This window comes from Oncorhynchus nerka, linkage group LG14 (genome assembly GCF_034236695.1).
Source record: "Oncorhynchus nerka isolate Pitt River linkage group LG14, Oner_Uvic_2.0, whole genome shotgun sequence".
NCBI lineage: Eukaryota > Metazoa > Chordata > Actinopteri > Salmoniformes > Salmonidae > Oncorhynchus > Oncorhynchus nerka.
In genome coordinates, this window is record NC_088409.1 from 71,982,041 (window position 1) to 72,125,435 (window position 143,395).

General features: G+C 43.4%; 6 protein-coding genes and 1 long non-coding RNA gene across 11 annotated transcripts; 3 read left to right on the forward strand and 4 right to left on the reverse strand.

Annotated features, from left to right (window-relative positions):
* Positions 1–204: 204 nt before the first annotated feature.
* Positions 205–15,247, reverse strand: LOC115141835 (Na(+)/citrate cotransporter-like). Its single transcript, XM_029681080.2, has 12 exons — positions 14,769–15,247; positions 13,001–13,129; positions 11,879–12,015; positions 11,258–11,475; positions 10,886–11,060; positions 10,643–10,765; positions 10,296–10,508; positions 8,697–8,803; positions 8,430–8,551; positions 4,641–4,802; positions 2,361–2,498; positions 205–2,106 (listed from the first exon to the last, which is right to left on the reverse strand). Exons 1-12 carry the CDS (start codon positions 14,868–14,870, stop codon positions 1,981–1,983), a joined length of 1,752 nt encoding a protein of 583 aa, XP_029536940.2. The 5' UTR covers positions 14,871–15,247; the 3' UTR covers positions 205–1,980.
* A 955-nt stretch (positions 15,248–16,202) lies between these two features.
* Positions 16,203–21,361, reverse strand: LOC115141837 (alpha-2-antiplasmin-like). Its single transcript, XM_029681084.2, has 9 exons — positions 20,840–21,361; positions 19,897–19,970; positions 19,732–19,806; positions 19,333–19,639; positions 18,774–18,917; positions 17,853–18,041; positions 17,587–17,729; positions 17,189–17,393; positions 16,203–16,967 (listed from the first exon to the last, which is right to left on the reverse strand). The coding sequence occupies exons 2-9, from the start codon at positions 19,951–19,953 to the stop codon at positions 16,594–16,596; spliced, it is 1,494 nt and encodes a 497-aa protein (XP_029536944.1). The 5' UTR covers positions 19,954–19,970; positions 20,840–21,361; the 3' UTR covers positions 16,203–16,593.
* Positions 21,362–21,550: 189 nt separating this feature from the next.
* On the reverse strand, positions 21,551–40,075 carry wdr81 (WD repeat domain 81). Of its 2 annotated transcripts, none has more exons than XM_029681082.2 (12): positions 39,969–40,075; positions 35,902–36,427; positions 32,133–35,695; positions 28,999–29,106; positions 28,481–28,683; positions 28,053–28,234; positions 26,799–26,964; positions 26,456–26,621; positions 25,455–26,309; positions 25,119–25,264; positions 24,610–24,792; positions 21,551–23,588 (listed from the first exon to the last, which is right to left on the reverse strand). In XM_029681082.2, the coding sequence occupies exons 2-12, from the start codon at positions 36,252–36,254 to the stop codon at positions 23,262–23,264; spliced, it is 6,252 nt and encodes a 2,083-aa protein (XP_029536942.2). In that variant the 5' UTR covers positions 36,255–36,427; positions 39,969–40,075; the 3' UTR covers positions 21,551–23,261. The 2 variants fall into 2 exon arrangements, with proteins under 2 accessions (XP_029536942.2, XP_029536943.2); XM_029681083.2 differs by lacking the exon at positions 39,969–40,075 and adding an exon at positions 39,878–39,966.
* Positions 40,076–45,297: 5,222 nt separating this feature from the next.
* LOC135559688 (putative nuclease HARBI1) lies at positions 45,298–49,161 on the reverse strand. The gene is made up of 8 exons (XM_065000358.1): positions 48,663–49,161; positions 48,000–48,333; positions 47,848–47,909; positions 47,679–47,765; positions 47,309–47,591; positions 46,544–47,229; positions 46,151–46,262; positions 45,298–46,056 (listed from the first exon to the last, which is right to left on the reverse strand). The coding sequence occupies exons 6-8, from the start codon at positions 46,610–46,612 to the stop codon at positions 45,686–45,688; spliced, it is 552 nt and encodes a 183-aa protein (XP_064856430.1). The 5' UTR covers positions 46,613–47,229; positions 47,309–47,591; positions 47,679–47,765; positions 47,848–47,909; positions 48,000–48,333; positions 48,663–49,161; the 3' UTR covers positions 45,298–45,685.
* Position 49,162: 1 nt separating this feature from the next.
* On the forward strand, positions 49,163–51,107 carry LOC135559689 (uncharacterized). Of its 2 annotated transcripts, XR_010458529.1 has the most exons (7): positions 49,163–49,913; positions 50,001–50,178; positions 50,269–50,330; positions 50,413–50,499; positions 50,587–50,628; positions 50,697–50,870; positions 50,948–51,107. It is a non-coding gene; the product is annotated as an uncharacterized LOC135559689 (long non-coding RNA). The 2 variants fall into 2 exon arrangements; XR_010458528.1 differs by having other exon boundaries at positions 50,587–50,870.
* Positions 51,108–51,135: 28 nt separating this feature from the next.
* LOC135559690 (putative nuclease HARBI1) lies at positions 51,136–52,544 on the forward strand. Its single transcript, XM_065000359.1, has 3 exons — positions 51,136–51,629; positions 51,910–52,021; positions 52,116–52,544. Exons 1-3 carry the CDS (start codon positions 51,561–51,563, stop codon positions 52,484–52,486), a joined length of 552 nt encoding a protein of 183 aa, XP_064856431.1. The 5' UTR covers positions 51,136–51,560; the 3' UTR covers positions 52,487–52,544.
* A 1,871-nt stretch (positions 52,545–54,415) lies between these two features.
* On the forward strand, positions 54,416–114,954 carry LOC115141838 (replication protein A 70 kDa DNA-binding subunit-like). Of its 3 annotated transcripts, XM_065000360.1 has the most exons (18): positions 54,416–54,570; positions 54,765–54,815; positions 55,024–55,102; positions 56,420–56,528; positions 56,708–56,796; positions 56,950–57,021; positions 60,282–60,411; positions 60,762–60,864; positions 60,957–61,025; positions 61,346–61,538; positions 71,264–71,400; positions 72,927–73,075; positions 82,798–82,927; positions 89,322–89,498; positions 90,868–90,975; positions 91,295–91,381; positions 101,561–101,627; positions 114,111–114,954. In XM_065000360.1, the coding sequence occupies exons 1-18, from the start codon at positions 54,538–54,540 to the stop codon at positions 114,263–114,265; spliced, it is 1,938 nt and encodes a 645-aa protein (XP_064856432.1). In that variant the 5' UTR covers positions 54,416–54,537; the 3' UTR covers positions 114,266–114,954. The 3 variants fall into 3 exon arrangements, with proteins under 3 accessions (XP_064856432.1, XP_029536945.1, XP_064856433.1); XM_029681085.2 differs by lacking the exon at positions 101,561–101,627; XM_065000361.1 differs by lacking the exon at positions 56,950–57,021.
* Positions 114,955–143,395: the final 28,441 nt, after the last annotated feature.

The following is a 143,395-nucleotide window of genomic DNA, read 5'->3' on the forward strand; positions in this document are numbered from 1 at the left end:
TGGTCCATTTTTCAAGACAACCAACAATTTCCCATTTCATTATGTAACTAATGGCACATGGATGAATGAAGTTATTAGGAGCAATTTAGGTTCGGTAACATTATGCTTCCCAGGCAACACTAACAAAATGTACTGTTTTTTGTGTGAAAGTGATTGTTTTATATACACATAACAATTATGGGAAAAAAATACATATTTGGTCCGTTAAGATGATTACATATTTTATTTTCCTATATGAAACTGTACAGAGATGTATTTTGTCATTTGTATTACACTGGGCTGAACTACACTCCAATGTATTTTGTAACAAGATACTTTCAAGAGCTATACAGTAATTCGTATTTTCATTTTGTATAGCGGTTCACCATTTTGTGGCTCCCTTTCACCTTGCATTGGTATCAGAAGTCTAACAGCACTATGGTGTGGTCTGCTAAATGAACTAAACATAAATGTGTATGTAAAAATGGACAGTTGAAAAGCAAGCAGAGTATTATTCTAATGAGCTCTGCCCCGAAACAAGGTTTTGTGTAAAAGCGACACAGCTTTGTCAAAATGGACTTTTCATAGCAGGTTTAGGAGGACTTACGCAGTAGGTTAGGATAATTAACTTAGCAGGTTCAAAAATTAGGTTAAGCTGTATCCATTCTAGACATGACCCTGAAACAAGGCCAATAATAATACACAGTGTACTTTGCAGTTCAGTTTGGTATGTTCATTTTCACATATGCAGTCAGTGCATTCACCTAAGGTAGATAAACAACAACATATCACAGTCATAGCAAGTAAAACATTTCTGTAACCGTTACTGAGAATGTTGTTGCAGTTCGGGCCAGCAACTTGCAAATCTATTTCTGTATTTTAAAATACAAAATACATGTCATTTAATTAAATACATTTCAAAATACAAGTATTTTGTAGTTTATTTTGATACATTGATCTTTATGGTATTCTGTAATTGTATTCTGTAATTGTATCTTGTAATCTTTGCCCATCTCTGACTGTACATGCAAGCAGCCCAGACATTACCTTTGACATTTTGTCAATTTCAGAGGGTGCAATAGCAAGCACCATATACAATAAACTATATATATAAACTATATTACATCTTATGAATAAACAACTTTTGATCAAGATAACATACCAATAATTCAATAAAAAGTATTGAATTACATATTATATTACTGTTATAGTAAAGGAGAAACATCAAAGTATCCGCACACAGTAACCATTGTACAGTGTATTCACATATCTGAGTTTTCAATATGTTTGCATTTTCCAGCCCCAATGATTCAAGTTTAGAAAAGTGTGTACAGAGGGATCTCAAGTTATACAGTCATACAGTATTCAAAGTTCAAATGGGGTCGGAAGTACAATGCACCATGTTTCACCATTGACTACGAGCAAAATGAAAACAAGTTAATATAAGACTATAGATTAGCAAAAAGAGAAGATGGCATACATTATTTGGTCATGGAAACATAGTTCAGAAGCTATTTTGTGCAAATTAACAGTTTATCAAAAATCTTAAACCCCAAATGGATTTGAACTATGGGTCTTGAGATATAAACAGACCAACAAATATGAGGCAGAACCTTCTTCTGAGAGTGAGAAGTTGAGAACATGATAATTTGATGGAGATAATACTTGGGCATTTTAAATGGAACTGGACATACTCTGTATAACACATTACAGCATTAAAAGTACAGTAGTTCTTTTAACCTCATCTCTCCAGTTAAACTCATCCTCCAATCCCCCCACCCACCTGACCACCCACCCACCCACTCATCCACCCATCCATCCATCCATCCTCTCTTTCCACAGGGTTATTCAAGTGTCCTTTGTAATGGAAGCCATGTGGCTTTTCTCCCAACAACCTATCACGACCAGTCACGTTGGTGCCTTTCTCGCCAGAGGTCCATGGCACATTAAGGGCCCTCTATGTGCATTCCTCATGGTGTGGACCGTGGCCCCTCGGTGCCCTCAAACCCCAGTAGTGTTGGCCCAAGTAGGGAAGGTGTCTAGGTGGAACATGGCCCTGCCCCAGCTGTTGATGGCCAGAGTGATGCACAGGATGCCGATGATGTTCATCACTATACCTGTCCTAGCCTGGGAGAGAGCAGGGAAGTAAAATGAGGTGCAATGAATTTCAAGTTCTGTTAGCAATCATTCAAACAGGAGAAGGCAATCAAGTGATCTGTGGCCCAGGACAATTGTCCTCAAATGATTTGTAAATGGCACGTTAAGACATTTCCTAAATTGATTTAGGATTTGTTTGCTATTATTTATTTTTGTTAATGAATAATAAGATAGACAATTCACTAGATTATATTATCTTTATAAAATGATGTACTGTAACTCACCATGTCAGAAACCTTGAGGTAGCCGTATGAGAAGACGATAGCATTGGGCGGTGTGGCCACAGGTAGCATGAAGGCAAAGGAAGCACTGAGAGTACAAGGCACCATGACGTACAGAGGATTCATTCCAATGGACTGGGACTGAAATAAACACACAGACAGACACACATCTTTAGCTGTCTGAGCCTGGGCTGAGGAGGACACTCTTACTATGAGTCCCAAATGGCACATGTTTTCCCTACATAGTGAACTACTTTTAACCAGAGGCCATGCACCCTAGTCAAAAGTAGTGCACTATATAGGGAATAGGGCGCCATTTGGGACGCATCCCTAATGACAACACTCAAGTCTGCTTTGGTGCTTTTCTGCACCGTAATCACTGGCTCATAACACTATCTCTGATTTTAGTGTTTGTAATTCTAGGGTTCAAAATCGTCCATTAGGCGTGTGTAATTAAGATGTAATTCTTATACATGCTATGTTGTTTGGGGTCTGAGTCATGGCAGGCAAAATGGAAACGCACCACAGAAACGCATCCAGAACGGTGTAGAACCACATTGTAATAGCAAAACATAGATTAGAATGTAAGCCTCGGTAGAGATGAATATTATCCCCCAAAAATTCACACGACAGTAATTAGTTCCTCCGTCAGGACCTTCCTCAACAGATATAATGGATGTTATATCATTTAGTTGGATTTATTTTTGTAGCAGTCTGGAAAGACAATACAGACATAAAACGAGCAGCTAGACACAAAATCACACATCCTAGCATCCTCTCTTTCCCAGACTTCACTGTAACGAGTAGTTGGTTCACTAACCCCATTTTTCTTCCTCTCCTTCCCCTCTTTCACTCACCCTTTTCTATACTTATGTCATCTTCATGCACTCCTGTTGGCTTTGACCTCAATAAATCCTTCTCTCTATACCCAAGCTTGGCACATTCCGGCATGGCCCAGCATGGGTCCTCTCTGAGTGCTTGGGCACTGGGCACAGTGATACCATTCATCAGTGTAGATGGGGGTGGGCACCAGGACAAGTCACAGAGCTCAATTGATGTGTTTGGCAGGGTGGCTATAGAAGGAGGGGCCCAGGGAAGGGGACCAAAGATATTCATCTCAAATGACTAACAACACAGGCCAGGGCAGCCAAACAAGGACATGTAGGCCGGCTTCCACGGGGAGTAGTTTCAATGCTGCACTCCTATAGGGGAGATTTCTGAATGGGTTTACACTGGTAAGCACTGTACTTCACATCAAGGAGCTACAGTGTTCAGGCTATTGAAAGTATTGCTGCTGCATGTACTATACGTATCCGTGTGTCAGAGCAGTTTACCAGACTGGATAGCTATTGTATTCCTGCTTCCAGTTGTGTAATACTGTAATATTGTGTAGTAGTGTAGTATTGTGCAGTATTGTGGAGTATTGTAATATTGTGTAGTATTGAACAGTATTGTGTAGTAGTGTAGTATTGTGTACTATTGTATAGTAGTATAGTATTTTGTAGTATTGTAATGTAGTATTGTGTAGGATTGTAGTAGGGTGTAGTATTGTGCAGTAGTGTAGTATTGTGAAGTATTGTGTAGTGGTGTGGTATTGTGTAGTAGGGCTGTTACATCTGCTTCTGCCACGCCCTCTAATGCTCATCCTGTGTCTCCTTGACCTGCCGCCACTCCCCCAGTGCTCTCTCCCTCTCTCTCTTGCTCTCTGTGAGATTGTGTGGGCGGAGACAGGTGTGCTGGAGTCAGAGCCGATCGCCACCAGCTGCAACCTGTTCCATAATCAAGACCTCTACAAATACTCAGTCCTGCCACTTCCACACTGCCAGATCGTAATCTCTGCTCAGTCAGTCTACGCTTCTAGCCGTTTGTTACTATTTAGATCCTGTTATCTTGTTGTGCCTGTTTTCCTTGCCTGATGCTGTTTTCCTCTCCGCTACAGTTCAGCCCGCTTGGACTCTGGTCCCTGTCTCCAGTCCCACGTCTCTTCATCCTGCTACTCTGTCCTGTATTCCCCACTCTACTACTCCCTTGGATTCCCCAACGGACCTGCTTACCCTGTCCCAACTCCTCTCGCTCCAGCCTCAGCCTCCGCACCTGGTTTCCTGCAACCTGCCCGAGCTTCCCCTGACCTGCACTCCATCTTCCCCCTGTGTTTCAATTAATACCTTGGTTACTTCATCTCAGTCTCCTCATCTGAGTCTGCTCTTGGGTTCCCCTGTTCCACTCCATGTAACAAGGGCCTAGTATTGTGTTATTAATACAGAGCTGTGTGTTGAGTCTTACCATTGAGGCGAGGACAGGTAGGAAGAGAGTAGCAGTGGCCACATTACTGGTGCACTCTGTGAAGATGGCGATCAGCAGACACAGGATGACAGCGATGGCCCAGGGTGGGATGGTGTGGAGGGGAGTCATCTGGTCCCCCATCCACATAGACAGACCTGACTCCTGCAGGGGCATGTACAAAATCATGCAATCAGTCTCAAACAACCATGGCACTCTTCTTTTAGTGTCGGATACATAACCAGACTCACATACATCTACACATGTTCAGGCACTGTAACTACCAAAATAAAGGAAACACTTGAGTAAATGAAGCAGGTGCTTCAACACAGATTTGGTTCCTGAATTAAATAAGCAATTAACATCCCATCATGCTTAGGGTCATGTTTAAAAATGTCCAGTTGTCCATTATTTTGGCTACCATGGCTAGAAGAAGAGATCTCAGTGACTTTGAAAGAGAGGTTTCAAAGTGGCATAAGGGGTTTAAGTGTTTGTGTGTGTATATTTGTGTTTGTATGTGTCTCAGTCGCCGGAACTCAACCCAATTGAACACTTATGGGAGATTCTTGAGTGGCACCAGAGACAGTGTTTCCCACCACCATCAACAAAACACCAAATTATGACATTTCTTGTGGAAGAATGGTGTCGCATCCCTCCAATAGAGTTCCAGACAATAGTAGAAACTATGCCAAGGCACATTGTGCTCTTGGTGACCTAACGCCCTATTAAGACACTTTATGATGGTGTTTTGTTTCCTTTATTTTGGCAGTTACCTGTACATACTGTGTGCAGTTTTTCAAAAACAGAAAGGTTGATTTTAGTCTACTTTAGTAGCTAAGTAAGCAGCTAATATGTTACCTGTATCATCCCACATTATATGCCCTACGTTTCATCGTACTTGGGAAGTGAACAGGGTGTTGCTGTGTTGACTAATCAAACATGTCCCTTTGTCACAATGATCCTGATGAAAGTGAGTGAGGATCTGACTTTTTTGGTTAAAACGTGTCTGTGGAAAGCGAACAAAGATTATACTGTAGAGATATAGAATTTTAATGTGAGCCAGTTTGCTACAGCAGGAAAATAATCCTGCAGCAACAGGAAATTAATTATTATGTGGATTATGAAGGTGAAAAATGACCTTTTAATGGCATCAGACCGAGGCTCTGCATCTGTCCTCGTGCTCCTAGACCTTAGTGCTGCTTTTGATACCATCGATCACCACATTCTTTTGGAGAGATTGGAAACCCAAAATGGTCTACACGGACAAGTTCTGGCCTGGTTTAGATCTTATCTGTCGGAAAGATATTAGTTTGTATCTGTGAATGGCTTGTCCTCTGACAAATCAACTGTAAATTTCGGTGTTCCTCAAGGTTCCGTTTTAGGACCACTATTGTTTCACCATATATTTTACCTCTTGGGGATGTCATTCGAAAACATAATGTTAACTTTCACTGCTATGCGGATGACACACAGCTGTACATTTAAATGAAACATGGTGAAGCCCCAAAATTGCCCTCGCTAGAAGCCTGTGTTTAAGACATAGGGAAGTGGATGGCTGCAAACTTTCTACTTTTAAACTCGGACCAAACAGAGATGCTTGTTCTAGGTCCCAAGAAACAAAGAGATATTCTGTTGAATCTGACAATTAATCTTAATGGTTGTACAGTCGTCTCAAATAAAACTGTGAAGGACCTCGGCGTTACTCTCTACGCTGATCTCTCTTTTGACGAACATATCAAGACTGTTTCAAGGACAGCTTTTTTCCATCTACGTAACATTGCAAAAATCAGAAAATTTATCCATGCCTTTGTTACTTCTAGGTTAGACTACTGCAATGCTCTACTTTCCAGCTACCCGGATAAAGCACTAAATAAACTTCAGTTAGTGCTAAATACGGCTGCTAGAATCCTTACTAGAACCCAAGAATTTGATCATATTACATATTACTCCAGTGCTAGCCTCCCTACACTGGCTTCCTGTCAAGGCAAGGGCTGTTTTCAAGGTTTTACTGCTAACCTACAAAGCATTACATGGGCTTGCTCCTACCTATCTCTCTGATTTGGTCCTTCCGTACATACCTACACGTAAGCTACGGTCACAAGAAGCAGGCCTCCTAATTGTCCCTAGAATTTCTAAGCAAACAGCTGGAGGCAGGGCTTTCTCCTATAGAGCTCCATTTTTATGGAATTGGTCTGCCTACCCATGTGAGAGACGCAAACTTGGTCTCAACCTTTAAGTCTTTACTGAAGACTCATCTTGTCACGTTCTGACCCTGGTTCTTGTGTTATTTGTTTGTTTTAGTTGGTCAGGACGTGAGTTGGGTGGGCATTCTATGTTTTGTGTTTCTAGGTTGTTTTTCTGTGTTCGGCCTAGTATGGTTCTCAATCAGAGGCAAGTGTCGTTAGTTGTCTCTGATTGAGAATCATACTTAGGTAGCCTGGGTTTCACTGTTGTTTTGTGGGTGATTGTTTCCGTGTCTGTTCGCCACACGGTACTGTTTCGGTTTTGTTCACGTTTATTGTTTTGTATTCATTGAGTGTTCAGTTTATGTTTTTAAATAAATAACCATGGACACTTACCACGCCGCATCTTGGTCCGATCCTTGCTACACTCTTCAGACGAAGAGGAGGAAAACCCTTACACATCTCTTCAGTGGGTCATATGATTGAGTGTAGTCTGGCCCAGGAGTGTGAAGGTGAACGGAAAGGCTCTGGAGCAGCGAACCGCCCCCTTGCTTTCTCTGCCTGGCCGGTTCCCCTCTTTCCACTGGGATTCTCTGCCTCTAACCCTATTACAGGGGCTGAGTCACTGGCTTACTGGTGCTCTTTCATGCCGTCCCTAGGAGGGGTGCGTCACTTGAGTGGGTTGAGTCACTGATGTGATCTTCCTGTCTGGGTTGGCGCCCCCCTTGGGTTGTGCCGTGGCGGAGATCTTTGTGGGATATACTCGGCCTTGTCTCAGGATGGTAAGTTGGTGGTTGAAGATATCCCTCTAGTGGTGTGGGGGCTGTGCTTTGGCAAAGTGGGTGGGGTAATATCCTTCCTGTTTGTCCCTGTCTGGCGGTATCATCGGATGGGGCCACAGTGTCTCCTGACCCCTCCTGTCTCAGCCTCCAGTATTTATGCTGCAGTAGTTTATGTGTCGGGGGGCTAGGGTCAGTTTGTTATATCTGGAGTACTTCTCCTGTCTTATCCGGTGTCCTGTGTGAATTTAAGTATGCTCTCTCTAATTCTCTCTTTCTCTCTCTCGGAGGACCTGAGCCCTAGGACCATGCCTCAGGACTACCTGGCATGATGACTCCTTGCTATCCCCAGTCCACCTGGCCGTGCTGCTGCTCCAGTTTCGACTGTTCTGCCTGCGGCTATGGAATCCTGACCTGTTCACCGGACGTGCTACCTGTCCCAGACCTATTATTTGACTATGCTGGTAATTTTTGAACATCTTGGCCATGTTCTATTATAATCTCCACTTGACACAGCCAGAAGAGGAATGGCCACCCCTCATAGCCTGGTTCCTCTCTAGGTTTCTTCCTAGGTTTTGGCCTTTCTAGGGAGTTTTTCCTAGCCAACGTGCTTCAACACCTGCTGTTTGGGGCTTTAGGCTGGGTTTCTGTACAGCACTTTGAGATATCAGCGGATGTACGAAGGGCTATATAAATACATTTGATTTGATTATAATTAATGAATAAACCTCAAATACACTACAAGTTTTGCATTGCCAGGATGTCAGGAAAGTTCCCCTGCAACAGGGTGATCCTACATCTGTATGTACATACTGGCCCTTGTCTCTCACCTCGCTGCCCTTGGCCAGGGCGAACCCTCCCCCCAAGAGGAGAACGATGCTCCAGGGTAACTTCTTCTGGGCCACCTTCCAGGTCAGCAGAGCTGGTGTGGGGCCAGCTGGGTGTTGGTGCTCTGTAGAGGGGTTAACGAATCACTGTTACAGATATGCTATTGTAATGGTCTTCAAGTCTTCATATCCTTACATACTAAAGTAGCATACTGAATATCAGGTACCGTGCTTGTTACATTTTATGTGTTGTTTTAAAACATGGTTTACCAGTGTCAAAGCTTTGGGACCTCCTGCAACAGAAGCGTGGGGGCTTGGAAGGTAGGACGAAGAGAAGGACAGCGATGAACACTGCCACTGTGGCATCAGTTACATACCTGGAGGGAAGAATGGATAAAGATAGGGTGGTTATCTGTCAGCATTCAGACATACAATTCATGTTTTATTGCTTATTTTTTCTTGTGAATTATTGAAGCATATGGGAAGTGAGATACTTTTGGTAATGTGGTGTATGTGGACACCTGCTTGTCAAACATCTCATTCCACAATCATGGGCATTAATATGAAGTTGGTGCCCACTTTGCTGCTATAACAGCCTCCACTCTTCTGGGAAGGATTTCCACTAGATGTTGGAACATTGCTACAGGGACTTGCTTCCATTCAGCCACAAGAGCATTAGTGAGGTTGGGCAATGATGTTGTGCGATTACACCTGGCTCACAGTCGGCATTCCAATTCATCCCAAAGGTGTTCGATAGGGTTGAGGTCAGGGCTCTGTGCAGGCCAGTCAAGTTCTTCCACACCAATCTCGACAAACCATTTCTGTATGGACCTCGCTTTGTGCACAGGGACTTTGTTATGCTGAAACAGGAAAGGGCCTTCCCCAAACTGTTGCCACCAAGTTGGAAGAATGTGATTATATGCTGTTGCATTAAGATTTCCCTTCACTGGAACTAAGGGGCCTAGCCTGAACCATGAAAAACAGCTCCAGACCATTATTTCTCCTCCACCAAACTTTACAGTAGGCACTATGCATTGGGGCAGGTAGCGTTCTCCTGGCATCTGCTAAACCCAGATTCATCCACCGGACTGCCAGATGGTGAAGCGTGATTCATCACTCCAGATAACGTTTCCACTGCTCCAGAGTCCAAAGGCAGTGAGCTTTACACCACTCCAGTCAACGCTTGGCATTGCACACAGCGATCTTAGGCTTGTGTGCGGCTGCTCGGCCATGGAAACCAATCTCATGAACCTCCAGATCGACAGTTCTTGTGCTGACGTTGCTTCCAGAGGCAGTTTGAAACTCGGTAGTGAAGTGACCCGTTCTGTGAGCTTTTGTGGCCTACCCCTTCGCAGCTGAGCCGTTGTTGCTCCTTGACATTTCCACTTCAAAATAACAGCACCTACAAATAGCAGCACTTACAGTTGACCAAGGCTTGCTGGAAAGGTGGCATATGACAGTATCACGTTGATAGTCACTGAGCTCTTCAGTAAGGCCATTCTACTGCCAATGTTTGTCTATGGAGATTGCAGGGATATGTGCTAAATTGTATATACCTGTCAGCAACGGGTGTGGCTGAAATAGCCGAATCCACTAATTGAACGGGTGTCCACATAATTTTGTATATATAGTGTATAATTGGTCAATGTAATGTTTTTGTAATGGTCACAAGTCTTCTTTGTTTTGAATAAGGCTGCATCTCATATGGCACCATATTCCCTTAATGGCTCATTTGACCAGAGCAATATGGCCCCTGGTCAAAAGTAGTGAACTATAAAGGGAATAGAATGCCATTTGAAAAGCATACTAGGCCTGTGAAATATGCTGTGCATGTACAGTGTAGTATGCATGAACAGTAAAGGGCCGTACTCTGCGTCAGCATTGAAGATGTATGTGGCCCAGCCTGCCACGAAGCCAGGATCTCTGGTGAACCACAGAACCACCAGACAACTGAAGAGACCCAACACACTCAGCTCTCCAAAAGACATGGAGCCCAGCTGACGATGCTGCTCCTTGATCACATTGTACACAGCTATCTCTTTCTCTGTCTTTACTGCCCCACAGCCCCACGTCTTCTTAAAACTGGGAATGGAGGGAGAGAAAGTGGTTGAGGCTTAAAGGGTGACTTCAGTAGTAAATTGAATTCAGTAGAGTGATTCAAATGAGGATGATCTCTGACTGAAAGATAAAACATCACATTTTAATCTGAAACTCACTTGAATCCCATAAAGACAAACTGCAGCCAGAGCCAAGCCAGGGTCAGCATCAGGATCATGTTGGGGAAAGCAAAGCCGAACCAGGACGCAAAATTGATGACATCGCCATTGTTAGGAAACAGCCTGAGGGAAACATAAAAAATTAGTAACATTAACACATAAAGAAAAATATTATTTGAAAGATACATGACTTGAAAGTACTGAAATACACTGAGGACACTATCCATAGCTGAAGGTACCCACTGGTTCATCTGTCCCTTGAGCACCAGGTTGGGGCCAGTCCCTGTGAGGGTGGCAGTGCCCCCGATGCTGGCAGCGTAGCACACACACAGCGTCATGCCCTTACACATCTTCTTCTTGTCTGCAGCCTCCTTACGCCGGATAGCCTCCACAAACGGGTCTAAACAGGTCACCACAACTGGACAAACACAGTCCAAATAGGAACGTTAACAGCATAAATAGTCTCAAAGCAAACATTTGCAATGCACACTTCTCATATATATGCCCCATAATAAGCTTACATGGTCCCCGAGCTCATTCAACGGATAATAAACTCTTTCATTAAAAACACAAATGAACTGTTCATTAATTAGTCCTTCTCTGCTCAGTGCTCACCATGTCCCTCTGCCTGTTTCTCCGTCTGTTTGCTGTCAGTGGGTTCCTGAGGCTGGGTGTCCTCCTCAGTGCTGAGGATCCCTGGCATCTCAGTCTCTGTGTAGTTGTTGAGCTGCTCCAGAACAGCCTGGACGATGGGCACCATCATGGCTGTGGTGGCTGTGTTACTGATCCACATGGACAGGAAGGCTGTCACCCCCATGAAGCCCAGCATCAGACTGGAGAGACAGGAAACCAAAGAATGTGGAATAAGAATATTCTGTAACACTTTACTTCAGGCATAGCATACAGGTTAAATGCTTTATAACTTGTTATAAGCATGTATGAGCTTTTAGAAGGTCATAAGACAAAAAAAAAGATCAGTTAAAAGGCTAAATACACTCTGACACGGAGAGAGTGAAATGTTAGGTAATATGTCCTCATCATGTATAACGGCAAGGTCAATACAATATTATATCTATATCTGTAGATAGTCATACAGATGAACTGATTTCCCTTCTCTAGAGATAGATATAGTCCCAAGAATAGCAAGGGATTTGTATTGATGGGTTAGTTAGTTAGTTAGCTAGTTTTTTCGTTCGGTCGGTCGGTCGGTCAGTTAGTTAGTTGAGGGTCACTCACAGAGCGGGGCGCACCCCTACAAAGAGCAGCACTCGAAGGGCAATGCGTTTGTGCAGGTTCCAGTGCTCCACTGCCACCGCCACCATCAGTCCTCCCACAAACAACATGTTGGTGTCCTTCAGGTACTGCATACACACCTGGAAGACACACACAGACAAGTGACTCATGGGTCCACAGTGTATTTGTGTAAGCATATGCAAACATCTACCAATACTGTAAACAATGTGCAGACACCATTGTGAAGTATACTGAACACAAATATAAACACAACAATTTCAACGATTCCACTGAGCTACAATTCATATAAGGAAATCAGTAAATTGAAATAAATTCATTAGGCCCTAATTTATGGATTTCACATGACTGGGCAGGGGCGCAGCTATGGGAGCCAGGCCCAGCCAATCAGAATGAGTTTTTCCCCACAAAAGGGCTTTATTACAGACAGAAATACTCCTCAGTTTCATCAGTTGTCCAGGTGGCTGGTCTCAGACGATCCCGCAGGTGAAAAAGCCGGATGTGGAGGTCCTGGGCTGGCATGGTTAAACGTGGTCTGAGGTTCTGTGGCAGGTTGGACGTATTGCCAAATTCTCTAAAACAACGTTGGAGGCGGCTTATGGTAGAGAAATTAACATATAATTCTCTGGGTACAGCTCTGGTGGACATTCCTGCAGTCAGCATGCCAATTGCATGCTCCTTCAAAACTTGAGACATCTGTGAGATTGTGTTGTATGACAAAACTGCACATTTTAAAGTGGCCTTTTATTGTCCCCGGCAGAAGGTGCACCTATGTAATTCATGCGGTTTATTCAGTTTCTTGATATGCCACACATGTCAGGTGTATGGATTATCTTGGCAAAGGAGAAATGCTCACTAACAGGGATGTAAACAAATGTGTGCCCAATATTTGAGAGAAATACCCTTTTTGTGCTTATGGAACATTTCTGGGACCTTTTATTTCAGCTCATGAAACATGAGACCAATACTTTACATGTTGCGTTCATATTTTTGTTCAGTATATATTTAATATTAGTAGGCTATTATAGTACAGTTTCATTACACAGTTTTATAGTAGTTTCATTCATCATGTTATTGAAAGATGGCTTGAAATAGAGTCTGGCTTACATCTTTGGACTGCATGATGCCAAACATGGGGAAGAGGACAGCAGGGAGCAGGGCAGTGACAGCCAGAGGTAAGGCCTCTGTACACCAGTACACTGCCATCAGGATGATCACATAGGCACATGCTGCCTCCTGCACAACACATACATAAGATCTAACAGGTCACCAACAGGTCAGAACATCCAACACACCACAACATCTGGGAATGAATACTGCTGGCTCATACAGATGCAATATCTTAATTTGACCCTGCTTCTCACAGAAGGAAAATAATCCTGCAGACAGGAAATGTTAATTATTATCTGAATTATAATTCATATAAAAACATTTAGGGGTGGATACATTTTTTGTTAGGGCAAGTCTGACATTTCAAAATGGAAATTACAAACCTTAGAAGCTTTTTCAAGCCTTGAATATACTACAATTTGCATTTCCTTCTGCGCAGGAATATTGTCTGCGACAACAGTGTGATCAAATTTAGATAGCAGATCTGTACTGCTGTTATTGACAGGAAAATTATATGACACAAAAGTTACATTATATAATCCTAAATTGGAGAGATTATAGTTAATTGGTACCGAGGTATGTTGATTGGGGTTAAAGATCACTTTGTGTTGTAGTCTATGGCAGCACCTGCTAGTCTCTACTGTACACTGATCAGTCCACACGTATTACTCAGCAGTCCTCTATGATGCATGTGTGTGTGTGTGTGTGTGTGTGTGTGTGTGTGTGTGTGTGTGTGTGTGTTTGTGTGTGTGTGTGTGTGTGTGTGTGTGTGTGTGTGTGTGTGTGTGTGTGTGTGTGTGTGTGTGCATGTGTGTGTGTGTGCGTGTGTGTGTGTGTGTATGCGTGTGCGTGTGTGTGTGTGTGCATGACAGATTAGGTATGATGACGTAGTTAGTATTGATTCTGATACACTGAAACTACACACCAAGAATTAGACAAAGATAACATGCTTATAGCCCCATGGGTGAGAACACATGATGCAGTGGTGGCAACACTAGGACCGAGTCTCCACTTCGGTGGCATGTAAAGTCTATGTTCCAAATGGCACCCTATTCCCTATGTAGTGCACTACTTTAGACTAGGGGCTATGGTCAAAGTAGTGCACTATAGTGAATAGGGTGGCATTTGAAGAACCTATGACAGGAGGATTCAGTGTAACCAGTGTTCCCACGCTGGAAATGACCTGCCATATATTGTTAAAACAACTGTCTTTGACACCGTTTCAGGGCACAGGGATGATGGGCGGCAAGTAACCTAGTGTTTAGGAGCGTTGGACCAGTAACCGAAAGGTCACTTGTTCAAATCCCTGCTGACTAGGTGAACAATCTGTCAATGTGCCCTTGAGCAAGGCACTTAACCCTAATTGCTCCTGTAAGTCGCTCTGGATAAGAGTGTCTGCTAAACAAATATAAAAATGGTTCTACATAGCTTCTGCCATGCTGCAACTCACTGTTCAGGCTGCATCAACAGGTGCAAGGCTGAACAAAACTTATGCAATGACTAAATGTCTCTCAACCACAGATTAGACCTGCTTCAATACATTTTCCAAAAAGTGTCTAATTGAAGGTTTAGGATCAATTTAATTATACAAACATCTTTGTAATAAAGTAAAGTATTCATAAATTACCAACCACTTTTGCATTTTACAAATCAAACAATATAATTAAACAACAATATAAAACCGCTTTCAAAATACATAAAATATATTTGAAACATAAAAACGTTTGTATGAATCTGTGCAAAACAAATGTGACAATTGACATACCTTTGTTCCAATGACTAAAGGCAGCGGGAGAAGAAGTAACGGGGTAGAGAATAGAACGATCTCATTCTTCAGATTCCGAAGGGATTTCAGAAATGCTGCCATCCTATGACTTTAGGAGATGCAGAGGCAAAGAAAGTTGGAGCACTAGGGACGGTCGTTTTACTTCGAGCAGGTCGGGGGAGGGGAGGAAGTGAAAGGGGGAGTCCCGCAGCTGATACTATGAGAGGGAAGAGAGCGCACGAACATATAATGATGGGAGAAAGATGGAGAGAGAGAAGGCTAAACGTAGATTTAACGGTGGTGGGATCCTGAATACCTTTACCACAACGTTTTCAATAAACATCCATTAAAAAAATATTCTGAGAGAGAAATGAAACCCTGTACTAGCAGGACACCTAAAATATGTTGTTTTTTAAGTATGAGCACAGAAATTAACAAAAATTATAAACTTAACTTTCTTTTACTTCCCTAAAATTGATAGTGTTTGGAATTATGTCTGATGAGTCATGAAGTGTCATGCTGTTCAGTGACCTTTCCCTGTACAGTCCTCTGGGTCTACACAGACAGCAGTAATGATGTTCCCTTCGGTCTCCTAAGCTCTGTGGGTTATGACCCAGTATATGGGCTTTCCACTATCATGCCCAGTCACATTTCTGCTTCTTTTGAAGCCAATTCTTACATGTCATTACAGCAAATGCCATAACTATTTGGACAAGATTCAATTTTTTTGTGCTTAGTCATTGCCCTTATAACATTAAAACATATGGAGTGTACCATACGTGTCATTCTCAAGATTAAACTTTATCTTAGTAGTAGCTCATTGAGATTGCGAGAGGCACAACAGAACATGCAGAAGATAGCCTACTGTTTTAGAGCGAACTAGCTCTATAGACAAACTATATGAGATATATGAGGTAATTGTATCTGTCCGGTGCAATACTTTATTCCAGTCAGTGTTTTATTAGTTACAAATTATACATATTTTTTCCCATCACATAAGACCCATAGGATCACTGACGAACCCTGAGCTGATCTCAAAGGATCTTATATCGCCACCTTGTGGGTTTTCTGATTAGCTGCAGTTCAGTGATCATTAGGTCATTTGTTTGGGTACCTGGATTTGTGTGGCATGATTTGAATTCTGAAAATACCAGAATTTAACAGTAAATATAAGGGAATAAGCACTTTGTAATGTTTGTGAGGATTATTGTGTATGTCTCTAGTCTACAACCACTGGCTGAGTGCTTGACCTAAGTTTGGACAGAATAAGCTGGACATGAAATGATCATTTGTTCATATTCATTTGTTGGTTTCTTCTAATTTAGACGTACAAAATCACTACAGAGTTGACCTAAATCATTGATAGGACATGTTTATCACTCATAAATTATTAAAAATGTATGAATCAGGGCAAAAATGTCCAAAACTCACATAGGATTTTGACATGTTTAATGTCTTATCATGTAGCCTAATACACAATATTGCATTTTCATGATACATTTAATCCAAAACATCAGATAGAAATACTAGTATTTTTAATCAGCAGTAAACTTCATTAGAGAATGTGGGGCACCTCAGTGTGTTGTGTATTTAAAATAAAAAAAAATAAAAAATAAAAAAAAGTATTTGTATTAAAAAAAAAAAAAAAGTTTCACATTTAGAAAAATGGTTACATTTCAATCCAGCTGACCATTTGGATAACTTGGGCTGTTGTCATACATCTGAGTTGCTCATCTGGATTTGCTTCCTCTCTGACAGACAGCAGTACAGTTCAAGGTCAATAGATAAGACCATTACCTCTCCCCTCATTGAATGAGGTTTCGGTTTACTTGGGTGGCCCACCAAAAGAGTGACTATAATGCTTATCATTCTTGTCATTCTTGTCATCAATGGGGTAGTGTACTTTATCTAGGTTGGCAGACCCTCCACTGCTCTGCATAGCAGGAGCTCCAGGGTTAGGGTTGGTGATGACGCCCAGGAAGACTGGTGCTTGTGTCTTATCGTCCATGAGGGCAAAGAAGAATGGCTGGTTGAGGCTAAAAGAGGGGTTGGACCGTGAGATGACCAGGCTGGTAGCTGCAGCAGCCTCTGCTCCCTCCTCAGTGATCTCCATACTGGACTTGTGCTGCACACTGGACACCAGCAGAGGGCCCTCAGCTATGGCAGCCAGGTTGGGACTAGCAAACAATTCCCCCATACCTGAGAATAGAACAAATCACACACTTAAGTATATGAGAAAGAGTGGCAGTTCTAAAGTTTTCAACAGTTTTGTTGAAGAATAAGATGGACAATTGTTTAAAAAAATCTTTATCTCACCTTTCCTTGTGCTTCAAGCCTTATTATCTACAGTACGAATGTTTTCACTAGTATACCTACCTCACATATTCATCTCGTCTGCTTATGGATCCTCTACTACTTACCAATGTTGGTCAGAGCCTCCTGCAGGTCCTGGCTGTAGTCCAGTTTAAATTTGGGCAGCTTGACCTGCATGGGTCTCTCTCTGGGCAGGCGGTTGTACAGGTCAGAGATGTTGAGCTTTGCTGTGAGGGCTGACACATTCACCTGGCCATTCATGGGCATCACTATCAGCAGGCTCATCTGATTCTTGAAGGGGAAGCGAGCCACCTGCACAGGAAGACGAGGACAATTATGAAGTGAGGTAATATAGTGTGCAACAATTTTGTGACTCGGGAAAATAGGAGGGTGAATAGAGAAATTCCAGGAGAGAAAGGACAAAAGGAAGACAATATGTCATAAAAAAAGTATGAAAAACATAAATGGTCAAGCAGGAGGGGACAAGAGGGAGTGAGAGTCTTACCTGAGCCTCCAGATCATTATCAATGAGCAGACTCAAGGGGTATTTGGGCCCCATCATCATGTCAACATTGACCATGTGCTTGTCGTCAACGTAGAAGACATCTTTGGAGGTAAATCGTGGGTCGAAGCGAGCCTTCCATTCTCCTGTTTAGGACAAATGGGTGATTATGGAGATCATATTAGAAAAAAGCATTTAAGGAAAGACAGACTGATAATTCCAGACATGAAATATAATTGTGAATTGAGTATATAGATACTATGACAAACCTTTGAAGTGAACAGCATTGATGAGCATGAGAAGCAGATTGGGTGGCAGACTGGTCAGAAAGTCGGTCACTTTTCCATTAGTGGCCCTCTCTACCCACTCGTTGACCTCAGCCAGCCCTTCCAAGGTCACTGGCTCTGAGTCATATACATCCTGAGACTGATGAACAAACTCTGGTTTGGGCTCAAACCCTGAAATAGACATCAAAAGACTCTTTCAATAATGTTATTGTGAAGTCATAAAGTCAGTAACACATCAGTACTTTCTTATATCTGGCCATTTGAAGTACTGTTTCATTCAATGTCACTTGTTTGAACTTCTGTACACTCAAGCCTAATATGTGTCTATTGCCTTTATCTTCCTTCCATTTCCAGGTCTGTTTCCTTTATGTTCCATTAACTTCCTAACCCTCTTACTCAAGTAAGCAGTGAAGTGTTGGGATCAATTCCATTTCAACCCCTTATCGGCAGTCAAATGACCAAATCACACTCTGGTGGCCTCATGGGTGGAATGTTACTCAGATTTTTTATAATTTCATAATCAATGCACATTACTTTGTCGAAAACGTTGGCAATCCAGTGTTTCCATGTGATTTTGTTATACTTCACTCTTCTGTGATGTATATGAAGTGTAATATTGGGACGCAAACTCAACATTACATTTCAACTCCATATCTGACATGGTACAGGTGTCGTCTTCTTTATTAAGCTCCTAATCATGTGTGAGGTGTATACTTTTGTTTCAAAGTAGATTTGTTTAAGATCCTGATACAGCCCACTGCAGTTATTAAGAAATAAACAACATTATAATTCCAAATGTTCCTCTATGAAAAGCATTTAAGAGAATTGCAATTTCAGTGTACTTGCTGAATTGACTGAAATTTAAATGGAATTGACCCCAACCCTGAAGCAGTGAGCACTGACCTGGTTGCAGGTAGAGGCGTGTAGCCACTTGCAGGTCGCTCTTGCGGAGGCGTTCCAGGAAGTTGTGTAGAGACATGTGGTAGCAGGGCAGAGTGTCACCATGGAGATGGTGCATCAACAGTTCCTCTGTCTCATTCATGGCACCTGAGAGGCATACATAGATAGACATGATGATGATGCAACATGCTGCAGCTTATTGATTGTGTTATTGATTATTGGACTGCAACGTTGAGTGAGCTAGCACACAAGCATTTAGCTGCACCTTTTACTCCTGCTCTAAACTGTACACGTGACGAATCCAATTTGATTTGAGCTCTCAACATTTACAGTAAACAAGTACCTAACAGGTTATGTTGAGTCTAATTGTCCTCTGGTCTAAAGTAGCATACTATATAGGGAATAGAGTACCATTTGGGACAGAGCAAAAGAGGTTGTGATGCTGGTACTGTAAACCATGCCAAGTACAGTTGATACTGAAAGAGCATAGATGCACAACACCTACATTTCTAAAACGTTTTAATCACTCCTACAAAAACACCAAAAACAGAACATGTTATACCCAGAGCCAGCTGGGAGAGTGCCAGGGATATGCTGAGGGGGGATATGATGACATTGGGCTGCTCAGGTCCTGTCTTCATCTGGCCCAAGAGCTTCATGCCCAGCCTCTGGATGGCACCAGCTAAGGCCTGCCTGGATTTTGGCCTGCGGGCCTGGGCCCTACAACCCCCATCCTGCTGCTGATTATCCTCCTCAGACGAGCTCCCACCTGGGGCACTGGTCGTCACGAGGGGAGGTGGGGTGCACGTATATGAGGTGGGACTTGTGTTTGGAGGCTCCTGTGTACTAGGGTCTGAAGTCCCTGATTCCTGGAAGAGTGGATTGTGTTGGGTTAAGAGAATGTAGAGTGAAAAGGCACATGGAGGGTATGCAAGCTGTGTATTCTGCTTTGGCAACAGACCTCTTTAGGGTGGCTGGGTATCAATGGGATGAGAGGGACCAGAGGGATTGGAGCATCATTTGACACTTCTCCATTCTGCTTGAAGGGAAAAACAGTGATATGAGAATGTTACACATCTTTCAGAAAAAGCACGATTGATGTTGATGATTAGTTTCAGTGCTTTACAGTTAGTCCTTGTCTGCAGACACAGAACAACAGGAGTGACAGTAGACGAAGGTCCATGTCCACGAACAGCCAGCCTGAAACAACAGAGGATAACAAGCTATTACCCAATGAGACTGGCCTATTCAATTCCTGTCAATGGAATGAATCACAGTTGAAGGACGACAGCAACCTGACATTTAGGATAGATAATAGTCTTTCGCAATGACAAACAAAAAACTGTTGTATCAACTTCTTTAGTATGGTACAGCAGTGTATCTCCTTTTAAAATAGAAAACATTACAAAACAGACTATTCCCTTGAAGAAAACATGTATTTACTAAGGTATATCATACAAAACATTCACACCTGTAGTTAAACATAATTTTTTTTTTAATAAAAAAAAAAATTGTGATGCACATTTAATTTAGAAGTACATAATCCCATCTCTCCCTCTCTATATGGCACCTGGATTCTTAATTTAAAGAGACCACCTGAAAGATGGTGACTCAGTACAAACAGTAACATTTTGGGCTCTCTTGTTCTGGTAAAGCTGGTTAGCAAGACCAGCAGCTGGTAAATCTGGTTAGTTGAGAACACCAGCTAGCTGCGTATCTACATAATGGAAAGCCTTGCCACAAATACACATTGAGGGGATTTACTTTAATACTTTATGACCAAGTACATGAACTACTTGCTATTTCTTCATCACAAAGCAAAAACAGGAAAACAAAATGTTAACTGTTGGCAATTGAATAGAAAATTAGGTGATATTTGGTTTAGATGAACACATAATCAAGGGGCAACCTCAAATGTTACTCTATTACTATAACTATCTCTTACTATTAGGCCTACTACTATTACACTGAGGCAAAGGTTTAGCTGAAACATTATGACTTGAATAAATGAAAGTGTAAATCAGTTAAATCATAAGCCATAACATAAATTCCCAAATGTTTGATCTTACCTTGACAAAATGAAGATGGGACACCTGCTATCCTGTCTAAAAAGAGAGAGCGACATACACACTAAACGTGCAATGGCAGAATTCTCATTTGCAAAATACTGCCAGTTGCTCAGCAGGCTGTTAAAGTTCAACTTTCATTGATCTGTGCTTCATATATGTCACTACTTGTTTGTAAATGTAAATATTGAGACCGATTCAGGGGTCAAACAGTGAGCCTGACAGAGCCGGACACTTTGAGAATCAAAGCATACTGGCAAATCTGCAGACTGAAACACTAGGACTAGGTGTGAAGCAACACGTCATATGGCTTGATTACATGAGTGAGTTGTAACAGTGTTTGTGTGGGACAATAAATAAAAGCAGATCAAAAGTCATGTGGATGGAATCGCTGATTCCCAATTTACAATTGTACGTACAAGAAGTAGCCATCTGGGTATGGAGCAACTCCAAACCTGATAGAATCTGAATGTTGCTACACTGCATAAGACAAATCTTTTTACCACTCAACATAAACAGTAGGTGTTATCAGATCACATGACTGCAGCTGAGCTGACAGGCATTTTTCTACAAAAATCAAGAGGGGACTTTGTCCAATAAAAACCAAGAATATTGCTCACTCGGAGTCACTTGAAACAGAGAGAAGAATGAGAGAGTAAGATTTGGTGAAGACTGACATTGAACAGACATTTTTGATTTAACCTGAAACAAGCACATTGTGTAGGTAATATTTTATTAAACCTGTTAAATAAAATAAGAACTTTGTGTACTTCTCATCAAAATGTTGTAATGGACATCAGTTTGACCTTTTTCTGAATGTCAAGGTGGTACTTGATTCCTTTTGAAAACAAAGTACATGTTTTATTATTAGAATAGAAAAGTCACAGGAAACATAAAATAAAATAAATCTGAGTGAGCGAGCCTCGTGGGAACATGGTGACACTTGTGGCCTGTTAAACAAATGGATGAGTCAAGGTTGACCTTTCTCTCCTAAAACCAACCATAGGACTGTGTTGAGGTCAAGGATGGTAATGCACGTCATAAAAGTGAAGAAGAGCATAGACACCCTTGTGAGCAGAGGTTGACCAAGAACAAGAGAGAAAACATTGGCAACAGGATAACAAGGTACATAGAAAATTCGGTCAGATAACAAATGCCTCCACCTAAGTACTGAAAATACATCAGGAGTTAGTTTCGATCACAAATTAATATACAGATTTTTTTTTTTTTAAATGGCTTTTTCTTGCCATTCTTTTCTTCCACTGCCAATTTGTGATTACATACAAGGCATACTTATTACATTATAAAAGTAAATTGTGTCTTGGCTATGCTCATTAGTCTATGCTATGGACAAGAGTCCAAACACATTGCTTGCTTAATGTCTGAGTTGGTTTCATCATGATACACTACATCAAATCAACATTCTTTAATTAGGCCTATATCACACAAACTGATTATTTCTATAAACAGTTTAATCTTTCGGCAAACATGGTTTAGGGTTTTTCAAAAGAAATAATACTAATATTAAACCACTGATTCATTGTGAAATAATAATCTTAAAATGTGATCTATGAGAATAGCTTGATAATGGAGCTCCTTATTGTGCAGTAGGATTTGACCATGTGACCTTGGCACACAGCAATAACAGGTTGAAGAATCACATTGTGACCGCCGTCCCGCTCGTCAAGCATTAAGCTGGAGAAGATGCACACTGTCAAATGAAAAGGTCTTGTGTAGCTTTACATTTTTTTCTAAATTAAATAAAAGGTGAGAAAGCATTACTTCTTTAGAAAGACATGGCAAACAGACATACATTTTTATTTATTTTATCTACGAATACTGCATAGTTATTCAGTGCATCTGGTGCGATCTAATGTCAGGGAGAGAATGATGGTATGTTTGGGTGTTTGAAATGTCAGTCTTTTTGGTTGGTAGGTATGCATCTATTTGGAAAGGGCAAACACTACATCAGAGTCATTTTAGGCTCCACCTTCCTGAGCAGTTCCTCAGATCCATTCTTTTGAACAGAATATTGACCTAGTCACAGATAAGAATCTTCTTCATAATATAAGATCTATAGATGGTCATAATCAAGTGTTTCGTTGCCCCGTATGGTAGATCTATCTTCGACAGTGACATAACACTTCATCTTTATTTTGGTCGTTGCCTACAGCAGAGAAGACAAGCAAAGTGCTCTCAGTTAGAGGCTCATAACTACTGTCTTGGTGCTCCTCTCTTCCTCACCCTTGTAAAAGGACGTTTTGAGGACCCCACCACTTGCCTCAATGGGTCTAGCCTCGATCCCACACAGGGAGGATCTGAGAGGCTCAGGATACAGGCAAAAGGCTTTAGGAATAGGACACCTTCAGCAAAAGTCAACAGCAGAATCTATAACTAGCTGAGCCAGTGCGTTATGCGTTAGCCCCTAAGCTAGCAGCCTGATGGCCCCGTTCTCTGAACCCAGCAGCAGGAGCCTCTTGGTGGGCAGCACAGCCAGGCTGGTGAGAGTCCCACGGAAGTTCTCTGAGCTAAGCTTGGTGCTGCTGGCCGGGCTGGCAGAGATGTTCATCATGGAGTACACCCCTATCTTGTTGGCCAAGGTACCCGCCACGATCTCTGCCCCGTACAGGTCGAAGGCATGGACCGGGTCAGAGGGACACTTGTACTGGTGGAGGGGCTTGTGCTCCAGATCCTTCCACACGGTCAGAGTGTGGTCAGTGGACGAACTGATGATCACATTTCCCCCAGCAGCCTGCAAAATACACAGGTCCATAGTCAGATACCACAGCCAGAGACAACAGCAACAGGGCATTGTGTGTGTTTACACAAACACCAAGCCACGCTCACACCCACACTTACATAACTAGAAGACAAAGAGCACTTGTGTCCTAATATTCTTTGCCAGGACATTTCTATCATCAGTGCTATTGAGGTGTGTTAGATTGAAGAGTTTCCCCGCCAAAGGCACACCTCAAATATGGGAGTACTGAGAGTAATACATAAATATTACAGCAATGAGGAGTAAGGGTCAGCTCTGGATGGACCAGTGAGATTCAGTATAGAATTTTTAATGAGTAACTCCTGTCCATATTTACCTGAACTTGAGCCTCTAAAGCCAGAGAATCCTTGACCCCACCAATCAGGGCTAAATCAAGTTTGCTCAGCTCTAGTGCTTTGTTGACTGCTTCTGAACAAACCCTCTGGGTACAACTGTCACTTGACTGATGTTAAAATTTCACCACCCCCGCCAATATGCAACAGCAGAACAAAAGAGTAAGCTGTAACTCTGCCTCTTGTTTATATCAGCTGACTGACCACTGAACATTTCATAGCCCTACATACTCCCTGAGGAGCATGTGAAGGACTGACTGGCCAGAGATAGTGCCTGCGTCTGAAATGGCATCCTATTCCCTGTGTAGTGCACTACTGTTGACCAGGGCCCAAAGGGAGAGAATAGTGCCATTTGGGACACAACCAGCATGTCTAGCAGCAGAAACATGTTGATGGGAAAAGGCCCATTACGTACCAAAGCCCCACAGGCCAAATAACTGACTGAGAGTGGGAGCAGTCAGTGGTAGGAGACAAGGTCCACTTTATATCTCTCAATATTCTTTGTTTATGCCGCTGGTGAAATCAAATAGCTAACCGCAGTAAAAAATAATCACTATTGAACGGGAACATGAATGTGTATTTATTTGGAACCATTGCTCTAGCCATAGTCACTGTGAAATTACCAATACACAGACTGAACACACACACACACCTACACCCACCTTAATCTGCAGGATGTCTCCCTCGTGAGCGGGCCAGCCTCTCAGCACCAGGCCTGTGCGTGCGTCTAGCAGCACGATGAAGCCAGAGGAGAAGCCTGCAGCCACGGTGCGCCCTCCAGGGCTTACGGCCAGGTAGCGGATCAGACCGGCACTCACGTTGTTGTACGCCAGCCGGAACTCATGCTGTCCAAAGGGAGCACACAGGGAAAGCCATAGACAATATAAGAATAAGTGTATAAATAAGAGTGCCCTATATTTATGGGAAGAGCATCGTCTTTGGCAGGCCAAGAATAGGCAGAGAAGCAGCAATAGGCAGAGGCTATTATATTCCATTACACTGATCAATAACATGGGATAGAAAGAAAATCATGAATCCATCCCAAATGGCACTCTATCCCCTAGATCGTGCACTACTTTGACCAGACCAGGAGATTAACATAAAAAGGATGGAGACTAAACAGGGAAGAAGTGAGCAGGGTAGTTATTCTCCAGCTGGGTTTGGTAGGTACCTGCAGGCCTGGTTTGCGTGGGTCGATGAAGCGGAGGACAGAGTCTGCACTGCCAAACACCACACTACAGTGAGGAGCAGGCATGGTGGTCACTGCTGTGATGGGGTTCTTTCCATCAAGGGCCTCATAGGAGCGGATCTGTTTACCTGGACACACACAGAGAGGGCTTTATTTCCCAATACTGTATGTTCAGAAGCTTTCACATTTTATTTACCTAATTTCTTATTAAATATGTAGTGGTATTAAAATAAAAATCACTCGGTTAACTGGAAAACATTGTGTACTCCAACAGAACAGAATCAGAGATTCAACTCAACAGGTCTCCTCCCCACTGACCTGTGAACTGGTCCCAGAGGTGCACGGTGCCATCACAGCTGACCACCTCCTGGAGCGCTTCCAGTTGGCCAACATAGAACACAGACTTCTTATGATCTGTGTAGGTCAGCCTTGGCTCCACCTCCCGTGTCCCGTCGCCGTGGTTATAGAGGGGCCACAGCTTCACAGTCTTGTCCTTGCTGCCAGACAGAAAGTAGTCCTCTCCAGCCAGTGGTGCCAAACACTTAGCCGCGCCCGAATGGCCCAGGAAGCTCTGCAGGCGGATCTGGTGGAAGTGGAAGTGGGGATCCTGCTGATTGAGACCGATCTCATACTGCCAGTAGGCCAGCCAGTTGCCCTGCAGGGAACGGCCACTGCGAGGGAGCTCTTGCTTCAGAGCGCTGTCCTCGGGGGTAGGACCCACCATCCAGGAGTAAGAGGAGAAGGAGGGGCCCAGGGATGGAGTGGTGAAAGTGGAGGCAGATGTGATGACAGGCTGAGTATGACTAGGCCGGGGGTGGCCCCAGTTGTCTAACGAGCCCAGGTTGGGGCTCCCACACGCTGGCTCAGAGTCACGGGCCACCTGGATGCGGTTGCCCACCAGATGGCTGCCAAAGGTACCTGACTCTGGGAGGGTGTCTGAGCCCAGGGGTGTGGAGGAGCTGTAGGGGGCAGGGAAGGGGCTGCGGCCCACATGGCGTCCCAGACCTGGGGAGGGGCCAATGGAGCAGGTGGTGGGGGGCATTTCTACCCTGTCCTTGGACCCTGCTGGGGGGTTGGCATTAGGACTGCCAGGGCTCACCCTGGAGTGGTAGGACTGGGCCAAACTCCAGACCAGCTCGTGGTTGGAAACAAGCTTACGGATCGCTACATCGCCTTGAAGGGCCAAAGGACACAATGCTTTGAGTACCATTAAGGACATATAAGGAACATGTAGAATTCAGAGCTTAAGATGGATTGTATGTATTTATAAACTGGTTTGTGTGTGTGTCTACCTGTCTGTGTATGTGTGTGTGTGTCACCTATGAGGCAGTAGAAGGGGATGTAGGAGGCGTATGCCATCTCAGGGTTAAACACGGCCTGCAGTTCCTCCAGAACCCCCAGCTCACACGTCACCTCTGACCCGTCCGGCGTACGCACATCCAACAAGATGTATTCTCCCACCTCCCTGCGGGGGGCGCTCTCCATCTACACCACACAGAGGAGAGGACAGAACAATGGAATTAAATAAAAGTCTCACCATTTAACATATGCTAAAAGATCGAGCTCACATATCAAAACTAATACATTTGAATTTTCTGGCTTTTAACCAGCCTAACTTCACTTAAACATTTTTGCCTGTTTTCCAGTAAGGGAAGTGTTTACCTGTCCCTGTAGGCACTGCAGCAGGGAGAAGACTGTGAAGAAGCGTTTCAGGGTTTCTACCATGTGTTGCTGCACCATCTCCCTGCCGATGCGCAGACAGATGAGTGCCATCAGGCTGAGGGTCTTCAGACACACAGCCGAACGTGTCTGCACTCCACTGGGGAACCTGAGGACAGAACAGAGTGGCAGATTCAATAAAACTGTTTCATATTGTCTATTTCAACTCAATGTAACACTATGTGAATTTATGTGGGGAAATAATTTTCCGTCTCCAAGGTCCAATGTAACACTGAACAAAAATATAAACAACATATGAAGTGTTGGTCCCATGTTTCATGAGCTGAAATAAAAGAACACAGAATTTTCCACTTTTTTTATCCACAGCCCTACCTTTCTTTTCTCTGTATTCCCAGTCATGTAAAATCCATAGATTAGGGATTCATGAATTCATTTAAATTGAATGATTTCATTATATGAACTGTAACTCAGTAAAATCTTTGACATTTTTGCATATATATTTTTGTTAAGTGTACATTAAACTTCTGGTATATAAATGGAAAATACAGTAAAAAGTGCCTTTAGAGTGTTGTGAGGTGCATTAAGGTGCATGAGGTTAACCATCCTGGGCTAGGTGAGCCGTTCCATAGGGTTAGTTGTTCAGCCTGGAGACTAGAAAGACCTCGATCCCTAGAATGTTTATATGTGCCTTCTAAAAAACGATTGCCAGGCACCAGCAGCGAACTCATTGTGCTCCAAGCCAGAGCACACTGCTTAGACCAATGCAGTTCACAATGCTCTAGCATTGTGGCGGCAGGGTACCCTAGTGGTTAGAGCGTTGGACAAGTAACTGGAAGGTTGCAAGTTCAAACCCCCCAGCTGACAAGGTACAAATCTGTCGTTCTGCCCCTGAACAGGCAGTTAACCTACTGTTCCTAGGCAGTCATTGAAAATAAGGATTTGTTCTTAACTGATTTGCCTAGTAAAATATAGGTAATAAAAAATATAAAAAATAAAATGTTCTAGCAAGCCGTGAGAATACGTGATACATGATGGTAATAGCGCGTTTTAATTATTTGGTTTTAAGCCTTCCCCAAACCATAGTCATAACCACTCAGAATGAATACCTAAACTTAACCCTGTGACCATGTGGAAATAATGCATCAAAAAATAGAGACGTTCATCCAGAATACATTGAATTCCCAAGGGAAGCTATAAGATCTTGTTGAGTTGTTAGTGTGCGTGCGGTTTACCCACCCCATCCTGGGTGAGGTGAGAAGGTCCAGCAGGGGCAGCAGAACATCCTGGTTGATCTTCATCAGCATGTCCATGAGGGTGGAGTCCGACAGAAACACAATGATCTTCTGGGTCAGAACCACGGCACCCAGCAGACCTGCCTCCTTACGGGTGTTCAGACGACAGGACACAGGGGGAGACACCTGGGGGGGGAACACATGCCATACAGGGTTACAACTGAGCCAAAATAGAGGAATGACCTCCAGAGTAGTGAGACTGTGTAGAGCTCTCAGGAAATACTGAAGTCCATTACCATAAAAAACTAAGTATATATAGATTGCATCTCAAATGGCACCAGCCACTGGTCAAAAATAGTGAGCCAAATAGGAAATAGGGAGCCATTTAGGATGCACCCATAGCGAGGGCAATGAAATAAAAGACAGTATTACCAGGTATCCAATGTAGGGCAGGTACTGGTAGGTGAGTACAGGCTCTCCATAGAGGTGTGCGATGTAGATGAGACAGTCCAGAACTGGTCCTGCTGTCTGGTCTCCAACCACAGGCTTCTTCTCATACACACTGCCCATCCCAACACTCTCCAGGCTGCTCTCCTCCGACACCACCGGAGCCACAAACTGGTGCTTCTCCGGGCCTGATTGGTTAGAGGGAAACGAGAGAGAGTGCATACACTTGAGGGAAAAAACCAGCCATTTCCATCAGTAGGCACTACAGAATGACAACCTCTGATTTAATATGGATATCTTAATTGATAAGGATCTCTGTAGTATACACAATCACATTTATTTTGACGTGTGAACTGGCTGATTGTGTCATAACTCATCCAGGACAATAGAGAGTGCTGTGACTTGGTGTTTTCTGTAATATAGTATGTATGACCCGTTACAGCAAACTCCTCAGGATTTTAAAATCCTGTAGTTTCAGTGCCAACTCTTGATCAGTTACTCACCAATGTAGCAGGTGGTGAGCAGCCGGAGCAGATTCCTGGCCACATATCGAGACGTCACTGTTGGTCCAAGCTTTGCAGACAGCCATCTAACTGTCTTGCAGACCGTATCTGTAGAGAGAAATCAGTTAAATACAGTCAACACAATATTGACAATTGATATTCTCATCACCCAGAACCAAATCTCTTGCTAATCGATTTGAGTTCTGGAGGAAAAAGATTTCAATCTCTCCTAACAAAATCCCCATCGCCTCTGCCAAAGCCCATTCCCAGTGGGGGATGAGATATCAAAACACACTGAGCAACTAACACTTGAACTCTGCTGCCATGCCTGTTCATGTGGGGTAAAGTTCAGTTCAGCACTCATTTTTCATAGCCTGGGTTTAAGTGTTTGTGAAAACATTCCACTCCAAACATTGTTTGGCTTAAAAGAATAGAAGGAGCATATTGTTAGCAAAACAATAAGTCTGGAATTCAGGCTACATTTGTCCAGGGCAAAGTCCAGCACTGTAGCATTCAACTTGGTCTTTTCTGAATGTGTATAAAGCATTTCACCCAGTAAACTACTGTAGAGATGTCATGACAAGGCATTGGTTAAGAATGAAGGGTTCTGCTGTAATTCTGTTGGTGTTGCTGGTCTGTCTGTCTGGGGAATGGGCTCAGGGGGAACGTGGAGGGAGGGTCAAAGGGAGTGAAAGTACCAGCCCTGACATCTGGACGGAGCTGAGAAACATGGTGGTGGAACAGACAGTGGAGCTGAGAAACATGGAGGCCAAATTGAGGGACAGTGAGAAACAGGTGGAAGAGCTGAAGAGAGAACACAGGTAATCTGTCACCATAGGACGTACACTGAAGGGAGCACTACTGCAAACCAAAGGTGCTTATCATCGGCAGTGTATGATACATCTACTGTAGTCAAGGAGTGACGTGAAAGAACATCAACATAAAACAGTTGCAGATGTTAAGATAATTTATAGTAGGATGGCCAGAATTCGTGACTAAAATAAAAAATAATAATTCATTCAGGAAAATTGCGTCGCATTAGCTAGGTTGGATTCTGTGCAAAAATTTCGGCTAGTGGCTACCGGACAGACTCATTTTCCCGTTGAACTCATCACTCTTCTCCAATCAGCAGGGTATAAAAATAAAAAAAATAGGTAAGATTGATATTTATTTTTAGGCATTACATGTAGTATTTTCATATTTTAGTTTATGCTTTATGTTCATTTGAAATTCCTGTTCTTTTTAGAAGATTTCACAAAAACAAGCGTATCTCTGAACTGTCAACGGAGTGCATAACAAGCGTTATATTTTCAAAGCCTTTTATATTTGATTCAGATTGTGTCATGATAACTTATCTTTTTGCGACCCGCAGAAAACAACTTTGAAGATGACCACAAAATGCAAAATCCTCAACAGCTGTCTCAACTGATATGTTAATGATGTGTTAGAGCAACACCGCACTGAACGATCCAGAACATGAAGAATCCTATTTTTCTAGGCAACATGTATTTTATAAACATAAAGAAGTGAAACTTCATGGCCAAAGAGCATTTTCACCCACAGATTGGGTTGATATCATATGACTGTTTACTGTCAGTCCGAAAAACCTTTTTTTCCCCACACAAACGGCAAAGATTATTTTACTGGAACTCTCGTTAGAAGTTGAAAATGTGAACATTAGGTCTATTTAATATAATTGTTTAAAAACTACTTTTGGGGTGACACTCTAGCAAGACTACTTTTGGGGTGACACTCTAGCAAGACTACTTTTGGGGTGACACTCTAGCAAGACTACTTTTGGGGTGACACTCTAGCAAGACTACTTTTGGGGTGACACTCTAGCAAGACTACTTTTGGGGTGACACTCTAGCAAGACTACTTTTGGGGTGACACTCTAGCAAGACTACTTTTGGGGTGATACTCTAGCAAGACTACTTTTGGGGTGATACTCTAGCAAGACTACTTTTGGGGTGATACTCTAGCAAGACTACTTTTGGGGTGATACTCTAGCAAGACTACTTTTGGGGTGATACTCTAGCAAGACTACTTTTGGGGTGATACTCTAGCAAGACTACTTTTGGGGTGATACTCTAGCAAGACTACTTTTGGGGTGATACTCTAGCAAGACTACTTTTGGGGTGACACTCTAGCAAGACTACTTTTGGGGTGATACTCTAGCAAGACTACTTTTGGGGTGATACTCTAACAAGACTACTTTTGGAGTGACACTATAGCAAGACTACTTTTGGGGTGACACTATAGCAAGACTACTTTTGGGGTGACACTATAGCAAGACTACTTTTGGGTGATGGTAGAGTAAAAAGATCTGTAGTAACAGTCTAGGCGTTCATACATCAGATATTTGCTACAAACATTGAAGGGTAGGGTATATTTCAGACTGCGACAGTGGAATGTCTTTCAAGTGCACTTTGGAGCAAATAGGCCTAATTGCTTCTCAATGTTGAATGCCTTTCTTTGTCATTTTAGCCTTGGATGCCAGAATGACAACCAGTGAGAGCCAGGTATGGGATCTGAAGACAGAATGCAGGTAAAACAGATGTGAATTTAACACCAATTTTACACAAACAATGAACTATTGTTCAATAAATCCCATTCAACATGATTTATTGAACAAACAGGATGAATTGGACAATAGTTACAATTGTTCATGTTGTGTTCTCGCCTGTGTCTGCTGAGCAGGCAGACCCATGGTGGCATTCTATACCTCTTTGTCTAACTCGGGAGCAATGCATGTCGGACCCTTCAACAGTGAAACCATATTGGTCTACAAAACAGTCATCAAACATTGGCAAGGGCTACAACCAAACCACAGGTAGTGTCTTCAGTGCTTACACACCAACCTACATGTTCACAGCAGTGGAAGCTGCTGAGGGGAGGGTAGCTCATAATAATGGCTGGAAAGGAGCGAATGGAATCAAATACATGGAAACCATGTGTTTGATACCATTCCACTCAAGCCATTACCACAATTCCATCCTCCCCAATTAAGGTGCCACCAACATCCTGTGGTCCACAGTGGCCAGCAAGACAATGAGTCCAACATCCCTGGCAGGCAGCTCCAGTGTCTAAGAGACACCACACAGTGTGGTTATGGTATGTCAGTAGAATCTCACCTAGAAGGATCTTGTGCTCTTTCTCCTCCGAATCCTCTGAAGAGTCATGCTCATCCTCCACCATGTCTTTCTGTGCGTCCTCCAGCTCCATGCCATTGACAAACTCTCCCTCCAGGGTGGCCACTGTCTCCTCTGTGCAGCCAGATAGAGTCAGTTCTAGGCTGGGACCACTGTCCCCTGTCCCCCTCTCCTTCCCCTCAGTCTCCTCCTCCAGCTCCCCTCCCTCCTCTCCCTCACTGGCCTGCTTCAGGTCCTGGCTGCTGTCAGCTGACTTCAGACTGGCTCGGTCTCGAGTGGAGTCGGCGTCTCCGATAGAGACCTCGCTAGTGCTGCTCTTGTCGCTCAGTCTCCCCACGCTCAAAGACTCCTGGTCCTGCTCATTGCCTCCTGCTGCGGAGTTCTGGCTCTGCAGTTTCCCCCCAGTGGCTCCCCCTGCTCCATTGTTGACATAAAAGCCATTCTGGAAGTCCTCCCCCTCTGAGAGGAACACCTGGTCATTGAGGCTGATACCGGAGGAGTAGTCCACCAGCCCTGGGTCTCCCCCCACTCCTACACCCCCAGCCCCTCCACTGCCCCCTCCCACCTTCCCACTCACAGAGCCTGAGGACGGCCTGCCTTCCTGGTAGTCCTCCTCCTCCTCTCCTAGGTCACATGCCCCTCCCCTCAGGCCTTTGCTGGCCTCCCATTGGGGCTCAGAGCCCGAGCTGCAGCTCTCGAAGCCAGATATGATCTGGAGCACGTGTGGCAGGAGGCTGGACAGGAAGGCCTGCAGACCCAGTCTGACGATCAACTGCAGAACAAAGCAGTCTGTGTAGAGGTAGAAGCGACCTCTGAGACACCGCGGGTTCTCATACACACTGACCAAGGGCTTCAGGAGATACTTGGCTGCGTTTCGAGGCCCGAGTACCCTAGAGATGGGCTCAAACAGGTACCAGGCAGCATACACAGCAGTGGACTCCTCTAGCATGAGCGCCAGTACAAAGGGCAGGAGGATCTCCAACCCCTCAGCTGTGATGACTCCCTGTAACAGTGTCTCCAGCTGCTGCCATAGGTGGAAGACCACATCGCGACCTTGAAGGCTGCAGGTGGTCTCCATCTTGGAATGGTAGGAGTAGATGAAATGGTGCAGGGCAGGGAAATATGTGGGGAAAGGCAACGGGGAGAGGATGGGGCTCAGTAACTGACAGGGGTTTGGGGGCGGGAGACCCTCATAAATGGGGTCGTATTTAAAAAGAAGAGGTCGAGGACCACATGGTTTCTCTACTTTGGCTTTGGAGGAGTGCTGGCGTAGATGTAGCAGTGTCTCCAGAGCATGATGCAGTGGCAGGGGCACGTCACGCAGGCTGGCCGAACATAGCTTTATCACAGCCTGGAAGCGCTCACTCAGGGGAGTGCCTGATTTCACACCCCGCAGTTTAGACGAGTAGAAGATCTCGGCTATGAGGACACCAAGAGCCTGCATGTCCCTCTGGTAGAGTTCTGCTAGCGAGGGGAGACATTGTGGAGCTCCTGTCCTCTCCTTCCTGGAGTCAGACTGGTGCCAGACTTGTGCATGCAGGCTCTTCACCAGGAAGTTGTCGAGTTTCTCCAGCTCTTCCAGAGGTTGAAGGGGGCTGAAGCCCTCAGGCAGGGTGATCTTCAAGTCCTCTGTGTTGGTGGCACCACTCAAACTCCCCTCTCCATGCTTCTTGTTTATGATGCCCCCTCTCTGTAGCATGGCACTGCGTATGCCAGAGCCCAGGGCATTGGTGGCATTACCTGCTGTCCCCTCCCCAGGGAAAGAGCTGGGAGACTGGGACACCACCATGGCTGGGTGCTCTCCTCCAGTCTTCCCCCCAGACCTTGCGGTGCTGATGAGAGGTAGAGGAACAGAGGTGGTACTGGAGGTGCCAGTAGAGATCCCTCCACTGAGTGAGTCCAGAGCCTCCATACCTTGTTCTAGCTCTTCATCTCGGTCCACCATGGTCCAGCCACTGGACTCACACCCCATGGCCTCTGGAACCATTCCGTCCACCATGGCATCTAGCGTTGGGGTCTGTAGAGGTGGCACGTTGAGAGTTGCGGGGCCCAGGAGAGGGGGTTCAGGTGGCGAGTACTGGTAAGGTGCAAGGCGGGGCGGGTGGGGCTGGTCAAACAGCTGGACCACCCCGTAGCTGGTCAGATGGGTGTGGTTGTCCACCAGGTGCAGGCACACATTCTTGGCCTTGACGGCTTCTTTACCGGACAGCTTGTAGCCGAACGTCAGGTCTATCCAGTAGTGCAGCTGCTGAGACACCTCTCGGCTCTCCAGGAGGCATCTGTGAACCTCAATGAACTCCTCACAGGAGTTACACCACGGGGGAACTTCCAGATCTGGCATGTCAGGGTGGATGGAGCGGAATATGGAGGGATCTGTGTAGAACTCTGGGATACACTCATCCGGGGTCCAGCTCTGGATGCGTTCCATACTGGCTGGGTATTCGTTCGGTTCCCACTGAGACCTGACGTGGCTGCACAGCACTGACTTGGGTGTCTGCCGGGCCCTGTAGACATAGTAGGTGATGTCTGACAACACGTCTGAGATGTGATGGGGCACGTGTAGGTGTTCAGACTGCCCTGAACCACCGGCACCTACAGATCCACCCAGACCCAGGTCTCCTATAATACTGACTGCCCCACCTCCATTAGCCACCGCTGCTGCAAGGGCTTCTTTGGTCATCTCATAGGTAAAGTCCAGCTGTTTGTCTCCTTTATTCAGCCTGAACTTGGACCGCCTGAGGTCACGGAACCTCCCATATGGCACAGTGAAGTCCACCACCCAGGGCAGGACCGGGTGGTAGTTAGGGTCTCCCTCCCTCCGTCCAGCTAACCGGTTCAGCTCCATCAGGTAGCGGAAGTTGCTGACTCTACCATGGACCCAGTCCAGGACCAAGGACTTTAGCTCATCAAAACAATCTCTGCACAGCCTCTTATCACGGTCACTGTACACACCTTGGCCCTGGTCCCTCGCATTGATGCTTCTTGGCGCTTGTCCCTCAGTAACATAGCATTCAGCCTCTCTGTCGTCCCCCAGCACTTCATAATGGGCCAGGGTGACCTTGAGGCGGCTGCAGAGCTGTTCGTCCACCGCTATGTCCTGCAGGGAGAGCTCTCCACAGGACAGCCCTGATGCCTGACAGGCCCGCAACGCGATCAGTAATTGGTAGAGGATGAACAGCACTTTGGCATGGCTGTTGGCCAGCTTGGCTGGGCTGTAGGTGACGATGTCGTGGAGTGAGTACTGGGTGTATGGGAGAACCACGTAGAGCATCTCTGCTGACTCTAGTAGGCACTCAGCAGGGAGGACGTTAGGACACAGTTGGTCTGAGGGGTGCTTAGAGGAGGAGCTGCTTGGGGATAATGGGTTGTCTTTGTCCTTATCTCTGGCAGGGGAGAGGGATGGCGACACGGGGATGGAGACAAATGTTGAGCAGAAGAGCTTCTGCAGCGCTTGGCGCACCGCATCTATGGCTGCTACATGCATCTGCTCTGTAGCCCCTGAATAGGGCTGCACGTGGCTGTGATGAGCATCGCACCACAGATTTCTGTGAAAGGACCAAAACAGATATGAGTACGGTAGACTCAATCATGTTTTATTAGACATATCCATAAATGTATTACATTTTGAGGGTCACATTTTACAATTAATTTATTAGGAGTTTAACATTAGAACTTATATTGAAATTCTTAAAATACTGTATAACATTATTTCACAATTAAAGTATTTATGCCATTAAAATTGGAAAAATACCTGAAATTACGTTGTGATACACCCTGCATGGTCTTCATGAAAGAATCCTGGGAGACTAGTTGGCAGCCTGGGTCCCTTGTCAGCCTGTAGCTCAGCTTGATCTTCCTTAGGCCCTGGATGCACACTCGGGTCCAGCCAGGAGGCAGCTTCACAAGGGAGCACTGGAGGTAAGTGCGAATCTCTGCTTCACTAGCGCTCTCTGAACGGGCACAACGGATGACCCTCCTCTCCCTTAGGCCCATCACCCAGCGGGTGGGGACCAGGGCCACCAGCTCTTGAGGCCGGGGCCCTGGACCTAGCTGCCGACGGTCCACCCCTAGGTCCTTCTCTACAGCCGACACTAGCCACTCCATGGTGACCTACTCTTCAGACCTGACAGACAGGAGTGACAGACAGGAGAGTCACACTGTCCTGCTGTCGTCCCACTCCCCCCTCACTATCAGCACAGAGGATGCCTCTCTCTCACCCTTCCATGGAAGGCGTAAGTGCTGACCTGTAGGAGCAGGGTTGTGACTGACAAGGTTTCCTGTGAAGACATTTGAAACAGAATATAAACAGAATTTTGGTAAGATGGACCTGGTTTTAATGGTTTAAATAAAAATACAGCTGCATGTAAAAAAAGACTTCATTATACAGTAAAACTAACGAGTGAGCTTGTCCAGGGGTGGTGCTGCTGACATGAATGATAGCTAAGCTGCTACTGCTTATTATCTATCCTGTTGCCTAGTCACTTGGCCCCTACCCATATGTACATATCTACCTCAATGACCTCGTACCCCTGCACATCGACTCGGTACTGGTACTGTATAAAGTTAGCGTTACTCATTGTGTATTTATTCCTTGTGTTATCTTTCTCTCTGCATTGTTGGAAAGGGACCGTAAGCATTTCAATGTTAGTCTACACCAGTTGTTTACAAAGCATGTGACAAATAAAATTTGAGCTGTGAGGTTGTCAACTTCACTCGTTAGGCTAAGCTCTACTCAAGTGACTCTCCTACTGCCTATCTAATGGCTTTTCAATGAAATAAATTGATACAGCCAGCTAATCAACCCAAGTGCAGCAAGTGAAAGCTCGGTGGAAAATGAAGAAATATGAAGTGACAGCTGCTAGCTTTTATTATACTTCATCTCCCACTGAGCCATTGGATAAGCAGTAGTAGAGTCATGTGAGCAGAGCTTAGCCAAATAAGACGAGAACTGTCTACATGCCACGCATCACTTACTACGGCCATTGAGACTCCCAGCTAGCTAGAACAGGGTCTCCCATTGAGACTAGAGGTCGACAGATTAATCGGAATGGACAATTTATTAGGGCCGATTTCAAGTTTTCATAACTATCGGAAATCTGTATTTTTGGATGCGATTTCTTTTTTAATTAAAAAACGTTATTTAAAGAGGCAAGTCAGTTAAGACCACATTCTTATTTTCAATGACGGCCTAGGAACGGTGGGTTAACTGCCTTGTTCAGGGGCAGAACGACAGATTTTTACCTTGTCAGCTCAGGGATTCAATCTTGCAACCTTACGGTTAACTTGTCCAACGCTCTAACCACCTGCCTCACGAGGAGCCTGCCTGTTACGCGAATGCAGTAAGAAGCCAAGTTAAGTTGCTAGCTAGCATTAAACTTATAAAAAACGATCAATCATAACCACTAGTTATAATTACACATGGTTGATGATATTACTAGTTTATCTAGCGTGTCTTGCGTTGCATATAATCGATGAGGTGCGCATTCGCAACAAAGGACTATCGTTGCTCCAATGTGTACCTAATCATAAACCTCAATGCCTTTCTTAAAATCAATACACAGAAGTATATATTTTTAAACCTGCCTATTTAGCTAAAAGAAAGGTTAGCAGGCAATATTAACCATGTGAAATTGTGTCACTTCTCATGCGTTCATTGCACGCAGAGTCAGGGTATATGCAACAGTTTGGGCCGCCTGGCTCATTTCGAACTAATTTGCCAGAATTTTACGTAATTATGACATAACATTAAAGGTTGTGCAATGTAACAGCAATATTTAGACTGATGGATGTCACCCGTTAGATGAAATACGGAACGGTTCCGTATTTCACTGAAAGAATAAACGTTTCGTTTTGGAAAGGATAGTTTCCGGATTCGACCATATTAATGACGAAAGGCTCGTATTTCTGTGTGTTATAATTAAGTCTATGATTTGATAGAGCAGTCTGAGCGATGGTAGGCACCAGCAGGCTCGTAAGCATTCATTCAAACAGCACTTTCGTGAGTTTTGCCAGCAGCTCTTCGCAATGCTTCAAACATTGAGCTGTTAATGAATTCAAGCCTATCAACTCCCAAGATTAGGCTGGTGTAACCGATGGGAAATGGCTAGCTAGTTGGCGGGGTGCGCGCTAATAGGGTTTCAAACGTCACTCGCTCTGAGATTTGGAGTAGTTGTTCCCCTTGCTCTGCATGGGTAACGCTGCTTTGAGGGTGGCTGTTGTCGATGCGTTCCTGGTTCGAGCCCAGGTAGCGGCAAGGAGAGGGATGGAAGCTATACTGTTACAATGGCAATACTAAAGTGCCTATAACAACTTCCAATAGTCAACAGTATATGAAATACAAATTTTATAGAGAGAAATAGTCCTATAAATACTATAACTACAACCTAAAACTTCTTACCTGGGACTATTGAAGACTCATGTTAAAAGGAACCACCAGCTTTCATATGTTCTCATGTTCTGAGCAAGGAACTTAAACGTTAGCTTTCCTACATGGCACATATTGCACTTCTACTTTCTTCTCCAACACTTTGTTTTTGCATTATTTAAACCAAATTGAACATGTTTCAATATTTATTTGAGGCTATTGGTGTATTATATTAAGTTAAAATAAGTGTTAATTCAGTTTTGTTGTAATTGTCATTATAACAAATAAATAATAAATCGGGCCGATTAATCTGTATATGCTTTTTTGGTCCTCCAATAATTGGTATCGGCGTTGAAAAATCATAATCGGTCGACCTCTAATTGAGAACGCTAGCTAGCTAGGACAGGGTCTCCCATTGAGACTGCTAGCTAGCTAGGACAGGGTCTCCCATCGAGACTGCTAGCTAGCTAGGACAGGGTCTCCCAAACTAGGTCCTGGAGCCCCTCCCTGGGCCCACCTTTCGGTTTTTGCCCAAGCATTACACAAAAACAGATTTCAATAACTAACTCATCATCAAGCTTGGATTGTTTCAATCAGCTGTCTAGTATTAGGGGAAACCCAAAACGTGCACCTAGAGGGGGCCCCCGAAGCGAGTTTAGAGAAACCTTGAGCTAGGACACTGCCAGTGTTGTTTGCCCCGCCTGCCGAGCACTGCTTTCCAGTAGTTATTTTAAAGTTAAAATCCTTCTTTGGTGGAGTTTTTCGGCGGTTGGCATTCAACGTTGGTGCATTACGTTACCGCCAACTAATGCACTGGAGTGTGGGCCAGAGACAGCGCTATAGCAGACTCAACGGCAGTTGGCGCTGCATGTAGTAGTAACCAGTATTGCATAGACATTACTAAACGTGACTGGTACCAGAGACAGAAGAGGAAGCGAGACACCACTCGCTGTTTTTTTCTGGTTCAATGAAAGTCAATAAAATAGCTAAGTAGACAAGACTCAGGTGCCATTGCTTTAGTGTCTATGTGATACATATAGTTTTTTTCCATGGTAAATGGCCTTAATGAACTACATGTATCCACCAGCTTTGGTATAGTACTAACAATGTCAGTGTTGTAACTAGCTAGTGAGCTAACTAACTATAACTATTCCATTTCAGTCTCCGAGTCCTACGAAACTTTATAATAATGCATACACTGAAATGCATTTAGCGAGACACTCGCTAGCTAACTTAAAATACAAGACATAAAAGATTGCGAGCAATTTCATTAGCTAACGTTAGGGAGACAGCTTGCAGCTAGCTAACTTAGCTCCCTATTTATTTTGCTAGCTAACTTAGCTTGTATGAGCTCCTCACGTACCTGTGACAGTAACTTATACAACGTCTGGTTCCATACTGAGTCCGAAATAAATTCGTATGTTCTATTTGAGTGGATGCACAAGTGTACTCACTCTTTCAGAAGCAACTTCGGTTAATTGGGTAACAGGAAAGAAGTAGCCAGCCGAGGATGTTTTGAATCCGATAACTCACATGACCCCCTTCCCTATTCCGTGCGCGCTCATGTGATTCCTTCTTCTTCGATACGGTTTAACGGCAGTTGGCATCCAATAAAACGTTGCATTACCACCACCTACTACACTGGAGTATAACTCCCCTATACTTTACTTGAAAATAAATAAATACCCTACCATCTAACACTACACTCACAAAAAAACATACTCCACTATTTAAATAGCCCGAAAGGATGGGACACCACCACTTAACACACCCTGTAGCTTTTCTGACGTCAAGTCTCACACACCCAAATAACTCTGCAGCTGCCACCACAGCCTACATTTTCTGTGACTTACTGTTCCATCCCTACAGTACAGTTAATAGCCATAGCTATGAATGCAAAAAAATCCAATATTACTGAAACATATACCACTTGTTGGTTTATCCCTCTGTACTGGTACAGATCTACTACTCACATCACTCCTTTCAGGATCCCTCCCCCATCTTCCTCTACTTTCTTCACTGCCTCAGCATATGACAACTTCTACACTACTCTAACCCTGGAAACCTTAACCTGCCTCTTTCGCACTGGACATTTCTGAACGCCAGCACCATCGGCACCCCTAAAATTAACACATACCACTAATTTCCTCAATGCTACACATTTCTTTGTCTCATGCCCTTCCGTACACTTCTCACACCTAGGAACATCCCTCCTACACACTGATGCCACATGCCCATAAGCTTGACACCTGTAACAACATAATGTATTTGGCACAAAAGCTTGGACAGGATAACTTTTATTTGAGGTCGACTGATTTATCGGCATGGCTGATTAATTAAGGCCGATTTCAAGTTTTTATAACAATCGGTATTCAGCATTTTTGGACACCGAATATGGTCTATTACATTGCATTCCACAAGGAAACTGTGTGGCAGGCTGAGCACCTGTTACGCGAGTGCAGCAAGGAGCCAAGGTAGTTGCTAGCTAGCAACTCTTATAAAAAACAATCAATCTTCACATAATCACTAGTTAACTACACATGGTTGATGATATTACTAGTTTAACTAGCTTGTCCTGCGTTGTATATAATCAATGCGGTGCCTGTTAATTTATCATCGAATCACAGCTTACTTGATGATTTAACTAGAGCACAATAGTTGCATGAATGTACCTAACCATAAACATCAATGCCTTTCTTAAAATCAATACACGGAAGTTTATATTTTAAACCTGCATATTTAGTTCAAAGAAATTCATGTTAGCAGGCAATATTAACTTGGGAAATTGTGTCACTTCTCTTGCGTTCATTGCACGCAGAGTCAGGGTATATGCAACAGTTTGGGCCGCCTGGCTCGTTGCGAACTAATTTGCCAGAATTTTACATAATTATGACATAACATTGAAGGATGTGCAATGTAACATAAATATTTAGACTTAGGGATGCCACCTGTTCGATAAAATACGGAATGGTTCTATACTTCACTGAAAGAATAACGTTTTGTTTTTCAAAATGACAGTTTCCAGCTTCTACCATATTAATGACCAAAGGCTTGTATTTCTGCGTGTGTTATTATATTATAATTAAGTCTATGACTTGAAAGCGCAGTCTGACTGAGCGGTGGTAGGCAGCAACAGGCTCTTAAGCATTCATTCAAACTTTACTGCATTTCCCAACAGCTCTTTGCAATGCTTGAAGCACAGCGCTGTTTAGGACTTCAAGCCTATCAACTCCTGAGATTAGGCTGGCAATACTAAAGTGCCTATTAGAACATCCAATAGTCAAAGGTCTATGAAATACAAATGGTATAGAGAGAAATAGTTGACGCGTCATAATTCCTATAATAACTACAACCTAAAACTTCTTAACTTGGAATATTGAACCACCAGCTTTCATATGTTCTGAGCAAGGAACTTAAACGTTAGCTTTTTTACATGGCACATATTGCACTTTTACTTTCTTCTCCAACACTGTTTTTGCATTATTTAAACCAAATTGAGCATGTTTCATTATTTATTTGAGACTAAATAGATTTTATTTATGTATTATATTAAGTTAAAATAAAAGTGTGCATTCAGTGTTGTTGTAATTGTCATTATTACAAATATATATATAAAATCGGACGATTAATCGGTATCTGCTTTTTTTGGTCCTCCAATAATCAGTATCGGTATCGGCGTTGAAAAATCAGAATTGGTCAACCTCTAATTTATATATCCTAACATCTATGTTGGGCAAAGACTCAACATCAAAATTCAAAAGAACAGACAAAGACTCTTCTCTTTCACCACTCACACCACCCTGCCTGCGTCGCACCAAACGACGAGCATCACAAACACCGGGAATCTTCCCCTACAGTTGGTCAGCTTTCACATTTACATCTACCCCAGTAATCACTCCTTTTAATGGCACCCTTTTCTTGAATCAAAATAATTCACATATCTTGCCCCTTATTCGTTTAACGCAGAGCACCTGCTCCTTCTGATCAGAAGAAACACAACCATCGGATACTTCGCCCTCATCCACTTCCATTTCTCCTCCTGTCTTTAACTCATTCTGCTTACACTTTGTACCATTCTTCTTTAACAAACCATCTCCCTTTTTCCCATCATTTTTAACCGACTCAAGCTCACCCTCTTCCTCCCTCTCTCTCTTAGACCTCCTCTGCCTCTCCTTTTCCCTCCATTCCTCCTCCGTATTCCAGGTATACGTCTCCTTATGATAATATAGCACTTCTCCTGACATACATCTTGTTATTGCCTTCTCAAGGGACTCCATTTAACTGCCGTGTTATTGCCTTCTCAAGGGACTCCATTTAACTGCCGTGTTATTGCCTTCTCAAGGGACTCCATTTAACTGCCGTGTTATTGCCTTCTCAAGGGACTCCATTTAACTGCCGTGTTATTGCCTTCTCAAGGGACTCCATTTAACTGCCGTGTTATTGCCTTCTCAAGGGACTCCATTTAACTGCCGTGTTATTGCCTTCTCAAGGGACTCCATTTAACTGCCGTGTTATTGCCTTCTCAAGGGACTCCATTTAACTGCCGTGTTATTGCCTTCTCAAGGGACTCCATTTAACTGCCGTGTTATTGCCTTCTCAAGGGACTCCATTTAACTGCCGTGTTATTGCCTTCTCAAGGGACTCCATTTAACTGCCGTGTTATTGCCTTCTCAAGGGACTCCATTTAACTGCCGTGTTATTGCCTTCTCAAGGGACTCCATTTAACTGCCGTGTTATTGCCTTCTCAAGGGACTCCATTTAACTGCCGTGTTATTGCCTTCTCAAGGGACTCCATTTAACTGCCGTGTTATTGCCTTCTCAAGGGACTCCATTTAACTGCCGTGTTATTGCCTTCTCAAGGGACTCCATTTAACTGCCGTGTTATTGCCTTCTCAAGGGACTCCATTTAACTGCCGTGTTATTGCCTTCTCAAGGGACTCCATTTAACTGCCGGTCACAATCTCCGTACAATCAGCTCGAACCCCTCGGGATGTAGCGCTCAACAGTCCCTTTGGTGTGAGATCTCTATACATTTCTATCATATATAACGCTATTTGTTGGATGGGGAGAAAAGTAGGATACATTTAAAACTCAACAATAAGTTCAGAGCAAATTCCTGCTTTGCATTGCATTGACTCCAATCAACGTAAAGAAAATATGGTCTCCATGTTTTAATAAGGAGTGCAAGCATACTGTAGCAGCAGCTTGTGAACGGTGGCTGAGTTACCATTAGGCAACTAAGGCAATTGCCTGGGGCCTCACACCATCAGGGGGCCTCGTGAACTTGGTATAATTTTGTTTAATAATACATTATTTCTGTTATCTTGTCTTCCTCTTCTGCTTGAGGCCCTCCTCCTCTCGTGAGTAATCTCTGATGTGGAAAATAGATCCGTTTCTGTTTTCTCCCTCCGAATTTGGCGCTAGCTTTTGAACGGTTGGGACTATTATGACCCCATGCCTGAAAGCTAATACTCTTAGGGACACAAACATGTCTTCTATTTTCCTACAACGCTCATAAGCAATGCAGGACACTTTAGAATGGACTGTGACAAAACCACAGTGGTGTAAAGTAACTAACTAAAAATACAAGGGCAGGGGCCTCCAAATCACTAAAAGACAATTGCATGATCTGAAATGTGTGGTCAGAGACTCTGTATGGAGGGTGTGACGTAAATACGGAGCCTCCAGAGGCATGCAGAGGCCAAATTGAGCACTATACCACATGATGCGCACATTCCACATGTTGTAACAATACGGAGGGCTTCATATAGCTCTGCATTGACATGATTGGTTGAAGGTAGGTGGGGGCGGGAGGTCCTGTATAAACACAAACTCACTTCCTTAACAACTTCCTTCACAACAGCTCTGCTCAACAGCTTTGGTGCCGGCACGTCTTTCTTTTTCCCAACGTAGTTAAGCCAAAACCAGCAAACGAACGCTAGCCAATGGAAAGCATAGTAGAACGCCCCGTTATTCAGAGGGGGGTTCTACTACGCCTTCCATTGGCTAGCGTTTTTTTGCTCACGGCAACTTTTGCTTCGCGGCCTGGGGCCTGTTGCACAAAACTAGGATAAAGGATTAAGCCAGGATATCTTGGTGATCCTGGCTCAATTGATCCGTAATCCGGTTGCACTAAAGATGGATAGGGGGCAGGAGGATACGTTATGGTATAAATTACCATGGAGATTTATTCTGTGGAGCTAGCCTGCTCCAGACCAGGCTAAATTCCAGGATCTATTTAATCTCATCCCTAATGTCAGTCAGCAGTCACCACAAATGGAAACCAATAGTTATTTCACTGCTCACTATACATTGTTATCACATATAACTAGACCCACTGTTATTATTTAAACGTTTGTGATTATTAATTTCAATGATTTTGGATAAAAAATGATTTTTAGATGTTGCTATCATTAGATAATTTACAGTTTCCCATAGACTATAAGGCTATATATAAAATGATAGAATATTAGGGCCACAGAGGGGAAAAAAACACAAATCATAATATTGTAACCAGTTGTTTTAAAGGAGGACAGTTGTTAAAATGACAGATGTGGGGCATTTCGTGAAATTGTACTTCAGTATGGTTTCATAAACAAAGACATGCTGATGTGCCAGAATATTAAGTATCACATTGTCATAAGTATCAAAACTGTAAAAACAATATGTAGCTTTTCTGCAGAAAGAACCAGCCTCATAAATGTATGACTTTATCCTTTTTCTTCAGCGTGGCCCTAGTACTCTGTCATATAAACAAATACACATTCCATATGAATATAAAAACACAATGTGTAACATTATGTTCCTTTATTGAATAAGGACAAAACAAAGCAGGTAAACCATCAGCTCCTTTCGAAACTGAAGTCACAGTGACTCTACAAGATGGAAAGCACAGAATCCAAGCATATTATACAAAATGATACATACACATTCAAAGGTCTGTATATAACACACCCTGCATGTCTGCACACTAAAATAAATGCAGGACAAATCCATACACATCAACTGAACAGACAAATGAATGGATGCAGTAGCCTCCCTGCAGCCTTGTATTACACACAGTATACCGCACAAACATCATAAGAGGCCAAATTCGTCAAACGAACCCAAAAAAAAACCAAATTCCTCTGCCACCGCAGGACATATTTAACCAAAATTGAAAGCACACATACTAACTAAAATAATTCAACACATATTGGTCCCTCAGCAGCCGACCACTGTCGTCATCAGGGAAGATTGCCGGATTGTCCCAGTCCATGGCTGGTGGCACTCTGGGGGCCCTCTCCTTCCTCAGGCAGGCCACATTGTGGAGGACAGCACAAGCCACAGTAATATCACATGCCCTAACAGGGCTGACCCTTAATTTGTGAAGGCAGTGAAAGCGTGCCTTCAGGAGGCCAAAGGTCATTTCAACTCTGGCCCTGGTCCTGGCATGGGCATGGTTGTAGGCCTGCTGTGCTTCCTGGGGGTCTGTGAAAGGTGTCAGGAGAAAAGGCTGGCAGCCATACCCCCTGTCTCCCAGCAACACACCAGAGAATTCACCTGTCAACACAAAATCTCATCATTACTACCTCATAAACACAGTGAGATTCTTGACACAGCCATGATGGTTATAAATAGGGGTTGTGTGGCTTACCTTGTGATAGGCACTGATAGATTTCAGAGGCCCGAAAGATTCTGGAGTCATGGACTGAGCCAGGCCATTTTGCCACAACATTGCTGATCACACAGTCAGCATTACAGACCATCTGAAATCATAAGATGAGGAATATTACACCAATCAATGCACATCACTGGCAATGCAGAGTGTTCGTCAATGGACAATATCAAAAAGTTATGTTCACCTGAACATTAATGCTGTGAAAGGATTTCCTATTCACAAAATCGGCCTCATGGGCACCTGAGGGGGCTTTTATCCTTATGTGTGTGCAGTCCACTGCACCAATGACATTGGGGAAACCTGTCACACAAAGTAATGAGTATCCTACTATGTGTTAACAGTTGTCCTGTAATTTGTAGATCCTCTTACCTGCAATCCTATAGAACTCCTCTTTGATGTCACAGAGTCTTCTGTGGCCAGGGAAGGAGATGAAGACATCTGCTAATGCTTTGATAGCCAGACACACACTCCTTATTGTGCGGCAAATTGTGGCCTTGTTCAGCTGTTCTGCATCCCCCACTGAGTACAGGAAGGCTCCACTAGCAAAAAAGCGCAAGGCCACACAAACCATTTGCTCCACACTCAGTGCATGGCTCCGTGCAGTGCGGTGCTTAATCCTGGGACCCAGTAGTCTGCATAGATACCTGATGCCATCTGCAGAAAACCTGTATCTTTCATATAGATGGTCATCAGGGAAGGCCAGTGGGTCCAACCGGTCCCTGAAGACCCTTTCTCGCCTGAAGGCTCTCCTCAGCACAAGTGCTTCTTCATCCACCACATCTCGCACGAATGGGCATGCCATTGTCAGAGCAGAAAGGAACACACAATTTTGGGCCTTCATATAGGCTAGTGGCCACACCTGGTGCTGGGGGGTGGGCAAAGAGGGCGATGCCTTATAACGATGACTTGGTTGTACTGATTGCTGGGAAAATAAAAAAACCTTAGAAAGATGCCACCGTCCTGTGTGCTCACAATAAGAGCTCATATGTCATGGCTCACTTGACTTTACGAGAATATACCTAATTTTTATTTTGAGCTGTGTCATCTTCTTGGAGCTGGGGGAGGAAAGAAAAATAATGATTAATACATTTGTGTTACAGTTAGCATACAGTGTACATTGAAGGCATATCTCACCTCCCTCTCAAGTTTTTTATTTCAAGGTCCAGTTTCCTAATTGTCCTCTTTTTTATTTCGGACTCCAGTGCAAGACTTTCCATCTTTTTCTTCTTGTACTGAATGTCTATGTCTGCCAGTTCTATTTGGCGCCGGAGGTGGTTGCCATACAACTTTCTGATAGCTTGTGAGCTCTGTGAACACAATACAATTAGCGCAGCTGGAATTTGGCAGGATGTGGTGTCCTTTTATTAATACGCACTATGTTGCCAGGCTGGTTTTCCCACTGTATAGCATCTGGGTCCTGTAAAAGAAATTAGATTTTTTGATTTTGATGAGGACTCCTCACCATTGTAGAGTAAATAGTACTTTCACAGTCTTAACATGATACCTCATGCCTTCTGGAATCCAGAGAGATGGTCTCCTCCTCATCATAGTCTCCATCATGTGCTGTTGCTGCTGCACTGGGGCCTTCACCCTATCACATTTAATCGGATTCATATTGAAGCTAGTAGACAAGACATGCCAGGCCTACAGTATGCCTTTGATGGAGTACTCACTGGATCAGCATCGTCTGGTGCTTGTGCTGGTGGCTCTAACAGGAACACAGTGCTGCCAGGCACTGCAAGGCAATAGGTAAACCAAAGTCAGACAGTCCAAATTGATTCAATATGAATGTGGTTGTATCCCATGTAGAGATGGAAGGACATACCTTGAATGAAGCGGGTGGCATCTTGGGAGGAACCTATGCTCGTCTCTTTCCCCCAGGGATCCCCTCTAAGACGGGCCTGCCTTTATTTAGCTCCAAGGCCATGTCCTCTGCTGGGGTAAGGTCAGCCTTTGGTGACCCACCACCCGTGCCTTGTCTGTGGGTATTCTTTTTCACTGCGAAAACAGTACAGACAATGTGTGAGCAGGCACCTTCTGGGTACAATATATGCTTGTGCTTTGTTAAATATTAGTCAGGGACCATACCATTCTGCAGAATGTTCTTGTATTTGATTTTGACCTGCTGCCATGTCCGTTTTGGCCCGTTCATGTTTAATCTACACACACACACACACACACACACACACACACACACACACGCACACACACACGCACACACACACACTTAATGGAGTCACACTGCAAAAAATTACTTGGTATTTTTGTCTTGTTTTCAGTAAAAATATCAAAAAATGTATCATAGCTTTATACAGTGTGATGGAGTTACTTTACACAATTTCACTCATATCTGCAGTGCATTTCAATTAAAAATGTAACCGTTTCATAAATACAGTACAACTGCATTTTTGGAGATGTGAATTAAATATTTGAATTGTAATTGTGATGTTTCAGCGGAGCGGTGAGTGTGTAATTGTGCACTACTTACGCATTCAGGCGGTCTGCAATACTTTGCCACGCTTTTTCTCTTTGCTTTATCACTGTGGCGGTGTTGCCTTTCTTCTTAATTATATCTTTTACCTCCTCGTATGCCTCCATGAGGATTTGTGCTTCCGACGGGGAAAAGTACGCGGCTCTAGTTGCCATGGTAAATCAGTTAATCTGTGATCTGTGGCGGGGTCTATTTGAGTGAGCCGTGAGCGCGCACCTATCCAGGATTGGTTTCACCTGGCTTAATGAATCCGTGTCTACTCATCCTGGCTTGGTCTTTGTGCAACCAATTAAGCCTGGATGCACATGTTTTGGCTTCATTGAGCTCAGCTGAGTCATTTATCCCGGATGTCTTAATTCTACTTTTGTGCAACAGGCCCCTGTTGAGAGACATGGACGAACACACAACACCACATTTGTCCATTTATTTATTATTATTACTTATCAATGAGTTGTAAAAATGTCTCAGAGAACTCTGCTGAATTCCCTCAATTGAAGGTCAGGGGCCTGTTGCACAAAAGTAGAATTAAGACATCCGGGATAAATGACTCAGCTGAGCTCAATGAAGCCAAAACATGTGCATCCAGGCTTAATTGGTTGCACAAAGACCAAGCCAGGATGAGTAGACACGGATTCATTAAGCCAGGTGAAACCAATCCTGGATAGGTGCGCGCTCACGGCTCACTCAAATAGACCCCGCCACAGATCACAGATTAACTGATTTACCATGGCAACTAGAGCCGCGTACTTTTCCCCGTCGGAAGCACAAATCCTCATGGAGGCATACGAGGAGGTAAAAGATATAATTAAGAAGAAAGGCAACACCGCCACAGTGATAAAGCAAAGAGAAAAAGCGTGGCAAAGTATTGCAGACCGCCTGAATGCGTAAGTAGTGCACAATTACACACTCACCGCTCCGCTGAAACATCACAATTACAATTCAAATATTTAATTCACATCTCCAAAAATGCAGTTGTACTGTAATTATGAAACGGTTAAATTTTTAATTGAAATGCACTGCAGATATGAGTGAAATTGTGTAAAGTAACTCCATCACACTGTATAAAGCTATGATACATTTTTTGATATTTTTACTGAAAACAAGACAAAAATACCAAGTAATTTTTTGCAGTGTGACTCCATTAAATGTGTGTGTGTGTGTGTGTGTGTGTGTGTAGATTAAACATGAACGGGCCAAAACGGACATGGCAGCAGGTCAAAATCAAATACAAGAACATTCTGCAGAATGGTATGGTCCCTGACTAATATTTAACAAAGCACAAGCATATATTGTATCCAGAAGGTGCCTGCTCACACATTGTCTGTACTGTTTTAGCAGTGAAAAAGAATACCCACAGACAAGGCACGGGTGGTGGGTCACCAAAGGCTGACCTTACCCCAGCAGAGGACATGGCCTTGGAGCTAAATAAAGGCAGGCCCGTCTTAAGAGGGGATCCCTGGGGGGAAAGAGACGAGCATAGCTTCCTCCCAAGATGCCACCCGCTTCATTCAAGGTATGTCCTTCCATCTCTACATGGGATATAACCACATTCATATTGAATCAATTTGGACTGTCTGACTTTGGTTTACCTATTGCCTTGCAGTGCCTGGCAGCACTGTGTTCCTGTTAGAGCCACCAGCACAAGCACCAGACGATGCTGATCCAGTGAGTACTCCATCAAAGGCATACTGTAGGCCTGGCATGTCTTGTCTACTAGCTTCAATATGAATCCGATTAAATGTGATAGGGTGAAGGCCCCAGTGCAGCAGCAACAGCACATGATGGAGACGATGATGAGGAGGAGACCATCTCTCTGGATTCCAGAAGGCATGAGGTATCATGTTAAGACTGTGAAAGTACTATTTACTCTACAATGGTGAGGAGTCCTCATCAAAATCAAAAAATCTAATTTCTTTTACAGGACCCAGATGCTATACAGTGGGAAAACCAGCCTGGCAACATAGTGCGTATTAATAAAAGGACACCACATCCTGCCAAATTCCAGCTGCGCTAATTGTATTGTGTTCACAGAGCTCACAAGCTATCAGAAAGTTGTATGGCAACCACCTCCGGCGCCAAATAGAACTGGCAGACATAGACATTCAGTACAAGAAGAAAAAGATGGAAAGTCTTGCACTGGAGTCCGAAATAAAAAAGAGGACAATTAGGAAACTGGACCTTGAAATAAAAAAACTTGAGAGGGAGGTGAGATATGCCTTCAATGTACACTGTATGCTAACTGTAACACAAATGTATTAATCATTATTTTCTTTCCTCCCCAGCTCCAAGAAGATGACACAGCTCAAAATAAAAATTAGGTATATTCTCGTAAAGTCAAGTGAGCCATGAGATATGAGCTCTTATTGTGAGCACACAGGACGGTGGCATATTTCTAAGTTTTTTTATTTTCCCAGCAATCAGTACAACCAAGTCATCGTTATAAGGCACGCCCTCTTTGCCCACCCCCAGCACCAGGTGTGGCCACTAGCCTATATGAAGGCCCAAAATTGTGTGTTCCTTTCTGCTCTGACAATGGCATGCCCATTCGTGCGAGATGTGGTGGATGAAGAAGCACTTGTGCTGAGGAGAGCCTTCAGGCGAGAAAGGGTCTTCAGGGACCGGTTGGACCCACTGGCCTTCCCTGATGACCATCTATATGAAAGATACAGGTTTTCTGCAGATGGCATCAGGTATCTATGCAGACTACTGGGTCCCAGGATTAAGCACCGCACTGCACGGAGCCATGCACTGAGTGTGGAGCAAATGGTTTGTGTGGCCTTGCGCTTTTTGCTAGTGGAGCCTTCCTGTACTCAGTGGGGGATGCAGAACAGCTGAACAAGGCCACAATTTGCCGCACAATAAGGAGTGTGTGTCTGGCTATCAAAGCATTAGCAGATGTCTTCATCTCCTTCCCTGGCCACAGAAGACTCTGTGACATCAAAGAGGAGTTCTATAGGATTGCAGGTAAGAGGATCTACAAATTACAGGACAACTGTTAACACATAGTAGGATACTCATTACTTTGTGTGACAGGTTTCCCCAATGTCATTGGTGCAGTGGACTGCACACACATAAGGATAAAAGCCCCTCAGGTGCCCATGAGGCCGATTTTGTGAATAGGAAATCCTTTCACAGCATTAATGTTCAGGTGAACATAACTTTTTGATATTGTCCATTGACGAACACTCTGCATTGCCAGTGATGTGCATTGATTGGTGTAATATTCCTCATCTTATGATTTCAGATGGTCTGCAATGCTGACTGTGTGATCAGCAATGTTGTGGCAAAATGGCCTGGCTCAGTCCATGACTCCAGAATCTTTCGGGCCTCTGAAATCTATCAGTGCCTATCACAAGGTAAGCCACACAACCCCTATTTATAACCATCATGGCTGTGTCAAGAATATCACTGTGTTTATGAGGTAGTAATGATGAGATTTTGTGTTGACAGGTGAATTCTCTGGTGTGTTGCTGGGAGACAGGGGGTATGGCTGCCAGCCTTTTCTCCTGACACCTTTCACAGACCCCCAGGAAGCACAGCAGGCCTACAACCATGCCCATGCCAGGACCAGGGCCAGAGTTGAAATGACCTTTGGCCTCCTGAAGGCACGCTTTCACTGCCTTCACAAATTAAGGGTCAGCCCTGTTAGGGCATGTGATATTACTGTGGCTTGTGCTGTCCTCCACAATGTGGCCTGCCTGAGGAAGGAGAGGGCCCCCAGAGTGCCACCAGCCATGGACTGGGACAATCCGGCAATCTTCCCTGATGACGACAGTGGTCGGCTGCTGAGGGACCAATATGTGTTGAATTATTTTAGTTAGTATGTGTGCTTTCAATTTTGGTTAAATATGTCCTGCGGTGGCAGAGGAATTTGGTTTTTTTGGGTTCGTTTTTGACGAATTTGGCCTCTTATGTTTGTGCGGTATACTGTGTGTAATACAAGGCTGCAGGGAGGCTACTGCATCCATTCATTTGTCTGTTCAGTTGATGTGTATGGATTTGTCCTGCATTTATTTTAGTGTGCAGACATGCAGGGTGTATTATATACAGACCTTTGAATGTGTATGTATCATTTTGTATAATATGCTTGGATTCTGTGCTTTCCATCTTGTAGAGTCACTGTGACTTCAGTTTCGAAAGGAGCTGATGGTTTACCTGCTTTGTTTTGTCCTTATTCAATAAAGGAACATAATGTTACACATTGTGTTTTTATATTCATATGGAATGTGTATTTGTTTATATGACAGAGTACTAGGGCCACACTGAAGAAAAAGGATAAAGTCATAAATTTATGAGGCTGGTTCTTTCTGCAGAAAAGCTACATATTGTTTTTACAGTTTTGATACTTATGACAATGTGATACTTAATATTCTGGCACATCAGCATGTCTTTGTTTATGAAACCATACTGAAGTACAATTTCACGAAATGCCCCACATCTGTCATTTTAACAACTGTCCTCCTTTAAAACAACTGGTTACAATATTATGACTTGTTTTTTTTCCCCTCTGTGGCCCTAATATTCTATCATTTTATACATAGCCTTATAGTCTATGGGAAACTGTAAATTATCTAATGATAGCAACATCTAAAAATCATTTTTTATCCAAAATCATTGAAATTAATGATCACAAACGTTTAAATAATAACAGTGGGTCTAGTTATATGTGATCACAACGTATAGTGAGCAGTGAAATGACTATTGGTTTCCATTTGTGGTGACTGCTGACTGACATTAGGGATGAGATTAAATAGATCCTGGAATTTAGCCTGGTCTGGAGCAGGCTAGCTCCACAGAATAAATCTCCATGGTAATTTATACCATAACATATCCTCCTGCCCCCTATCCATCTTTAGTGCAACCGGATTACGGATCAATTGAGCCAGGATCACCAAGATATCCTGTCTTAATCCCTTATCCTAGTTTTGTGCAACAGGCCCCAGCTAAATTAACCTAGGCTAGTTAATGTTACTAGCTCGGTATGTAAAGTTGTTATATTATCATTAGTTGTCTATTATCAGGTAAAAGCACATGCTTATTATTTATAATTTGTGAAATATGTATTAGCTAATAATTTCTATAAAATTGTTAAAGTTTAAATATAACGGCAAACATTATTAATCAGTGACTGAAATTTCGCGCTACGTGATATTCACTTCCGGACTTGTAGACCGCCCCTCTGAATAACGGGGCGTGGTTTTGGCTTACCTGCGTTGGGAAAAAGAAAAGACGCGCTCTGCGTTGTCCGCAATGCGTAAGAAATAGGAATGCCCTGACTTATGCAGAACCGTATCACCGTAAATACTGCATAGCCAATGCAGAGGTCAGACTGACCATGAGGCGCCTTTAAATCCGCTCGTTTTTCTTCAACAAATATGTTGTTCATAAATGTAAAAAAAGAAAAAAAGGATAATAAATGTTGTTCATAAATGTTGCAGAATTTGCAGGACATCTAATAAAAGGAGCAGCTATTCATACAACAGTTATTTTGTGTCTTCTTATAAAGCAATTTTAGACATTGTAACGCCGACTATATAAACACTTTTTTTATTTACACGTTTAACCAATGGCAAGTTCCATAGAGGCACGTTGGCTCGGCAAACTGGTCTAAGGTCAGTTTCACGTTTTACCCCCTGTTGCTAACTGTGGGTTTTTGCGAGTGTAAAATGATCCTAGATCTATAAGAGAAACCGGAAGGATTAACAGTAAATTACGCGATGACGTTATGAACAGTTCGCGCGTTCAGGGATACATTTGGCGCCACAGACACAACACGGAGGAAGCGCTGTCACTGTAGAAGTGAGATTGTCCTCTCCGAGTTCGCTTTAAAACGTACATTTTCACTCTACATAGCTATAAACTCAGCTTCAACATGAATAACATGCTGACAAAGGGAGCTATAGAGGTAGGTGGGGCATTTTATGACATCACAGAAAGCATGTAAACAAAGTTTACCTAGCATCGAGAAAGATGGTTTCGGACAGGGACTGCACGAAGTGCTGCTGCTGAATGCTTTGTTGCGTTAGTTAGCCAGCCACAATGCTAGCTAACTATATATATTTGCCATCTGTCTCAAGCTGTTTTCTGCTTTTTCAACAGGATTTAACCAAAGGCTCTAATAATTTACCGAACCCCATTCTTCAATTAGTGGTGCGTATGAGTGTATGTTCTTGTGGAAGTTGCGAATTAGTTGGCCAACTGTAGAAGAATGGCTACTGGCCTGGTCAACAGTTAGCTAGCTAACTTGGACAGTATCGACCCATGTTTTAGAGACCAACATTTAAGACAAGGATATTCACCAAGATGGTAATACGGATTTGTCGAAATCTACCGCACTCCTGTATTCATATTCTTTCAGAACATCCGTAAAATTGATGGAGGCAGTGGACCAGCCCGCTTTCGTCTGATGATGAGTGATGGACAGCACTCAATGTCCTGTGAGTAGAACTATTCAAAATCCACTCCACCACCTGTTCAAAGTACACACATAAATGGTTGTATGGCACGAGGCAGGTGACCATGACAGGTAGCAAATGCATAGCATTGCTTTGTAGAAGTGGCATGTAAAGAAAACAAAAGTGTAATATTTGGATAATATATGGCAGTATTTTAAATGAATGCAAGGTTACAACTGTATTATTTTTACACACACACACACAGTAAATATCAAATTGAGGTAATATAGTTAGGGGTAAAGTGACTATGCATAGTTAATAAACAGAGAAGCAGCAGTGTTAAAAATAATTATTTTTTAAATGAAGTGGGGTGGGGTGAATGCAAATAGTCAGCATAGTCATTTGATGAACTGTTTAGCAGTCTTATGGCTTAGGGGTAGAAGCTGTTTAGAAGCCTCTTGGACCTAGACTTGGCGTTCCGGTACCGCTTGCTGAGAGAACAGGGTGTCTGGAGTCTTTGACCATTTTTAGGGCCTTCCTCTGACACTGCCTGGTATAGAGGTCCTGGATGGCTGTACGCTGGGCCCCAGTGATGTACTGGGCCATACGCACTACCATCTGTAGCACCTTGCGGTCAGTTGCTGAGCAGTTGCCATACCAAGCGGTGATGCTCAAGGTATCAGTTTAAATTAAAAGTCAAGGATATTCATAATAGAGATCTACCAAATTAAGCTTTTGAGAAACTGCACCCCATTGTTTTAAATCCATATTGCGTGCAATAGTCGTAATCTGAATTACACCAGGAGGTAGACTAAAAAGACAACAGGGCTAATTAAAAGTTGTTTTAGTCCTTCTCCATAGTCTCACCCAGAAAATATCAAGGTAAATAGCTGACCGTAGCACCGGGGCACTTTGGAGTGTTTTATGCTGTGGATGTGTTTTTATGCTGTGGATGTGTTTTATGCTGTGGATTGCCTGGGGCTGACCAGCAGGAGGTAGTCAGGATTCAGTAAAATGAATAGAGAGCTGGAAATCATCAAAGAAAAATAATCAATTTATTCCTTTCAATTTGAGTTGAAGTAGTGTTGTGATACCATACAAAGTCATAAAAAATAGTATATTTTAAGACACATTTAGAAACATGTTTATTAACAAGGATGGCATGTTGTTTGGAACTGTGTGTGGGGGGGATTAGTTGGGAGATGCATATCATCATCTCATAGACAAGACAGACTAGCACACGCAATGGCCATGTGCAGTGGATGTGCAGCACTTGGCTGTCCTCTACTGCACTGCCCATGTGCTTGTTGGTCTATCTTGTCCCTAACATCTCCTATCCTCTCCCAATCCCTCCTGTAGCGTTCATGCTCTCCACCCAACTCAACTCAATGGCTGAGGACAACCGACTGGCCCCAAACTGTATCTGTCAGCTGAAGAGGAATGTGACCAATGTCCTAAAGGATGGACGGTATGGTGCTTCTATCTTTTGATGTTTTCCTACAGAATGACAAACCCTTTTCTCTCCATTTTTATACTTTAAGAGCTGTCAGTATGGACACACTTTTTGTTTATCAACCATGTGTTTAGTCTTTGGAATATAATTTACAATGCAATTGTTAATCTGTTTATTGCTGTTCTTCTGTTCAGGCATGTGGTGGTCATATTAGACATGGAGGTGGTGAAGTCTGCTGATGAGGTGGCTGGAAAGATCGGAGAGCCCACGCCTTACGTGGAAGGCGAGTCTTCATCCCATACTCCATCACCATATCATAAGGCTTAGGGGGAGTGAAGATGAACAAATATTTGAATCCAGACATGCATATAACCTACAATGTTGAATGTGTAGCTTACTTTAGTTTTTACCTTTCACTCCCTCACCTCCCTTGCAGGTCAGAGTAAAGCCCCACAGTCAGCCCCCAATCCCTCAGTCCACCCCCTGCAGCCCCAGAATGGAAATTATGGTAAACAATTCCAGATCACCCACTGTGCTTTTAAATCTAATGCCTTTTCACATCCTGTAGCAGGATTTGAATTGAGAGATTGGGTCATTAATGGACTGTATTCTCAAGATAAATTCCTAATGTTTTGCAGCTATATTAATTCCTAGTGGGTTTGAAGGTTGCAAAACACTTCAATATAGGTTATTGGATAGGTAATTTAGTTTGTTTCCAGTAGATGGCAACATTTATGCAAAATGGACAAATCTTGGTTAAAATCCTCAGATCTACTGAACATATGACACTGCTACTGTTTTTGTCAGAATGCTTAGTTAAAAAACATTTGCCTCTTGGGTATATTGTCATCTGTAACGTTCTACTGATCTTACTAAGATAAGATGGTGGTTGACCAATGTGATGCTGTTAAACACAAAATACTAGGTATATATTCTGTCTCCTCTTTGTTGCAAATAAGGTGTTAAAATCATTCTTAGAGAGAATGTATAAAACAGACATGCTGCGGGTGATTTCTCTGTACTGGTTATTTCCAGTAGTCCTGATGTGCTCATCAGTCAGACTATAAATCTGGTTTTGAATTGGATATGATCTGAATATACCGTACTATTGACTGATAAGTTTCAGCTCCTTACATGTTTCATTTTGCAGACACTCTTATCCAGAGCAACTTACAGTAGTGAGTGCATGCATTTTCATACTATTTTCATACGGGTCCCCCATGGGAATCGAACCCACAACCCTGGTGCATGCGCCATGCTCTTATCAACTGAGCTACACTAACTTAATCTTAACTTCGACAGTTCCCTTTTCATCAAGTAATTAGCTAAGCACTTAGTTATAATTAGTACCAGATTAAAATGGTAATCATGCCATGAGAGATAATATGCTACTGACATTGATTCCAAAATATACATATAGTATCATTCAAGGGTTTTTCTTTATTTTTTACTATTTTCTACCTTGTAAATAACACACATGGAATAATGAAGTAACCAAAAAAGTGTTAAACAAATCAAAAATATATTTTAGGTTCTTCAAAGTAGCCACCCTTTGCCTTGTTGACAACTTTGCACACTCTTGGCATTCTCTCAACCAGCTTCACTTGGAATACTTTTCCAACAGTCTTGAAGGAGTTCCCACATATATGCTGAGCACTTGTTGGCTGCTTTTCCTTCACTCTGCGATCCAACTCATTCCAAACCATCTCAATTGGGTTGTGGTCGGTGATTGTGGAGGCCAGGTCATCTGATGCAGCACCCCATCACTCTCCTTCTTGGTCAAATAGCCCTTACACAGCCTGGAGGTGTGTTTAGGGTCATTGTCCTGTTGAAAAACAAATGATATTCCCACTAAGCGCAAACCAGATGGGATCACATATCACTGCAGAATGCTGTGGTAGCCGTGCTGGTTACGTTTGCTTTGAATTCTAAATATATCACTGACAGTGTCACCAGCAAAGCACCCCCACACCACCATGCTTCACGGTGGGAACCACACATGCGGAGATCATCTGTAAACCTACTCTGTCTCACAAAGATCAAAAATCTCATCAGACCAAAGGACAGATTTCCACCAGTCCAATGTCTCTTCTTATTGGTGTCCTTTTAGTAGTGGTTTCTTTGCAGCAATTCGGTCACGTAGGCCTGATTTTCACACAGTCGCCTCGGAACAGTTTATTTTGGAGATGTCTGTTACTTGAACTCTGTGAAGCATTTATTTGGGCTGCTATTTCTGAGGCTGGTAACTGTATTTTTTTTTCACTAGGCAGGTCAGTTAAGAACAAATTCTTATTTACAATGACGGCCTAGGAAGAGTAGGTAAACTGCCTTGTTCAGTGGCAGAACGGCAGATTTTTACTTTGTCAGCTCGGGGATTCGATCTTAGCAACCTTTCGCTTAATGCCCCAACACTAACCACTCGGCTACCTGCCGCCCCAAGTAATGAACTTATCCTCTGCAGCAGGGGTAACTCTGGGTCTTCCTTTCCTGTGGTGGTCCTCATTAGAGCCAGTGTCGGAGTGCATGATGGGTTTTGCGACTGCACTTGAAGAAACTTTCAAAGGTCTTGAAATGTTCTGGATTGACTGACCTTCATGTCTTCAAGTAATGATGGACTGTCATTTCTCTTTGCTTATTTGAGCTGTTCTTGCCATAATAAGAAAAACAAAATTATGTTTTATATTTGTGAAACTTTTTTGTGGTTATTACATGATTCCATATGTGTTAATTAATAGTTTTGATGTCTTCACTATTATTCTACAATGTAGAAAATAGTATAAATAAAGAAAAACCCTTGAATGAGTAGGTGTGTCTAAACATCTAAACATCAGACTGGTACTGTGTATTTAGTTATTCTACTTGAATTTTGCTTTTACATTTTTTTAAATGGGATTTTTTAAATACATATTCTCACTAAATAGCTAAAACAAGAAGGGTGCAGGTAACTAAATAAATGTTAATCATCTCTTGTGACAAACATTTCTAATCATTACACAGTACAAGTGTTTAAGCAGGGATTTCATGAAAATATGCATGGCTAAAGGAATGGTTTCTTAGTGCTAACCTACAGTATCATAGGGCATTTTGTGAACCACGTCCGATGAACTCTTAGCCCAATCTATGACTTCAGGAGCTTATTTTATGGTCTGGGTCGTAGGTATTCATCCCACTAATCTGGAGTTAGGGAATTGAAGTAGTGATGGTGAGCTTCATCCTCCTCATCAGCACAGTTGTTATTGTTCAGTTGTGTGGCTGTGCTGTGCTGCTGGATCTGGGGGCTTAATTACTAGATATGCAGTTGTTGGCAAAGTTGACACTTTGAACTGTAATCCACAGTGTGAGACGCACACAAATCAAATGTGCAGTTAGTGCTTGTCCGGACAGAGAACCCTCAGTCAGGCCGTATGCACCAATCTCCTGTGGGAAGAGCAGCTTTGGCTTGTTGTTTCACACTTCTGTCTGCTTTGAGTCTGTGATACACAAATCATCTCTCACTAAAACACCATCTCACAAACTCAGAACTTAGTTGGTCTTGGGGTGTTGTTTCCTCTCTCCTACTATCCCAAATCTACCGCAATAAATCGGCTACTCTTCCTGATATAAGTTTTTCTGTTACGTGAGACTACTCTCATGAAGTGAGAATTACAGTGATCAGGGAGTTTCAGCCCTGATAAGTTATGGATGTCTATTTTGTTGATTTTGCCACTCTCACTGCTCTCTATATGCACTAATAGCTCTCTGTTCTCTCATTTCCCTATCTATCATTAGGCACCATGAACAAAGGTCCCAGCAGGGAGTTTGGGGGGAAGAAGGCCATGCCTCTGCCTGCAATGCCCAGCACTCCTGGGGGATCCTCCAAAGTCGTGCCCATTGCCAGCCTCAACCCCTACCAGTCAAAGTGAGTAGTCTTCTTATACCCGTCTATGGTTGCGTCCCAAATAGCCCCGTGTTCCCAATATAGTGTACTACTTTAAAGTAGTGCACTTTATAGGGAATGGGTGCCTTTTGGGATGCAACCTATCACTTTGGCGAACATCTCAAACAACATGATCTCTTGCCCGAATGTTTATTCTTAAGTCATGATAATCCTGTTATTCCATACTCTTTAGTCATAGAATGGAATAATGACTGTTTGTTTGATTGTATTTGGGGATGTTTTTGTGATTTATTCCATAGATAGTTGGTCAAGGTATTTTCAAGGAATAGAGGTCCATCCAACAGCAACATAAACTGGTTATTTTCTCTCAGGTGGACCATCCGAGCACGTGTCACCAACAAGAGCGGCATCCGCACCTGGAGCAACTCTCGTGGGGATGGCAAGCTGTTCTCTATGGAGATTGTGGATGAAAGTGTGAGTAACCCTTTCTGTTTGCATTTTCTCATGTTGCCGTATTGGATCGTGTGGAGCTAGTCCATTGCTGACTGTGTTGTGTGTTGATGCAGGGAGAGATCAGAGTGACTGCCTTTACCCAGGAGGTGGACAAGTTCTACAGCATCATCGAGACTGGCAAGGTGAGATTAACTGCCTCCTATTAAGGATGCTTATCTACCATATGCTTGTCACTTTCACAGATTTGGGGCAACTGAGTAATTCATCTCAATGTGCTATTGCCAATACTTTTTGATTTGTACAATGTGCTGAATTGGATATGATTTGGTGTAATGAGATGATGAATGATTCTCTCCAAATTGAGTCAAAGGACAGTAGCAAAATGATCCTATGCTACAGATCCTCTGCCAGGCTTGATTTAGTTCCTACATCAATATTCAGCTGAAATGAATCCTGTGCCCAAATCCACTTTAGATTTAAACCTACTTTTATTCATGCCCAGGTGTTCTACATCTCCAAGGGATCACTGAAGATCGCCAACAAGCAGTACTCGTCCCTGAAGAATGACTATGAGATGACCCTAAATGGAGAATCCACCATCATCCCCTGTGAGGACACCCAGGACGTACCCATGGTGCAGTGCAACTTCATCTCCATCGCTGACCTGGAGGCCCGAGAAAAGGACGCCATTTTGGGTAAGGTGCAGGTGTAGCAAGGGAGGAGCAAAGAGGAAGGGTGGTCCAGGCAGGGCTGGCGGGGCGTGATAACCGTCAACACACTTAGCTTATTATTATCCTATCATAGGAATGGATGCTACGGTAGCAGGGGGTTGTGCTGGGGTGGTTTAGGTAATTATAAGAGCAGGGATAAAAGTCATTAATAATGCTGATGACAGTAGTGTCCTGTGGCGCAGATTGACTCTGGGCCCTATGGCGGAGCCCGGTGAGGAGAGGAGGGAGAATAAGAAACCATAGACAGCATCCCAAATGGCAGTGCACTACCTGTGAACTATATGGCTCCGGTCAAAAGTAGTGCACTATGTAGAGAATGGGATGCCATTTGGACTCATCCCTAGTTGTAATGATGGTAATAGCAGGCGTCAGCCCAGCCAACCCTGTGATGTTGAAGATATCTTCTTAATCATGCTTAAATTAGTTGTAACCTAACAAAGACTGAATGAATTAAGATGGCAGAAAGAATAGATAGCTCCCAAATGACACCCTATTCCCTATATAGTGCACTACTATATAGGGTGCAGGGGCACAGGTTAGTCGAGGTAATATGTACATGTAGGTAGAGGTAAAGTCATAATAAACAGAGTAGCAGCAGCGTACAATGGGGGGCCCAGTGATGTACTGGGCCGTACGCACTACCCTCTGGTGTGCCTTGCGGTCGGAGGCTGAGCAGTTGCCATACCAGACAGTGATGCAACCAGTCAGGATGCTGTCGATGGTGTAGCTGTAGAACTTTTTGAGGAACTGAGGACCCATGCCAAATCTTTTCAGTCTCCTGAGGGGGAATAGTTGTTGTCGTGCCTTCTTCACAACTGTTTTGTTGTGTTTGGAGCATGACAGTTCGTTGGTGATGTGGGCACCAAGGAACTTGAAGCTCTCAACCAGCTACACTACAGCCCCGTCGATGAGAATGGGGGCATGTTCGGCCTACCTTTTCCTGTGGTTGACGATCATCCCCCCCATGATCACGTTGAGGGAGAGGTTGTTATCCTGGCACCACACTGCCAGTTCTCTGATCTTCTCCCTGTAGGGTGTCCCATCGTTGTCAGTGATCAGGCACCTTTGTGTTGTCAGCAAACGTAATGATGGTGTTGGAGTCGTGCTTGGCCATGCAGTCATGTGTGAACAGGGAGTACAGGAGGGGACTGAGCACGTACCCCTGAGGGGCCTCCATATTGAGGGTCAGTGTGGCAGATGTGTTGTTACTTACCCTTAGCACCTGGGAGGGGTGACCTGTTTGGAAGTCCAGGATCCAGTTGCAGAAGGAGGTGTTTAATCCCAGGGTCCTAAGCTTAATGCTGAGCTGTAGTCAATGAGCACATAGATGTTCCTTTTGTCCAGGTGGGATAGGGCAGTCTGGAGGGCAGTAGCGGTTGGGGCGGTATGCAAATAGTAGTGGGTCTAGGGTTTCTGCTATAATGGTGTTGATGTGAGCCATGACCAGCCTTTCAAAGCACTTCATGACTACAGACATGAGTGGTATGGGCCAGTAGTCATTTAGGCAGGTTACCTTGGTGTTCTTGGGCACAGGGACTATGGTGGTCTGCTTGAAACATGTTTGTATTACAGACTCGGTCAGGGAGAGGTTGAAAATGTCAGGGAAGACACTTGCTAGTTGGTTAGCGCATTCTATCAGTACACATCCTGGTAATCCTCTGGCCTTGTGAATGTTGACATGTTTTTGAAGGTATTACTCACATTGGCTACGGGGAGTGTGATCACAGTCATATGGAACAGCTTGTAACGTCACGCATGCTTCAGTGTTGCTTGCCTCGAAGTGTGCCAAGAAGTCATTTAGCTCGACTGGTAGGCTCGTGTCACTGTGCAGCTCGCGGCTGTGCTTCCCTTTTGTAGTCCATAATAGTTTGCAAGCCCTGCCACATCCGACGAGTAACGGAGCCAGTGTAGTAGGATTCAATCTTTGTCCTGTATGGAGATGAAACAGTATGAACATTTCATATCACGATTATAGGTGACGTGATCACGGTTATCAGTATTATCGCCCTGTTGTTAAAACGTGCTGGAGATGTTTAAAATGTACTAATACACACACTGAAATCATGTCACCAAGTTTTATATTGAAAACCAACAAATACAATTAGCAGCACTATGCACTTTTTGTGTGCCTAATCATTAAAATAATAGCATTAACATTAAAGATGGCACCATGTGGCCATGAGAGGTAAACGTTTCCCTCTTGCAGGTTTAAGTTAACATAACCTTAAGTAAGCAAATCAAATAAACAAACAACAAATACAATTAGCAGCACTCACTTTGTAGTGAGGCACGGCAACCAAGCCAGGCCTCTCAACAATTTGAAATGACATCATGTCCTTTGTCCAATGATATATGAAAGGGCTGCAGTGAGGTCTTGACATGTTTTGATGTGGGTGCATAAGCAGCCTGCCTTTTTAAATGCTTGCTCAGTGTCTGTCACAACTGTAAACGAGGAGGGACCGGTAGCATCACTGGGTTTGCCTGCTGCTCACCCACTCTGTAAAGAAGGGAACAACTGTAAACGAGGAGGGACCGGTAGCATCACTGGGTTTGCCTGCTGCTCACCCACTCTGTAAAGAAGGGAACAACTGTAAATGAGGAGGGACCGGTAGCATCACTGGGTTTGCCTGCTGCTCACCCACTCTGTAAAGAAGGGAACAACTGTAAACGAGGAGGGACCGGTAGCATCACTGGGTTTGCCTGCTGCTCACCCACTCTGTAAAGAAGGGAACAACTGTAAACGAGGAGGGACCGGTAGCATCACTGGGTTTGCCTGCTGCATGCCCACACTGTAAACAAGGGAATAGCAAATGTTTTATTATTATTCACACAGTCTATCTTCTGTGTTGCATTTGAGTATATGCAATGACCCCATGCACAATTTACATAAATGCAAATTAGTCTCAAGAAGACCGTGATAGTAATTGCAATGAGCACAACAATTTGACTTGTGTAGGAGTCTATAGTGTTTCTCTCGTTGGAGCACTTACAACCAAGTCTGTCGGATTTTAAATGAACAAAATATGTTGGTTGGGTGACTAAACTACATAACGTGTTATCGTGTGCAATGGGCGAATAGTCTGCATACAGCAGCATAACAACTTGTAGTTTTTACAAGAGTAGTTAACACTGAAAGCTTCAGTTTATGTTATTGACAAGCTATTATCAAGTTAGACAGACATACCATGACATTTTCCCCCGTTCCGAAGTCCCCACATCATGCATTGAGCTGAAAGTTAACGTGCCTTGCATTCGCTATAAAATAGTGGGAAGTGTTGCCCTCTTTCGCAGCGATTATTATTTATGTTTTTGTGTGTTCTGCAGACGGGGTGACCATCTTCGATTAAGTTTCCCTCCGCACTCTTGTAAAACCCAAAATACGACCACCCTTCTAATTTGGTCCTCTTAGAAGGCTGAAAAATCTCCCGAGCGCTGTCACTGCCTTCCACCATGTTTTCACACACAACAAAACCTAAGTTCCATGCTGCGCCTGCGTCAGACTGTTGCTCATTTTGGTTGATGCTGGACAGTATTTACTGTGGGTTTTTCAAACCGTGGTAATCAAACACGGTTTTAATGAGAATTCAAATTTGAAACGGTAATACTAATCGTAGGGATTTGATCGTGTAACTGTTTCATCCCTAGTCCTGTATTGACGCTTTCCCTGTTTGATGGTTGGTCGGAGGGTTATAAGGGTCCGGGTTCGATTCCTGCTCCTTGAAAGCGGCAGCTCTACGTTTTAGCTCAGTGCGGATGTTGCCTGTAAACGTGCACTTATTGATGAAGCTAATGACTAATGTGGTGTACTCAATGCCATGGGACGAATCCAGGAACCATAAATGACTTAAATTTGGGATGCAGCCATAAAATAGTAATGTCACCGATAACATCTCATTGGCTTTGGCCCCCTGGCAGGGATCCATGGCTATGCATCAGCTCACCCTGATAGCAGGTTAACATGAATCTATACTCAGGATAAATTAGCAGCAATGTCGATTTTGTTTTATTTTTGTTTCCCATTCCAATACATGCATCATGATAAACATTAGTAATGCATGTGCCAAGTGACCAGGAGATGCTGGATAGGCAGTGACCTCACACTTAATCTGAACAGGATAAATTGCCCCATTTCCCTGAGTGAATGTGTTGTGGAGAGCTGTAGGACATTGAGTGACCCAGGAGACTCACACACGATCAATATTTATATGTGGAAATGTGATTTATTTAGAATGGGAATGGGTGTTTGTCTTTCTGACTTATTCCATAGATAGTTGGTCAGGGTCTTTTCAAGGACTAGTGGTGGGCAATTACATAGTAAGGTCAACCTGAGCATGAAAACACTTAATAGCTTATTTCCTAATTCAACTACTTTTGTATTTACCTTGAATGTGTGTATTTTTGAAGTACAGACTACAGTTGGCCTTTGTTTTCCTAATGTAGTGTTATTGTTACTATAATGTAGGATACAAAGTAAAAATAAAAAGGTTTTTAGTCAATCAGATTTCATATCTCTTGGCAATGGCTGTGTCTCAATATCAAACACATTTTTAGTCCATTGAGTGCTAAGATAGAACGCTGTTTTTGACAGGAAGTGTCACATCGTAATGTTTTTGAAGAAAAGTTATTGTAGATGGTTTCGAGTATGATTGTATGTAATGTAATGTATTGTATGACATCAAAACTATGAAATTACACACATGTAGTAACCAAAAAAGAGTTAAACAAATCAAAATATATTTTATATATGAGTCTTCAAATAGCCACCCTTTTGCCTTGATGACAGCTTTACACTCTCTTAGCATTCTCCCAACCAGCTTCATGAGGTAGTACCCTGGAATGCATTTCAATTAACAGGTGTGCCTTGTGTAAAGTTAATTTGTGGAATTTCTTTCCTTCATGCATTTGAGCCAATCAGTTGTGTTGTGACAAGGTAGGGGTCGTATACAGAAGATGGCCCTATTAGGTAGAAGAGTGAGTCCATATTATGTCAAGAACAGCTCAAATAAGCAAAGAGAAATTACTTTAAGATATGAGGGTCAGTCATTCTGGAAAATTACAAGAACTTTGAAAGTTCGTTCAAGTGCAGTCGATAAATCTACGGTGGTCGAGAATTTCAATAAGCATTTTTCTACGGCCGGCCATGCTTTCCACCTGGCTAACCCTACCCCGGCCAACAGCTCTGCACCCCCTGCTTCTCCTTCACCCAAATCCAGATAGCTGATGTTCTGAAAGTGCTGCAAAATCTGGACCCCTACACATCAGCTGGGCTAGACCCAAACTCTTACAGACCTGTATCCATCCTGCCCTGCCTTTCTAAAGTCTTCGAAAGCCAAGTTAACAGATCACCGACCATTTTGAATCCAACTGTACCTTCTCCACTATGCAATCTGGTTTCCGAGCTGGTCATGGGTGCACCTCAGCCACGCTCAAGGTCCTAAACGATATCATAACCGCCATCGACAAAAGACAGTACTGTGCAGCAGTCTTTATCGACCTGGCCAAGGCTTTCGACTCTGTCAATCACCGTATTCGTATCGGCAGACTCAATAGCCTTGGTTTCTCAAATGACTGCCTCGCCTGGTTCACCAACTACTCAGAGTTCAGTGTGTCAAGTTTGATGGCCTGTTGTCCGGACCTCTGGCAGTCTCTATGGGGGTGCCACAGGGTTCAAATCTCGGGCCGACTCTTTTCTCTGTATACATCAATGATGTCGCTCTTGCTGTTGGTGATTCTCTGATCCACCTCTACGCAGACGACAGCATTCTGTATACAGCTGGCCCTTCTTTTGGACACTCTTAACTTCTTATGGTATAGGGGACGCTTGCGTCCCACTTGGCCAAAAACCAGGGAAAATGCAGCGCGGCAAATTCAAATAAATCTATATAAAAATCTTTCATTAAATTACACATGTAAGATACTCAATTAAAGCTACATTCGTTGTGAATCCAGCCAACATGTCAGATTTAAAAAATGCTTTTCGGCAAAAGCATAAGAAGCTATTATCTGATGATAGCACAACAGTAAACAAAGAGGGTAGCATATTTCAACCCTGCAGCCGCTACACAAAACGCAGAAATAAAATATAAAACATGCCTTACCTTTGACGAACTTCTTTTTTTGGCACTCCAATATATACCATAAACATCACAATTGGTCCTTTTGTTCGATTAATTCCGTCCATATATATCCAAAATGTCAATTTATTTGTTGCGTTTGATCCAGAAAAAAACAGCTTCCAAAATGCGCAACGTCACTTCAAAATATTTCAAAAGTTGCCTATAAACTTTGTAATACAACTTTAGGTATTTTTAAATGTTAATAATCGATCAAATTGAAGACGGGTCTATCTGTTTTCAATAGAGGACGAGAGGAAACTAACGCTACTTTTCAAGTCTTGCGCAACTCTCAACAGCTTAACCCTTTTCCAGGATGGCCCTACTTCTTCATTGCACAAATGAATAACCTCAACCAAATTCCAAAGACTGGTGACATCCAGTGGAAGCGGTAGGAACTGAAAACAAGTGCCTAAGAAATATCGTTTCCCAATTAGAACCCACTGAACAGACAGAGACCTCAAAAAAAGAAATTCTGAACGGTTAGTCCTCAGGGTTTTGCCTGCTACATAAGTTATGTTATACTCACAGACATGATTCAAACAGTTTTAGAAACTTCATAGTGTTCTATCCAAATCCACTAATAATAATATGCATATCTTATATTCTTGGCATGAGTAGCAGGAAGTTGAAATTGGGCACGCTATTTATCCAAAAGTGAAAATGGTGCCCCCTATACCGTAAGAAGTTAACAAACCTCCAAAGAGCTTCAATGCCATACAACACTCCTTCCGTGGCCTCCAACTGCTCTTAAATGCAAGTATAACTAAATGCATGCTCTTCTAACGGCCGCTGCCCACGCCCGCCCGACTAGCATCACTACTCTGGATGGTTCTGACTTAGAATATGTGGACAACTACAAATACCTAGGTGTCTGGTTAGACTGTAAACTCTCCTTCCAGACTCACACTAAGCATCTACAATCCAAAATGAAATCTAGTATTGACTTCATATTTCGCAACAAAGCCTTCTTCACTCGTGCTGCCAAACATACCCTCGTAAAACCGACTATACTACCGATCCTTGATTTCAGCAATGACATTTACAAAATAGCCTCCAACACTCTTCTCAGCAAATTGGATGTAGTCTATCACAGTGCCATCCGTTTTGTCACCAAAGCCCCATAAACTACCCACCCCTGCGACCTGTGTGCTCTCATTGGCTGGCACTCGCTACATATCTGTCGCCAAACCCACAGGCTCCAAGTCATCTAAGTCTTTGCTAGGTAAAGCCCTGCCTTATCTCAGCTCACTGGTCACCATAGCAACACCCACCCATAGTACGCTCCAGCAGGTATATTTCACTGGTCATCCCCAAAGCCAACATCACCTTTAGCCGCCTTTCCTTCCAGTTCTCTGCTGCCAATGACGAACAAATTGCGCAAGTCACTGAAGCTGGAGACTTAGATCACCTCACTGCACCTGTACACAGCCCATCTGTAAATAGCCCAACCAACTACCCCATCCCCATCTTATTGTTATGCTATTTTGTACCCCAGTATCTCTACTTGCACATCTATCACTCCAGTGTTAATGCTAAATTGTCAATATTTCGCCATTATGGCCAATTTTTATTGCCTTACCTCGCTAATCTTACATTTGCATACTGTATATAGATTTGTCTATTGTGTTATTGATTGTACGTTGTTGTTTTTGTCGCACTGCTCTGCTTTATCTTCGCCAGGTCGCAGTTGTAAATAAGAACTTGTTCTCAACTGGCCTACCTGGTTAAATAAAGGTGGTGGGGGGGGGTAAATAAAAAAAGTTGCAAAAACTATAGAGCACTATGATGAAACTGGTTCTCATGAGGACCGACACAGGCAAGGAAGACCCAAAGTCTGCTGCAGAGGATAAGTTCATTTGAATTAGCAGCCTCAGAAATTGCAGCCCAAATAAATGTTTCACGGAGTTCAAGTAACAGAGATATCTCAACATCAACTGTTTAGAGGAGACTGCGTGAAATCAGGCCTTCATGGTTGAAGTGCTACAAAGAAACCACTACTAAAGGACACCAATAAGAAGAGCCTCGCTTGGGCCAAAAAAACACGAGCAATGGACATTAGACCGGTGGAAATCTGTCATTTGGTGTGAAGAGTCCAAATTAGAGATTTTTGGTTCCAACCACCATGTCTTTGTGAGACGTGGAGTAGGTGAACGGATGATCTCCGCGTATGTGGTTCCCACCGTGAAGCATGGAGGAGGAGGTGTGTGGGCGTGCTTTGCTGGTGACACTGTCAGTGATTTATTTAGAATTCAAGGCACACTTAATCAGCAAGGTGTCCACAGTACTCTGCAGCAATACGCCATCCCATCTGGTTTGCACTTAGTGGGACTATCATTTGTTTTTCAACAGGACAATGACCCATACTCCTCCATGCTGTGTAAGGGCTATTTGACCAAGAAGGAGAGTGATGTAGTGCTGCATCAGATAACCTCAACCCAATTGAGATGGTTTGGGATGTGTTGGAGTGAAGGAAAAGCAGCCAACAAGTGCTCAGCATATGGGAACTCCTTCAAGACTGTTGGATAAGTATTCCAGGTGATTCTGGTTGAGGGAATGCCAAGAGTGTGCAAAGCTGTCAAGATAAAGTGTGGCTGCTTTGAAGAATCTCAAATATTTTGATTTGACACTATTGTTCATTCCTACATGATTCCATATGTGTTCTTTCATAGTTTTGTTGTCTTCACTATTATTCTACAATGTAGAAAATAGTAAAAATAAAGAAACTCTGGATGTAGGTGTCCAAATGTTTGACTGGTACTGTATATATGATAATGTTAATATTTTCATCGTTGTTTTTGTGTGTAGCCAAGCCTTCCTTTCAAAGTGTCTGTTTATATTTTACCGTAAGACTTTGAGATTCTGACTTTTTCCTATGTGTCTGTTCTCCCAAAAATGACTGTCCTTTTCCTTCACACCCGTAACGCAAGTTGTTCCGTTACTTCAATGTGATATTATTTAGCACTTTGTCATTTTGTCTTTACACTTCCCCTATAAGGGTTCTACAAAAATACACAGAGTTCTGTTTAGAGTACATAAAGGAGAATTGACTGCTTTTAGTTTATGTAAAAAATCTTCAGACGGTGATAATATTAACAATGAATAGGCTACATCCGTCAGGCTGGGAGAGTGATGAGAGGCTGTGTTAGAGAGCATCACACTGACTGATCTATAAATTATTTATATTTGAGCTTCCATCCAGAGTTACTTACAGGCGCAATTAGGGTTAAATGCCTTGCTCAAGGGCACATCGACAGATTTTTCACATAGTCGGCTCGGGGAATTAAACGCCCAACGCTCTTAACCTCTAGGCTCCCTGCTGCCCCGTGAGGATAATTATTTAGGATGTATAGTGACTTAGATCAGTCAGTGTGTCTGACTTCAATGGAGTGAAAAATCTGTACTGTACTCATGTCACCTGTGTTGAAAATGTATTCACCTATCTATGGACATTCCACATACGTGATCAATACTTCTAATATAAGTCTGTTTTTTCTCCTGGATCGTTCAAGGTTCTCCATAGTAACGCTGCTCATAGTCTACTGTGCTAATAAGTTGACCGTGTGTGTTTTCCAGATGTGATTGGAGTGTGTAAGAGCGTGGCTGACGTGACCCGCCTCACCACCAAGAACAACCGTGAGGTCTCCAAGAGGACGCTCAACCTGATGGACCAGTCTGGTAAACTGGTGGAGGTCACCCTGTGGGGAGAGGAGGTGAGGACTGGGGGAAAGACCAGCACAGCCATATAGATGGTCTATATGCGTCTGGACACAAGGGGACAGTCCTGCTTGATAAAGAGAGGATGAAAGTCACTTTCTCTCATGCTGGGTGACATGCTGTAGCACCTTCATGATTTGTGTCCCTTTGTCCTGTCAGCCAGCGTCCCAGGAAGGGGTACAGTACACCTCTCCTAATTGAAAAGGTGTTATGAGCCGTATGCCTCCCTGTGTTTGGAAATGTCTGTTAAGCAATTTGAATAGGCAGAGGCGATTTGCGCAGTGGGCTCTCTCTGTGGGTTTAATAGAAGCTGATGTGGTTGAAGTCACTGAGTAAATACCATGTCACATTGTGATGAAAGAACCCAGCTCCAGCATTTGATTTTATACGTGGCCGTGGCTATGCTTAGTTTGCCACCATTTCTTTCATTCTGCCAACTATAACACAATGTTCCCTCTTTATTTGTTCTGCAGATATCCCCTATCCAGGGGGACTTGCAGAGGTACACAACATGTATAGTTCATAAAGAACAATAAGCTTTAGTAAATGCAGAATTGCATTTAATATTTTTCACTTAGTTTTTCTTCCCCGCTGCTCATACTTTTAGCCATGTAGTGTATGTGGACAGCTGCTCGTCCAACATCTCATTCCAAAATCATGGTCATTAATATGCAGTTGGTTGCAGTGAAGGGATAAGGGGGCAGTTGCAGTGAAGGGATAAGGGGGCAGTTGCAGTGAAGGGATAAGGGGCCTAGTTCAAACCATGAAAAATAGCCCCAAACCATTATTCATCCTCCACCAAACTTTACAGTTGGCACTATGTATTGGTGCAGGTTGTTCTGGAATCCGCCAAACCAAGATTTGTCAGTTGGGCTGCCAGATGGTGAAGCGTGATTCAACACGCCAGAGAACGCGTCACCACTCCAGCCAACGCTTGCCATGGCAATCTTAAGCTTGTGTGCTGCTGCTCGGCCATGGTAACCCATTTCATGAAGCTCCCGACGGACCGTTTTTTTGCTGACGTTGCCTCGAGGCAGTTTTGAACTGGCTTGTGAGTGTTGCAAGGACAGGCGCTTTTTTTTGTGTGTGCATTTTTTACGCGCTTCAGCACTCGGCGGTCCGTTTTGTGAGCTTGTGTGGCCTATCACTTTGTCGCTGAGCCATTGTTGCTCCTAGACATTTCCACTTCACAGTAACAGCACTTACAGTTGACCGGGGCAGCTCTAGCAGAGCTGAAATTTGAGGAACTGACTTGTTGTAAAGGTAGCATCTAATGACGGTGCCACACTGAAAGTCACTGAGCTCTTCAGTAAGGCCATTCTACTGACAATGTTTGTCTATGGAGATTGCATGGCTGTGTGCATGATTTTATACACCTGTCAGCAACGGGTGTGACTGAAATACGGGTGTGGCTAAAAATCCACAAATTTGAATGGGTGTCCACATACATTTGGCCATGTAGTTTTGCATATAAAGTGTATCTTGTTGGTATCCTCAGTCAACCTATCTGTTCTATTTGCAGGCAGAGAACTTTGATGGATCTGGGCAGCCCATCTTGGCCATCAAAGGGGCCAAGCTGTCGGACTATGGGGGAAGATCTCTGTCTGCTTCGTTCAGCAGCACCGTCATGGTCAACCCCGACATCCCTGAGGCATACAAGCTGCGGGGCTGGTAAGTGTCTCTCTCTTGTCTGGAGCCACATAGCTTTAGGTGCTAAAGGCCTCCGTAACGGTGTTACCCAGGCTGTTCTTGTATATGTATGGTGCTGCTATTAGGTCATATTTTGGGTTCCAAGACCTGGAGTGAATCTCTCACATTCTCTGCTCCACCGTTGAGAGAATTCTAAAGGACTTAAAGGAATTTGAATGTTAAATATCAGATCCCCAAACTCGGTGAGGGTGCGTGCTCCAGCTTGGTTCGTCAAGATTAGCCCCATAAATCTCCCATTAGTGAAGATGTGGAAGGAGGTTACTTCAATTAAGCATTACATATGAATGCTAATCATTCTTTACCTGCAGAAAATGCCCTTTTTCTCCTTCTAATCTGCCCTTCAAAGAAGCAACAAATAACGGGTGCAGCTCTCCAGACCACAGAGTTTGATTGTGGTGTTGGGAGCATTTGTGTTTTTAGCACGTTGATGGGCAGAACATACATTTTTTCAATTACATTGAAAAAATATTTGTAAGTAAACCTAAAGCCTATATTTTATTGGAACAAATATAGTGAATGTAGGCCCAGATTTAGTATGTGAGAGTAGTTGTTTGGGTAAAGAGGTAGTTAGTAGCACATCCACATGCAGTGGTTTAAGATGGCATACACAGAGGAACAGGCTGTTATCCCTTGAAGATACCCTATTGGCTGCTCCAGCAAAGCAATGGGAAAACAGTTACTATGACTCATGCTTTCATCTTTTCTTTGCGTTGTCTTGCCAATTCCCGTTATTCATTACCTAAATAATGTTATTCAGTCTGTACCATATCCCAAAATAAATACTCTGCTTTTCCAATCCCATATCTAGTTTGGAAACTAGGCAGCAGTTTTGTTTAAGTTTATATCAAAGCCATGTCTTGTTAATGGCTGGGTAGAAGCATAAAATTGAATCTTGTAATTCAAAGGGATTGATGGAGGAGGTGGGGTGATCATAGGGACTGAAGGGACAGTCATTGCTCCTATTTAACCTTTACCTCAGCTTTCTGGCACCTTGGTTGATATGTCCCTCCATCTTCTACGTCCTCTCCTCTTCTGCTCCACTCTGACAACAGACCAGGCCTCCCAGTCAGAAATTTAAGGCAAAATGTCTCAAAAGTGGAGATCCAATCGATTCTCACCCAAGGTGCTTTATTTTATTTACCTTCCAACAGCAACACCGGCCCCACACTCCACAGGGAAATAAGATGAAAGGAGGCTGAGGAATGAAAGGGAAAAGGACCCAGTAACAATTCCAATTTATATTCTGGCACGTCCTGTGTGTCTTGACATGTGCTCAAATTCCACTTTCCTGTGCCTTGAAAAAAAGTTGGGCCGCTGTAATTATTTTTGAGCTGATCAGAAGCCTTGGTCTGCATAATGAGAGAAGTGAAATGTGACTACATAGCAGGAGGGAGAGAGGGGTGGCAAGTCCACACAATATCCTAATTTCTGCCACTTCACTGGGTGTCTTGGCTGGGGTGATTTCTTTACAGAATTAGGACCAGTTGGGTATTTTGAATGATATTTGGCCATTACAAAGAGGTCATTCTCCAAACATAATGTGGTAGGAGTGTTAAATGCTTCTCGACCATTGTCTGAGTGGTAGCCTGTCTCAAGCATTTTGCATTAAATCGTATAGCTTGTTTACCAATATGGCTTTGGATAATGATGTGGATGTAGTGGAGAGACTTGACGTGAATCTTCCACCTGCTCACTTCAACAACGCAGGTGTTCCACTCCCACACCCTCTGAGCTGTGGGAGCTTCCTTCACTTTCTCGCATGTGTCTCAATGACTCCCTATTCCCTATATAGTGCACTACTTTTGACCAGAACCTTATGGGCCCTGGTCGAAAGTAGTCTACTACATAGGGAATAGGGTGCCATTTGGGATGCAGACACTCAGTCACTTCTCACATGGACAACCAGAGATAACGAGGCTAAGTGTTGATATGTTTTCCAGTGCAGAGCCTGGCTGCCATGGGATTATGCAGGTCCTCAAGGACCAGTGGGCTCCTGCAGGTTCGCAGGCATCCATCAATTAAGCAAACAGTTCAGAGGTTGCTGATATGAGTCCTGACCTCAGCCATTAGTCTCAGACGGTGGTGCACAAGTCCTATATACCACTTCTGTTTTGCGTGTGGCAGTGACCCAAACAGCACATTATAATATTATACTGAACAAAAATATAAATGCAACATGGAAATTATTAGTCCCATTTTTCATGAGCTGAAATAAAAGACCTGGAAACTTTTCCATACGCACAAAAAGCGTATTTCTTTCAAGATTTTGTGCACAACGTTGTTTACATCCCTGTTGGTGAGCATTTCTCCTTTACCAAGATAATCCATCCACCTGACAGGTGTGGAATATCAAGATGCTGGTTAAACAGCATGATCATTACACAGGTGCACCTTGTGCTGGGTACTTCTCATGGCTGCTCATCCCTGCCCAGTCATGTGAAATCCATAGATTAGTGCCTAATTAATATATTTCAAGTGACTGATTTCCTTGTATAAACTGTAACTCAGTCAAATCTTTCATGTGTATATTTTTGTTCAGTGTATGTATCGATCGACTCAAAGTATAGCTTTTTTTGCTAATATAGGTAGTGTTAGCTACCACTAGTCTGCTGTACCTACACCAAAACTTCAGTATTTTTCCTTCATAGCTTGTAATCCGTCTTCTTTTTATATAATGAGCCAACATGTTTTCAGCACTTTTATTTTCCTGACTGATCAAAACTAATTTTGTCATGCTCTCTTGTCTCTGCAGCAGACATATAGTGAGCAATATGTTTGAGACCTCAAATTGCAGTTTATTTTTTATTTAACTTTTATATAGCTAGGTTGATCAGTCAAGAACAAATTCTTATTTACAATGACGGCCTACCGGGGAACAGTGGGTTAACTGCCTTGTTCAGGGGCAGAACAGCAGATTTTTGCAATGTCAGCTCGGTGATTCGATCCAGCAAACTTTTGGTTACTAGCCCAAAGCTCTAAACGCTAGGCTACCTGCCACTCTGTATTGAATCGCAATACATAGAGAATCACAATACATATCGTTTCGGCAAGTATCGTGATAATATCGTATCGTGAGGTCCCTGGTAATTCCCAGCTCTACTGTACATGACGGTCTACTGTCTAAATATGGAAGACTCTCACGTATTGTAAGGAAGTAAAAGGTTGTACGGAGAACACATTTATATTTTCTTTTCAAGTAGTACGGAGCAATATGTTGATTTAAAACTAGGTTAGTAGTGAATGATTTAGTGATTTTAGGCCTAGCACATCAGTGCTTGTTGAGTACATTCAGTTCTCTGGGAGAGAAGGATGTTGATCATCAGTGAGCCATGCTTTTAGCAGTCTGAGTCTGCATTGCATATTTCACCCTATTCCAAATATAGTGGTCCATGGGGCTCTGCTCAAGAGAAGTGCACTCTATAGGGAATAGGATTCCATTTGGGATGTAACCGATCTGTCCACAAATGAGGTCTTTTATGTGATCGTTTCATCTTGCAAGCATAGAAAACCCAGAGCCTATTTACAACTGAAAATGAAGTCGAGCTCTGAGAGCCTTCTGTCAGAGCCAAGCTCTTGAAAAGCATAATTTTGCAAAGTGCAGGTATCTTAATTTGATGATTTTTGCTGCAGACTCTTTGGATTTCCGTAAGTATCTATCCTACCCTGGGTAAGCTGTTGACTGAAAGCCATGCAGTGGATCAGGGGTTCCGCTCAGCCTATCCCTGTGGGTGCTGGACTGAAAAAAACATTTCTATCCCTTTAATGTCAATCTAATTAATCTTATGGAGAGAAAGTGTTTAATTTCCTCAAACAAGTATGCCGCACTACGCAGCAATTATCTTGAGCCCTGATTTGGTTCTGAGCTCCATAATATATATTATATGATTCCCTTTTTGTCTTTGAAATAGACTTCTACAGATTGCCATGAAATCTGTGTTCTTTTTTTGGGGAGAATTGGGAATATGAACTACTGTGCATGAAAGAAACATGGATTTGTCTTTATGGAGAGCATCAAATGTGATTTCTGTGGTGCTGCAGTAATTTAGAGCACTGTCTTAGCCGCTTACATAATTTAAATGCTTAAAGATTAATTTAGCTCGATTAATTAAGGGTTTCTTACTCAACTGGCGCTGCTTTTACCTTTGCTTTCTGCAACTTTGGTACATGCTCGTTTGGTGCCCTCATTATTTAGGCATTTAAAAGATGCTTAACCATAATTTATTTACCTTATCATAAAGCACATCTACTTAATTATAGCTTAATCTAGTAAATTACCCTGCTCTTCCCCAGTATGTAAACTCAGCAAAAAAAGAAACGTCCTCTCACTGTCAACTGCGTTTATTTTCAACAAACTTAACATGTGTAAATATTTGTATGAACATAACAAGATTCAACAACTGAGACATGAACTGAACAAGTTCCACAGACATGTGCCTACAGAAATTTAATAATGTGTCCCTGAACAAAGGTGGGGGTCAAAAGTAACAGTCAGTATCTGGTGTGGCCACGAGCTGCATTAAGTACTGCAGTGCATCTCTTCCTCATGGACTGTACCAGATTTGCCAGTTCTTGCTGTGAGATTTTACCCCACTTTTCCACCAAGGCACCTGCAAGTTCCCAGACATTTCTGAGCAGAATGACCCTAGCCCTCACCCTCCGATCCAACAGGTCCCAGACGTGCTCAATGGGATTGCGATCCGGGCTCTTTGCTGGCCATGGCAAAACACTGACATTTCTGTCTTGCAGGAAATCACGCACAGAATGAGCAGTATGGCTGGTGGCATTGTCATGCTGGAGGGTCATGTCAGGATGAGCCTGCAGGAAGAGTACCACATGAGGCAGTAGGATGTCTTCCCTGTAACGCACAGCGTTGAGATTGCCTGCAATGACTACAAGCTCAGTCCGATGATGCTGTGACACACTGCCCCAGACCATGACCGACCCTCCACCTCCAAATCGATCTGGCTCCAGAGTACAGACCTCATTGTAACGCTCATTCCTTTGACAATGAACGTGAATACGAACACCACCCGTGGTGAGACAAAACCATGACTTGTCAGTGAAGAGCACTTTTTGCCAGTCCTGTCTGGTCCAGCGACAGTGGGTTTGTGCCCATAGGCGACGTTGTTGCTGGTGTTGTCTGGTGAGGACCTGCCTGGCAACAAGTCAACAAGCCCTCAGTCCAGCCTCTCTCTCCCTATTGCGGACAGTCTGAGCACTGATGGAGGGATTGTGCATTCCTGGTGTAACCCAGGCAGTTGTTGCCATCATGTACCTGTCCCGCAGGTGTGATGTTTGGATGTACCGATCCTGTGCAGGTGTTGTTACACGTGGTCTGCCCCTGCAAGGACGATCAGCTGTCCGTCCTGTCTCCCTGTAGCTCTGTCTTAGGCGTCTCACAGAACGGACATTGCAATTTATTGCCCTGGCCACATCTGCAGTCCTCATGCCTCCTTGCAGCATGCCTAAGGCACGTTCACGCAGATGAGCAGGGACCCTGGGCTATTTTCTTTTGGTGTTTTTCAGAGTCAGTAGAAAGGCCTCTTTAGTGTCCTAAGTTTTCATAACTGTGACCTTAATTGCCTACCGTCTGTAAGCTGGTAGTATCTTAACGACCGTTCCACAGGTGCATTTTCATGAATTGTTTATGGTTCATTGAACAAGCATGGGAAACGGTGTTTAAACCGTTTATAATGAAGATCTGTGAAGTTATTTGGATTTTTACGAATTATTTTTGAAAGACGGGGTCCTGATAAAGGGTTGTTTCTTTTTTGCTGAGTTTAGTAACGTACCCTGAAAATGCCTGCCTGCTCAGTTGCTATTTGGGACGATTTAGATCAAATCCACATAAAATAAAATCGAATTTGTTTAACTCATTTTGTGCTAATTTGTTTCATAAGCAAACCTGAACGTAAAATGTTTCATTTTGATCCACCTGGTCCATACAGTAGCAGCCTTTGTCCATTAGATGGCATCATCAGACACATCTGGAGTGGCTCCTGTCCTCGCTCTCCTAGCTGACTGGACAACTGTGTCTGTCTCTCCATCTTCTTGTCATTCCTCCCCTTCCTGACACAACCTCTTGTTCCTTTCCTCTTGTTGTCCTCAGTCCTATTGCCGTCTCTCACTTAGTGACACTTGGCCACTCTCACCCTTTCTGTTTTCCTGCAGTCCTCCTCACTGAGTCATCTGATCTCCCTTACACACTACATAAAGACTGGTATGTGTCCTAAATGGCACCCTATTCCCTTTATAGTACACTACTTTTGACGAGTGGTATGGTCTCTTGTCAAAAGTAGTGCACTATATAGGGAATAGGGTGCCATTTGGTAAGTGGACACACTGTTACCCACTAGTGGGGCTGCTCTGCTCACAGCAAAAATATATTTGTCCTTTTCACTTTTTACCCCAATGAATAAAATAGCATAAACCTTTTGCGTGCTACTACTAATGAAGCAGCACGCCAGTTAGTGATTTCAATAACCTTTTTATTGCCCTCCTCCGCTCACATGCTGGAATTGTGTTGTTGCTGTCCAGTAGTTGTGCTGCTGCTCTCCACTAGTTGTGCTGCTGCTCTCCACTAGTTGTGCTGCTGCTCTCCACTAGTTGTGCTGCTGCTCTCCACTAGTTGTGCTGCTGTTCTCCAGTCCAGTAGTTGTGCTGCTGCTCTCCACTAGTTGTGCTGCTGCTCTCCACTAGTTGTGCTGCTGCTCTCCAGTCCAGTAGTTGTGCTGCTGCTCTCCAGTCCAGTAGTTTCTGCGCTGCTCTCCAGTCCAGTAGTTGTGCTGCTGCTCTCCAGTCCAGTAGTTGCTGCACTGCTCTCCACTAGTTGTGCTGCTGTTCTCCAGTCCAGTAGTTGCTGCGCTGCTTTCCAGTCCAGTAGTTGCTGCGCTGCTTTCCAGTCCAGTAGTTGCTGCGCTGCTTTCCAGTCCAGTAGTTGCTGCGCTGCTCTCCAGTCCAGTAGTTGCTGCGCTGCTCTCCACTAGTTGTGCTGCTGCTCTCCAGTCCAGTAGTTGCTGTGCTGCTCTCCAGTCCAGTAGTTGCTGCGCTGCTCTCCAGTCCAGTAGTTGTGCCTTGATTGTGCTGCTGTCCACTACTTTATTTCTCTCATTCATTCCGACTGAGTCTGTGTTCCAAAATAACACTTAATATTTTTTTGTTAAACAAGTAGCTTAACTATGTGGTTATTCTACTTGATCTCTCTCCTCTTATTCCCTCTTGTTGTTGTCAGTAGTTTGTCCCAACTTAGTTCCCGCCTGGTGCATGTCCTTTTGTGAAATCAAAAACAGTTTTGAGATTGACAATTTGGAAATGTTATGTTGGAATAGAATACGTAGTCATATTTACAACCACGTTCCTATTGAAAATGACCTCATGTACTGCGTTGTTCAACTCCACAACTACAGGGACTGGTTTCTTGAGCAGACCTCATGGATGACTAGTCATATCTGTTGTATGTTGTCCGCCAGTCAGAGACGCACCATGAGAGCCATAGCTGGAGGCAGGGAAGGAACAAAACAGTGCTTACAGAAGGGTTTCTGTCATGCTCAGCTGCTCTGTCACATGCTCACTGTCATGTCGCCCTGCTGTCCTGCCAGTCCTGTCCTCTACTTGGCTGTATGGCTCGTTGTGACGGTGCCATGCTATGCACATGAATCTGTTCTTTTCCCTTCCCTTCTTGTCATTGTCGTCTCTCTTCCAGTCGGTTAGTCTCACTTCATCCACGCTCGGAGCATCTCCCTGCCTGTCTGTCAGACCACTGTTGCACATCTTCTGCCAGCTCCAATTTGTCCTCCTTTTGTCTCCTCCATCAAGCCCACTGACTTACTGTACTCTGCCTGTTGTAGCAGTTTCCTACAGAAAAATCTTCTGTTTATCTGCCTTTATAGTCTGCGTTACATAGTCTCCAGGGTATCTTGTTTAGCATTTTGTAACTCAAAAAGAACGTCTTGAGAAATAAGGTATACTGTACATTAATGATAATCTGCCTACCTACCAGGAGTCGGCCCTGTCTGGATCTGAAAACGCCACAAATGTTTAATTCCTTTCATTCTATTCCAGCCTATTTCTCTTGGCGAAACACCAGCAGCTTCATGAAAGGAGTTATTGTTCATCAGAAACAAATAAGTATTTTCAGGTGGATTTCAGAACTAGGTTGATGTTGTTTTTAATGCATCATCAGCCAGGTGTTTTTGTTGTTACCCCCTATCTGCACGAACACCGGTACAATTATAACAAAGCAGGGATGCTAGTGCAGAGATGAGGGAATAGGTGCCACAGGAAAGAATTACTCACATTTTTCAGTGGAGGGGAAATTGGCAGAGGCCATTGTGGCCGGGCCACATGCTCACAGGCCATTAATGGGGATATTTTCAATTAGTCATGCTTCTAAGAGCAAGGCCCGGCTCCCTGTATTTACTGCCCCCCCCAAGCGCTACACAATACCTGCTAGCAATAGATTAGTAAGCGCTATTGATCTCTTGCACCATTCCAACCTGAGTGTTCTATAGTTTTTCCCTTTTTACCCCTGTCCCCTCCCCCTACTCACCATCCCTCTCTCCTTCCCACTTGTCTTGTGTGAATCACCTGGAGGTAACGCTGAGTGAAAATTGGTTTCTGATTCCGCCATCACTGCTGTAGATTCATTTCACTGCCACTCAGCCTGCTTTGCTCTCTGCACAGACTATATCTGTATCCCAAATGGCACCATATTCCTTATTTATTGCACTATATAGGGAATAGAGTTCCCTTTTAGGATGCAACCTATCTCAGCTTTGTCAAACAGGGAAGGCTATGTTGGCCAGGATGGATTTTATTAAACCCCTACTAGACAACTGACAAGGCAGTGGTCAGTGGTCTGCAGGGCACGAGGCTACAAGGCAGTGGTCCGCAGGGCACGAGGCTACAAGGCAGTGGTCCGCAGGGCACGAGGCTACAAGGCAGTGGTCCGCAGGGCACGAGGCTACAAGGCAGTGGTCCGCAGGGCACAAGGCAGTAGTCCGCAGGGCACGTGGTTCTCAGGGCCCGAGGCTACAAGGCAGTGGTTCTCAGGGCCCGAGGCTACAAGGCAGTGGTCCGCAGGGCACGTGGCTACAAGGCAGTGGTCCTCAGGGCCCGAGGCTACAAGGCAGTGGTCCTCAGGGCCCGAGGCTACAAGGCAGTGGTCCGCAGGGCCCGAGGCTACAAGGCAGTGGTCCGCAGGGCCCGAGGCAGTGGTCCGCAGGGCACTTGGCTACAAGGCAGTGGTTCTCAGGGCCCGAGGCTACAAGGCAGTGGTCCGCAGGGCCCGAGGCAGTGGTCCGCAGGGCACGTGGCTACAAGGCAGTGATTCTCAGGGCCCGAGGCTACAAGGCAGTGGTCTGCAGGGCCCGAGGCAGTGGTCTGCGGGGCACGTGGCTACAAGGCAGTGGTCCGCAGGGCCCGAGGCAGTGGTCTGCGGGGCACGTGGCTACAAGGCAGTGGTCCGCAGGGCCCGAGGCAGTGGTCTGCGGGGCACCTCTATGTATTACACTTTGTCTCTTCTATTGTGATTGATGGGGTTGTTTCTGCAGTGACATGTTTGTGGTTTTAGGCTGGGTTTCTGTATAGCACTTTGACAAAAAAAAAGAAGGGGGGGGGCTTTATAAATAAATTAGATTTGATGTTGACCAAGGTGGGGGGGGTGTGTGTGTGTGTTCGTCCAGGTATGACAAGGAGGGCCACTCTATGGATGGCCAGTCTCTGACGGAGGCGAGGACAGGTGGAGGAGGAGGGAACACCAACTGGAAGACCCTGACTGACATCAAGACGGAGCACCTCGGACACGGAGACAAGGTTTGATACGCACACACACATACGGCACGCACGCACACACACATACGGCACGCACGCACACATACTTTTATGTAGATAAACACATGTACATCCAAATATTGTCAAATATAATAAGGTCCTACATGCTTTTTTTTTGTTGACTTGATTCGAAGCAAGAATATTCGAAGACAACCTGAAAGACAATATTGAATACAAGCCATCATTTATTTTAAAAAGTGTGAGGAAGACCAACCTGCATTGTGGATCCAACAGACAGCAGGCAGCATACCATACAGCATCTCGGTCACTATGGAGCAGGATTCTCTTGTCTTGGCTGACAGTCATTATGTTAAATATTTGTAATCAGAGCGACTCATTAAATGACTGCGTTGCTGGTTCCCGAGCTTGTTTTTAAAGCAGAATGCTGGCTTGTTTGTGTCCAAAATGTGACCATGTTCCCTATATAGTGCTCTACTTTAGTCCAGGGCCCAATGGCACTCTGCCATATGGGACGTGGTCAAAAGTAGAGTGCTGAATAAGGAGTAGGGTGCCATTTGGGATGCAACCCTATGGTGTTCTGATGTTCTCCATCATTAAACACCAACATTAGGTGTCCTCTGCATCCCTCTCCCTACCTAGGTATATGCTTAATGTGAAGTCACATTTGTCTCCCATATTGATTGTGAAGAGAAGAAGGGCTCCATTCATTCAGCTTGGTAATGAAGTGGTTGCACTCAGATAAGTCAAGTAATAAATGTGCTTGTAATTTCAGCTTCTTATTTACATTTTATGGAAATGGAGGAAGGGTGAAAAGGTGGATAATTAATCTGTGGTTATGGAAACTGATTTTTCCTTTGATATTTGGAATATAACGCTATAGTAATTTATCCTGGGCCTTTTAACCTCCGTATTGGAGTAAGTAAGAGGGACGAGAGGATTTGAATGAGGTTTATTTGACTGACGTTGTCTGAGGAGAGTCCTTGGGTTAGAACAGCACTGGGAGGGAGGTGAGGATGGAGAGAGGATAGTGCGCAAGCCCAGGACAGAGGTAGGATGGGGCTGGGAAGCTATACCGTATTTTACTATATACCGGTATTGGTGCACGGACCGGTTTGGGTTTTTACTTTCTATAACGATATTTGAATGTTTGGTTTGTTAAATGTGATACGCCGTGTGTAATGTACATTTGTATAGGTGACTCAGCTACTTGAGTCATCCCTCTCCGCTCTCTCTCCACGCCGCTTTCCACACAGACCTAGTCCCACCCCCTGTCATTCAAGGAGCGCTTTTGCTTGACCACGAGACACTTGAGTTCAGTCTGCATGGTCAATGCAACACATGCAACAATGTTGATGACAACGATGTTGTTTCCACTTTGATTTTAATATAAATCCACAAGTGTTCTATAATTACAATATTAGTTTGTGTTTCTTAGATCTGCAAACAGCTAGTTTGTATTTTCTTAGCAAGTTAACCTAAATCGTGTTAGCCACTAATGCTAATCGCTGGCTAGCTAACAGTCTTCTAAATCAAAGAGAAATAGGCAAAGCATGAATATGTTTTCTATATGAATAAAGATTTAATGTAGCCAAAGAATATAGGGTCCACCTAGGAAACACGGAACATCACTTTGGTTCCTACCCTGTCGAAATAATTTTTATTTCACCTTCATTTAACCAGGTAAGCTAGTTGAGAACAAGTTCTCATTGACAACTGCTACCTGGCCAAGATAAAGCAAAGCAGTGCGACACAAACAACAACACAAGAGTTACAAATGTTATAAACAAGCGTACAGTCAATAACACAATAGAAGAAAAAAATATATATACAGTGTGTGCAAGTGACGTGAGGAGGTAAGGCAGTAAATAGGCCATAGTAGCAAAGTAATTACAGTTTAGCAAATTAAGACTGGACTGATAGATGAGCAGATGATGATGTGCAAGTAGAAATACTGGTGTGCAAAGGAGCAGAAAAGTCAATAAAAACAATATGGTGATGAGGTAGGTAGATTGGGTGGGCTGTGTACAGATGGGCTATGTACAACTGCAGTGATCAGATAGCTGATGTTTAAAGTTAGTGGGGGAAATATAAGTCTCCAGCTTCAGCGATTTTTGCAATTCGTTCCAGTCATTGGCAGCAGATAACTGGAAGGAAAGGCGGCCAAAGGAGTGTTGGCTTTGGGGACGACCAGTGCGATATACCTGCTGGAGCACGTGCTACGGGTGGGTGTTGTTATCGTGACCAGTGAGTTGAGGTAAGGCAGAGCTTTACCTAGCATAGACTTATAGATGACCTGGAGCCAGTGGGTCTGGTGACGAATATGTAGCAAGGGCCAGCCGACTAGAGCATACAGGTCGCAGTGGTGGGTGGTGTAAAGGGGCTTTGGTGACAAAACGGATGGCAGTGAGAGAGACTGCATCCAGTTTGCTGAGTAGAGTATTGGAAGTCATTTTGTAAATTACATCGTCGAGGATCGGTAGAATAGTCCGTTTTACGAGGGTATGTTTGGCGGCGTGAGTGAAGGATGCTTTGTTGTGAAATAGGAAGCCGGTTCTAGATTTAATTTTGAATTGGAGATGTTTAATATGAGTTTGGAAGGAGAGTTTACAGTCTATCCAGACATCTAGGTATTTGTAGTTGTCCACATATCTAAGTCAGAACAGAATAGTGATGCTAGTCGGGCGGGCAGGTGCGGGCAACAAACGGTTGAAGAGCATGCATTTGGTTGACCCCCTCCTTTGTTTTTACGCTGCTGATAGTCACTGTTTATTATCTATGCATATTAATTTTACCCCTACCTACACAAATTACCTCAACTAACCTGTACCCCCGCACACTGACTCGGTGTCCCGGTAGCCCCTGTATCTAGCCTCGTTATTGGTATTTTCTGTTACTTTTTATATTATTTTTTACTTTAGTTTTAGTCAATATTTTCTCAACTCTATTTCTTGAACTGCATTGTTGGTTAAGTCAAATTTGATTTGATTTAATTTAGGCTAACCAGTTACTTGACACTCCCCTCACATTGTAAAGTGTATGGACACCTATATAGGCTAACCAGTTACTTGACACTCCCCTCACATTGTAGAGTGTATGGACACCTATATAGGCTAAACAGTTACTTGACACTCCCCTCACATTGTAAAGTGTATGGACACCTTTATAGGCTAACCAGTTACTTGACACTCCCCTCACATTGTAGAGTGTATGGACACCTATATAGGCTAACCGGTTACTTGACACTCCCCTCACATTGTAGAGTGTATGGACACCTTTATAGGCTAACCAGTTACTTGACACTCCCCTCACATTGTAGAGTGTATGGACACCTTTATAGGCTAACCAGTTACTTGACACTCCCCTCACATTGTAAAGTGTATGGACACCTATATAGGCTAACCAGTTACTTGACACTCCCCTCACATTGTAAAGTGTATGGACACCTTTATAGGCTAACCAGTTACTTGACACTCCCCTCACATTGTAAAGTAGATTCTGTAGGTTACATGCACTGCAGTAATGCCATTATTGTGGTTAGTCAGATTAATATAATAGTTTAAAACGTTTACTTGCAAGAATAACAATTTCCCTAATAATCCTGTTTACATGGACCCTTCTGACATCAGGCTTCCTGATGGGACTTTTGATAAATTCAGGAAATCGCCAATGAAATAAATATTCTACCACAGGGACAATGTTATTTTTGCGACATCTTTTTGGTTCCGAGTTCGAACATGTAACGTTTGTATGTGAGAACTATTTCTAAGACTGCTTTCAGTTTTTTCTGAACTCACTTCACTCGCACATAAGAGGGTGGCTTGTGCTACCGGTGCTGGCACAGGCACAGATCAAATACACCACTGGAACGCCAATTAAGCTATTTACATGTCTTAATCGTTTGCAAGATTGTTCAGAAATCCAAGTGTTTTAATCGCCGTATGCTTACTTCGATTTTGGCCTTCTGTCGATTTTTAAGATAAGCAGAGTAAGGTGTTTACATTACTGTTTCAATACTCTGCCTACTGCCATGATCAGTTTAATATAGAATTATTAGTGTGCATGTAAACGTACTCACCATCTCATTGTAGAGTAGGCTGTTGGCACTTTATGCTAACCAGTATTAGCATTGCTGATTCACTAGTTCCCTTGACCTTCATTAGAGTCCTCCAGACTATCCTGTTGGGTTAAGGCAATTTCTCTTGGCACTAGGAGAGAGGAAGGTAGAGGTGTGACCCAGGGCTCTAGTTCAGCCTGTAGTGTCTGAAATGAGGAGCTGACTCAAGCACAGTCTGTCCTCTCCTGGTACCGCTCCTGCTCAGCCCGTGGAGACACAGGGTCACAAGGTCGACCCTCTGAAGGCCCTCCGCAAGTCAGCAGCAATTAATTGTCCCTGTCACAAAGTCTCTGTCACAATCTCAAATTTCCACAACACCGGCTTGCCCTCTCGACAGCAAATGGCTAACCCCGTCCACAGCTCCCTCCCGATTCCTTGACACTGCCTGCGTATGTAAAGCCTTGTGACAAAGACAGGAGGGGGGAAATCAGGAGGAACATTTTTCATCGGTCTCATCTCTCCCTCTCTCTCTCTCTGTGGTGAGTGACTCGTTAATTTCAGAGGTATTAACTTGATTAATTTGTTTTACAGATTAATCTTGTGTTTTGAGAAAGTAGATAAATGTAATACTAACATATACATGAGTATGAATCATTTAGGTAAAAGTTGGATATTAAATGATTCGTGGTCTGTTATAATATACAGCTTGTCCCACAAAATTTGAATTTATTTTTATTCATTTAACCTTTATTCTACTAGGCAAGTCAGTTAAGAACAAATTCTTATTTACAATGATTGCCTACCAAAAGGCAAAAAACCTCCTGCGGGGACGGGGGCTGGGATAATATATATATTTATCTCTAGATAGATAGAGATTATTTATCTGACAAAACACACATCACAACGAGACATTACATTAAGAGAGACCTAAGACGACAACATAGCAAGGCAGCAACACGTGACAACACAGCATGGTAGCTACATGAGAACATGGTAGCAGCACAAAACATGGTACAAACATTATTGGGCACAGACAACAGCACAAAGGGAAAGAAGGTAGAGACAACGATACATCATGCAAAGCAGCCGTAACTGTCAGTAAGAGTGTCCATGATTGAGTCTTTGAAGAGATTGAGACAAAACTGTCCAGTTTGAGTGTTTGTTGCAGCTCGTTCCAGTTGCTAGCTGCAGTGAACTGAAAAGACGTGTGTGTATAGTTATCATATATATCTCTTTTTGGAAAACTCTGAACCTAACTTACATAAATTAAAATTGGTGGTCAGCTAGCTAGAAGGTTGTCTTTAGTCGCAAAATGTACCGCTATTTTCCAGGACATTTAAATGTTGAGTTCGAAGTGATTTAATCCTCCAACCACTAGTGTCTGAAGTTAGGGGTTGTCTGATGTTGGGGGAAAATGTGCTAGTTTTAAAGAGGCAGCAGTTAGCTTGTAGAGGGGGGTCAATTACGGCAGAAACATTCCCTTTTGTTTTTCTATTTATTTCCTTCAAAAACTGGAGGTTAAGATTTTGCCTGCGGCCTCCATTTAGATTGTGAACAATGAAGTGCACCATGCAGAAATGTCCTGTTTCCTGTCCCCTACTTTCCTTTCGGTACGCCAGGCAATGTTCCCCTCCATGAATATGAGTCAGGATGTCCAGGTTATTAAAATTCCCCCCATTGTAATCTTACTGTAGGTCTTTATTTTGTATTATTATGGATCCCCATTAGCTGCTGCCAAGACAGCAGCAACTCTTCCTGGGGTGTAAGGAAGTGTTATGATTTTTTTTAAAGAGCACACCCTGTTTTGTCCTCTGGATGAATCATAATGACTGACTGATGAAGGCGCTTGGCCTCAGAGGTTCTCGTGTGTTTACATAATGAGGTATTACCATGTGGTATTGCCTATAAGCCCTGGTTGAAAGTAGGCAGCCTGCCTTTGCTGTTTTGCATTTGTGTTTGGAGCTATGCTATGCAGATTGCAGTTGATTTGTAATTTTTTTCATCCCACTGCAGTAATGTTTCTCTTTAATACAGTTTGAATATTTTTGTTGATGTTCTCTCAGATCTGCTCTTTATGCTTCTCAGTTGTTAGTTCTGCGCCGTGTAATGTAATGGCATCAACCTTTACATAGAAATCATGGAGCAAGCCTGCACATATTGTCCATTACAATATTGCCTTCCACAAAATATCTACGCTTCAGAACGATTGACAGAAGAATTCTGTTATGTTTTGTGTTTGTGTCCAGGAAGACTACTTCAGCTTCATGTATTGCAATATGGTCTTCCACAAAACATCTGGTGTACACATTTTTAAAACAACTAAGAAGTATGTTCAGGAATGTTGTGTGTTTGTCCCTCCAGGCAGACTACTTCAGCTGCATCGCCACCATAGTGTACATCCGTAAGGAGAACTGTCTGTACCAGGCGTGCCCTAGTCAGGACTGCAGTAAGAAGGTGGTGGACCAGCAAAACGGCATGTTCCGCTGTGAGAAGTGTGACAAAGAGTTCCCCAACTTCAAGTACCGACTCATCCTCTCTGTGAGTGACTTACCTCTGTCTGTCTAAACTCTCTGGCCTCACAGTCACAAAGAGGACACACACACACACGTGCGCATGCACACACACGCTGAGTCCCACTCTGCCACCCCATTCACCCTCACTGTTACAGGGTACCTGCCCTCTCCTGACCCCGTCCCCTAGGCCTCTTTTCATTCTCTCCTATCCTCACAGGTCCCTGAGGGTGGGGGCTGTGGCTGCTGTGGTTATGGGTTTGGCTGTGGCTGAGGGTTTTCTCTGGGGGACTCATCTACTGCTTCTCATGACTCTTTCTCTTCTCTTTCACCCCTCCTTTCTTTCGCTCGTTCTTTCTTGCTCTCTTTCGTGTGCTCTTTCCCTTTCTCTCTGGCATGCACACGTTTGCTTTCTGTCTTTGTTCTTCCTTTCACTCTTGCTCTCTCATTCACCCCTCCTTTCTTTCGCTCGTTCTTTCTTGCTCTCTTTCGTGTGCTCTTTCCCTTTCGCTCTTTCTCCTTTCTTTTGCTCTTCTCTTTCTCATAGGCCTCCAGCCAGTCTCCCTTATGGTACCTCTTCTCTCACGGTGCTTAACTAACTCTCCATCAGATCTCTTTACAGTCATGTTTGAAGAAGATTATTATTTAATCCATGCTGCTGTCGCTGCTGCAAGCGTCAAATAGTGGCTGGCTATTTAGGATTCATTTTGATTTGTTTTGTTGGGTGTAAGTCAGGATTATGTTGCGTTAATTGCTCTATTTTCCCCTCAATGCTGTTGCTCGATGCTGAGGCATTTTGTCTCTGCTTGTTTAAAATAGCAGCATTCAAATACTACCTAATTTAGTCAGCAAACAAGCTCTTGCAGCCAGACATCTAAAATAAGTGCCTTTTGTTTTGCACCTCTCGCCAGTCAGCATATTGCTTTTCTCCACCGAGCTGGAACATAAGCTGTGAATATGCTACCATTGCGCGCAGCTCGCATCACACGTACACCTTGGATCTTCTGGTGTTTGAAGTCCCTGCCTGTCAAATGTATAGAACAGAAGAGTTCTATAATAATGATTTTCCCAGCAATATAAACTTGTGCAATTGACAATACATTGATTATTCAGTAGCAATGTGACATCATACACAACAATAAACCAAAGTACCAAATCCCTGAGAAGCCTACCTTTTAAATAGACTCTGCCTGCGTCCAAATGGCACCCTATGCGGCGCACTTCTTTTGACCAGGGCCCATTGCACTGGTCAAAAGTAGGTGCACTATAAAGGGAAATAGGTGCCATGTGTGTTGCAACCTATGATCAATAAAGCCCAGATGACCTTTCCCTTTGACTTTCCCCAGTACTCACTCCTACCATGTGTCTGTCTCTATGTTCCTCCTCTCGTCCTGCAGGCCAACATAGCAGACTACGGGGACAACCAGTGGGTGACCTGCTTCCAGGAGAGTGCTGAAGCCATCCTGGGACAGAACGCTGCTTACCTAGGGCAACTCAAAGACTCGGTGAGCCTTACTCTCCCACCCGTCTGCCTCCCTGTCTGCCTGGTCTAAGGAAAGGGCCTGGGGAGGTGCTGAACCCCAGGCACTGTCTAGCGACCAGCTCCAGCTACCTCTGCTCTGCATGAACAGGCTGCTGTGCCCTGTGGTCTCTGTAGGCTCTCATATAGCCTACATGAAAAAATACATTTAAAAAAAGATGGGAAGAGGCTTTGATTTAGAACCTGCCATCTTGATTAAAACAATTGCTTTTTAATGGCAACAAGCCAAGTTTTTGAAATGTCATTAAAGTTAAATTGATCACATTTTGTTAATTTTCTTGCAGAATGAAGCTGCCTTCGAGGAGATCTTTCAGCAGGCCAACTTCCACACGTTCATCTTCCGCAACAGAGTCAAGCTGGAGACCTACAATGTAAGTATCGCTTGACATGTATGGGATTTTTGGGTCTGATACAATACTTATATTTGGGAGGCTACACTGGTTGCAATTTATTGGCCGACGCATTGTTTTTTAGCTACATAGCCGTCTTTGTATCAAAGATAATTGCGTAATTATCGTATTTCGTCGTCCTAACGTAGTCTACACTGCTATCTGCCCAGCAGCTAGCCAGCTAGCTAACGTCCACCGTCTACCGAATAGCAGCACTGTAGAAACTATTACACTCAACTGAACGACTTGATTAGTGTAGTGTTAGCTAGCTACATAGTTGTCTTTGCTGTCTTCGTATCCAAGATAATTGTGTAGTTTAGAGTGTGTAGTCTTAGAGTGATTATCTTAATTTACCGAGGTTAGCTAGCCAGCTATTTGTCGTCCTTAACGTAGGAGACACTGCTAGCTAGCCAACAGCTAGCCAACGTCTACCGAATAGAACTTCCGCACTCAACAACCCGGTCGCATTCCGCTTCGCTCCACAGGTAGTATCACCATTTCATTTCATTACAGTACAACGGTTTGATTTGTTTGATCGTAGCTAGCTACATAGCTAGCTACATAGCCGTCTTTGTATCAAAGATAATTGTGTAGTCTAGAGCGATTTTCTAGGTTAGCTAGCCAGCTATTGTCGTTCTTTTAACGTAACGTAATCAACACTGCTAGCTAGCCAGCTAGCCCCCGAATAGCAGCACTGTAGAAACTATTACACTCAACGGAACGACTTGATTAGTGTAGTGTCAACAACGCAGCCACTGCCAGCTAGCCTACAAAGTCAACAACGCAGCCACTGCCAGCTAGCCTACTTCAGCAGTACTGTATCATTTTAATCATTTTAGTCAATAAGATTCTTGCTACGTAAGCTTAACTTTCTGAACATTCGAGCCGTGTAGTCCACTTGTCATTCCAATCTCCTTTGCATTAGCGTAGCCTCTTCTGTAGCCTGTCAACTATGTGTCTGTCTATCCCTGTTCTCTCCTCTCTGCACAGACCATACAAACGCTCCACACCGCGTGGCCGCGGCCACCCTAATCTGGTGGTCCCAGCGCGCACGACCCACGTGGAGTTCCAGGTCTCCGGTAGCCTCTGGAACTGCCGATCTGCGGCCAACAAGGCAGAGTTCATCTCAGCCTATGCCTCCCTCCAGTCCCTCGACTTCTTGGCACTGACGGAAACATGGATCACCACAGATAACACTGCTACTCCTACTGCTCTCTTCGTCCGCCCACGTGTTCTCGCACACCCCGAGAGCTTCTGGTCAGCGGGGTGGTGGCACCGGGATCCTCATCTCTCCCAAGTGGTCATTCTCTCTTCTCCCTTACCCATCTGTCTATCGCTCCTTTGAATTCCATGCTGTCACAGTTACCAGCCCTTTCAAGCTTAACATCCTTATCATTTATCGCCCTCCAGGTTCCTCGGAGAGTTCAACAATGAGCTTGATGCCTTGATAAGCTCCTTTCCTGAGGACGGCTCACCTCTCACAGTTCTGGGCGACTTTAACCTCCCCACGTCTACCTTTGACTCATTCCTCTCTGCCTCCTTCTTTCCACTCGTCTCCTCTTTTGACCTCACCCTCTCACCTTCCCCCTACTCACAAGGCAGGCAATACGCTTGACCTCATCTTTACTAGATGCTGTTCTTCCACTAACCTCACTGCAACTCCCTCCAAGTCTCCGACCACTACCTTGTATCCTTTTCCCTCTCGCTCTCATCCAACACTTCCCACACTGCCCCTACTCGGATGGTATCGCGCCGTCCCAACCTTCGCTCTCTCTCCCCCGCTACTCTCTCCTCTTCCATCCTATCATCTCTTCCCTCTGCTCAAACCTTCTCCAACCTATCTCCTGATTCTGCCTCCTCAACCCTCCTCTCCTCCCTTTCTGCATCCTTTGACTCTCTATGTCCCCTATCCTCCAGGCCGGCTCGGTCCTCCCCTCCCGCTCCGTGGCTCGACGACTCATTGCGAGCTCACAGAACAGGGCTCCGCGCAGCCGAGCGGAAATGGAGGAAAACTCGCTTCCCTGCGGACCTGGCATCCTTTCACTCCCTCCTCTACATTTTCCTCTTCTGTCTCTGCTGCTAAAGCCACTTTCTACCACTCTAAATTCCAAGCATCTGCCTCTAACCCTAGGAAGCTCTTTGCCACCTTCTCCTCCCTCCTGAATCCTCCTCCCCCTCCTCCCCTCTCTGCAGATGACTTCGTCAACCATTTTGAAAAGAAGGTCGACGACATCCGATCCTCGTTTGCTAAGTCAAACGACACCGCTGGTTCTGCTCACACTGCCCTACCCTGTGCTCTGACCTCTTTCTCCCCTCTCTCTCCAGATGAAATCTCGCGTCTTGTGACGGCCGGCCGCCCAACAACCTGCCCGCTTGACCCTATCCCCTCCTCTCTTCTCCAGACCATTTCCGGAGACTTTCTCCCTTACCTCACCTCGCTCATCAACTCATCCCTGACCGCTGGCTACGTCCCTTCCGTCTTCAAGAGAGCGAGAGTTGCACCCCTTCTGAAAAAAACCTACACTCGATCCCTCCGATGTCAACAACTACAGACCAGTATCCCTTCTTTCTTTTCTCTCCAAAACTCTTGAACGTGCCGTCCTTGGCCAGCTCTCCCGCTATCTCTCTCAGAATGACCTTCTTGATCCAAATCAGTCAGGTTTCAAGACTAGTCATTCAACTGAGACTGCTCTTCTCTGTATCACGGAGGCGCTCCGCACTGCTAAAGCTAACTCTCTCTCCTCTGCTCTCATCCTTCTAGACCTATCGGCTGCCTTCGATACTGTGAACCATCAGATCCTCCTCTCCACCCTCTCCGAGTTGGGCATCTCCGGCGCGGCCCACGCTTGGATTGCGTCCTACCTGACAGGTCGCTCCTACCAGGTGGCGTGGCGAGAATCTGTCTCCTCACCACGTGCTCTCACCACTGGTGTCCCCAGGGCTCTGTTTTAGGCCCTCTCCTATTCTCGCTATACACCAAGTCACTTGGCTCTGTCATAACCTCACATGGTCTCTCCTATCATTGCTATGCAGACGACACACAATTAATCTTCTCCTTTCCCCCTTCTGATGACCAGGTGGCGAATCGCATCTCTGCATGTCTGGCAGACATATCAGTGTGGATGATGGATCACCACCTCAAGCTGAACCTCGGCAAGACGGAGCTGCTCTTCCTCCCGGGAAGGACTGCCCGTTCCATGATCTCGCCATCACGGTTGACAACTCCATTGTGTCCTCCTCCCAGAGCGCTAAGAACCTTGGCGTGATCCTGGACAACACCCTGTCGTTCTCAACTAACATCAAGGCGGTGGCCCGTTCCTGTAGGTTCATGCTCTACAACATCCGCAGAGTACGACCCTGCCTCACACAGGAAGCGGCGCAGGTCCTAATCCAGGCACTTGTCATCTCCCGTCTGGATTACTGCAACTCGCTGTTGGCTGGGCTCCCTGCCTGTGCCATTAAACCCCTACAACTCATCCAGAACGCCGCAGCCCGTCTGGTGTTCAACCTTCCCAAGTTCTCTCACGTCACCCCGCTCCTCCGCTCTCTCCACTGGCTTCCAGTTGAAGCTCGCATCCGCTACAAGACCATGGTGCTTGCCTACGGAGCTGTGAGGGGAACGGCACCTCAGTACCTCCAGGCTCTGATCAGGCCCTACACCCAAACAAGGGCACTGCGTTCATCCACCTCTGGCCTGCTCGCCTCCCTACCACTGAGGAAGCACAGTTCCCGCTCAGCCCAGTCAAAACTGTTCGCTGCTCTGGCCCCCAATGGTGGAACAAACTCCCTCACGACGCCAGGACAGCGGAGTCAATCACCACCTTCCGGAGACACCTGAAACCCCACCTCTTTAAGGAATACCTAGGATAGGATAAAGTAATCCTTCTCACCCCCCCTTAAAAGATTTAGATGCACTATTGTAAAGTGGCTGTTCCACTGGATGTCATAAGGTGAATGCACCAATTTGTAAGTCGCTCTGGATAAGAGCGTCTGCTAAATGTAAATGTAGATGTAAAAATTAAAATAAAAAAGTATTATTATTTTTTTCACACAAAAAAATATCACAATTTTTGCTCCAAGTGAAAACGTCTCTTCAAAGACACTTTAAAATGTAATTGCATACATTTCAAAAATGAAAATAATTTAACTTGTTGTAACTCATATCCCGTGAACGGGATCATTGTCATCATCTGACACTAATTAGCATAACGCAACAGATATAAATATCCCTATTCATGAAAATCAAAAGTGAAATATATTGAAACACAGCTTAGCCTTTTGTTAATCACCCTGTCATCTCAGATTTTCAAAATATGCTTTACAGCCAAAGCAAGACAAGCATTTGAGTAAGTTTATCGATAGCATAGCATTATGTCCAGCTAGCAGCAGGTAACTTGGTCACGAAAATCAGAAAAGCAATCAAATTAAATCGTTTACCTTTGATGAGCTTCGGATGTTTTCACTCACGAGACTCCCAGTTAGATAGCAAATGTTCCATTTTACCAATAATGTTATTTTTGTAGGCGAAATAGCACCGTTTGTTCTTCCCGTTTGGCTGAGAAATCGACCCGGAAATTGCGGTCACGACAACGCCGAAAAATATTCAAAATTAGCTCCATAATATCGACAGAAACATGGCAAACGTTGTTTATAATCAATCCTCAAGGTGTTTTTCAAATATCTATTTGATAATATATCCACCGGGACAATTGGTTTTTCAGTAGGAGCGAGAGGAAAAATGGCTACCTCTGTATTTTACGCAAGAATCACTCCGAGAGCGATCAGGTGACCACTTGCGCAATGTAGCCGCTTACGTGTATTCTTCAACATAAAGGCGTGAAACTACGTCACAATGCTGTAGACACCTTGGGGAATACGTAGAAAAAGGAATCTGGTTGATAGCCCATTCACCGCTCAATAGGGATGCATCGGAACGCAGAGCATTCAAAACATGAGTCACTTCCAGATTGGATTTTTCTCAGGCTTTCGCCTGCAATATCAGTTCTGTTATACTCACAGACAATATTTGTACAGTTTTGGAAGCTTTAGAGTGTTTTCTATCCTAAGCTGTCAATTATATGCATATTCTAGCATCTTGTCCTGACAAAATATCCTGTTTACTTTGGGAACGTTATTTTTCCAAAAATGAAAATACAGCCCCCTAGTCACAACAGGTTAAAGAAATATTTTTTATTTATCGATAACGGTGCTGTAAAGATCGCTATGATCAATATCACCCAATTTTTTATATTTTTTTTATATTTGTCAACCAATAGACATTAGACTTTGGCAGTATCCAGATTGTCATACCCATACCGGAATATTCAGTAATACCGACACTGAACACACGAGGTGCTGTTTTCAAACCCAACTAATACTCTGTAATCCAATTCCATAGAGAATGCTAACCAAATGCTAATGAGCACATTGCGAACATTTTGTACATTTTCTGACCTAAACTATTCAAGTAACAAAAAAATGCTACACTGTTTGCTGTATGCACAAAACAAATATTAGCCAGCAAGGCTGTTGATTCAGGAAGGGTTTCTCTGCTGTTACCAAGCGAATGCTTGATTTTAGAAGAAGCTAAACACTTAGCTAGATAGCTAACCAGATACTAAATTAGCAAACCAAATGCACAACTGTTGTGAATTCCATACTGTAATTAGATCACCTGGCACATGCTGTATACAAACACCATGTGACTAGGGACTACCGTAAGCTTCATAATGTGACAGGTGAAATGAAGAACGCAATGTTCTATATCTCCTAACGTATTGCACAAATTGACTGTAGGTATTTACTTCAGTCAACCAGTATTAAAAAAACGTAAAAGAAAAGTCTCAACGCTATTGACGGTATTGAAATACCAGCCTGTGGCTTTTTCCAACGGCCCCAGTATACCTCCCAAGCCCAACAGACATTTTTTTACTTCATACCAGGTTGTAGTAGGAAAAATAACAGACACACACATCTTGTTCAGAGGTTTTACAAAATGCCAATTTATTGAAATTTGCATGTAAGCTGCTTCTTTATACAGTACCAGTCAAGTTTGGACACACCTACTCATTCAAGAGTTTCTTTTTACAATTTTCTACATTGTAGAATAATCGTGAAGAGATCAAAACTATGAAATAACACACATGGAATCATGTAGTAACCAAAAATAGTGTTAAAAGTAGGCACCCTTTGAAGTAGGCACCCTTTGCCTTGATGACAGCTTTGCACACTCTTGGCATTCTCTCCACCAGCTTCACTTGGAATGCTTTTCCAACAGTCTTGAAGGAGTTCCCACATACGCTGAGCACTTATTGGCTGCTTTCCCATCAATCTGCGGTCCAACTCATCCCAAACCATCTGGGTTGGGGTCGGGTGATTGTGGAGGCCAGGCCATCTGATGCAGCACTCTGTCACTCTCCTTGGTCAAATAGCCCGTACACAGCCTGGAGTTGTTGGGTCATTGTCCTGTTGAAAAACAAATTATTAGTCCCACTAAGCGCAAGCAAGATGGGATGGCTTATCACTGCAGAATGCTGTGGTAGCCATGCTGGTTAAGTGTGCCTTGAATTCTAAATAAATCACTGACAGTGTCACCAGCAAAGGACCATCACACCTCCATTCTTCACGGTGGGAACCACACATGCGGAAATCATCTGTTCACCTACTCTGCGTCTCTCAAAGACACGGTGGTTGGAACCAAAAATCTTGGTCTAATGTCCATTGCTGGTGTTTCTTGGCCCAAGCAAGTCTCTTCTTATTGGTGTCCTTTAGTAGTGGTTTCTTTGCAGCAATTTAACGATGAAGACCTGATTCACGCAGTCTCCTCTGAACAATTGATGTTGAGATTAGAGGTTGACCCATTAATCGGAATGGCCGTTTTTAATTAGGGCCGATTTCAAGTTTTCTTAACAATCGGAAATCGGTATTTTTGGACACCTTTATTTAATCTTTATTTAACTAGGCAAGTCAGTTAAGAACACATTCTTATTTTCAATGGCGGCCTAGGAATGGTGGGTTAACTGCCTCTTTCAGGGGCAGAACGATAGATTTTCACCTTGTCAGCTCGGGGGATCCAATCTTGCAACCTTACAGTTAACTAGTCCAACGCAATAACATCCTGCCTCTTGTTGCACTCCACAAGGAGACTGCCTGTTACGCGAATGCAGTAAGCCAAGGTAAGTTGCTAGCTAGCATTAAACTTATCTTATGAAAAACAATCAATCATAATCACTAGTTAACTACACTTGGTTGATGATATTACTAGATATTATCTAGCGTGTCCTACGTTGCATATAATCTGACTGAGCATACAAGTATATAAGTATCTGACTGAGCTGTGTTTGGCAGAAGCAGACGCGTAAACATTCATTCAAACAGCACTTTAGTGCGTTTTGCCAGCAGCTCTTCGTTGTGCGTCAAGCATTGCGCTGTTTATGACTTCAAGCCTGTCAACTCCCGAGATGAGGCTGGTGTAACCGAAGTGAAATGGCTGGCTAGTTAGCGTGCGCTAATAGCATTTCAAACGTCACTCGCTCTGAGCCTGTGGTTGTTTCCCTTGCTCTGCATGGGTAACGCTGCTTCGAGGGTGGCTGTTGTGTTTCTGGTTCGAGCCCAGGGAGGAGGGAGGAGAGGGACGGAAGCTATACTGTTACACTGGCAATACTAAAGTGCCTATAAGAACATCCAATAGTCAAAGGTTAATGAAATACAAATGGTATAGAGGGAAATAGTCCTATAATTCCTATAATAACTACAACTTAAAACTTCTGACCTGGGAATATTGAAGACTCATGTTGAAAGGAACCACCAGCTTTCATATGTTCTGAGTAAGGAACTTAAACGTTAGCTTTCTTACATGGCACATATTGCACTTTTACTTTCTTCTCCAACACTTTGTTTTTGAATTATTTAAACCAAATTGAACATGTTTCATTATTTATTTGAGGCTAAATTGATTTTATTGATGTATTATATGAAGTTAAAATAACTGTTCATTCAGTATGGTTGTAATTGTCATTATTAGAAATCCCTTTTTTTTTTTTTAAATGGCCGATTATTCGTTATCGGCTTTTTTGGTCCTCCAATAATCGGTATCGGCGTTGAAAAATCATAATCGGTCGACCTCTAGTTGAGATGTGTCTCTTACTTGAACTCCATGAAGCATTTATTTGGGCTGTAATTTCTGAGGCTGGTAACTGTATTTTTTAAAATTTAACTAGGCAAATCAGTTAAAAACAATTTCTTATTTACAATGACTGCCTAGGAAGAGTAGGTTAACTGCCCTTTTCAGGGGCAGAACGGCTTTTTACCTTGTCAGCTCGGGGAGTCGATCTTGCAACCTTTCGGTAAATGCCCCAACACTCTAACCACTAGGCTACCTGCTACCCCAAGTAACAAACTTATCCTCTGCAGCAGAGGTAACTTTGGATCTTCCTTTCCTGTGGTGGTCCTCATGAGACAGTTTCATCATAGCGCTTGATGGTTTTTGCGACTGCACTGGGAAAAAAAGTTAACATTTATTGACTGACCTTAATGTCTTACAATAATCATGGACTGTCGTTTTTCGTTGCTTATTTGAGCTGTTCTTGCCATAATATGGACTTGGTCTTTTACCAGATAAGCCTGTATTCTGTATACCACTCCTACCTTGTCACAACAACTGATTGGCTCAAGCGCATTAAGAAGGAAATAAATTCCACAAATTAACTTTTAACAAGGCACACCTGTTAATTGAATGTGTTCCAGGTGACTACTTTATGGAGCTGGTTGAGAGAATGCCAAGAGAGTGTAAAGCTGTCAAGGCAAAGGGTGGCTACTTTGAAGAATCTCAAATATAAAATATATTTAGTTGTTTTACACTTTGTTTTGTAACTACATGATTCCATATTTGTTATTTCATAGTTTTGATGTCTTCACCATTATTCTACAATGTAGAAAATAATCCAAAATAAAGAAAACCCCTTGCATGACTAGGTGTATCCAAACTTTGACTGGTATTGTACAGTATGTTCACCTGTTTGACATTGATATTCCAGTTGGCCTGACAAATATTAGCAGTTGGCTGTGACATTTCTCCTTACATTGTTGTATTACCGCCTCTTCCCCTTTACCTCTTATTGCCCTCTCCTCCCATCCGTCTGTAGAAAGAGCCCACAGAACAGACCGTGTGTTTTCTTTAGACGGCTCGTTTTCAGGGGCTATGTGAAAGGTGCACACAGATTACTTGTGGTCACCCTCTTCTGGAAACTACACAGATGGAGCCTTGTTTTGAGGGCACAGCATAAAATAATTGATTGGGTTGGGACTGTGAGCAGGGAGAGTTGGAGCTTTGCCAGGGAGGCCCATTAACAACAGAAGAGTCGAGACTACAATCTGTCACACCATTGCTGTGCTGGGGAGAGAGCGAACACGACACAGCCTCGGCAGCTTACAGGATTCTGCTGTTTCAAGGATGTCCTGACCATTGCCTCAACCCAATGTCTCCTTAACCTGTTGACTATAGGGGGCAGTATTTTGATGTTTGGATGAAAAACGTACCCAAATGAAACTGCCTATTTCTCAGGCATAGAAGCTATAATATGCATATATTTGTCAGATTAGGCTAGAAAACACTCTAAAGTTTACAAAACTGTCAATGTTGTCTGTGAGTATAACAGAACTGATATTGCAGGCGAAAACCTGAGGAAAATCCAAATAGGAAGTGCCTCTTATTTTTAAACCTCCCTGTTCCATTGCATGCCTTCCCTCCATTTAAAGGGATGTCAACCAGATTCCTTTCCCTACGGCTTCCACATGGTGTGAACAGTCTTTAGACATAGTTTCAGCCTTTTATTCTGAAAAATGAGCGAGAACGATCACATCGGGTCAGTGAATGGCTGGGTGCCAGCAGAGTTTTGCATGTGCAACAGCTTAGAGCAGACATTTTCTCTCTCTCTCCTATTGAAAAAGCTACGGTCCGGTTGAAATATTATCGATAATCTATTGTAAAAACAACCTGAGGATTGATTATAAAAAAATAAATAAAAACTTTTGACATGTTTCTACAAACTTTACGGATACTATTTGGAATTTCCGTCTGCCCCATCGTGACCGCTCGAGCCTGTGGATTTCTGAACAAAACGTGCCAACCAAATGGAGGTTTTTTGGATGTAAAAAAATAAGGAACAAAAGGAACATTTATTGTGTAACTGGGAGTCTCGTGAGTGCAAACATCCGAAGATCATCACAGGTAAGAGATTCATTTTATTGCTTTCCTGTTTGTAATGTTTTGTCTGCTGAGAGAGATGTCCTTACATAAACTCTTAGTTTGCTTTAGTTGTAAAGCTTTTTTGAAATCTGATTAACAACAAGCTAAACTGTGTTTTGCTATATTGCACTTGTGATTTCATGAAAATTAAATATTTTTTGTGATTTTAATTTTAATTTGGCGCTCTGCAATTCAGCGGATGTTGATGAAAATGATCCCGCTAATGGGATGAGTGCGACAAGAAGTTTTAAAACACATCTGCGGATTTTTCTTCCTAAGAAAAAGAAAAGGAAGTGTTTCTTTTTTTTCAAGGTTTGTTTTTACGTTGAGTTGTGTAGCTAGGTTGTAGAGAATGTTTTCTGATGTAGCTCGGTTGTCTCCAAGTCTGTCCCCAGTCAATTAGATTTTCTGGTTTTAAGAATGAAACTTTCCAATATCTCTTTGTTGACTGTTGCTGGGTGCTAATTGTCCTCCATCAGCACCGGCCTGTACCCTACCTGCCCTAAGCTCTCTCCTGGCCCCTTACACCAAGTTTGAATTTGTCCTGCTAGGTGACCTAAACTGGGACATGCTTAAAACACCTGACCAAGTCCTAAAGCAATGGGACTCCCTAAATCTTTCTCAGGTTATTACCAATCCCACAAGGTATGACTCCCAAACACCCAGAAAAGGCTACTCTTCTTGATGTAATCCTCACAAATAATCAGGACAAAGTTAGTTACTTTAAGGAGCAGTTCTCTCTCTGTGGGTCTAACCCCAAGAAGTTCTGGAAAACGGTTAAAAGACCTGGAGAATAAACCCTCCTCCTCACAGCTGCCCATGTCCCTTAAAGTTGATGATGTGGTTGTTACTGACAAGAAGCACATGGCTGAGCTCTTTAATCACCACTTCATTAAGTCAGGATTCCTATTTGACTCAGCCATTCCTCCTTGCCCGTCCAACATTCTCATCTCCCACCCCTTCTAATGCAACTATCCCCGATGCTTCTCCCTCTTTTCCCCCTGCCCCCCTACAAAGTTTCTCCCTGCAGGCAGTCACTAAGTCCGAGGTGCTAGAGGAGCTCCTGAAACTTGAACCCCCCCCTGGGTCAGATGGTTTAGACCCTTTCTTCTTTAAGGTTGCATCTCCAACCTTTTTAACCTGACTCTCCTTTCTGGGGAGGTTCCCATTGCTTGGAAGGCAGCCACGGATCGTCCTTTATTTAAAGGGGGAGATCAAGCTGATCCTAACTGTTATAGGCCTATTTCTATTTTGCCCTGTTGATCAAAAGTGTTGGAAAAGCTTGTCAATAAGCAACTGACTGGCTTTCTTGATGTCTATAGTATTTTCTATGGTATGCAATCTGGTTTCTGCTCAGGTTATGGATGTGTCACTGCAACCTTTTACCTCTTAGAACTACCCATCCCGGATCCGGTATATTTGTCATCAGCAACCGCTGAATAGCATAGCGCAACAGTCAAAAAATATTACTAGAAAATATTCATATTCATGAAATCACAAGTGAAATATATTAAAACACACTGTCGTCTCAGATTTTGAAATTATGCTTTACAGCGAAAGCAATACAAGCTTTTGTGTAAGTTTATCGATAGCCTAGCATAGCATTATGTACACTTAGCATCAGGAAGCTTGGTCACGAAAAGTAGAAAAGCAATCAAATGAACCGTTTACCTTTGATCTTCGGATGTTTTCACTCACGAGACTCCCAGTTAGACAGCAAATGTTCCTTTTGTTCCATAAAGATATTTTTTATATCCAAATAGCTCCGTTAGTTTGGTGCGTTATGCCCAGGAATCCGCCGGAAATAGTGGTCACGACAACGCAGACAAAAATTCCAAATGATATCCATAATGTCGACAGAAACATGGCAAACGTTTTTTATAATCAAGCCTCAAGGTGTTTTTCAAATATCTATTTGATAATATATCAACCGGGACAGTTGGCTTTTCACTACGGCCGCTTTTTCACAATGGCCGCCTCTTTTGCGCAAAAATCACTCTGAGAGCCCCCACCTGACCACATACGTAATGTGGTCGTTCACGCTCATTCTTCAAAATAAAGACCTGAAACTATGTCTAAAGGCTGTAGACACCTTAGGGAAGCCATAGAAAAGGGAATCTGGTTGATATCCCTTTCAATGGTCAATAGGGATGCATAGGAACACACAGGTTTCAAAATAAGAGTCACTTCCTGATTGGATTTGTCTCAGGCTTTCGCCTGCAATATCAGTTCTGTTATACTCAACAGACAATATTTTTACAGTTTTGGAAACTTTAGTGTTTTCTATCCTAAGCTGTCAATTATATGCATATTCTAGCATCTGGTCCTGAGAAATAGGCCATTTACTTTGGGAACGTTATTTTTCCAAACATAAAAATAGTGCCCCCTAGCTTCAAGAGGTTAAAGGTCCTCAATGATATCACCATTGCCCGTGATTCTAAGCAATGTTGTGCTGCTATTTTTATTGACTTGGCCAAAGCTTTTGATACGGTAGACCATTCCATTCTTGTGGGCCGGCTAAGGAATATTGGCATCTCTGAGTGGTCTTTGGCCTGGTTTGCTAACTACCTCAAAGAGTGCAGTGTAAAAGGCAGAAAATCTCAGCCACTGCCTGTCACCAAGGGAGTACCCCAAGGTTAAATCCTAGGCCCCACACTCTTCTCAATTTACATCAACAACATAGCTCAGGCAGTAGGAAGCTCTCATCCATTTATATGCAGATGATACAGTCTTATACTTAGCTGGCCCCTGCCCAGATTTTGTGTTAAATGCTCTACAACAAAGCTTTCGTAGTGTCCAACAAGCTTTCTCTACCCTTAACCTTGTTCTGAACACCTCCAAAACAAAGGTAATGGGGTTTGGTAAGAAGAATACCCTTCTCCCCACCTGTGTGATTACTACCTCTGAGGATTTAGAGCTTGAGGTTGTCACCTCATACAAGTACTTTGGAGTATAGCTCGACAATACACTGTCCTTCTCTCAGAACAGATCAGAGCTCCAGGCTAATGTTAAATCTAGACTTGGTTTCCTCTATCGTAATCGCTCCTCTTTCACCCCAGCTGCCAAACTAACCCTGATTCAGATGACCGTCCTACCCATGCTAGATTACGAAGATGTCATTTATAGATCAGCAGGTAAGGGTGCTCTCGAGCGGCTAGATGTTCTTTACCATTCGGCCATCAGATTTGCCACCAATGCTCCTTATAGGACACATCACTGCACTCTATGCTCCTCTGTAAACTGGTAATCTCTGGACCCACTGGTTGATGCTTATTTATGAAACCCTCTTAGGCCTCATGTCCCCCTATCTGAGATATCTACTGCAGCCATCATCCTCCACATACAACACCTGTTTTGCCAGTCACATTCTGTTTAAGTACCCAAAGCACACACAATCCCTGGGTCGCTCGTCTTTTCAGTTCGCTGCAGCTAGCGACTGGAACGAGCTGCAACTAACACTCAAATTGGACAGTTTTATCTCAATCTCTTCACTTAAAGACTCAATCATGGACACTTGTGGCTGCTTTGCGTGATATATTGTTGACTCTACCTTCTTGCCCTTTCTGCTGTTGTCTGTGCCCAATAATGTGTGTACTTTGTTTTGTGCTGCTTCCATGTTGTGTTGCTACCATGCTGTTGTCGTGTCTTTGGCTATGCCGGATTAAGTGATACGACATGCTATTCTATAAAATCCTTTCTCTGTAATTAATATTACCTGATTGAGCTAATCATGTAAATGTAATTAACTAGAAAGTCGGGGCACCACAAAATAATATTTATAGAGCTGTTAACTTTCGAATAAACTCTTAAAGACCTAGTAATATTTTACATCAATAGCAGTCAATATTAATTGTCACCTTATTTCAGTCTCATCTGAAAGTTGTAAATTATTGGTTATCTTCACGAACCCTGGCTAACAAGTTCAATCAGCAATACAAAATTGGGGTTAATTATTTATTTACTAAATACCTAACTAATCACACAGAATGAATCATACCTTGATTAGAAATTATGTCATGAAGGAAAACGTGCCTAGCGGACGGAGCAGATATGACAACACAAAGGAAAGTGGATTGGGTTTGAGTGAAAGAGCGGGAAGACTGAGGAACAAAGGGAGAAGCTGTGCTATCGTAAATACAATATCCTATGCATTCTAAATTACCACCCATTTGGAAAAGGAAAATGCAATAAATATTTACTCTGAGCTGCGCTTCAATAGGTTGGTGGTAGATGGAAGGCGTGTTGCCCAACAGAGTCCTTTGTCCTTTGAAGAGTGTCTCTGGTTGTGAACGGGATACGTTGCAGTGTCGTCGTTGTGTGGTAGAAGGGATACTCTGTCTGTCCTTTCCTAGCCCATGTTGACAGCTGCTGTTGCTAACTCAACGGCTAGGATGTCTCACTACTTTAGTGAATAAGAGTTCACAGTTCATACCATTCACAACCAAAGCTCACGCTGAGGTTGGCTTAGTTCTGTAGTTGCACATGTTAGTCCTTTTTAACGCATGGGCCGTTGTCCTCGGAACAGGAAGTTATATTTTCGTCAAGGGCTTATAAAGTTGAGGGAGAAGGGTGTGTTTTCATAGTTTTATAACCCATGTCTCTTCACGTGGGAGGGCCACTGAGACAAGCCTAATTCACTCATGAAAACCCAAATCTCACATTTTGGAAGCTAAAATCACATTTCATCTCATAAATATTTTCATATTCAAACATTTAAATTGCACAACAATTCCATGTGAATCTGATAACTATAATGTGTAGACTTTCCACTGTACCGTTTATGTCATCCTTTCATTGATGAGAATGTCTCAGATGACAACCGAACTGACATATTCATTAAGTACCAACGCATGTGTTCAACTGGTCGGATTAATCAAAATATGGTCCACCCCCCCCCCCACCTTCTGATGTTCCCAGAATCTCTATGTTAACCAAGGGATTTTCAATAGTCACATCAGTAGGGTAGAGAGAGGAAAGGGGGGGGGGGTATTTATGACTGTCATAAACCTACCCCCAGGCCAGCGTCATGACACTGTTGTCATGTGTTCCTGCCTTGCTATGTTGTTGTCTTAGGTCTCTTTATGTTGTGTTGTCTTTCTTGTCGTGATGTGTGTGTTGTCCTATTTTTCATTTTTTTATGTATCCCAGCCCCCTGTCCCTGCAGGTCTTTTGCCTTTTGGTAGGCCGTCATAGTAAATAAGAATTTGTTCTTAACTGACTTTCCTAGTTAAATAAAGGTTAAATAAAAAATAAATGTAGGATGATCAATGTAAGGGTCTCGTATTGACATTAGGGCTGGGAATTGTCAGGGCCCTCACAATACAATAGCATCATGATACTTTGGTGCCGAAACCATATGTTTTGTTGTACTCACGATTCTAAATGCATTTCGGTTCTGTGATTTTATTGCGACTCAATGTTCCAAACATATTGCTCACCATAGGTCTGCTGTAGAGGGACAAGAGACCCAGACTCAGTCATGGGAATAAAAGTGCTGAAAACAAATTGTTCCCCTATTTAAAAAGATGGAGAACAAGCTATGAAGGAGTTTTGGTACAAGTACAGCCGGTGCAAAAATGATATTGCAATATTGTCAAAATGATAATATATATCTTTAAATAGGTAACTATCGATTACCCCCATCACTAATTGACAAAAAGCCCATGTTTTTGTTTCTTGGTTGCCATGGTTAATGACTCCTACCAGCACTACTACAGCGTCAGTACTTTAGCATCATGAGAGCAGCCGTGTTGGACAGGGGAAATTACCGGCAGCTTTTTTTTTTTTTTTTCTCAAGCAGCAGTTTGGAGATAGTTTTCTCATCTAATGACAGTGCCTCCGGAAAGTATTCAGACCACTTGACTTTTTCCACATTTTGTTAGGTTACGGCCTTTTTCTAAAATGTATTTAATTGTTTCCCCCCCCCCATCAATTTACACATAATACCCATAATGACAAAGCAAAAACAGGTTTTTCAATATATTTGCAGATTTATAAAAAAATAAAATTAAAGTTCACATTTGCATAAGTATACAGACCCTTTACTCAGTACTTTGTTGAAGCACCTTTGGCAGCAATTACAGCCTTGGGTCTTCTTGGTTATGACGCCACAAGCTTGGCACACATGGATTTGGGGAATTTCTCCCATTCTTCTCTGCAGATCCTCTCAAGCTCTGTCAGGTTGGATGGGGAGCGTTGCTGCCCAGCTATTTTTAGATGGGGTTCAAGTCCGGGCTCTGGCTGGGCCACTCAAGGACATGCAGAGACATGTCTTGAAGCCACTCCTGCGTTGTCTTGGCTGTGTGCTTGGGGTCGTTGTCCTGTTGGAAAGTGAACCTTTGCCCCAGTCTGAAGTCCTGAGCGCTTGGGAGCAGGTTTTCATCACGGATCTCTCTGTACTTTGCTCCGTTCATTTTTCCCTCGATCCTGACTAGTCTCCCAGTCTGAAAAACATCCCCACAGCATGCTGCTGCTGCCACCACCATGCTGCTGCTGCCACCACCATGCTTCCCCGTAGGGATGGTACCAGGTTTCCTCTAGACGTGACGCATGGCATTCAGGCCAAGGAATTAATTATTGGTTTCATCAGACCAGAGAGTCTCTTGTTTCTCATAGTCTTGAGTCTTTAGGTGCCTTTTGGCAAACTTCAAGCGGGCTCTCGTGCCTTTTACTGAGGACTGGCTTCTGTCTGGCCAGTCTACCATAAAGGCCTGATTGGTTGAGTGCTGCAGAGATGGTTGTCCTTCTGGAAGGTTCTCCCATCTCCACAGAGGAACTCTAGAACTCTGTCACAGGGGCCATCGGATTCTTGGTCACCTCCATGACCAAGGCCCTTTTCCCCCGATTGCTCAGTTAGCCCGGGCGGCCAGCTCTAGGAAGAGTCTTGGTGGTTCCAAACTTCTTCAATTTAAGAATGATGGAGGCCACTGTTCTTGGGGACCTTCAATGCTGCAGAAATGTTTTGGTACCCTTCCCCAGATCTGTGCGTCGACACAATCATGTCTCGGCGCACTATGGACAATTCCTTCGACCTCATGGCTTGGTTTTTGGTCTTACATGCACTGTCAATGGTGGGACCTTATGTAGACAGGTGTGTGCCTTTCCAATTTTGTCCAATCAATTGAATTTCACAGGTGGACTCTGATTAAGTTGTAGAAACATCTCAAGGATGATCAATGGACACAGGATGCACCTGTGCTCAATTTCGTGTCTCATAGCAAAGGGTCTGAATACTTTTGAAAATAAGGTATTTTTTTGCAAACATTTCCAAAAACCTGTTTTGGCGTTGTCATTATGGGAGTATTGTGTGTTGATTGCCGTTTTAGAATAAGCCTGGAACGTAACAAAATATGGAAAAGGTCAAGGGGTCTGAATACTTTCCGAAGGTACTGGATTCATTATACGAAGTCCCTTTCAGCGCTTCCAGAGGCTACCTACCTGCTGTACTGACCACAGACAGACTAGCAGAGACATGATTTTGTGTTGATAGAAGAGATACAGCTCAGCCATGTCTGCTGACAATATATTTGATCATTGTTTGAGGAATCAGGCGAGAGAAGCATAGTCAGAATTTTGTTTCAAGTTATAATAATTAATAAGTAACTACGATTGGCCTATATGTGATCGTAACCCAGCTATAATGTCGTACAGTGCTCTTATTCCTCCCCTACCTCTCAACTTCCTCTCTTGGCCCAGACAGCCTAGTCCTTGTAACTGGTTGTCTGTCTGGGTGTCCGCTGGTTGTCTGTCTGGGTGACTAGTAAAGAGGGCACATCGGACATAAAACCATGTCAAGCTCTCATAGAAGTCTGCCTTCCATCCAAATCCCACCCATGGTGGGCCCAGTGCAGTACTACTTCGCAAGGAGAAGCAGAGAAGTGCTGTGGATTTGCATAGCAAGCGGCAGCCTGATTCGCCTCGCTTTGCCCACGAATTCTGCCTTTCTGGCAAGATGTGACCAACACTAATCGCTTGACAAACACTGTCACACTCCCTTGTGGAACTGCAGTGCGGTGTGTGTGAGCCTGAGAGAGACGTGTGTGTGCTAGGGGGAGGAAGAGGTGAGGCTGAGTTAGTTGGGGGTCTAGAGCAGAGTCCTGAGGGAGTCACTCATTAGACGGTAGAGAATGAGGAGAGACCATTTCTAGACCACCCCCACCATCTCTGCTGCATCTGGGAGACTGATGCCCTTTTCATGTGTGATTTGGTTAGTCAGGTGTCTGCTCCAACTATCTACCATAGATAGCAACACTGGCACATTTAGGACTATTACAGAAAGGGGGCCTCCCGAGGGGCACAGCGGTCTAAGGCACTGCGTCACTACAGATCCTGGTTCGATCTCAGGCTGTGTCGCAGACTGCCGCAACTGGGATACCCATGAGGCGGCGCATAATTGGCCCAGCGTCGTTAGGGGATGGTTTGGCCAGCCGGGTTGTCCTTGTCCCATTACGCTCTAGCGACACCTGTGGCGAGCCGTGTGCAATGCATGCGGACACGGCCCCCAGGTGTACGGTGTTTCCTCCGACACATTGATGCGGCTGGCTTCCGCGTCAAGCGGGCATTGTGTCAAGAAGCAATGCGGCTTGGCGGGGTCGTGTTTTCGAGGATGCACGGCTCTCTGATCTTCTCCTCTCCCGTGTCCGTACGGGAGTTGCAACAATGAGACAAGACTGTAACTACCAATTGGATATCACGAAATTGGGGAGAAAAAGGGCAACACAAAAATAGCTATATATACAGTTTACATACTTAGCCAAATAGATTTAAACTCAGTTTTTCACAAATTCTGACATTTAATCCTAGTAAAAATTCCCTGTCTTAGGTCAGTTAGGATCACCACTTTTAATTTAAGAATGTGAAATAGTAGAGGGATTTATTTCAGCTTTTTATTTCTTTCATCACATTCCCAGTGTGTCAGACATTTACATACACATTTACATACACTCAATTAGTATTTGGTAGCATTGCCTTTAAATTGTTTAACTTGGGTCAAACGTTTTGGGTAGCCTTCCACAAGCTTCCCACAATAAGTTTGTGACTTTTGGCCCATTCCTTCTGACACCTGTAATTGAGTCAGGTTTGTAGGCCTCCTTGCTCGCACACACTTTTTCAGTTCTGCCCACAAATTTTCTGTGGGACTGAGGTCAGGGCTTTGTGATGGCCACTCTAATACCTTGACTTTGTTGTCCTTAAGCCATTTTGCCACAACTTTGGAAGTATGCTTGGGGTCATTGTCCATTTGAAAGACCCATTTGCGACCAAGCTTTAACTTCCTGACTGCTGTCTTGAGATGTTGCTTCAATATATCCACATAATTTTCCTACCTCATGATGCCATCTATTCTGTGAAGTGCACCAGTCCCTCCTGCAGCATAGCACGCCCACAACATGATGCTGCCACCCCCGTGCTTCACGGTTGGGACGATGTTCTTCAGCTTGCAAGCCTCCCCCTTTTCCTCCAAACATAACAATGGTCATTATGGCCAAACAGTTCTATTTTTTGTTTCATCAGACCAGAGGAAATTTCTCCAAAAAGTACAATCTTTGTCCCCATGTGCAGTTGCAAACTGTAGTCTGGCTTTTTATGGCGGTTTTGGAGCAGTGGCTTCTTCCTTGCTGAGCGGCCTTTCAGGTTATGTCGATATAGGTCTCGTTTTACTGTCGATATAGATACTTTTGTACCTGTTTCCTCCAGCATCTTCACAAGGTGCTGCTCTTCTTGATGATTGATTTGCACTTTTCACACCAAAGTACGTTTTTCTCAAGGAGACAGAAGGCATCTCCTTCCTGAGCGGTATGACGGCTGTGTGGTCCCATGGTGTTTGTACTTGTGTACTATTGTTTGTACAGATGAATGATACCTTCAGCCATTTGGAAATTGCTCCCACGGATTAACCAAACTTGTGAAGGTCTACAATTTTTTTTCTGAGGTCTTTGCTGATTTATTTTTGATTTTCCCATGATGTCAAGCAAAGAGACACTGAGTTTAATGGTAGGTCTTGAAATACATCCACAGGTACACCTCCAATTGACTCAAATTATGTCAATTAGCCTATCAGAGGTTTTTAAAACCATGATGTCATTTTGGGGAATTTTTAAAGCTGTTTAAAGGCACAGTCAACTTGGTGTATGTAAACTTCTGACCCACTGGAATTGTGATACAGTGAAATAATCTGTCAGAAAACTGTAGTTTGCTAACGACATTTGTGGTGTGGTTGAAAAACTAGTTTTAATGACTCCAACCTAAGCGACTTCAATCTTATCTTCTGGAGATGAGTAGCAGGCAGTTGAATTTGGGCATGCATTTCATCCGGACGTGAAAATTACTGCCCTCTGTCACCAAGAAGTTAACAGACACAATGCAACCATGGTTACGTCATTCTTGCTGTAGAAATGAGAAGATATCCACTGCAGCTAGCACTCAAATTATTTAATGAACAGTGGACAATTCAAACCATTGTTCATAAAATGTTTTGCTGTAAAAAATAATATTACAGTAATATCTGCTATTGTAAATGTGAGGTGTTCAGTGGACCACAGGCTGCATATGTCTGCAGAAGTCAAACCCCACATGCCTGAGGTCATCCACTAAACCATAAGGTTACTGTATACTCTCTCAAGCGTTCTATCTGGCCCTGGTTAGAGAAGGCAGACAGGCCAGTATGAATACACTGACATCCAGACTGCATAACTAGCTTTTTAGCTGAACCCAATGGAGTGAGACGTAACCACAGGGCAGATAACAGCACAGAGAGTCCTTTTTTTCCATAAGTTTTTCCAAGCCCATGTGAGAGAGAGGTGCTACAACACCTCTCTTCTTCCTCCAGACTGCCAAGCCCCAAGCAGCAGAAGCTCTCTAAAGTTTTAGCCAGATGTTAATCACAGTGCTGTGGGTCTGTTGAGGCTGACTGTTGTAGCTGCTGTACTCTAGCAGAACTTTTAGTGATTTAGGGCCAGGCAGTCCAGGCTACTAAGCCTGTGGTGTGTTTTTGTCTTATTCGTTCGTGTCTGGATGGCTGTGTGGGCCTGACTCACTGCCCGCAGTCTCAACATCCCTCATTTCCTTCTGTCACGCACCCCATGACACTCCCTCGCCCCGCTTTGCACCCTGCCTTGCCACCTGCACATACATTAGCAGTCTAGAACAATGCTCACTCCGCACAGGAAATGGGCATTTCTTCTCTGAGAATTCTATATTGGCAATTGATTGCAGCATTTTGATCTTTTGTGTCCGCTGTGTACAATTAGCATTTTAGCAGCAGCATAGCTATGATTCCAGGCTGTATCACAACCGGCCGTGATTGGGAGTTCCATAGCACAGTGCACAATTGGCCCTGCGTTATCCGGGTTTGGGCGGGGTAGGCCGTCATTGTAAATAAGAATTTGTTTTTAACTGACTTGCCTAGTTAAATAGAAATACCCATGCCTGAGGATTGTTCTGTGGAGTTCTGCAGAGACAGACTGTAGAATGGTGATGACTGTCGAATCCAACTTTCATCTACTGGGTCGCAGTCATTACGCACATATTAGCTTTCCGTTGGAAAACGTTTTACTACAGTGTGCGCTTATGAATATGACCCTGTGTTATGTAAGGGCTGCTAGAAGGATGGGATTTCTTGTTAGGCTCTAATAGGAGTGAGAGTCAATTGACAGGAACATGTCTTCCAGATCACCTCTAGTGGTTCCAGAGCGATTAATGGAGACAAAGTGACTGACTGCGTCCCAAATGGCACCCTTTTCCCTACATAGTGCACTACTTTTGACCAGGAGCGATATGGCTCTGATCAAAAGTAGTGCACTATGTAGGGGAAGAGGGTGCCATTTGCGACGAGCAGGTGACTGTAGCCGCCTGTTTAAAGAGTGATGGACCAGGTGGATGACCTTCTCTAGTCTAGACGGATGCAGAGGGGGTGAAAACATTTAGAATCCGTCGCAGTGCAGGGAGGTTGCATCATCCATCTAAATGCCAGACAGCAGATTTTAGTTGATGATTTTAAATACAGGCTATTAAAATATCAACTCTTCTAATGTGTTAAAGAAGTAGGCTAATCTCTCTGGTACCAGGCTGCTATCTCCTCTCACCACAGAACATCAGCCATGTTTTTCTGTTAATTTCCCAACGATTCTAATAGTTGAATGGCCACTGTTCGCCTATACCCAGCAGGTTATCTATTCCACATGGCCATGGTTTGTGTTGGTCCATCTTATCTCGAACACAGTGGGTGCTTCCCAATAATATACTACTTCCAACATATCTAAAAGCATTGGATTGGTGTAGGCATATGGGCTATAGGGAATTTCCACCACATTTCTTGGACCAGTCATTTAGTTTTAACTTACTCACTTCCCTTCACTGATTTAACACTTTGGGAGGAAGGAGAGATAATTGAGAGGTAGCTAGTGTAGGAAAGGCCACGGAGGGTGACACCATCTTACATCTATTCTATGTGTTCCCCTGTCTCTTTAGGACGAGTCCCGGATCAAGGCCACGGTGATGGAGGTGAAACCTGTGGACCACAAGGAGTACAGCAAGAGACTCATCATGAACATCAGGAAGATGGCTGCCACCCAATAAGAAGGATCGCTTTGCCCCTTCGGCTACATACACGCTCTTTCCTCTGATCTGTAGCTGCAGCTCTTCCCAACCTGCCAGGCTGACTGTGAACCAGTCTTACGTTCCATCCCAAATGGCACCCTATCCCGTATGTAGTAGTGCACTACACGGGGAATTGCGTGCCATTTCAGACGCAATCTAAAATGTCACTCTTCTATACTTTTTTATTTTTTTATTGAGCTGTGTCCATGTACCGAACTTTGAATATGTTTTTTTATGCTTAATGTACTGGTATTTTGTTTTCTTGGACCAACCAGTAATCTAGAGAGAGTGCTGCTGGGGCAGTATTATATCTGTGTCTTCTGAAACTGCTGACGTTTTGGGTGGTGGATAAAATGGAACCACAGAGGGATTTTGGAGGAGGAGGGCTGGAGACTCAGATGGGACGGTCTTAACCACAGAAATCATTGTTGTGTGGTCTGTCGTAAGTCGGACGTGTGTATTGTATAAGTAGAGGGGGTCTGTGCTGTAGCTAGCTCCCACCGTTACTATGCCTGGCCTGGACCTGCCCATTCACTCTCACTCACAGAGCAGGCAGACTTCTGGAGATGCTCTTCACTGTATTTATGTAGATGCATGGTTGACCTTTTGACATTAACTTCATTATCTCTTAAGTTAAAATATTTTGGACATTTTTCTTTACATCTATTAGGTCAGTTGATTGCATAAAAATAAACCTGTTTGTGATCAAACGCGATGCAGTCAGGTGTGTTTTTAGATGAATATTTTCAGCTTTTTCTTTTGACAGATATGAATAAAGGGTCCAGGTTAATGTGATGTGTTAGAATGCACTATGTCTGAATGTAACCATGTACAGCAGGCGGGTTAACCAGGTCTCAGCCCATTTAAAGAGAAGGGCGTGGGTTGGAGGCCGTGGGGCGGGTCTGGAGCCTGCTTCTTTGTTGCTGCATTTTAAAAGATTTATTCAGTATCTGGCTCTCTGGGTATATCCCAAATGGCACCCTATTCCCTTGTGCTACTTTTGACCTGGGTCCATAAGGCTCTGGTCCAAAGTAGTGTACTATGCAGGGAATAGGGTGCCATTTGGGACTTACATCAATCTCCAGAGGTGGAGCTCAGATGTGCCTCAGATTCCCTCCTGCAGTCTTGACTTCCATGTTGTATTAAAGCAGAACATCAATAAAGCTCTTCTTCCCCGTTTTTCTTCTGATAACCATCGCGTTTCCGCTGAACGCTGAGTCTCTGGCCCCTTGTGTGTAGATGGATTAAAGCAGTCTTCCCACTGTTCAAATGTTTATTTTTAGCTGTGCCTCATATCGCTCGATCTTGTCTTCGTTCCCCCCTTCCTCCCCCCCACCTCAACTGACACCCTCTACTTCTTTATGTGGTGGTTTTCCCCTAGGAGGAATTCCTAGAGGTTTCCACCATGTAACACCGTTGTCATTTGTTGGCTGGGATGGCTGTTGTCTTTTGGTTCCGAAGTGAACTAGTGTCAAAGCAGAGCTGATCTCTTTGTGAATCCCCCCTGACTCCCGGCCTGTCAGTCACACATGTAACCATGGATACAGCCTCTGGGCTCTGTGAGTGGTGAGACCGTGATTGTCGTTGAGCGCAAACACTTCATTTCGTGACGCACTCACACTCAGCTGAGAGGGAGGCACTCCGACTATTAAACCAAAGCACATTTTGACGACTTTGGGGAGTCAAGTCTATCACATTATAAATAGCTCTTACATCCTGCATGTAGACTACTCATTTAAAACATGGTGAACGAATAATTCACTTCATTCAAGCTTACCCTGAGGAGTCGTCACAAGATGCCAGCCGTTTACACCTAGCTAGATTATTTCATTCCAATTTCCATTATGCCATGCAGACTTCCAATTAGATAGAAAATTAGATATTAATGCACTTTTAGAATAGATTTTACACTTGTTAGCATGACACACATTGGCCGACTGCCATTCAATTAAACTGAATGACATTTCTGTGTAATATTCAGAAGTAGTTCCCATTGAACTATTACCTTGACAACAGATGGGCATTACAGATGGGGACCTGTGGGTTGGCAGGTGAGCTGCAGTGGATATTATAATAAGTATTCACCCCCCTTTGGATTTCTTCACATTTTGTGTTGGGATTTAATTAAACATTTGGTCAGTGATCTACACAAAATACTCTCAAAGCGGAAGAAGTAAAACATTTTTTTTTTTACGATTAATGAAAAATATAATACTAATATACCTTTCAATAGCTAAGTATTCACCCCCCTGACTCATTACATTTTAGAAACACCTTTGTCAGTGATTAGTGAGCTGTGAATCTTCTTGGGTAAGTCAGCTTTGCACACCTGAATTGTGAAATATTTATACTTAACAATTCTTTTTTTCAAATTTCTTCAAACTGTTAAGATTTTTGGGATCATGGCTAGACATCAATTGTCAAATCCTGCCATAGATTTTCAAGCCGATTTTAGTCAAACCTGTAACTTGGCCCCTCATGAACACTGTCTTCTTGGTAAGCAACTCCAGTGTAGATTTGGCCTTGTGTTGTAATTTATTGTCCTGCTGGAATGTAAATTCCTCTCCCAGAGTCTGGTGTAAAGCAGACTGAAGCAGGTTTTCCTCTAGGATTTTGCCTGTGCTTAGCTCCATCCTGTTTCTTTTACCCTGAACAACTAGCCAGTCCTTGCTGATTTCAAGCATACCCATACCATGATGCAGCCCCTGCCATGCTTCAACATAAGGAGGCAGTTGCTCAGTGATGTTGGATTTGCCCCAAACATAAAGTGTGTTTCTTTGCCATGTGTTTTTTTCAAGGTATTATTTCAGTGCCTTGTTGCACACAGGATGTATGCTTTTGAATATTTTTATTCTGTATAATTGCATTATTTTCTTCACTTTTAGATCATTTATTGTGGACTCACTATAATATTGTTGATCCATCCTCAGTTTTCCCCAATCACAGCCATTGTACTCTATTTTAAAGTCACCAAATGCCTCATTGTGACATTCCTGTGCAGTTTCCTTCCTGTCTTTGACTATCTTTGATGCGTCAGGGTGATTTATACATCATCCACAGCATCATTATTAACTAGACCATACTTAAAGAGATATGCAATGTCTGATGTGTTATTGTTACCCATCTACCAATCACTGCCCTTCTTTATGAGGCTTTCGAAAAGCTCCCTGGTCTTTAGTTGTATCTGTGCTTGAAATTCAGTACTTGACTGAGGGACCTTACAGATGTTGTATGTATGGGGGACAGAGGGGGTAGTCATTCAAAAATCATGTGAACCCCTATTATTTCACACAGAATGAGTCTACTATGTGATTTGTTGAGCCAAATTTGACTCATTAACTCATTTAGATTTGCTAAAACAAAGGGGGTGAATACTTATGCAGTGACTATGTTAGTTATTTCATTTGTATCTGTCATGTCTAGAATTTTAATTTCACTTTGTCATTATGGAATATATTGTGTAGATCAATGACAAAAAAAATCACATCTATTTCAATCTGACTTTGTAACCCAACAAAATCAGTATTGCAATTGAATTAATTTATAAATAAAAACTATATTGAAGCCAATAGGAAGGAGTTAGATTGTCATCAGCATCAGACACATACAGGGACAATACAGACAAGCATCAGACTTGGGATCAGAGGACATTCCTAGATCTTTCCCTGAAAGCAGATGTCTGAATAGTACAGTAGAGGATCTTGTTTATCTATAATATGCTCCCATATGCTACACTACTGTTAAACTACAGTGCATTCAGAAAGTGTTCAAACCCCTTGACCTTTTCCACATTTTGTTATGTTACAGCCTTATTCTAAAATTGATTTGATTGTTTATTTGCCTATCAATCAACACACAATACCCGATAATGACAAAGCGAAAATAAGGGTTTTAGAAATGTTTGCAAATGTATAAATAAAAGAAAAAGAAAACTGAAATATAACATTTACATAAGTATTCAGACCCTTTACCCAGTACTTTGGCAGTGATTACAGTCTCAAGTCTTCTTGGGTATGATGCTACAAGCTTGGCACACCTGTACAGCTATTTTCAGGTCTCTCCATTGATGTTAGATCGGGTTCAAGTCCTGGCTCTGGCTGGGCCACTCAAGGACATTCAGAGACTTATCCCGAAGCCACTCCTTTCGATGTCTTTGCTGTGTGGTTAGGGTCGTTGTCCAGTTGGAAGATGAACTTTCGCCCAAGTCTGAGGCCCTGAGCACTCTGGAGCAGGTTTTCATCAAGGATCTCTCTGTACTTTGCTCCGTTCATCTTTGCCTCGATCCTGACTAGTCTCCCAGTCCCTGCCGCTGAATAAAATCCCCACAGCATGATACTGCCCCACCATGCTTCACCGTAGGGATGGTTCCAGGTTTCCTGCAGACGTGACGCTTAGCATTTAGGCCAAAGAGTTCAATCTTGGTTTCATCAGACAGGAAGAGTCTTGGTGGTTCCAAACTTCTTCCTTTTAAGAATGATGAAGGCTGCTGTGTTCTTGGGGACCCAAGAACACAGTGGCCTTCATCAATCTTAAATGGAAGAAGTTTGGAACCACCAAGACTCTTCAATGCTTCAGAAATGTTTTGGTACCGTTCCCCACATCTGTACCTCGACACAATCCTGTCTCTGAGCTCTATGGACAATTCCTTCGACCTCATGGCTTTGTTTTGCTCTGGCTCCAAATCATGTCCAATCAATTGAATTTACCACAGGTGGACCCCAAACAAGTTGTAGAAACATCTCAAGGATGATCAATGGAAATAGGATGCACCTGAGCTCAATTTCATGTCTCGTAGCAAAGTGTCTGAATACTTACGTATGTAAATAAGGTATTTCTAAAAACCTGTTTTCACTTTGTCATTATGGGGTATTTAGTGTAGATTGCTGAGGAAATGTTTTTATTTAATCCATTTTAGAAAAAGGCTGTAACGTAACAAAATGTGGAAAAAGTCAAGCGGTCTGAAAGCTTTCTGAAGGCACTGTATATCTCTGCTAAGACGTCAAGTCTCAGTGGAACAGAATAGACAGAATGGTGGAGTGGGACCTGTATAGCACCAAAATGGCTGCTTCTGTCTGTCTGTCTGGCTGCCTGGGACATGGCCTCCCCTACCCTCCATTCACAGGGTTCAGATTAGAGAGGACATCTATCTTAACCTGGTTAAGACCTCAAACAGCCTTTGCTATGGCAAACTGCTCCGATTATCTTGAAGGCATGTACCATTCTGCCCTCCTAACTGTGACAAGGCTGACTTTTATAGATAGTGTGTGCAGTGCTCCCAGCCTGGCTAAGCATACTGTGATGGGTGGATACGATAGAGTTGTAGAGCAGTGCTGCACACTGTTATCAACAGCTGCTTGGTGAGAACCTTTGACTGTCAACGCTGGTGCTGCTCATCTGTTTCACTCCGATGGAATTTGATGAGTCTCGGTTCTTATTGAGGATTTTGATTTGTGAGATGAATTGTAAATATTCAGATTTGTGTTCTGCACCTGTAGAGGACACTTAAACTGGAGAAATCAGTTGATCCGCTGATTTTCCATGCAATAGATGGAGCACTGTGAACCGTATGAACCTGGTTACCCCTGGAGCATTTACAAATATATTGCTTGTAGGTTTACGGTTGTTTTTTGCCTTCTTTTAGCTGGTGTTAAGTAATGGTGACATTTTACCAACATGTTGGATGAGGGGAACAGTATTGCCATTTATGTAAACTGTACCAGTCACTGAGGGGGGTCCATGTGTTCACGTAGCTAAGGGTTGACTGCTGAAACAGATTTACACATGCAGAGTGTCACACTGGACCAAGTGTGTGGAGAACGTGAAGAAGAAGAAAATTGTGTGCTGATGTGTGTGTGCATTCATGTGTAGACGTTTGTATTTGACTCAGGGGAAAGAGTGGTCTGTTTCTAAGACAAGCACTTCGGCATTCATGCTGGGTAAGAAACTGTTAACTCTCCGTGGAGTCAATTAAATATATTCATAGAAACTGTTGTAATGGGGGCCATTAGAGAAATACAATCTGCTCCATGACTGACTGTCCACTCTGCACTGAACTGGATGGGAAATCTGATCACTGAGTCCAAGACCCCAATAAATCTAATCTGATCATCTATCGGTCTCATCTTAAAATGGGTCTCTAATTGAGACCCTGAAATGGCGAAATAAAGTAATCTAATGATAATAGACAAACAATGTAACTTTTAGTGCAGTGTATGTATGAGTGAGTATGAGTCAGCTGATGGCTACCATTGTTTTGGCAGTAATTGCACATTGTGAAGCTCTCTGTTTACCATTTGGGGGACACAGCCCCAGTCCTTGTTTGTTGTGATGCTCCATGTGTCCTCTCCTCTGGCTAAGCGTGTGCATGGTGAGCCCCAGTGGGTTGGTAATGCATGCTGTGCTGAGCTGTGCTGAGCTGAGGAAACCAAGCGTTAAGGCCCACAGGCCCCAGTATGGCCCTGACACCATGGAGACCGTTGGGCTGGAGGCCCTTTGGGGTGCTGCTGTAATTGTAATGGATGGAACGCTGTGTTTATCTCTCAAGATTCATGACCCTGGCTGGTGCCCAGTCACTAGTACCTGGGTGTGTGTGTGCACATCCCTGTGGTTCCTACCGATGGCGCATTTCCCTAAAGGATTTACCACGGTGTAAAAAATAAATGTACTATATATATATATAGTACCAGTCAAAAGTTTGGACAGACTTACTCATTTCAGGGTTTTTCTTTATTTGACTATTTTTTGGGAAAGTAGTGAAGACATTAAAACTATGAAATTACACACAGTACCCGCAAAACACCAGTCTCAACGTCAACAGTGAAGAGGCGACTCCGGGATGCTGGCCTTCTAGGCAGAGTTGCAAAGAAAAAGCCATATCTCAGACTGGCTAATAAAAAGAAAAGATTAAGATGGACAAAAGAACACAGACACTGGACAGAGGAACTCTGCCTAGAAGGCCAGCATCCCGGAGTCGCCTCTTCACTGCTGACGTTGAGACTGGTGTTTTGCGGGTACTATTTAATGAAGCTGCCAGTTGAGGACTTGTGAGGCGTCTGTTTCTCAAACTAGACACACTATTGTACTTGTCCTCTTGCTCAGTTGTGCACCGTGGCCTCCCACTCCTCTTTCTATTCTGGTTAGTGCCAGTTTCTGCTGTTCTGTGAAGGGAGTAGTACACAGCTTTGTGCGAGATCTTCAGTTTCTTGGTAATTTCTCGCATGGAATAGTCTTCATTTCTCAGAACAAGAATAGACTGACGAGTTTCAGAAGAAAGATCTTTGTTTCTGGCCATTTTGAGCCTGTAATCGAACCCACAAATGCTGATGCTCCAGATACTCAACTAGTCTAAAGAAGGCCAGTTTTAATGCTTCTTTAATCAGAACAACAGTTTTCAGCTGTGCTAACAGAATTGCAAAAGGGTTTTCTAATGATCAATTAGCCTTTTAAAATGATCAACTTATCACCTGTTATTAGATAACACAACGTGCCATTGGAACACATTGTTGCTGATAATGGGTCTCTGTTCGCCTATGTAGATATTCCATTAAAAATCTGCCGTTTCCAGCTGCAATAGTTATTTACAATATTAACAATGTCTACACTGTATTTCTGATCAATTTGATGTTCTTTTAATGGACAGAAATGTTTGCTTTTCTTTAAAGGACGAGGACATTTCGAAGTGCCCCAAATCTTTTGAACGGTAGTGTATATGTATATTTGAGTTGAACGTGAAATTATAACCGAAAAGGCTATTTTTAAACACAGGATAAACTATTGTTAATAACCTACTGGAGAACCATTTGGGGTTTAAGTATAACTTTTGTACGAGTGAAGATTTTAGTGAGAGGTTCAATGCTTTTATATTTAATCATTTCAGCCTCCCAAACTCATGTTCATTATATAAACATGCACATTTAATTTTGTCTGGTTTACCATTCCAAATAAATGGAAGTATATTTTGTCATCTAATTTGAAAGACAAGTTCTCTGGAGTAGGCAGCGCCATGAGTAAATAGGCAAACTGTGATATGATTAAAGAGTTAATCAGTGTGATTATTCCATAAATAGACAGGTATTTACCTCTCCATGGTTGCAAGATCTTGTCTATTTTGGATAACTTACTATTGAAATTAGTCTTGGAAGTGAATTTATATCTTTAGGGATATGAGTACCAAGTACGTCAATTTCTCTACTATTACATAAGGGTGTATACACCAGTTTAACACTGGTGTTACAGTCAAAAAGCAGTGTTGTATGTTTCTGCGCTGGGATCTATTCCTGCTGCACTGGCTTCAGCTCAACACTAGAACAGCTGCCCAGCAAAGGCCTGTGTTTAGAGAGAGGAAGGATAGTTGGCAGAATCTCTACCTACTTGCCTGCCTGCTTCCTCAAGTGAGTGCAGAACATTTCTCTGACAATCAAATGTCTGGCAGGTGGAAAGCCGATATTCGCAATTATTGTTGTGGTCAAATAAAGTAATAATCCATTGTAGCTTGTCAAAAGCGCTGTAGATTGAATCTGTAAATAGAAATGTGTCTCTGGCTCCTATCCTGTTTCCACTTTAATTGGATTTGGTTATAGATAGGGGCTTTTTGTCTGCTTTTCTCAAGCACTAGATTATAAGGCCATGCCAATGAATAAAACATGCTGATAGCGATGGAGAGAGTTGCTGTTGTAATTTTTCTCTGCTGCCTGTTTCCCTGCCTGTCATTTTTTCCCAGTGCTAGTATTCTTAAAAAATACATTTTCTTTGGATTCAATCACAATGACTCTTCCTCACTCCCTCTCTTGATTGTCTCCTTTGCTTCCAGTAGAGGGTCTATATATACTGAAGGTAAAGTCACAAAGACTTAAGACGAGATATTCATCAACATCACCTAAAATACAATTGTCTGGCTTGTCTCCCACACAGTAGCAGCCACTGATATGACTCATAGCAATTTCCAGGCGATGAACAGACAGACAGGCTAAGTATACTATCCACATATCAGGTTGAGTAGGTGGCATGTTTGATTCTATTAGTCATCAAAAATATTTGTCTTAACATGTTTTAAAGTGGGTTAGAATAATAAAAAAACGTCTGGAAAAGAAGTCAAAAGCATGAGTCTCCTTTTTCTAAATGGGTGGTGTGTGTGTGTGTGTGCTGTGCTGAACAGAATGCACTTACCGGGTTGCGAGGTACTGGAGGTAAATGTTTACCCAGAGTTAAGAGGGAGAACACATGGCTGTCTATTGTTCAGCTCCAGTCTGGTCGAGATCATCATATTTGGTCATCCCTGTTTTATAGATTAAAACATCACAAGCTGTTGTGTGTGTGTGTGTGTGTGTGCATGCTTGTGTTTAACAGATGCAGTGTTTGGATCCTGATCCTGTCAACAACTGTTGGCTGTTACAGGAACATGGTCAGAGAGTGCTTTTGGATGGCGCAGGCAGATTTTTGAGGTGCACAATAAATCATACATCACAAAGATAAAATTGTAGAACAAATGGGAGGACATCAAAGGTCTGGCACATCAGTGAAACTGCTATGCCTGATAAGGCTTCGCATTTCAAAATAACTGAAGTTTCATGTTGCTCTTTTGTTGAATCTGACACAAGGCCCTTTGAAAACCAATGTGGTGTATTTCTGGGTGTACAGGTGTAGCTGACCTTGTCTGGGCTTCTTTTAATTGGATGACTCATTGCGTTGAATAAGGAGCTGCTCATCAATGAATACTGAGGAGTGGTATCATCTCAGAGTTCATTGAAGTGTCAAGATAACAGGTGTCATGACTTTGCACTCTTTGGGTACAGCAAGCCCCATCCCCCTCTCAGGCTGCTGTGGTCAGAGAGAGGTCATACATTCCTGGAGGAGATTATCTCCTCATGGCTACAGTATAGAGACAGAGTGAATTTTCATATAGAACAAAGGAATTTCTTCCACCTCACAGAACTTGAGGTCCGAACAACATTTATGTTCTGGGGAAGGTATAAAAGATCGGTGAAGAATCCAGCTACGAACTGGTCCGTTTGGTACAATTTTGTGACACTCATGGGAGGCAATAAGGCCACATTACCATAACACTGTTTATATAACAACCTCAGATATGAGGTTTATATCTAATTGTTGTATAAGATGAATGAGTGAGGATGATACTGTTTGTAAAATTGTGTAATGTGATTTTGGACTGTTTAATGAAGGAAACTCCAATTCCCTTTTGAGTTCAACTAAATCAGAGGACCGCCCATGAGCCCAGTTAGGGTCGGGCATCCTGGGACAGGCCCTTTTCTGCAACTCCTGTATAAAACCCCCCCTTTGAGAATTTCTCAACAGACCATGTTTCCCTCAATTACGAGAGGACAAAGGTTGCAGACCAGCTTACCTCGATAACGAGAGGGCCGAGGTTTGAGTAGATGTAACCATATTTACTTTCTTTGTTTGTGTGTGCACTTCTATGATTGTTTAGTTAGTTAATAAATAAATGATTTAAGACAATTGATGTATGGATGACTCATAGTGAAGACTGGGTTCGTGCAGATAACCAACAATTTACGACGTTTGGAATGAGACTAACGTGAGGTAAAGCAAAATTCATTAATCAGAAGACTATTGATCAGATATGAAAATATCTGAAAAGTTATATTAGGAAAATTATAACTTTGTAATCTGAATATTTTCCTTGGTGCCCCGACTTCATGGTTAATTACAGTTACATAATTAATCAGTTGAATCGCATAATAATAATTACAGAGAGTCATTTGATAAAGATTCATCTTCAATTTAATGATGCCAAAGACATGACACAGGTGATTAGACAGCAGAAAGGTCATGGTGTGAATACTGCTTTGGTCTGTCAGAGCTCATTGAAGTGTCAAGTTAACAGGTGATTAGACAGCAGGAAGGTCATGGTGTGAATACTGCTTTGGTCTGTCGGAGCTCATTGAAGTGTCAAGATAACAGGTGATTAGACAGCAGAAAGGTCATGGTGTGAATACTGCTTTGGTCTGTCAGAGCTCATTGAAGTGTCAAGATAACAGGTGATTAGACAGCAGAAAGGTCAGGGTGTGAATACTGCTTTGGTCTGTCAGAGCTCATTGAAGTGTCAAGATAACAGGTGATTAGACAGCAGAAAGGTCAGGGTGTGAATACTGCTTTGGTCTGTCAGAGCTCATTGAAGTGTCAAGATAACAGGTGATTAGACAGCAGAAAGGTCATGGTGTGAATACTGCTTTGGTCTGTCAGAGTTCATTGACAAGTAGAGGAATATTAGACATACACCCACTCTCCTGCTTTCCTCTGAAATGTCTCTCTTTTCCCTGATGTAACAGGGAGGATGAAGAACAGCGAGTCGTACCACCTGATGTGTATCTATTATCACCTTCCCTCTTACTGCCGTTAACGTTAAATTACTTGGAAAAGTGCACCAGTACCCCACCGATGACTACTATTATTAGACACTCACACCAACTCCACCACCTTCTCTCCCTCCATCCCTCTCTCCCTCCCTGCTTGTCTTACTTTCTGCTTGTCTACCTCCCTGCTTGTCTCTCTCCATCCCTCCCAACCTGCCTGTCTGCTTCAGAGTTTGCACCATTCTCCTCTTCACACCTGTCATGACGTTGGCCTCTTTGGGTATAGCAAGCCCATCCCCCTCTCCCTGCCTCCCACTTGCCTCCTTCAACTAGGTTGCTGTGGTCAGAGAGACGTCGTAAATTCCTGAGAATCTCCTCATGGACACACACTATAGAGAGAGTACATTTTCAGAGAGAACAAAGGAATTCCTTCCACCTCACTGAACTTGAGGTACGAACAAATTTCATGTTCCGGAGAAAGTATAAAAGATCGGTGAAGAATCCAGCTACGAACTGGTCCATTTGTCACAACTTGGGGAAGCTCATGGGAGACGGTGTGGCTACATTACCATAACGCTGTTTATATAATAGCCTCAGATATGAGGTTTACATCTAATTGTTGTATAAGATGAATAAGTGAGTATGATACTGTTTGTATAATTGTGTAATATGATTTTGGACTGTTTAATGAAGAAAAATACAATTCCCTTTTGATTTGAACTAAATCAGAGGACTGCCCGTGAGCCCAGTTAAGGTCAGACATCCTGGGACAGCCCTTTTCGGCCCTTCCGAATAAAACCCCCACTCGGGTTTTCGATCAGCAGACCGAGCTTACCTCAATTGCGAGATGGCTTAAGGTTGCAGACCATGTTTTTCTCCATTAGGAGGACAAAGGTTGTAGACCATTGCTGAATCTTTTAACCATACCACGTGGTTAAACTCTTAGACTATCGACACAGACAGAATAAGAACAAGTCTTTGATATTAATTACTAATCTGCAGCTAGGAATACGGTATCATTGAACGCGAAGAACGACAACCGCCGAAACATCCATTCTATAACGAAACAAATGAAGATCACTCGGAACTATCCACTATAACCACGACAGTGAGGGAGAGAGACGGACAATTCTACAAAATAAATGAACTTTTCACCAGAGATCAAGACGACACACTGAGTGTAAATATATATATTGATTGCAATTGTTCCCGAATGAGTGAGCGTTCATGTGCAAAGGATTAGTATTTCAATTGTTATAATTATCACTCTGTAGTGACTTCTTAGTCGACCCCCACTTCCCCTTTTGTCTAACAAGCCGCCATGCCGGTTTAGCCCACTAGGGCACATTCTCCTATCATTTCATGTAACCACATTTACCTTGTTTGTTTATGCATTTCTGTGAATTACTTAGTTAGTCATAAATAAATGATTTAAGACAATTGATGTATGGATGACTCATATTGAAGACTGGGTTCGTGCAGATAACCAACAATTTACGATGTTTGGAATGAGACTAACGTGAGGTAAAGTAAATAATTAATTAATTCGAAGACTAATTGATCAGATAAAATATCTGAAAAGTTATTTTAGGAAATTATAAGTTTGTAATCTGAATATTTTTTCTTGGTGCCCCAACTTCCTAGTAATTACGGTTACATGATTAATCAGTCTAATCGCGTAATAACTAATTACAGAGAATCTTTGATAAAAACTATCAGTCTTCAGTTAATGACAGTAAAGACATGACACACCCCTCCCTCTGTCTAAAAACAGGTATTTTTAGGTCCCTCTGGTGGAGGTTAGGACAGGCTGTTTGGTTATATAACAAGGCCCTGCTCTCATAATGCCTCTGTGGCTGGCTAGCTGGCTGCCCTTCTTTCTCTCCTCTCCTTCCTCTCTTTCCCTCTCACTGTTTAAGGGCCTTTAATTGTTTGGTGGTGCTAGTGGGTTCCCCTCCCGCCCAAAGAGTGTGTGAGCCTTTGGGACATGGGTGTGGGTGCGTAGGGAGGACACCACAACTGGAGAGAAAGCTGTTCCACATCAATACAGATCCCCCTTTCTCTCACAACCCTCTCCACCCCTGCCCTCTGTCTCTCTCACACATTGTAGTTTTGTTTTTTCGAAGGGTTTTTCCCTGCAATGTTATTCTAGTTATGAGGGTTAGCCTGCTGGTCCTGGGAGACTGGGAGAGACTATGGCTGGGTTTATTCATGTGGGCTTCAGAGACAGAATAGTACATTTGCAGAACATTTGCTGGCTTCGCCAACCTTTTTCTATTTGCACAGATTCAATGGCTTGAGTCTGTCCCTACACAGTCTCTCTAGTCTACACAGTATTATGGGAACTGATCAGAAGCTCATCTAGTCATACCGATTTGTTTGATTTATGTACCAATAAAGTATTGATGTGCATCCCAAATGGCACCCTATTCCTAGTGCACTACTTTTTACCAGGACCCATAGTGCTCTGGTCAAAAGTACTGCACAGTGTAGAAGGGAATAGGGTGCCATTTGGGACATAGACTCAGAAAAGGAGCGCATTTGTCTGTATGTCTCCAGGATGCTGGTCTGTTCTTATTTCCATGTCAAGCAGGCCAGGTTCAATCCCTGAAACTCTGCCGGCCCTGGGGAGAGCTAGAGGCCTTACCCTGTCTCTGGGTGCATCCCAAATTGCACCGAATTCCCTATATATTGCACTTATTTTGACCAAGGCCCATAGGGCAAGGCCATTATACATGAAATAGGGTTCCATTAGAGATGCAATAATCTGGGCGCCACAGTCCTTGCCCTGTCTTTAGTGATCTGGACTCCCTGGTGCTCCTTGCCCTGTCTTTAGTGATCTGGACTCCCTGGTGCTCCTTGCCCTGTCTTTAGTGATCTGGACTCCCTGGTGCTCCTTGCCATTTCTTTAGTGATCTGGGCTTCCTGGTGCTCCTTGCCTTGTCTTTAGTGATCTGGACTCCCTGGTGCTCCTTGCCCTGTCTTTAGTGAGCTGGGCTTCCTGGTGCTCCTTGCCCTGTCTTTAGTGATCTGGACTCCCTGGTGCTCCTTGCCCTGTCTAGTGATCTGGGCTTCCTGGTGCTCCTTGCCTTGTCTTTAGTGATCTGGACTCCCTGGTGCTCCTTGCCCTGTCTTTAGTGATCTGGACTCCCTGGTGCTCCTTGCCCTGTCTAGTGATCTGGGCTTCCTGGTGCTCCTTGCCTTGTCTTTAGTGATCTGGACTCCCTGGTGCTCCTTGCCCTGTCTTTAGTGATCTGGACTCCCTGGTGCTCCTTGCCCTGTCTTTAGTGATCTGGGCTTCCTGGTGCTCCCTGCCCTGTCTTTAGTGATCTGGGCTTCCTGGTGCTCCTTGCCTTGTCTTTAGTGATCTGGACTCCCTGGTGCTCCTTGCCCTGTCCATAGTGATCTGGGCTATCTGCTGCTCCTTGCCCTGTCTTAAGTGATCTGGGCTTCCTGGTGCTCCTTGCCCTGTCTTTAGTGATCTGGGCTTCCTGGTGCTCCTTGCCTTGTCTTTAGTGATCTGGGCTTCCTGGTGCTCCTTGCCCTGTCTTTAGTGATCTGGGCTTCCTGGTGCTCCTTGCCCTGTCTTTAGTGATCTGGGCTTCCTGGTGCTCCTTTCCCTGTCTTTAGTGATCTTGGCTTCCTGGTGCTCCTGTGGGTAATTTCTCCTGCTGCCTTCTACAATACACACACACATTTAGCTTATTTACTCACTGTCAGTGCAACCTTTTCTGCAATGAAATGAAGAAAATGGGAGTCTGGGTGTTCAGGGCTGTACTGTCTTGCTGGCTGACAGAGTGCCTGCACATCTAGCTTTACACAAGCCCTGCTGCAGATTTTATTTTGACATCTTTCTACAGACCCTTGAAGACAGGGCTGAATGTGAGGAAGTCCTGTAGTCCTTCATGTGTGTGTGAGGGGGGAGGCAAGACAGGCAGGCAGGTGGAGACTGAAGGATGGAGATTTTCAATTAAACAAATCCTCCTAAAAGTATTTACACAGAAGCTAGGAGGTTCCACTCCCTCTATTAATGTTCTGCCATTTTGAAACTGATATAACCTCATCTCAAGTTATTACCGAGATGCCATAGGCTTATATGGAGTCATGAAATAATTATTCCTCCCCAGCGTTCTAAATGACTACCATTTTATTGCTACTCAAAGAGAGGAGAGAGAAGAAAACCTACAGAGACTACAGTAACTGGTGCAGTAGAGCAAACCCACCACCCAGATGCCTCTTTAACTCAGCCAAGTCAATTGCTCTCGCTAGGCAGATGATATTTACCCTACAGCCATGATTCTAGATCATTAATTACCAACCATTGTGCCTCACATTTCCCTAGTAAAAACAACAAACTCAGGGCATATAATAAGGAAGGGAGAGAAGCAAAGGGAGGAATGCTTTTGTGACAAACATTAAGGAGGAAAAATGTAGCTAATATGTAGTATCATAAACTCTGAAGTGCTATAATTACAAAGAGAGGATGCTATGCGATGTCAGAACTATCCTTCAGAGGGGCTTTAGGCGCTGCATGCAGGTCTGTAGAGACACAGATAACACTGCAAAGCAGCATGGGAGGACTCTGTCCCCTGAAGCCTCCACTGGTCTACGCCAGGCTAGCTAGCCCCCCATTGGAATTGCTTAATTGAAGTCCCTGTTTGGGCCATTAGTGACCCCAGTGTTTCCAGGCAGGTCTTTGATGTGTGCTAATGAAGCGCCTGTAGGGTGTGTGTGTGTGGGGGGGGGAGTGTGTGGGTTTTTGCCTGCATGCGGGGGGGGGGGTAAGTGTGTGGGTGTGTGTGTGTGTGTGTGAGGGTACGTGTATGTGTGCCCGCGTGCATTCATGCTTGCGTGGGGGATGTCTGTAGATTACTGAAGCGTGGTGTATAGCCACAAGCCCCACATCACTAAGACTCTGAGACCCTGGAATGCAACACGAGCGAGAGGCAGATATGTCACCTTTGATCGTGAGGATGCCTTTTAAGTGGAGGCGTGCTGGGGACTTTACCTCGGTGAGCCGGCCGGAAGGGCAATGTAACGCCAGGTCTGACTCAGGGGCTTTTAAAGCCCACTGAAATGGCGGGTGGGGCGACATCTAAATCCCCCTTTCATGCCTCTCAGCGCTGGTGCCTTGGACAGCCCCCCTCCCACCGGACGCTCCGATGGATGTGGAGGGGTGACTGTGTCCCCAGCCGAGCACCGTACCCTGACAGATAAAGACAAGACAGACGAGCAGCCAAGGATGTGTGACACTGAGGGCAATACTTCAACCTCCCAGGATTAGATATGCCTGTTTTTCTACTGCAGTGAAGAAATAGAACAGTGGAAGAGAGAGAGACCGTGTGTTTCTGAGAGGAATAGAAATATATATATTTCTGAGCTTCCGGTACAATTTTAAAGGCCTGAGGTAAACTGAGCACTTTGCCACTGGAGATTTAAAAATACATAGCGATTATGTTGAACCTCATTAAGCCTTCAGATAGAGATGTAGGGTTTGTAGCCTGTAACACGTGCAGGCCTTCAAAGGTGCCAATCATCATCTAGTGTCTTTTGATGGCATGCCATACATTATATCAAACTTCTAACTCTATTCAGGGGCTTTCAACTCCCCTCCTTTGATATCTTCCTAGAATCAGGATGAGAGGTGTAATGTAGCATGACCGTCATGTGAAGCTACAGTCTCTGGATTCTGTATAAATCAATAATCAGCCCTTCTCAGAGCTGGACAGATATACTCAGAATAGTCAATAGGGGTTGTCAATGTCTATTTGGATAAAAGCCCCCATGACTTCTTAGAGACTGAGCCTTACACAAACATTGGCACAGTTGACAGCATGTTGAATCTTTAATACTGTCCCTCAGCTCTGCTGGGATTCCATTCCATCTCCAAACAATCCACATTGTGCATTCCTCTGAAGGAGTCCGGGACAACTAGCCACTGAGTAATGCCACTTAACCAGGTGGGCTGCAGGTCTGTAGGAGAACAGACCTTTTTGTTGTACTTCTCCTTTTCTATTAGGAACGACAACCTGGAGATATGTTGGTTCCCTGTGAATGGGAGTTGACAGGTTGTCAAGCTGCAGGACGTTAGATGCCATCCTGGTTCTCCTGAAAGACATCAGGCAATTATCTGGAGCAGACACCTCGCTAGCTCCCAGCCTCTAGCCAAAGTTCCTACTTAAATCACGCTTCCCCAAAACCACATCATTTGTCATTTCATGGAATGCTGCGGTGATAAATACATTTAAACTCAGTTTTTTTACAATTCCTGATATTTAATCCTCGTAAAAATTCCTTGTCTTAGGTCAGTTAGGATCACCACTTTATTTTAAGAATGTGAAATTTCATAATAATAGTAGAGAGAATGATTTATTTAAGCTTTTATTTCTTTCATCACATTCCCAGTGGGTCAGAAGTTTGTGATGGCCACTCCAATACCTTGACTTTGTTGTCCTTAAGCCATTTTGCCACAACTTTGGAAGTATGCTTGGGGTCATTGACCATAATTTCCTACCTCATGATGCCATCTATTTTGTGAAGTGCACCAGTCCCTCCTGCAGCAAAGCACCCCCACAACATGATACTGCCACCCCTGTGCTTCACGGTTGGGATGGTGTTCTTCGGCTTGCAAGCTTCCCCCTTTTTCCTCCAAACATAACTATGGTCATTATAGCCAAACAGTTACATTTTTGTTTCATCAGACCAGAGGACATTTCTCCAAAAAGTACGATCTTTGTCCCCATGTGCAGTTGCAAACCGTAGTCTGGCTTTTTTATGGCGGTTTTGGAGCAGTGGCTTCATCCTTGCTGAGCGGCCTTTCAGGTTATGTCGATATAGGACTTGTTTTACAAAGAGGCACTGAGTTTGAAGGTAGGCCTTGAAATACAGCCACAGGTACACCTCCAATTGACTCAAATTATGTTGATTAGCCTATCTAAAGCCATGACATCATTTTCTGGACTCTAAGCTGTTTAAAGGCACAGTCAACTTAGTGTATGTAAACTTCTGACCCACTGGAATTGTGAAACAGTGAATTATAAGTGAAATAATCTCTCTGTAAACAATTGTTGGAAAAATTACTTACTCATGCACAAAGTAGATGTCCTAACCGACTTGCCAAAACTATAGTTTGTTAACAAGACATTTGTGGAGTGGTTGAAAAGCACATTTTAATTACTCCAATCTAAGTGTATGCAAACTTCCACTGTATGATAAACGATTACCTGTAGGTATAGAAAATAAAAGTAGAATTTCAACTATGTTTACTTCCCCTTTGTCTGCCAGGCAGGCGTGGGACATTGCAACAAACACACTGCTGAAAAATGAACTACAATGGAATATGATTTGCTCAAAACACCAAAAGGCCATGCTGTCTAACGAGAGCTACGTTCTTTAAAAAATATATATATTCCTATTCACCATGGTAACACTTCTCTCTGACAACAAGTGTAAATATGATTTAATTACAATCCTAAATAATTGTTGTGGCTGTTGTAAGAAATGAACCTTTAGAAATAAACCTTCTTTATGTGTAGTGGAGCTGTAAAGTGAGAATTATTCAAAACAGCTTTAGTGGTGATAAGCCTACAAGTCAACATTTAGAAGATGAATTATGATAATTGATTTGAAATGTGTCATCTGCTGAAATACATTCATTGCAGAAAAACACTGTAAATAAATATGTGTGTGTAGTGTTTGCTTGTTATTGTTGATGGCTGTACTACAGAGATCTTTCCCTGTCTGAGTGCGTGGCCTGAGAGGACCGAACAGCCAGTCTAACTGACAATTCAATGAGACCCCTGTCACCAGATCCTCTCCTCTGACAACAATTATTGATCTGGCTGTAATTGATTATGTCTTAAGATGGCTTTTCAATGGATTATGGGCTAAGGAGAAATAGAGTGATGAGGATGAAGTATGGGTTGTTAGGTTTTCAGCGGGGGAGGAGAAGGAGAGAGAGAGAGAGTGGGTGGGTGGAGTCAATTTTGGATGAACCGAGTCGGGGAGAGTCGGAGAGATGTGAAAGGTTGAAAGACGAGGGCAGGGTAAACAAAAAAGACAGTGATGGCTCACTGCAGATAAGAACAAGACAGAGATAGAAAAGCCTTTTCGAACACTGTGTTGACATAAAGACAACAACGCTGTCAGGGAGTCCGCATCAAGTCTATGAAACACACAGTACCATCCTATCATTCTGAACCTGTTTGCTTTCATTCAGGACAGCCCATACCACTAACAGTGTCAACGGAACTAATACATTGTAATAACACTGTAATTGCCTTCCTGATTGGATGTTTTGAACCTTACTGACCCACTGATGTCCTCTTAAATGGGAATGGAGCTCCAGTGCCAGCGTCAGGGTCCCCCCCCGAACCTTTTCTCACCCCTGGGCTTTGGTCCTTTGATTAGAGGGTTGTTGTATGGAGACTGTGTGACCATGCCAGGCTGATCAAAATTCTGCTTTGGTCCTGGCATTGTTTATTGGCAGTCACCGGTTGTTTGGATATGCCCAGCCGTGTGTATGTGTGTCTGTGCTCTAAATGCCCTCTCATTAACCAGGCCTTTACTGGCTGGATTAGAAAAGGCCTGTCATAGCACATAGCTGTTTATCGTTAATATTGATTGGCTGATTTGCTTTTAAGTGGCTCTGCTATTTTCTATGTGTGTGAGTGCCTATGTGTACTGTGTATGTTTATCTGTGTTGAATAAGCATCTGTTTTTTAGAGATGAGAGGGGGAGAGAAGCTGAGGGTCAGTGGGTATGAACTGTATGTTGACTGTCTCCCCCTGGGGAATGGAGAAGTGCTCTGGGACATTGGCCACTTTGCTCATTAGTCTAATGCTCTATGTCCTCCCCACTACATTCCTCTCATGGAAGTCAATAGCCTGAAGCAGAGCCTAGCCATGCAGAACTACTGCTGAAGGCCCACTGGCTCTATTCAGCTCCCTTTTTCTGCCTCTGATCAAGTCTACTGTTGTTTAAATAGTTAAATAGTAATATGAGTTCTCATAATTTTCTTTGAAGATGAATCACTGCAACCTTACATTACTTCAGCCTTTTGTAAACGACAAAATATTTTTTACTCATTTTCCACTGTCGACTTGAAGAAAGCAGAAACATGGAGTGGTTTTGAGTAAGTCATTTCCCCCTAGCTGAACGCAGGGCAGAGGATGTTAATCCTAGTGCTGGTGGAGTCAGGGGTCCATGAAATAAAGGGTAGAGAAGGAGGAGTGTACTGGAGTCAGTGGAACGCTCTCATTGTGTTGATCTCCCTCTTTGAAAAGCCCAGGAGGTCCAGAGAGAGTTGTCTCTCTGATACTCTGTAGGAACTTTGGAGAATGCTTCACTGGCTATCTGCAGAACCCCTACTGACAGACATATGGTAATATAGAAATGACTGAACAATCCCCTTGACCCACTCATATCTGTCTGTTCTGAGTCTGGAGTCTGCCATCTTTACAGCCAAAGTGATGAATAATGATATGGGCTCTTGTAACCCCTTCTTTGTGCTCCTCCATTTTGTTTCTAGCTGTGCTCTGTCAGTTCAAGGGAGGAGGTGAGGGCCCTCGGAGTGTGGTGTCAGGAAAATAATCTCACACTCAACGTCAACAAAACTAAGGAGATGATTGTTGACTTCAGGAAACAGCAGAGGGAGCAACCTTCTATCCACATCGACGGGACAGAAGTGGAGAGGGTAGTAAGTTTTAAGTTCCTCGGCGTACAGATCACAGACAAACTGAATTGGTCCACCCACACAGACAGCATCGTGAAGAAGGCGCAGCAGCGCCTCTTCAATCTCAGGAGGCTGAAGAAATTTGGCTTGTCACCAAAGCACTCACAAACTTCTACAGATGCACAATTGAGAGCATCCTGTCGGGCTGTATTACTGCCTGGTACGGCAACTGCTCCGCCCACAACCGTAAGGCTCTCCAGAGGGTAGTGAGGTCTGCACAATGCATCACCGGGGGCAAACTACCTGCCCTCCAGGACACCTACACCCCCCGATGTCACAGGAAGGTCATAAAGATCATCAAGGACAACAACCACCCGAGCCACTACCTGTTCACCCCGCTATTATCCAGAAGGCGAGGTCAGTACAGGTGCATCAAAGCAGGGACAGAGAGACTGAAAAACAGCTTCTATCTCAAGGCCATCAGACTGTTAAACAGCCACCACTAACATTGAGTGGCTGCTGCCAACACACTGACTCAACTCCAGCCACTTTAATAATGGGAATTGATGGAAATTGATATAAAATATATCACTAGCCATTTTCAACAATGCTACTTAATATAATGTTTACATACCCTACATTACTCATCTCATATGTATATGTATATACTGTACTCTATATCATCTACTGCATCTTTATGTAATACATGTATCACTAGCCACTTTAAACTATGCCACTTTGTTTACATACCCTACATTACTCATATCATATGTATATGTATATACTGTACTCTATATCATCTACTGCATCTTTATGTAATGTATCACTAGCCACTTTAAACTATGCCACTTTGTTTACATACCCTACATTACACATCTCATATGTATATACTGTACTCGATACCATCTACTGCATCTTGCCTATGCCGTTCTGTACCATCACTCATTCATATTTCTTTATGTACATATTCTTTATCCCTTTACACTTGTGTATAAGGTATTCGTTTTGGAATTGTTAGGTTAGATTACTTGTTGGTTATTACTGCATTGTCGGAACTAGAAGCACAAGCATTTAGCTACACTCGCATTAACATCTGCTAACCATGTGTATGTGACAAATAACATTTGCTTTGATTTGATTTAGGTTCAGTCACTCGTAGCTCTCTCTGATTAGGCCTGGTCTCCTGTGTCGAAGCACCACCATCTTCCTCTCGACCCCTGGAGCTCTTATCTGCTGGAGGGGCAGAAAGACAGTCACAGCATATTTTGGGTTGTGGTGAATGGCAGAACGAGGACCTCCCACCTCCGGGGCGAAGGTAGCGGATGAGCGCAGTCACTGGGGTGCGGTGTAAGTGTCGACCCTCTGTCATGTAGAATGTGTGTGTGGCTGACACACCGACTAAATGCTAAGTGGACCGGGAAGCCGTGTGGAGGGAGAAGTAGAGGTGGGGGGGGGTGTGTGACCTGATCTCTGACAGCAGTGGGGTGATTATGTCTTTAAAGCCGGGTGTCTCCCTATGTCCTCCCCATGCGTCATTATGTCAAGGACCCCATGTCCTGTGTTGGGGAGGGTGGAGCGGGATGAGGGAGATGAGGGGAGGAATAGAGATAAACCCAGACACACAGGGAGTCTACTCATTTTAGCCCATGTGTGTTAGCCTTGCTACCCTGGTTGATGTAGCAATGATGCATATATGCATTCAGCTTGTGGTGTTTTGTGTTGATCTTAACAGTTAAAGACCCATAGAGAGAACAGATTTTCCATTGCAATGGTTTGTATACACATACGCCTCACCTACAACAAACAGGGAGTATGGACTCTTGTAAAAGAGGGTTAAAGATTTGCACTTAACATGTTCTTGAATGCTGTGGAAATGTCTCATTGAAAAATGTATCTTCCTTGTAAACAACATGTATGACTCGTGGGTAGAGCTGGGACGATAAACCGAATATTATCAACACGGACCATACCAATCACTTATCGCAGGCATTTTGCTGATATTGTTTATTATGACAAGGAGCCCATACTAGAGAAATGTGAAGTTTGAAATGAAATATGTTTGCTAATATGGGTGATTGTTAATGGGACAATTGATGGCTACAACCATCAAACTAGTAGTAGTAGTTTAAAGGATCATTTAAAAACAAATTGGTGCACATTAATGTTAAACTTATCGTTCTATTTATCGTTAATGCCTCAGGCAATTTATCGCAATATGGATTTTTGTCCATATTGCCCAGCTATACTCATTGAGTTTATGCAATTACCTGCTATCAATTAATCACAGGTATAGCCTATTCTTTTGCTTTTCATCAAAATAAAAATATCATGAGTTAGGCTATCCTCTTCAACATATTCAACAAGGACACTTCAGTTAATTGTTTTTAAAGTACATGGTTTCATTTCTTAATATTTCACCACCTACTACAATCTGTGGCACTTAACTCCAATCTGACAGCTCTGCAGCCACTGTGGAGTTCCTGGGAATATTTCCAAGGTTCTGATTGGCTGAGCTAAAAAGCGACACAGGTGCTACTCATTATGTAAGCAACCACCCTGCTATCATAAATGGGTGTATGAGGATAAACTTTCAGGAGAAGCTTTCCATTCAGATGAGCTACCGTTGTTTTGGCTGCCAATTATGTGGTTATAACTTGCACTCCAGTTTGACACAAAAACAAATATTCATTTTTAAGCCTCCAAATATGCAAGGGGCATCTGCCTGCTTCTCATGATATCAGTGAGCTACAATAAAAAATGTAGACGGGTAATTGCTTCATTTCACCTGTGTCATCATCAGTACTGATTTAGATTCATTGGCTTTTGACTTGCCCGTTTTGACCAAGCGAAGAGTTTTTGCATGAAGGTCAATGGGAGAGTGTTGATTTTGATAAACAAAAAAATGTAATGGCTTATTTTCTAGGTGTGACTTATTTGATTGAATAGAAGTTTCGTAATGATTTGGTTGTTATGAGTGTACTGATATAATTAGGATGCGTGACATCCTGACAACTTTGAGAAAAAAACACTTTATATCCGAGTTGTGCCTGTTCACATGCATATCAGCCATCTCATTGGCTAGAATGGACCCACCTGATCTTGCTTCCCGGCCTTCCATCTTTGAAGACATTTCTTTCATTGTTAGAGCGGCCACATGAGTATCTGGTCAATCAATTGGATAATCTGTGGCTTTGTCCAGTTTTGAGGTATACCTTCGGACACTCAAAAAAACTGTAGAATGTTTTTTTGGAAATAGTCATGAAAATCAGTCAACCTTGTCATAGAGAATAGGCTTACACCTAGTGCAACCTTTTCTAAGTTCAACACTTTGAGGCAGTCACAGAAAAATAATCTATTATAGGATCTCTATGGGGTGATATCTAATATGCCTGTTCACTTCCAACTACTTTCTAATCAGGCATGTAAAGAGACGACTACATTCAAACTCTAATTATTCCGTTAAGCTACGACTTAAGAGACATCGGCAACACATAGGAAAAGGCTTTGTCAGCAGTTTGCCTTCTTGTACTTCAGATGTAGGAGAAAGCATCACAGCCCCCATTCTTCTTTTTGTTTTGTTAAGGACATTATAAACATCATTGGATTGCACAGATTTAACTTGATTAACTGGGAGAAAAGGTCTGGGTTTCCACAGATAGAGTTGCATTGAGAATCCGTAATCCCCAGGAAACCATAGAACCATAGAACGAACCGACCGCTTGGATATCATGACACTAATCACTCCACTGCATCTGAAATCTTCTAATTGCATGGTTGACATAAAATCCTTTTTGGACAGTTGCTATGTGAAATCAGTGTGCCCTCTTGTTCTTCAGACGGTCCAAGAATAGATTGGACTCTAAGGTCACACCCATTTCTATTGGCTTTAATATGCAGTTAGTTTAATAATGCATTCCACACAACCTATACTTGACTCTGTTGGTTGCAATAGATGGTTACAGTGGGTATTCACTTAAATTTGTTTTGCCTTTTAGTAACCCAGGATGAAATGTGTATGCATTTGGCATGGTGTATATTGCTGTCAAATTCCTCTAGTTTTTATGATTCTTTATAGCTTATAAGGGATAAATCGAGGTCTACAGTAAAATGTGTGAGCATGCACTCATTCCAAGAGATACTGTGCACTTATTGAAACGCGCTGTGCTGTCTATCATAAAACAGGCAGAAAAACCTTCAGCTCCCTGGGGACAATATAGTGTGTTCGTGCGCTCATGTTGACATGTTTACACGTGCAGGAGTGTGTATGTGTACACTTGCATAGTGTGAGTGCCCTGTCCAGGGCTTCTAAAAGCAGATCAAACGCTTTCACAGAGTACGCTCCTAATTGACTGCTGGGCAGCAGTGTGGGACGCACTGGGTTGTGTGTGTGTGTGTGTGTGTGTCATTGGATCTATGGGCAGAACACTCGCCTGTCCTCAAATGTCAGCTTTCTTCTCTGGATCCGCTCCTCACCATGAATTTAAGCCATAGCCCTTCCCCTTCATTCTAGAGGGGGTTGTTATGCATGTGTGGCATGGAGACTAAGTCTGTTTGATCTGACAAGCCTGCATTTAATTGACTAGGTTGGGGCTAGAGAGGGCAGAGAGAGAGAGATGGATTCCATCTTTGTCCCCCTATTCATCCTTTGTGTTTTGAATAAAGTGAGGTACAAAGGCAGGTTGATAGACACGTACATTGGGAGAAAAGTGGCATTTGCTGCTCAGGGCCTCAGAGGGACAGTGTCTGGGCCAGCAAGTAGCACAGGACAGGAGAGCACAGATGGAGACTGGACCTTCGAGGCAGCTAGCAGTACTCTCTGTAGGCCTATGGGTACACATCTTAACCAACTGTGGGTTCAGACTAAGAGCATACAAGGGAATGTGTGAAGTGGGAAAGTTTTGTGTTCAGTTCAGAATTGGCAAATCCCAGTTGTCATAAGGACCTTAAAGTCACCCTTGCTTGCATGGTGTGGACTTGTCTCTCTCTCTGGTCTGGTATTAAAGAGCATCCTCAGGGCAGAGCCCCTACTACCACAACATGGAGAGCATTGTTAATAAGATGTTTACCTCCAGAAAAAGTTATTAGAAAATACATTTGGTGAGCTTGGGCCTGTAAGGTTCTCTGCAAGAAGAGGATTTTGAGATAATTGGCTTTAACGTTCCGAACCCTCATTGGTTTGAATGGTGTCATGTTTTTTTATATTGTATTCTTTGGAATGTAATAATGGGTTGGGATATTTAGAGCGTTGTTTCTGGAACTCTGTGTACCTTTTGGGTTTTGTCCAAGCACTACACAGCTGATTCAATAATCAAAGCTTGATGATTTTTACAAAATATACTCCAACACTCTACTCAGCAAACTGGATGCAGTCTATCACAGTGCCATCCATTTTGTCACCAAAACCCCATATACTACCCACCACTGCGACCTGCACGCTCTCGTTGGCTGGCCCTCGGTTCATATTCGTCGCCAAACCCACTGACTCCAGGTCATCCATAAGTCTTTGCTAGGTAAAGCCCCACCTTATCTCGGCTCACCGGTCACCATAGCAGCACCCACCCATATCACGTGCTCCAGCAGGTATATTTCAGCCAATTCCTCATTTGGCCGCTTTTCCTTCCAGTTCTCTGCTGCCAATGACTGGAATGAATTTCAAAAATCACTGAAGCTGGAGACTCATATCTCCCTCACTAACTTTAAGCATCAGCTCATTGCACCTGTATATAGACTTTTCTATTGTGTTATTGACTGTACGTTTGTTAATTCCACGTGTAACTCTGTGTTGTTGTTTATGTCGCACTACTTTGCTTTATCTTGGCCAGGTCGCAGTTGTAAGAGAGAACTTGTTCTCAACTGGCCTACCTGGTTAAATAAAGGTGAAATAAAAATGATGAGTTGGTTATTTGAATCAGCTGTGTAGTGCTACGGCAAAAATCTAAATGTGCAGGAGTTTTTGAAACCCTGATATAAAATAATATATAGCTAGATAACATTGAACAGAACAAGGATATGTCAATAACTCATTTTTGACAAAAATGCTGCCTAATCCTTATAGCCCCAAGCTCTCGATTCCCAGAGTACATACAGTATCAGTCAAAAGTCTGGACACACCTACTCATCCAGGGGTTTTCTTTATTTTTTACAATTTTCTACATTGTAGAATAATAGTGAATACATCAAAACTATGAAATAACACACCAAAAAAGTGTTAAACAAATCCAAATATATTTGATATATATTTCAGACACTTCAAAGTTGCCACCCTTTGCCTTGATGAGTTTTGCACCTCAAAAAATGTAAGATCTAACCATGTTCATGGAGCTCTCAATAAGCCTTTCACCTCACAGATGTTTGTTTTGTTGGGGTCTCTTCCTGCCGCCTCGTGACCTCACTGTGGGGACGTGACATGGAACTTACATTTCCATCTCAAACCCTCAGGGAGCAAGTGGGGAAAAGGACACAGTCTGAACATTTATTTTGACATTTTTATCATACGTTCTCCGAAACTTCATTAGCCTACACGAGATAGATGTGATGTTTTCCCATGCCATAAAATTCAGATGGAAGATACATCTTCTTAACCATCTCGTTTGTTCCTTCTCTCTATCTGTTTTTGAATCTTCCCATCTATCTTCCCATTTATAATATCTGTCACTCACACTCTCTGAAACCTCATTTAAGTCTTCTCCTTCCAACTAGTTAATGCAAGTTAGCTTCCTTCCACATATGTTTCCCTGACAACTTTTCTCCTTCTGTTCATGGCTCGTCACCACTCTTCCCCAATGTCTCTTTCTCTCTATCTGTCTCTGTATCTTCTCCCTCCCTCACTCCCTAAATAAACTAAAGTAAAAAATAACATAAAAAGTAACACAATAAAATAATAACTAGGCTATATACAGGGGTACCGCAACCGAGTCAGTGTGAGGGGGACAAGTTAGTCGAGGTAATTTGTACATGTAGGTAGGGGTAAAGTGACTATGCATAGATAATAAACATTGAGTAGCAGGAGTGACAGGGGTCTTTGACAATTTTTTGTGCCTTCCTCTGAAACCGCCTAGTATTAGTAGATGGCAGGAAGCTTGGCCCCAGTGATGTACTGGGCCATACGCACTACCCTTTGTAGCATCTAATGGTCAGATACCGAGCAGTTGCCATACCAGGCGGTGATCCAACCAGTGCTCTCGATGGTGCAGCTGTATAACCTTTTGAGAGTATGGGGACGCAAGCCAAATCTTTTCAGTCTCCTGATGGGGAAAATGTGTTGTCGTGCCCTCTTCACGACTGACTTGATGTATTTGGACCATGATAGTTTGTTGGTGGTGTCAACACCAAGGAACTTGAAACCCTCGACCCGCTCCACTACAGCTCCTGTCGATGTGAATGGGGCCATGTTCGGCCCTCCTATTCCTATAGTACATGATCAGCTCATTTGTCTTGCTCACATTGAGGGAAAGGTTGTTGTCTTAGCACCACACTGCCAGGTCTCTGACTTCCTCCCTATAGGCTGTCTCATCGTTGTCGGTGATCAGGCCTACCACTGTTGCGTCGTCATCAAACTTAATGATGGTATTGGAGTCATGTTTGGCCACGCAGTGGTGGGTGAACAAGGAGGAGACTAAGCACACACCCCTGAGGGGCCCTGTGTTGAGGATCAGTGTGGCATATGTGTTGTTGCCTAACCTTACCACCTGGGGGCGGCCTGTCAGGAAGTCCAGGATCCAGTTGCAGAGGGTATTGTTTAGTCCCAGGGTCCTTAGCTTATTGATGAGCTTTGTGGGCACTATGGTGTTGAACACTGAGCTGTAGTCAATGAACAGCATTCTCACATAGGTGTTCCTTTTGTCCAGGTGGGAAAGGGCAGAGTGGAGTGCGATTGAGATTGCGTGATCTGTTGGGGCAGTATGTGAATTGGAGTGGGTCTAGGGTTTCCGGGATGATGATGTTGATGTGAGCCATGACCAACATTTCAAAGCACTTCATGACTACCGATGTGAGTGCAACAGGGCGGTAGTCATTTAGGCAAGTTACCTTCCAAAGAAAGCGAACATGGACTGGTGGTCTGCTTGAAACATGTAGGTATTACAGACTCCGTCAGGGAGTGGTTGAAAATGTCAGTGAAGACACTTGCCGGTTGTTTCCGCGCATGCTCTGAG

What these genes read in the sequence shown, in the direction of transcription:
- LOC115141835 (XM_029681080.2), bottom strand. Translation starts at nt 14,870, where the DNA reads ATGGCAGCATTTCTGAAATCCCTTCGGAATCTGAAGAATGAGATCGTT. An exon ending in GCATCATGCAGTCCAAAGAT is followed by an intron (nt 12,016 to 13,000) that starts GTAAGCCAGACT and finishes TGTGTCTTCCAG; the next exon opens with GTGTGTATGCAGTACCTGAA. An exon ending in GTAGGGGTGCGCCCCGCTCT is followed by an intron (nt 11,476 to 11,878) that starts GTGAGTGACCCT and finishes CTGTCTCTCCAG; the next exon opens with TCTGATGCTGGGCTTCATGG.
- wdr81 (XM_029681082.2), bottom strand. Translation starts at nt 36,254, where the DNA reads ATGGAGTGGCTAGTGTCGGCTGTAGAGAAGGACCTAGGGGTGGACCGT. An exon ending in GTATCACAACGTAATTTCAG is followed by an intron (nt 35,696 to 35,901) that starts GTATTTTTCCAA and finishes GTCCTTTCACAG; the next exon opens with AAATCTGTGGTGCGATGCTC. An exon ending in CCTCTGGGACCAGTTCACAG is followed by an intron (nt 25,265 to 25,454) that starts GTCAGTGGGGAG and finishes GTGTGTGTCCAG; the next exon opens with GTAAACAGATCCGCTCCTAT.
- LOC115141837 (XM_029681084.2), bottom strand. Translation starts at nt 19,953, where the DNA reads ATGGACCTTCGTCTACTGTCACTCCTGTTGTTCTGTGTCTGCAGACAA. An exon ending in ACGCCTCTACCTGCAACCAG is followed by an intron (nt 18,042 to 18,773) that starts GTCAGTGCTCAC and finishes TGTCTATTTCAG; the next exon opens with GGTTTGAGCCCAAACCAGAG. An exon ending in ATAATGATCTGGAGGCTCAG is followed by an intron (nt 17,394 to 17,586) that starts GTAAGACTCTCA and finishes CTTCCTGTGCAG; the next exon opens with GTGGCTCGCTTCCCCTTCAA.
- LOC115141838 (XM_065000360.1), top strand. Translation starts at nt 54,538, where the DNA reads ATGAATAACATGCTGACAAAGGGAGCTATAGAG. An exon ending in GCCCCAGAATGGAAATTATG is followed by an intron (nt 57,022 to 60,281) that starts GTAAACAATTCC and finishes ATCTATCATTAG; the next exon opens with GCACCATGAACAAAGGTCCC. An exon ending in ACCTCGGACACGGAGACAAG is followed by an intron (nt 82,928 to 89,321) that starts GTTTGATACGCA and finishes TTGTCCCTCCAG; the next exon opens with GCAGACTACTTCAGCTGCAT.
- LOC135559690 (XM_065000359.1), top strand. Translation starts at nt 51,561, where the DNA reads ATGTCTTCATCTCCTTCCCTGGCCACAGAAGACTCTGTGACATCAAAG. An exon ending in GGAGTTCTATAGGATTGCAG is followed by an intron (nt 51,630 to 51,909) that starts GTAAGAGGATCT and finishes TTATGATTTCAG; the next exon opens with ATGGTCTGCAATGCTGACTG. An exon ending in CTATCAGTGCCTATCACAAG is followed by an intron (nt 52,022 to 52,115) that starts GTAAGCCACACA and finishes TTGTGTTGACAG; the next exon opens with GTGAATTCTCTGGTGTGTTG.
- LOC135559688 (XM_065000358.1), bottom strand. Translation starts at nt 46,612, where the DNA reads ATGTCTTCATCTCCTTCCCTGGCCACAGAAGACTCTGTGACATCAAAG. An exon ending in GGAGTTCTATAGGATTGCAG is followed by an intron (nt 46,263 to 46,543) that starts GTAAGAGGATCT and finishes TTATGATTTCAG; the next exon opens with ATGGTCTGTAATGCTGACTG. An exon ending in CTATCAGTGCCTATCACAAG is followed by an intron (nt 46,057 to 46,150) that starts GTAAGCCACACA and finishes TTGTGTTGACAG; the next exon opens with GTGAATTCTCTGGTGTGTTG.